Here is a 133,597-nt window from a genome sequence, read left to right as displayed (position 1 = left end):
AAACTAAGGAACTTTATCTGTGCTCATTTCAATCTCTGGTTTTATGCAGCACCCCAACTCACCTTTACCCTTAAGCAAGCATAAGTTGGTTTTCTAAATTTGAGACCCTGTTCTGTTCTGTAATTCAGTTCCTGTGTAGCCAAGTTTACATTCCGTGTATTACTGATATCTTATGATGTTTCTTTTTCTGTGTGACTTACTTCAGTTAGAATCATCATACCTGAATCCACTCATTGTGCTGCTAAGGGCCTGATGACACAGATTTCATTGCTGAGTGATATTGCTTTGTAAGTAAATACCACAACTTCTTTATCCATTTTTCACTTTCTGCGATGTTGAACTTGTACTGTAAACGAGGTTCTTGTAAACAGAGCCGTTCCAAACTTTGGGGTGGCTGTGTCTTTTTGATTTTAATTTCCCTAAGCTATAGGACCATAAGTGGAAGTGCCCTAGGTTATGTTGCTTTGTTTTTTAGATGTTTCAGGAAACACCATACACTTCTCCCGAGTGTCTGTTGGCAATTTACATCCCGCCCATCAGCATAACAAGGCTCCCAGTTCTCCATGGCCTGTCCTGCCTTTCTGGATTTTACACTTTTTTCAGATGGCCCTTTTGACCGGGGGGAAGTGAGACTTCATTGTAGTTGCAGATTTCCTTTGCAAGCTTGCTTGGTTGGCCAAAAAGGGCGTATGCGTTTTTTCCTGAATATATTCAGGAAAAAACGCATACGCCCTTTTTGGCCAAGTGCATCATTGTGGACGTTCTGCCTCTTTTCCTATGCTTTCAATGCAATTCCAGTCTACCTCCTGAAATCGGTTTCCTGCAATTCTGCCCCGCTTTCAAGTCCTCTTGGCAGCCTTACTTCAGTCTATTTTTGGACGATAGCTGTCATTTATAACTCTGCAGGTTTGTGAATTACAGTGCCCCTGAGCTCCTTTCTTCAACTCGCTTTCTTGTGACCTGGCCGCAACACCGCAGGATGGCTTCAGGCCCTAATCTGGTTCCGGCACGGCACGCTGAGCCTTTGGTTATTTCCTCTTCCTGGTGGGAAATGAGAGTTAAATTTGCCCGTCCAGACACCTCCAGCTAGCCTCTCATTGGTTCTCGCTATTCCTGTTCATCTTCCGCAGAAATTGCAAACTGGGCCAAACAGGAGGTTAAAGGTGCTGACTCTCCAAGTGGGGAGACTGTTAGTAAAGCGTCTGGATTGTTGCACCCGAGTACCAGGGGAGGAAAACTGAGACATATTTGAACACGTCTCCCGATCACATGGTTGATCATACTCTAGGTTCCACATGCATGTTTTAGCTGAAGGAAGAATACCTTAAACCTGGGTAGTTGAAACCCGTGGAATGGGTACGATGCAATATGACTTCAAAGGGTCTTCATTTGCTCACCGAACCTCTCCAATCCTATCACTGCTGCGTTTATGCCCCTGTACACATGCTTGATTCTCTTTCGGAGACATAGCAATCCATAGGTTTTAAGATACTTACAAGTCAGGTACATTCTTAGGCGTTTAATATGCGGTGTTGAGTCCATTTCGTTGAGCAAGGAGTAGCTCTTGTCTATTCCATATTTGACTTAAGGAACTTTATCTGTGCTCATTTCAATCTCTGGTTTTATGCAGCACCCCAACTCACCTTTACCCTTAAGCAAGCATAAGTTGGTTTTCTAAATTTGAGACCCTGTTCTGTTCTGTAATTCAGTTCCTGTGTAGCCAAGTTTACATTCCGTGTATTACTGATATCTTATGATGTTTCTTTTTCTGTGTGACTTACTTCAGTTAGAATCATCATACCTGAATCCACTCATTGTGCTGCTAAGGGCCTGATGACACAGATTTCATTGCTGAGTGATATTGCTTTGTAAGTAAATACCACAACTTCTTTATCCATTTTTCACTTTCTGCGATGTTGAACTTGTACTGTAAACGAGGTTCTTGTAAACAGAGCCGTTCCAAACTTTGGGGTGGCTGTGTCTTTTTGATTTTAATTTCCCTAAGCTATAGGACCATAAGTGGAAGTGCCCTAGGTTCTGTTGCTTTGTTTTTTAGATGTTTCAGGAAACACCATACACTTCTCCGGAGTGGTTGTTGGCAATTTACATCCCGCCCATCAGCATAACAAGGCTCCCAGTTCTCCATGGCCTGTCCTGCCTTTCTGGATTTTACACTTTTTTCAGATGGCCCTTTTGACCGGGGGGAAGTGAGACTTCATTGTAGTGCAGATTTCCTTTGCAAGCTTGCTTGGTTGGCCAAAAAGGGCGTATGCGTTTTTTCCTGAATATATTCAGGAAAAAACGCATACGCCCTTTTTGGCCAAGTGCATCATTGTGGACGTTCTGCCTCTTTTCCTATGCTTTCAATGCAATTCCAGTCTACCTCCTGAAATCGGTTTCCTGCAATTCTGCCCCGCTTTCAAGTCCTCTTGGCAGCCTTACTTCAGTCTATTTTTGGACGATAGCTGTCATTTATAACTCTGCAGGTTTGTGAATTACAGTGCCCCTGAGCTCCTTTCTTCAACTCGCTTTCTTGTGACCTGGCCGCAACACCGCAGGATGGCTTCAGGCCCTAATCTGGTTCCGGCACGGCACGCTGAGCCTTTGGTTATTTCCTCTTCCTGGTGGGAAATGAGAGTTAAATTTGCCCGTCCAGACACCTCCAGCTAGCCTCTCATTGGTTCTCGCTATTCCTGTTCATCTTCCGCAGAAATTGCAAACTGGGCCAAACAGGAGGTTAAAGGTGCTGACTCTCCAAGTGGGGAGACTGTTAGTAAAGCGTCTGGATTGTTGCACCCGAGTACCAGGGGAGGAAAACTGAGACATATTTGAACACGTCTCCCGATCACATGGTTGATCATACTCTAGGTTCCACATGCATGTTTTAGCTGAAGGAAGAATACCTTAAACCTGGGTAGTTGAAACCCGTGGAATGGGTACGATGCAATATGACTTCAAAGGGTCTTCATTTGCTCACCGAACCTCTCCAATCCTATCACTGCTGCGTTTATGCCCCTGTACACATGCTTGATTCTCTTTCGGAGACATAGCAATCCATAGGTTTTAAGATACTTACAAGTCAGGTACATTCTTAGGCGTTTAATATGCGGTGTTGAGTCCATTTCGTTGAGCAAGGAGTAGCTCTTGTCTATTCCATATTTGGCTTAAGGAACTTTATCTGTGCTCATTTCAATCTCTGGTTTTATGCAGCACCCCAACTCACCTTTACCCTTAAGCAAGCATAAGTTGGTTTTCTAAATTTGAGACCCTGTTCTGTTCTGTAATTCAGTTCCTGTGTAGCCAAGTTTACATTCCGTGTATTACTGATATCTTATGATGTTTCTTTTTCTGTGTGACTTACTTCAGTTAGAATCATCATACCTGAATCCACTCATTGTGCTGCTAAGGGCCTGATGACACAGATTTCATTGCTGAGTGATATTGCTTTGTAAGTAAATACCACAACTTCTTTATCCATTTTTCACTTTCTGCGATGTTGAACTTGTACTGTAAACGACGTTCTTGTAAACAGAGCCATTCCAAACTTTGGGGTGGCTGTGTCTTTTTGATTTTAATTTCCCTAAGCTATAGGACCATAAGTGGAAGTGCCCTAGGCTCTGTTGCTTTGTTTTTTAGATGTTTCAGGAAACACCATACACTTCTCCCAAGTGTCTGTTGGCAATTTACATCCCGCCCATCAGCATAACAAGGTTCCCAGTTCTCAATGGCCTGTTGCCTTTCTGGATTTTACACTTTTTTCAGATGGCCCTTTTGACCGGGGGGAAGTGAGACTTCATTGTAGTGCAGATTTCCTTTGCAAGCTTGCTTGGTTGGCCAAAAAGGGCGTATGCGTTTTTTCCTGAATATATTCAGGAAAAAACGCATACGCCCTTTTTGGCCAAGTGCATCATTGTGGACGTTCTGCCTCTTTTCCTATGTTTCAATGCAATTCCAGTCTACCTCCTGAAATCGGTTTCCTGCAATTCTGCCCCGCTTTCAAGTCCTCTTGGCAGCCTTACTTCAGTCTATTTTTGGACGATAGCTGTCATTTATAACTCTGCAGGTTTGTGAATTACAGTGCCCCTGAGCTCCTTTCTTCAACTCGCTTTCTTGTGACCTGGCCGCAACACCGCAGGATGGCTTCAGGCCCTAATCTGGTTCCGGCCCGGCATGCTGAGCCTTTGGTTAATTCCTCTTCCTGGTGGGAAATGAGAGTTAAATTTGCCCGTCCAGACACCTCCAGCTAGCCTCTCATTGGTTCTCGCTATTCCTGTTCATCTTCCGCAGAAATTGCAAACTGGGCCAAACAGGAGGTTAAAGGGACTGACTCTCCAAGTGGGGAGAGTGTAAGTAAAGCGTCTGGAATGTTGCACCCGAGTACCAGGGGAGGAAAACTGAGACATATTTGAACACGTCTCCCGATCACATGGTTGATCATACTCTAGGTTCCACATGCATGTTTTAGCTGAAGGAAGAATACCTTAAACCTGGGTAGTTGAAACCCGTGGAATGGGTACCATGCAATATGACTTCAAAGGGTCTTCATTTGCTCACCGAACCTCTCCAATCCTATCACTGCTGCGTTTATGCCACTGTACACATGCTTGATTCTCTTTCGGAGACATAGCAATCCATAGGTTTTAAGATACTTACTAGTCAGGTACATTCTTAGGCGTTTAATATGGGGTGTTGAGTCCATTTCGTTGAGCAAGGAGTAGCTCTTGTCTATTCCATATTTGGCTTAAGGAACTTTATCTGTGCTCATTTCAATCTCTGGTTTTATGCAGCACCCCAACTCACCTTTACCCTTAAGCAAGAATAAGTTGGTTTTCTAAATTTGAGACCCTGTTCTGTTCTGTAATTCAGTTCCTGTGTAGCCAAGTTTACATTCCGTGTATTACTGATATCTTATGATGTTTCTTTTTCTGTGTGACTTATTTCAGTTAGAATCATCATACCTGAATCCACTCATTGTGCTGCTAAGGGCCTGATGACACAGATTTCATTGCTGAGTGATATTGCTTTGTAAGTAAATACCACAACTTCTTTATCCATTTTTCACTTTCTGCGATGTTGAACTTGTACTGTAAACGAGGTTCTTGTAAACAGAGCCGTTCCAAACTTTGGGGTGGCTGTGTCTTTTTGATTTTAATTTCCCTAAGCTATAGGACCATAAGTGGAAGTGCCCTAGGTTCTGTTGCTTTGTTTTTTAGATGTTTCAGGAAACACCATACACTTCTCCTGAGTGTCTGTTGGCAATTTACATCCCGCCCATCAGCATAACAAGGCTCCCAGTTCTCAATGGCCTGTCCTGCCTTTCTGGATTTTACACTTTTTTCAGATGGCCCTTTTGGCCGGGGGGAAGTGAGACTTCATTGTAGTGCAGATTTCCTTTGCAAGCTTGCTTGGTTGGCCAAAAAGGGCGTATGCGTTTTTTCCTGAATATATTCAGGAAAAAACCCATACGCCCTTTTTGGCCAAGTGCATCATTGTGGACGTTCTGCCTCTTTTCCTATGCTTTCAATGCAATTCCAGTCTACCTCCTGAAATCGGTTTCCTGCAATTCTGCCCCGCTTTCAAGTCCTCTTGGCAGCCTTACTTCAGTCTATTTTTGGACGATAGCTGTCATTTATAACTCTGCAGGTTTGTGAATTACAGTGCCCCTGAGCTCCTTTCTTCAACTCGCTTTCTTTTGAGCTGGCCGCAACACCGCAGGATGGCTTCAGGCCCTAATCTGGTTCCGGTCCGGCACGCTGAGCCTTTGGTTATTTCCTCTTCCAGGTGGGAAATGAGAGTTAAATTTGCCCGTCCAGACACCTCCAGCTAGCCTCTCATTGGTTCTCGCTATTCCTGTTCATCTTCAGCAGAAATTGCAAACTGGGCCAAACAGGAGGTTAAAGGCGCTGACTCTCCAAGTGGGGAGAGTGTTAGTAAAGCGTCTGGAATGTTGCACCCGAGTACCAGGGGAGGAAAACTGAGACATATTTGAACACGTCTCCCGTTCACATGGTTGATCATACTTGGGTTCCACATGCATGTTTTAGCTGAAGGAAGAATACTTTAAACCTGGAGAGTTGAGACCCGTGTAATGGGTACCATGCAATATGACTTCAAAGGGTCTTCACTTGCTCACCGAACCTCTCCAATCCTATCACTGCTGCGTTTATGCCACTGTACACATGCTTGATTCTCTTTTGGAGACATAGCAATCCATAGGTTTTAAGATACTTACTAGTCAGGTACATTCTTAGGCGTTTAATATGCGGTGTTGAGTCCATTTCGTTGAGCAAGGAGTAGCTCTTGTCTATTCCATATTTGACTTAAGGAACTTTATCTGTGCTCATTTCAATCTCTGGTTTTATGCAGCACCCCAACTCACCTTTACCCTTAAGCAAGCATAAGTTGGTTTTCTAAATTTGAGACCCTGTTCTGTTCTGTAATTCAGTTCCTGTGTAGCCAAGTTTACATTCCGTGTATTACTGATATCTTATGATGTTTCTTTTTCTGTGTGACTTACTTCAGTTAGAATCATCATACCTGAATCCACTCATTGTGATGCTAAGGGTCTGATGACATAGATTTCATTGCTGAGTGATATTGCTTTGTTAGTAAATACCACAACTTCTTTATCCATTTTTCACTTTCTGCGATGTTGAACTTGTACTGTAAACGAGGTTCTTGTAAACAGAGGCGTCCCAAACTTTGGGGTGGCTGTGTCTTTTTGATTTTAATTTCCCTAAGCTATAGGACCATAAGTGGAAGTGCCCTAGGCTCTGTTGCTGTGTTTTTTAGATGTTTCAGGAAACACCATACACTTCTCCCAAGTGTCTGTTGGCAATTTACATCCCGCCCATCAGCATAACAAGGCTCCCAGTTCTCCATGGCCTGTCCTGCCTTTCTGGATTTTACACTTTTTTCAGATGGCCCTTTTGACCGGGGGGAAGTGAGACTTCATTGTAGTGCAGATTTCCTTTGCAAGCTTGCTTGGTTGGCAAAAAAGGGCGTATGCGTTTTTTCCTGAATATATTCAGGAAAAAACGCATACGCCCTTTTTGGCCAAGTGCATCATTGTGGACGTTCTGCCTCTTTTCCTATGCTTTCAATGCAATTCCAGTCTACCTCCTGAAATCGGTTTCCTGCAATTCTGCCCCGCTTTCAAGTCCTCTTGGCAGCCTTACTTCAGTCTATTTTTGGACGATAGCTGTCATTTATAACTCTGCAGGTTTGTGAATTACAGTGCCCCTGAGCTCCTTTCTTCAACTCGCTTTCTTTTGAGCTGGCCGCAACACCGCAGGATGGCTTCAGGCCCTAATCTGGTTCTGGTACGGCACGCTGAGCCTTTGGTTATTTCCTCTTCTTGGTGGGAAATGAGAGTTAAATTTGCCCGTCCAGACACCTCCAGCTAGCCTCTCATTGGTTCTCGCTATTCCTGTTCATCTTCCGCAGAAATTGCAAACTGGGCCAAACAGGAGGTTAAAGGTGCTGACTCTCCAAGTGGGGAGACTGTTAGTAAAGCGTCTGGATTGTTGCACCCGAGTACCAGGGGAGGAAAACTGAGACATATTTGAACACGTCTCCCGATCACATGGTTGATCATACTCTAGGTTCCACATGCATGTTTTAGCTGAAGGAAGAATACCTTAAACCTGGGTAGTTGAAACCCGTGGAATGGGTACGATGCAATATGACTTCAAAGGGTCTTCATTTGCTCACCGAACCTCTCCAATCCTATCACTGCTGCGTTTATGCCCCTGTACACATGCTTGATTCTCTTTCGGAGACATAGCAATCCATAGGTTTTAAGATACTTACAAGTCAGGTACATTCTTAGGCGTTTAATATGCGGTGTTGAGTCCATTTCGTTGAGCAAGGAGTAGCTCTTGTCTATTCCATATTTGGCTTAAGGAACTTTATCTGTGCTCATTTCAATCTCTGGTTTTATGCAGCACCCCAACTCACCTTTACCCTTAAGCAAGCATAAGTTGGTTTTCTAAATTTGAGACCCTGTTCTGTTCTGTAATTCAGTTCCTGTGTAGCCAAGTTTACATTCCGTGTATTACTGATATCTTATGATGTTTCTTTTTCTGTGTGACTTACTTCAGTTAGAATCATCATACCTGAATCCACTCATTGTGCTGCTAAGGGCCTGATGACACAGATTTCATTGCTGAGTGATATTGCTTTGTAAGTAAATACCACAACTTCTTTATCCATTTTTCACTTTCTGCGATGTTGAACTTGTACTGTAAACGACGTTCTTGTAAACAGAGCCATTCCAAACTTTGGGGTGGCTGTGTCTTTTTGATTTTAATTTCCCTAAGCTATAGGACCATAAGTGGAAGTGCCCTAGGCTCTGTTGCTTTGTTTTTTAGATGTTTCAGGAAACACCATACACTTCTCCCAAGTGTCTGTTGGCAATTTACATCCCGCCCATCAGCATAACAAGGTTCCCAGTTCTCAATGGCCTGTTGCCTTTCTGGATTTTACACTTTTTTCAGATGGCCCTTTTGACCGGGGGGAAGTGAGACTTCATTGTAGTGCAGATTTCCTTTGCAAGCTTGCTTGGTTGGCCAAAAAGGGCGTATGCGTTTTTTCCTGAATATATTCAGGAAAAAACGCATACGCCCTTTTTGGCCAAGTGCATCATTGTGGACGTTCTGCCTCTTTTCCTATGTTTCAATGCAATTCCAGTCTACCTCCTGAAATCGGTTTCCTGCAATTCTGCCCCGCTTTCAAGTCCTCTTGGCAGCCTTACTTCAGTCTATTTTTGGACGATAGCTGTCATTTATAACTCTGCAGGTTTGTGAATTACAGTGCCCCTGAGCTCCTTTCTTCAACTCGCTTTCTTGTGACCTGGCCGCAACACCGCAGGATGGCTTCAGGCCCTAATCTGGTTCCGGCCCGGCATGCTGAGCCTTTGGTTAATTCCTCTTCCTGGTGGGAAATGAGAGTTAAATTTGCCCGTCCAGACACCTCCAGCTAGCCTCTCATTGGTTCTCGCTATTCCTGTTCATCTTCCGCAGAAATTGCAAACTGGGCCAAACAGGAGGTTAAAGGGACTGACTCTCCAAGTGGGGAGAGTGTAAGTAAAGCGTCTGGAATGTTGCACCCGAGTACCAGGGGAGGAAAACTGAGACATATTTGAACACGTCTCCCGATCACATGGTTGATCATACTCTAGGTTCCACATGCATGTTTTAGCTGAAGGAAGAATACCTTAAACCTGGGTAGTTGAAACCCGTGGAATGGGTACCATGCAATATGACTTCAAAGGGTCTTCATTTGCTCACCGAACCTCTCCAATCCTATCACTGCTGCGTTTATGCCCCTGTACACATGCTTGATTCTCTTTTGGAGACATAGCAATCCATAGGTTTTACGATACTTACTAGTCAGGTACATTCTTAGGCGTTTAATATGCGGTGTTGAGTCCATTTCGTTGAGCAAGGAGTAGCTCTTGTCTATTCCATATTTGACATAAGGAACTTTATCTGTGCTCATTTCAATCTCTGGTTTTATGCAGCACCCCAACTACCCTTTACCCTTAAGCAAGCATAAGTTGTTTTTCTAAATTTGAGACCCTGTTCTGTTCTGTAATTCAGTTCCTGTGTAGCCACGTTTACATTCCGTGTATTAGTGATATCTTATGATGTTTCTTTTTCTGTGTGACTTATTTCAGTTAGAATCATCGTACCTGAATCCACTCATTATGCTGCTACGAGCCTGATGTCATAGATTTCATTGCTGAGTGATACTGCATTGTACGTAAGTACCACAAGTTGTTTATCCATTTTTCACTTTTTGTGATAGTGAACTTGTACGGTAAACGAGGTTCTTGTAAACAGAGGCATCCCAAACTTTGGGGTGGCTGTGTCTTTTTGATTTTAATTTCCCTAAGCTATAGGACCATAAGTGGAAGTGCCCTAGGCTCTGTTGCTTTGTTTTTTAGATGTTTCAGGAAACACCATACACTTCTCCCGAGTGTCTGTTGGCAATTTACATCCCGCCCATCAGCATAACAAGGCTCCCAGTTCTCCATGGCCTGTCCTGCCTTTCTGGATTTTACACTTTTTTCAGATGGCCCTTTTGACCGGGGGGAAGTGAGACTTCATTGTAGTGCAGATTTCCTTTGCAAGCTTGCTTGGTTGGCCAAAAAGGGCGTATGCGTTTTTTCCTGAATATATTCAGGAAAAAACGCATACGCCCTTTTTGGCCAAGTGCATCATTGTGGACGTTCTGCCTCTTTTCCTATGCTTTCAATGCAATTCCAGTCTACCTCCTGAAATCGGTTTCCTGCAATTCTGCCCCGCTTTCAAGTCCTCTTGGCAGCCTTACTTCAGTCTATTTTTGGACGATAGCTGTCATTTATAACTCTGCAGGTTTGTGAATTACAGTGCCCCTGAGCTCCTTTCTTCAACTCGCTTTCTTGTGACCTGGCCGCAACACCGCCGGATGGCTTCAGGCCCTATCTAGTTCCGGCACGTCACGCTGAGCCTTTGGTTATTTCCTCTTCCTGGTGGGAAATGAGAGTTAAATTTGCCCGTCCAGACACCTCCAGCTAGCCTCTCATTGGTTCTCGCTATTCCTGTTCATCTTCCGCAGAAATTGCAAACTGGGCCAAACAGGAGGTTAAAGGGACTGACTCGCCAAGTGGGGAGAGTGTTAGTAAAGCGTCTGGAATGTTGCACCCGAGTACCAGGGGAGGAAAACTGAGACATATTTGAACACGTCTCCCGATCACATGGTTGATCATACTTGGGTTCCACATGCATGTTTTAGCTGAAGGAAGAATACCTTAAACCTGGAGAGTTAAGACCCGTGTAATGGGTACCATGCAATATGACTTCAAAGGGTCTTCATTTGCTCACCGAACCTCTCCAATCCTATCACTGCTGCGTTTATGCCCCTGTACACATGCTTGATTCTCTTTTGGAGACATAGCAATCCATAGGTTTTACGATACTTACTAGTCAGGTACATTCTTAGGCGTTTAATATGCGGTGTTGAGTCCATTTCGTTGAGCAAGGAGTAGCTCTTGTCTATTCCATATTTGACATAAGGAACTTTATCTGTGCTCATTTCAATCTCTGGTTTTATGCAGCACCCCAACTACCCTTTACCCTTAAGCAAGCATAAGTTGTTTTTCTAAATTTGAGACCCTGTTCTGTTCTGTAATTCAGTTCCTGTGTAGCCACGTTTACATTCCGTGTATTAGTGATATCTTATGATGTTTCTTTTTCTGTGTGACTTATTTCAGTTAGAATCATCGTACCTGAATCCACTCATTATGCTGCTACGAGCCTGATGTCATAGATTTCATTGCTGAGTGATACTGCATTGTACGTAAGTACCACAAGTTGTTTATCCATTTTTCACTTTTTGTGATAGTGAACTTGTACGGTAAACGAGGTTCTTGTAAACAGAGGCATCCCAAACTTTGGGGTGGCTGTGTCTTTTTGATTTTAATTTCCCTAAGCTATAGGACCATAAGTGGAAGTGCGCTAGGCTCTGTTGCTTTGTTTTTTAGATGTTTCAGGAAACACCATACACTTCTCCCAAGTGTCTGTTGGCAATTTACATCCCGCCCATCAGCATAACAAGGCTCCCAGTTCTCAATGGCCTGTTGCCTTTCTGGATTTTACACTTTTTTCAGATGGCCCTTTTGGCCGGGGGGAAGTGAGACTTCATTGTAGTGCAGATTTCCTTTGCAAGCTTGCTTGGTTGGCCAAAAAGGGCGTATGCGTTTTTTCCTGAATATATTCAGGAAAAAACGCATACGCCCTTTTTGGCCAAGTGCATCATTGTGGACGTTCTGCCTCTTTTCCTATGCTTTCAATGCAATTCCAGTCTACCTCCTGAAATCGGTTTCCTGCAATTCTGCCCCGCTTTCAAGTCCTCTTGGCAGCCTTACTTCAGTCTATTTTTGGACGATAGCTGTCATTTATAACTCTGCAGGTTTGTGAATTACAGTGCCCCTGAGCTCCTTTCTTCAACTCGCTTTCGTTTGAGCTGGCCGCAACACCGCAGGATGGCTTCAGGCCCTAATCTGGTTCCGGTACGGCACACTGAGCCTTTGGTTATTTCCTCTTCCTGGTGGGAAATGAGAGTTAAATTTGCCCGTCCAGACACCTCCAGCTAGCCTCTCATTGGTTCTCGCTATTCCTGTTCATCTTCCGCAGAAATTGCAAACTGGGCCAAAAAGGAGGTTAAAGGCGCTGACTCTCCAAGTGGGGAGAGTGTTAGTAAAGCATCTGGAATGTTGCACCCGAGTACCAGGGGAGGAAAACTGAGACATATTTGAACACGTCTCCCGTTCACATGGTTGATCATACTTGGGTTCCACATGCATGTTTTAGCTGAAGGAAGAATACCTTAAACCTTGAGAGTTGAGACCCGTGTAATGGGTACCATGCAATATGACTTCAAAGGGTCTTCATTTGCTCACCGAACCTCTCCAATCCTATCACTGCTGCGTTTATGCCCCTGTACACATGCTTGATTCTCTTTTGGAGACATAGCAATCCATAGGTTTTACGATACTTACTAGTCAGGTACATTCTTAGGCGTTTAATATGCGGTGTTGAGTCCATTTCGTTGAGCAAGGAGTAGCTCTTGTCTATTCCATATTTGACTTAAGGAACTTTATCTGTGCTCATTTCAATCTCTGGTTTTATGCAGCACCCCAACTCACCTTTACCCTTAAGCAAGCATAAGTTGGTTTTCTAAATTTGAGACCCTGTTCTGTTCTGTAATTCAGTTCCTGTGTAGCCAAGTTTACATTCCGTGTATTACTGATATCTTATGATGTTTCTTTTTCTGTGTGACTTATTTCAGTTAGAATCATCATACCTGAATCCACTCATTGTGCTGCTAAGGGCCTGATGACACAGATTTCATTGCTGAGTGATATTGCTTTGTATGTAAATACCACAACTTCTTTATCCATTTTTCACTTTCTGCGATGTTGAACTTGTACTGTAAACGAGGTTCTTGTAAACAGAGCCGTTCCAAACTTTGGGGTGGCTGTGTCTTTTTGATTTTAATTTCCCTAAGCTATAGGACCATAAGTGGAAGTGCCCTAGGTTCTGTTGCTTTGTTTTTTAGATGTTTCAGGAAACACCATACACTTCTCCCGAGTGGTTGTTGGCAATTTACATCCCGCCCATCAGCATAACAAGGCTCCCAGTTCTCCATGACCTGTCCTGCCTTTCTGGATTTTACACTTTTTTCAGATGGCCCTTTTGACCGGGGGGGAAGTGAGACTTCATTGTAGTGCAGATTTCCTTTGCAAGCTTGCTTGGTTGGCCAAAAAGGGCGTATGCGTTTTTTCCTGAATATATTCAGGAAAAAACGCATACGCCCTTTTTGGCCAAGTGCATCATTGTGGACGTTCTGCCTCTTTTCCTATGCTTTCAATGCAATTCCAGTCTACCTCCTGAAATCGGTTTCCTGCAATTCTGCCCCGCTTTCAAGTCCTCTTGGCAGCCTTACTTCAGTCTATTTTTGGACGATAGCTGTCATTTATAACTCTGCAGGTTTGTGAATTACAGTGCCCCTGAGCTCCTTTCTTCAACTCGCTTTCTTTTGAGCTGGCCGCAACATCGCAGGATGGCTTCAGGCCCTAATCTGGTTCCGGTACGGCACGCTGAGCCTTTGGTTATTTCCTCTTCCTGGTGGGAAATGAGAGTTAAATTTGCCCGTCCAGACACCTCCAGTTAGCCTCTCATTGGTTTTCGCTATTCCTGTTCATCTTCTGCAGAAATTGCAAACTGGGCCAAACAGGAGGTTAAAGGGACTGACTCTCCAAGTGGGGAGAGTGTTAGGAAAGCGTCTGGAATGTTGCACCTGAGTACCAGGGGAGGAAAACTGAGACATATTTGAACACGTCTCCTTATCACATGGTTGATCATACTCTAGGTTCCACATGCATGTTTTAGCTGAAGGAAGAATACCTTAAACCTGGGTAGTTGAAACCCGTGGAATGGGTACCATGCAATATGACTTCAAAGGGTCTTCATTTGCTCACCGAACCTCTCCAATCCTATCACTGCTGCGTTTATGCCCCTGTACACATGCTTGATTCTCTTTCGGAGACATAGCAATCCATAGGTTTTAAGATACTTACTAGTCAGGTACATTCTTAGGCGTTTAATATGGGGTGTTGAGTCCATTTCGTTGAGCAAGGAGTAGCTCTTGTCTATTCCATATTTGGCTTAAGGAACTTTATCTGTGCTCATTTCAATCTCTGTTTTTATGCAGCACCCCAACTCACCTTTACCCTTAAGCAAGAATAAGTTGGTTTTCTAAATTTGAGACCCTGTTCTGTTCTGTTATTCAGTTCCTGTGTAGCCAAGTTTACATTCCGTGTATTACTGATATCTTATGATGTTTCTTTTTCTGTGTGACTTATTTCAGTTAGAATCATCATACCTGAATCCACTCATTGTGCTGCTAAGGGCCTGATGACACAGATTTCATTGCTGAGTGATATTGCTTTGTAAGTAAATACCACAACTTCTTTATCCATTTTTCACTTTCTGCGATGTTGAACTTGTACTGTAAACGAGGTTCTTGTAAACAGAGCCGTTCCAAACTTTGGGGTGGCTGTGTCTTTTTGATTTTAATTTCCCTAAGCTATAGGACCATAAGTGGAAGTGCCCTAGGTTCTGTTGCTTTATTTTTTAGATGTTTCAGGAAACACCATACACTTCTCCCGAGTGGTTGTTGGCAATTTACATCCCGCCCATCAGCATAACAAGGCTCCCAGTTCTCCATGACCTGTCCTGCCTTTCTGGATTTTACACTTTTTTCAGATGGCCCTTTTGACCGGGGGGAAGTGAGACTTCATTGTAGTGCAGATTTCCTTTGCAAGCTTGCTTGGTTGGCCAAAAAGGGCGTATGCGTTTTTTCCTGAATATATTCAGGAAAAAACGCATACGCCCTTTTTGGCCAAGTGCATCATTGTGGACGTTCTGCCTCTTTTCCTATGCTTTCAATGCAATTCCAGTCTACCTCCTGAAATCGGTTTCCTGCAATTCTGCCCCGCTTTCAAGTCCTCTTGGCAGCCTTACTTCAGTCTATTTTTGGACGATAGCTGTCATTTATAACTCTGCAGGTTTGTGAATTACAGTGCCCCTGAGCTCCTTTCTTCAACTCGCTTTCTTGTGACCTGGCCGCAACACCGCAGGATGGCTTCAGGCCCTAATCTGGTTCCGGCCCGGCATGCTGAGCCTTTGGTTAATTCCTCTTCCTGGTGGGAAATGAGAGTTAAATTTGCCCGTCCAGACACCTCCAACTAGCCTCTCATTGGTTCTCGCTATTCCTGTTCATCTTCCGCAGAAATTGCAAACTGGGCCAAACAGGAGGTTAAAGGCGCTGACTCTCCAAGTGGGGAGAGTGTTAGTAAAGCGTCTGGAATGTTGCACCCGAGTACCAGGGGAGGAAAACTGAGACATATTTGAACACGTCTCCCGATCACATGGTTGATCATACTCTAGGTTCCACATGCATGTTTTAGCTGAAGGAAGAATACCTTAAACCTGGGTAGTTGAAACCCTTGGAATGGGTACCATGCAATATGACTTCAAAGGGTCTTCATTTGCTCACCGAACCTCTCCAATCCTATCACTGCTGCGTTTATGCCCCTGTACACATGCTTGATTCTCTTTCGGAGACATAGCAATCCATAGGTTTTAAGATACTTACTAGTCAGGTACATTCTTAGGCGTTTAATATGGGGTGTTGAGTCCATTTCGTTGAGCAAGGAGTAGCTCTTGTCTATTCCATATTTGGCTTAAGGAACTTTATCTGTGCTCATTTCAATCTCTGTTTTTATGCAGCACCCCAACTCACCTTTACCCTTAAGCAAGAATAAGTTGGTTTTCTAAATTTGAGACCCTGTTCTGTTCTGTAATTCAGTTCCTGTGTAGCCAAGTTTCCATTCCGTGGATTACTGATATCTTATGATGTTTCTTTTTCTGTGTGACTTATTTCAGTTAGAATCATCATACCTGAATCCACTCATTGTGCTGCTAAGGGCCTGATGACACAGATTTCATTGCTGAGTGATATTGCTTTGTAAGTAAATACCACAACTTCTTTATCCATTTTTCACTTTCTGCGATGTTGAACTTGTACTGTAAACGAGGTTCTTGTAAACAGAGCCGTTCCAAACTTTGGGGTGGCTGTGTCTTTTTGATTTTAATTTCCCTAAGCTATAGGACCATAAGTGGAAGTGCCCTAGGCTCTGTTGCTTTGTTGTTTAGATGTTTCAGGAAACACCATACACTTCTCCCAAGTGTCTGTTGGCAATTTACATCCCGCCCATCAGCATAACAAGGCTCCCAGTTCTAAATGGCCTGTTGTCTTTCTGGATTTTACACTTTTTTCAGATGGCCCTTTTGGCCAGGGGGAAGTGAGACTTCATTGTAGTGCAGATTTCCTTTGCAAGCTTGCTTGGTTGGCCAAAAAGTGCGTATGCGTTTTTTCCTGAATATATTCAGGAGAAAACGCATACGCCCTTTTTGGCCAAGTGCATCATTGTGGACGTTCTGCCTCTTTTCCTATGCTTTCAATGCAATTCCAGTCTACCTCCTGAAATCGGTTTCCTGCAATTCTGCCCCGCTTTCAAGTCCTCTTGGCAGCCTTACTTCAGTCTATTTTTGGACGATAGCTGTCATTTATAACTCTGCAGGTTTGTGAATTACAGTGCCCCTGAGCTCCTTTCTTCAACTCGCTTTCTTGTGACCTGGCCGCAACACCGCAGGATGGCTTCAGGCCCTAATCTGGTTCCGGCCCGGCATGCTGAGCCTTTGGTTAATTCCTCTTCCTGGTGGGAAATGAGAGTTAAATTTGCCCGTCCAGACACCTCCAGCTAGCCTCTCATTGGTTCTCGCTATTCCTGTTCATCTTCCGCAGAAATTGCAAACTGGGCCAAACAGGAGGTTAAAGGGACTGACTCTCCATGTGGGGAGAGTGTTAGTAAAGCGTCTGGAATGTTGCACCCGAGTACCAGGGGAGGAAAACTGAGACATATTTGAACACGTCTCCCGATCACATGGTTGATCATACTCTAGGTTCCACATGCATGTTTTAGCTGAAGGAAGAATACCTTAAACCTCTGTAGTTGAAACCCGTGGAATGGGTACCATGCAATATGACTTCAAAGGGTCTTCATTTGCTCACCGCACCTCTCCAATCCTATCACTGCTGCGTTTATGCCCCTGTACACATGCTTGATTCTCTTTCGGAGACATAGCAATCCATAGGTTTTAAGATATTTACAAGTCAGGTACATTCTTAGGCGTTTAATATGCGGTGTTGAGTCCATTTCGTTGAGCAAGGAGTAGCTCTTGTCTATTCCATATTTGGCTTAAGGAACTTTATCTGTGCTCATTTCAATCTCTGGTTTTATGCAGCACCCCAACTCACCGTTACTCTTAAGCAAGCATAAGTTGTTTTTCTAAATTTGAGACCCTGTTCTGTTCTGTAATTCAGTTCCTGTGTAGCCAAGTTTCCATTCCGTGTATTACTGATATCTTATGATTTTTCTTTTTCTGTGTGACTTATTTCAGTTAGAATCATCTTACCTGAATCCACTCATTGTGCTGCTAAGGGCCTGATGACACAGATTTCATTGCTGAGTGATATTGCTTTGTAAGTGAATACCACAACTTCTTTATCCATTTTTCACTTTCTGCGATGTTGAACTTGTACTGTAAACGAGGTTCTTGTAAACAGAGCCGTTCCAAACTTTGGGGTGGCTGTGTCTTTTTGATTTTAATTTCCCTAAGCTATAGGACCATAAGTGGAAGTGCCCTAGGCTCTGTTGCTTTGTTTTTTAGATGTTTCAGGAAACACCATACACTTCTCCCAAGTGTCTGTTGGCAATTTACATCCCGCCCATCAGCATAACAAGTCTCCCAGTTCTCAATGGCCTGTTGCCTTTCTGGATTTTACACTTTTTTCAGATGGCCCTTTTGGCCGGGGGGAAGTGAGACTTCATTGTAGTGCTGATTTCCTTTGCAAGCTTGCTTGGTTGGCCAAAAAGGGCGTATGCGTTTTTTCCTGAATATATTCAGGAAAAAACGCATACGCCCTTTTTGGCCAAGTGGATCATTGTGGACGTTCTGCCTCTTTTCCTATGCTTTCAATGCAATTCCAGTCTACCTCCTGAAATCGGTTTCCTGCAATTCTGCCCCGCTTTCAAGTCCTCTTGGCAGCCTTACTTCAGTCTATTTTTGGACGATAGCTGTCATTTATAACTCTGCAGGTTTGTGAATTACAGTGCCCCTGAGCTCCTTTCTTCAACTCGCTTTCTTGTGACCTGGCCGCAACACCGCTGGATGGCTTCAGGCCCTAATCTGGTTCCGGCCCGGCATGCTGAGCCTTTGGTTAATTCCTCTTCCTGGTGGGAAATGAGAGTTAAATTTGCCCGTCCAGACACCTCCAGCTAGCCTCTCATTGGTTCTCGCTATTCCTGTTCATCTTCCGCAGAAATTGCAAACTGGGCCAAACAGGAGGTTAAAGGGACTGACTCTCCAACTGGGGAGAGTGTTAGTAAAGCGTCTGGAATGTTGCACCCGAGTACCAGGGGAGGAAAACTGAGACATATTTGAACACGTCTCCCGATCACATGGTTGATCATACTCTAGGTTCCACATGCATGTTTTAGCTGAAGGAAGAATACCTTAAACCTGGGTAGTTGAAACCCGTGGAATGGGTACCATGCAATATGACTTCAAAGGGTCTTCATTTGCTCACCGAACCTCTCCAATCCTATCACTGCTGCGTTTATGCCCCTGTACACATGCTTGATTCTCTTTCGGAGACATAGCAATCCATAGGTTTTAAGATACTTACTAGTCAGGTACATTCTTAGGCGTTTAATATGGGGTGTTGAGTCCATTTCGTTGAGCAAGGAGTAGCTCTTGTCTATTCCATATTTGGCTTAAGGAACTTTATCTGTGCTCATTTCAATCTCTGTTTTTATGCAGCACCCCAACTCACCTTTACCCTTAAGCAAGAATAAGTTGGTTTTCTAAATTTGAGACCCTGTTCTGTTCTGTTATTCAGTTCCTGTGTAGCCAAGTTTACATTCCGTGTATTACTGATATCTTATGATGTTTCTTTTTCTGTGTGACTTATTTCAGTTAGAATCATCATACCTGAATCCACTCATTGTGCTGCTAAGGGCCTGATGACACAGATTTCATTGCTGAGTGATATTGCTTTGTAAGTAAATACCACAACTTCTTTATCCATTTTTCACTTTCTGCGATGTTGAACTTGTACTGTAAACGAGGTTCTTGTAAACAGAGCCGTTCCAAACTTTGGGGTGGCTGTGTCTTTTTGATTTTAATTTCCCTAAGCTATAGGACCATAAGTGGAAGTGCCCTAGGTTCTGTTGCTTTATTTTTTAGATGTTTCAGGAAACACCATACACTTCTCCCGAGTGGTTGTTGGCAATTTACATCCCGCCCATCAGCATAACAAGGCTCCCAGTTCTCCATGACCTGTCCTGCCTTTCTGGATTTTACACTTTTTTCAGATGGCCCTTTTGACCGGGGGGAAGTGAGACTTCATTGTAGTGCAGATTTCCTTTGCAAGCTTGCTTGGTTGGCCAAAAAGGGCGTATGCGTTTTTTCCTGAATATATTCAGGAAAAAACGCATACGCCCTTTTTGGCCAAGTGCATCATTGTGGACGTTCTGCCTCTTTTCCTATGCTTTCAATGCAATTCCAGTCTACCTCCTGAAATCGGTTTCCTGCAATTCTGCCCCGCTTTCAAGTCCTCTTGGCAGCCTTACTTCAGTCTATTTTTGGACGATAGCTGTCATTTATAACTCTGCAGGTTTGTGAATTACAGTGCCCCTGAGCTCCTTTCTTCAACTCGCTTTCTTGTGACCTGGCCGCAACACCGCAGGATGGCTTCAGGCCCTAATCTGGTTCCGGCCCGGCATGCTGAACCTTTGGTTAATTCCTCTTCCTGGTGGGAAATGAGAGTTAAATTTGCCCGTCCAGACACCTCCAACTAGCCTCTCATTGGTTCTCGCTATTCCTGTTCATCTTCCGCAGAAATTGCAAACTGGGCCAAACAGGAGGTTAAAGGCGCTGACTCTCCAAGTGGGGAGAGTGTTAGTAAAGCGTCTGGAATGTTGCACCCGAGTACCAGGGGAGGAAAACTGAGACATATTTGAACACGTCTCCCGATCACATGGTTGATCATACTCTAGGTTCCACATGCATGTTTTAGCTGAAGGAAGAATACCTTAAACCTGGGTAGTTGAAACCCTTGGAATGGGTACCATGCAATATGACTTCAAAGGGTCTTCATTTGCTCACCGAACCTCTCCAATCCTATCACTGCTGCGTTTATGCCCCTGTACACATGCTTGATTCTCTTTCGGAGACATAGCAATCCATAGGTTTTAAGATACTTACTAGTCAGGTACATTCTTAGGCGTTTAATATGGGGTGTTGAGTCCATTTCGTTGAGCAAGGAGTAGCTCTTGTCTATTCCATATTTGGCTTAAGGAACTTTATCTGTGCTCATTTCAATCTCTGTTTTTATGCAGCACCCCAACTCACCTTTACCCTTAAGCAAGAATAAGTTGGTTTTCTAAATTTGAGACCCTGTTCTGTTCTGTAATTCAGTTCCTGTGTAGCCAAGTTTCCATTCCGTGGATTACTGATATCTTATGATGTTTCTTTTTCTGTGTGACTTATTTCAGTTAGAATCATCATACCTGAATCCACTCATTGTGCTGCTAAGGGCCTGATGACACAGATTTCATTGCTGAGTGATATTGCTTTGTAAGTAAATACCACAACTTCTTTATCCATTTTTCACTTTCTGCGATGTTGAACTTGTACTGTAAACGAGGTTCTTGTAAACAGAGCCGTTCCAAACTTTGGGGTGGCTGTGTCTTTTTGATTTTAATTTCCCTAAGCTATAGGACCATAAGTGGAAGTGCCCTAGGCTCTGTTGCTTTGTTGTTTAGATGTTTCAGGAAACACCATACACTTCTCCCAAGTGTCTGTTGGCAATTTACATCCCGCCCATCAGCATAACAAGGCTCCCAGTTCTAAATGGCCTGTTGTCTTTCTGGATTTTACACTTTTTTCAGATGGCCCTTTTGGCCAGGGGGAAGTGAGACTTCATTGTAGTGCAGATTTCCTTTGCAAGCTTGCTTGGTTGGCCAAAAAGTGCGTATGCGTTTTTTCCTGAATATATTCAGGAGAAAACGCATACGCCCTTTTTGGCCAAGTGCATCATTGTGGACGTTCTGCCTCTTTTCCTATGCTTTCAATGCAATTCCAGTCTACCTCCTGAAATCGGTTTCCTGCAATTCTGCCCCGCTTTCAAGTCCTCTTGGCAGCCTTACTTCAGTCTATTTTTGGACGATAGCTGTCATTTATAACTCTGCAGGTTTGTGAATTACAGTGCCCCTGAGCTCCTTTCTTCAACTCGCTTTCTTGTGACCTGGCCGCAACACCGCAGGATGGCTTCAGGCCCTAATCTGGTTCCGGCCCGGCATGCTGAGCCTTTGGTTAATTCCTCTTCCTGGTGGGAAATGAGAGTTAAATTTGCCCGTCCAGACACCTCCAGCTAGCCTCTCATTGGTTCTCGCTATTCCTGTTCATCTTCCGCAGAAATTGCAAACTGGGCCAAACAGGAGGTTAAAGGCGCTGACTCTCCAAGTGGGGAGAGTGTTAGTAAAGCGTCTGGAATGTTGCACCCGAGTACCAGGGGAGGAAAACTGAGACATATTTGAACACGTCTCCCGATCACATGGTTGATCATACTCTAGGTTCCACATGCATGTTTTAGCTGAAGGAAGAATACCTTAAACCTGGGTAGTTGAAACCCTTGGAATGGGTACCATGCAATATGACTTCAAAGGGTCTTCATTTGCTCACCGAACCTCTCCAATCCTATCACTGCTGCGTTTATGCCCCTGTACACATGCTTGATTCTCTTTCGGAGACATAGCAATCCATAGGTTTTAAGATACTTACTAGTCAGGTACATTCTTAGGCGTTTAATATGGGGTGTTGAGTCCATTTCGTTGAGCAAGGAGTAGCTCTTGTCTATTCCATATTTGGCTTAAGGAACTTTATCTGTGCTCATTTCAATCTCTGTTTTTATGCAGCACCCCAACTCACCTTTACCCTTAAGCAAGAATAAGTTGGTTTTCTAAATTTGAGACCCTGTTCTGTTCTGTAATTCAGTTCCTGTGTAGCCAAGTTTCCATTCCGTGGATTACTGATATCTTATGATGTTTCTTTTTCTGTGTGACTTATTTCAGTTAGAATCATCATACCTGAATCCACTCATTGTGCTGCTAAGGGCCTGATGACACAGATTTCATTGCTGAGTGATATTGCTTTGTAAGTAAATACCACAACTTCTTTATCCATTTTTCACTTTCTGCGATGTTGAACTTGTACTGTAAACGAGGTTCTTGTAAACAGAGCCGTTCCAAACTTTGGGGTGGCTGTGTCTTTTTGATTTTAATTTCCCTAAGCTATAGGACCATAAGTGGAAGTGCCCTAGGCTCTGTTGCTTTGTTGTTTAGATGTTTCAGGAAACACCATACACTTCTCCCAAGTGTCTGTTGGCAATTTACATCCCGCCCATCAGCATAACAAGGCTCCCAGTTCTAAATGGCCTGTTGTCTTTCTGGATTTTACACTTTTTTCAGATGGCCCTTTTGGCCAGGGGGAAGTGAGACTTCATTGTAGTGCAGATTTCCTTTGCAAGCTTGCTTGGTTGGCCAAAAAGTGCGTATGCGTTTTTTCCTGAATATATTCAGGAGAAAACGCATACGCCCTTTTTGGCCAAGTGCATCATTGTGGACGTTCTGCCTCTTTTCCTATGCTTTCAATGCAATTCCAGTCTACCTCCTGAAATCGGTTTCCTGCAATTCTGCCCCGCTTTCAAGTCCTCTTGGCAGCCTTACTTCAGTCTATTTTTGGACGATAGCTGTCATTTATAACTCTGCAGGTTTGTGAATTACAGTGCCCCTGAGCTCCTTTCTTCAACTCGCTTTCTTTTCAGCTGGCCGCAACTCCGCAGTATGGCTTCAGGCCCTAATCTGGTTCTGGCACGGCACGCTGAGCCTTTGGTTAATTCCTCTTCCAGGTGGGAAATGAGAGTTAAATTTGCCCGTCCAGACACCTCCAGCTAGCCTCTCATTGGTTCTCGCTATTCCTGTTCATCTTCCGCAGAAATTGCAAACTGGGCCAAACAGGAGGTTAAAGGGACTGACTCTCCAAGTCGGGAGAGTGTTAGTAAAGCGTCTGGAATGTTGCACCCGAGTACCAGGGGAGGAAAACTGAGAAATATTTGAACCCGTCTCCCGTTCACATGGTTGATCATACTCTGGGTTCCACATGCATGTTTTAGCTGAAGGAAGAATACCTTAAACCTGGAGAGTTGAGACCCGTGTAATGGGTACCATGCAATATGACTTCAAAAGGTCTTCATTAGCTCACGAACCTCTCCAATCCTATCACTGCTGCGTTTATGCCCCTGTACACATGCTTGATTCTCTTTCGGAGACATAGCAATCCATAGGTTTTAAGATACTTACTAGTCAGGTACATTCTTAGGCGTTTAATATGCGGTGTTGAGTCCATTTCGTTGAGCAAGGAGTAGCTCTTGTCTATTCCATATTTGGCTTAAGGAACTTTATCTGTGCTCATTTCAATCTCTGGTTTTATGCAGCACCCCAACTCACCTTTCCCGTTAAGCAAGAATAAGTTGGTTTTCTAAATTTGAGACCCTGTTCTGTTCTGTAATTCAGTTCCTTTGTAGCCAAGTTTACATTCCGTGTATTACTGATATCTTATGATGTTTCTTTTTCTGTGTGACTTATTTCAGTTAGAATCATCATACCTGAATCCACTCATTGTGCTGCTAAGGGCCTGATGACACAGATTTCATTGCTGAGTGATATTGCTTTGTAAGTAAATACCACAAGTTCTTTATCCATTTTTCACATTCTGCGATGTTGAACTTGTACTGTAAACGAGGTTCTTGTAAACAGAGACGTTCCAAACTTTGGGGTGGCTGTGTCTTTTTGATTTTAATTTCCCTAAGCTATAGGACCATAAGTGGAAGTGCCCTAGCTTCTGTTGCTTTGTTTTTTAGATGTTTCAGGAAACACCATACACTTCTCCCGAGTGGTTGTTGGCAATTTACATCCCGCCCATCAGCATAACAAGGCTCCCAGTTCTCCATGGCCTGTCCTGCCTTTCTGGATTTTACACTTTTTTCAGATGACCCTTTTGACCGGGGGGAAGTGAGACTTCATTGTAGTGCAGATTTCCTTTGCAAGCTTGCTTGGTTGGCCAAAAAGGGCGTATGCGTTTTTTCCTGAATATATTCAGGAAAAAACGCATACGCCCTTTTTGGCCAAGTGCATCATTGTGGACGTTCTGCCTCTTTTCCTATGCTTTCAATGCAATTCCAGTCTACCTCCTGAAATCGGTTTCCTGCAATTCTGCCCCGCTTTCAAGTCCTCTTGGCAGCCTTACTTCAGTCTATTTTTGGACGATAGCTGTCATTTATAACTCTGCAGGTTTGTGAATTACAGTGCCCCTGAGCTCCTTTCTTCAACTCGCTTTCTTGTGACCTGGCCGCAACACCGCAGGATGGCTTCAGGCCGTAATCTGGTTCCGGCACTGCACGCTGAGCCTTTGGTTATTTCCTCTTCCTGGTGGGAAATGAGAGTTAAATTTGCCCGTCCAGACACCTCCAGCTAGTCTCTCATTGGTTCTCGCTATTCCTGTTCATGTTCCGCAGAAATTGCAAACTGGGCCAAACAGGAGGTTAAAGGCGCTGACTCTCCAAGTCGGGAGAGTGTTAGTAAAGCGTCTGGAATGTTGCACCCGAGTACCAGGGGAGGAAAACTGAGACATATTTGAACACGTCTCCCGATCACATGGTTGATCATACTCTAGGTTCCACATGCATGTTTTAGCTGAAGGAAGAATACCTTAAACCTGGAGAGTTAAGACCCGTGGAATGGGTACCATGCAATATGACTTCAAAGGGTCTTCATTTGCTCACCGAACCTCTCCAATCCTATCACTGCTGCGTTTATGCCCCTGTACACATGCTTGATTCTCTTTCGGAGTCATAGCAATCCATAGGTTTTAAGATACTTACTAGTCAGGTACATTCTTAGGCGTTTAATATGCGGTGTTGAGTCCATTTCATTGAGCAAGGAGTAGCTCTTGTCTATTCCATATTTGACTTAAGGAACTTTATCTGTGCTCATTTCAATCTCTGGTTTTATGCAGCACCGCAACTCACCTTTCCCCTTAAGCAAGCATAAGTTGGTTTTCTAAATTTGAGACCCTGTTCTGTTCTGTAATTCAGTTCCTGTGTAGCCAAGTTTACATTCCGTGTATTACTGATATCTTATGATGTTTCTTTTTCTGTGTGACTTATTTCAGTTTGAATCATCATACCTGAATCCACTCATTGTGCTGCTAAGGGCCTGATGACATAGATTTCATTGCTGAGTGATATTGCTTTGTAAGTAAATACCACAACTTCTTTATCCATTTTTCACTTTCTGCGATGTTGAACTTGTACTGTAAACGAGGTTCTTGTAAACAGAGCCGTTCCAAACTTTGGGGTGGCTGTGTCTTTTTGATTTTAATTTCCCTAAGCTATAGGACCATAAGTGAAAGTGCCCTAGGTTCTGTTGCTTTGTTTTTTAGATGTTTCAGGAAACACCATAAACTTCTCCCGAGTGGTTGTTGGCAATTTACATCCCGCCCGTCAGCATAACAAGGCTCCCAGTTCTCCATGGCCTGTCCTGCCTTTCTGGATTTTACACTTTTTTCAGATGGCCCTTTTGACCGGGGGGAAGTGAGACTTCATTGTAGTGCAGATTTCCTTTGCAAGCTTGCTTGGTTGGCCAAAAAGGGCGTATGCGTTTTTTCCTGAATATATTCAGGAAAAAACGCATACGCCCTTTTTGGCCAAGTGCATCATTGTGGACGTTCTGCCTCTTTTCCTATGCTTTCAATGCAATTCCAGTCTACCTCCTGAAATCGGTTTCCTGCAATTCTGCCCCGATTTCAAGTCTTCTTGGCAGCCTTACTTCAGTCTATTTTTGGACGATAGCTGTCATTTATAACTCTGCAGGTTTGTGAATTACAGTGCCCCTGAGCTCCTTTCTTCAACTCGCTTTCTTTTGAGCTGGCCGCAACACCGCAGAATGGCTTCAGGCCCTAATCTGGTTCCGGCACGGCACGCTGAGCCTTTGGTTATTTCCTCTTCCTGGTGGGAAATGAGAGTTAAATTTGCCCGTCCAGACACCTCCAGCTAGTCTCTCATTGGTTCTCGCTATTCCTGTTCATCTTCCGCAGAAATTGCAAACTGGGCCAAACAGGAGGTTAAAGGCGCTGACTCTCCAAGTCGGGAGAGTATTAGTAAAGCGTCTGGAATGTTGCACCCGAGTATCAGGTACGAAAACTGAGACATATTTGAACACGTCTCCCGATCACATGGTTGATCATACTCTAGGTTCCACATGCATGTTTTAGCTGAAGGAAGAATACCTTAAACCTGGGTAGTTGAAACCCGTGGAATGGGTACCATGCAATATGACTTCAAAGGGTCTTCATTTGCTCACCGAACCTCTCCAATCCTATCACTGCTGCGTTTATGCCCCTGTACACATGCTTGATTCTCTTTCGGAGTCATAGCAATCCATAGGTTTTAAGATACTTACTAGTCAGGTACATTCTTAGGCGTTTAATATGCGGTGTTGAGTCCATTTCGTTGAGCAAGGAGTAGCTCTTGTCTATTCCATATTTGACTTAAGGAACTTTATCTGTGCTCATTTCAATCTCTGGTTTTATGCAGCACCACAACTCACATTTCCCCTTAAGCAAGCATAAGTTGGTTTTCTAAATTTGAGACCCTGTTCTGTTCTGTAATTCAGTTCCTGTGTAGCCAAGTTTACATTCCGTGTATTACTGATATCTTATGATGTTTCTTTTTCTGTGTGACTTACTTCAGTTAGAATCATCATACCTGAATCCACTCATTGTGCTGCTAAGGGCCTGATGACACAGATTTCATTGCTGAGTGATATTGCTTTGTAAGTAAATACCACAAGTTCTTTATCCATTTTTCACTTTCTGCGATGTTGAACTTGTACTGTAAACGACGTTCTTGTAAACAGAGCCGTTCCAAACATTGGGGTGGCTGTGTCTTTTTGATTTTAATTTCCCTAAGCTATAGGACCATAAGTGGAAGTGCCCTAGGTTCTGTTGCTTTGTTTTTTAGATGTTTCAGGAAACACCATAAACTTCTCCCGAGTGGTTGTTGGCAATTTACATCCCGCCCATCAGCATAACAAGGCTCCCAGTTCTCCATGGCCTGTCCTGCCTTTCTGGATTTTACACTTTTTTCAGATGGCCCTTTTGACCGGGGGGAAGTGAGACTTCATTGTAGTGCAGATTTCCTTTGCAAGCTTGCTTGGTTGGCCAAAAAGGGCGTATGCGTTTTTTCCTGAATATATTCAGGAAAAAACGCATACGCCCTTTTTGGCCAAGTGCATCATTGTGGACGTTCTGCCTCTTTTCCTATGCTTTCAATGCAATTCCAGTCTACCTCCTGAAATCGGTTTCCTGCAATTCTGCCCCGCTTTCAAGTCCTCTTGGCAGCCTTACTTCAGTCTATTTTTGGACGATAGCTGTCATTTATAACTCTGCAGGTTTGTGAATTACAGTGCCCCTGAGCTCCTTTCTTCAACTCGCTTTCTTTTGAGCTGGCTGCAACACCGCAGGATGGCTTCAGGCCCTAATCTGGTTCCGGCACGGGACGCTGAGCCTTTGGTTAATTCCTCTTCCTGGTGGGAAAGGGAGTTAAATTTGCCCGTCCAGACACCTCCAGCTAGCCTCTCATTGGTTCTCGCTATTCCTGTTCATCTTCCGCAGAAATTGCAAACTGGGCCAAACAGGAGGTTAAAGGGACTGACTCTCCAAGTCGGGAGAGTGTTAGTAAAGCGTCTGGAGTGTTGCACCTGAGTACCAGGGGAGGAAAACTGAGACATATTTGAACACGTCTCCCGATCACATGGTTGATCATACTCTAGGTTCCACATGCATGTTTTAGCTGAAGGAAGAATACCTTAAACCTGGGTAGTTGAAACCCGTGGAATGGGTACCATGCAATATGACTTCAAAGGGTCTTCATTTGCTCACCGAACCTCTCCAATCCTATCACTGCTGCGTTAATGCCCCTGTACACATGCTTGATTCTCTTTCGGAGACATAGCAATCCATAGGTTTTAAGATACTTACTAGTCAGGTACATTCTTAGGCGTTTAATATGGGGTGTTGAGTCCATTTCATTGAGCAAGGAGTAGCTCTTGTCTATTCCATATTTGGCTTAAGGAACTTTATCTGTGCTCATTTCAATCTCTGGTTTTATGCAGCACCCCAACTCACCTTTCCCCTTAAGCAAGCATAAGTTGGTTTTCTAAATTTGAGACCCTGTTCTGTTCTGTAATTCAGTTCCTGTGTAGCCAAGTTTACATTCCGTGTATTACTGATATCTTATGATGTTTCTTTTTCTGTCTGACTTATTTCAGTTAGAATCATCATACCTGAATCCACTCATTGTGCTGCTAAGGGCCTGATGACACAGATTTCATTGCTGAGTGATATTGCTTTGTAAGTAAATACCACAACTTCTTTATCCATTTTTCACTTTCTGCGATGTTGAACTTGTACTGTAAACGAGGTTCTTGTAAACAGAGCCGTCCCAAACTTTGGGGTGGCTGTGTCTTTTTGATTTTAATTTCCCTAAGCTATAGGACCATAAGTGGCAGTGCCCTAGGCTCTGTTGCTTTGTTTTTTAGATGTTTCAGGAAACACCATACACTTCTCCCGAGTGTCTGTTGGCAATTTACATCCCGCCCATCAGCATAACAAGGCTCCCAGTTCTCCATGGCCTGTCCTGCCTTTCTGGATTTTACACTTTTTTCAGATGGCCCTTTTGACCGGGGGGAAGTGAGACTTCATTGTAGTGCAGATTTCCTTTGCAAGCTTGCTTGGTTGGCCAAAAAGGGCGTATGCGTTTTTTCCTGAATATATTCAGGAAAAAACGCATACGCCCTTTTTGGCCAAGTGCATCATTGTGGACGTTCTGCCTCTTTTCCTATGCTTTCAATGCAATTCCAGTCTACCTCCTGAAATCGGTTTCCTGCAATTCTGCCCCGCTTTCAAGTCCTCTTGGCAGCCTTACTTCAGTCTATTTTTGGACGATAGCTGTCATTTATAACTCTGCAGGTTTGTGAATTACAGTGCCCCTGAGCTCCTTTCTTCAACTCGCTTTCTTTTGAGCTGGCCGCAACACCGCAGGATGGCTTCAGGCCGTAATCTGGTTCCGGCACGGCACACTGAGCCTTTGGTTATTTCCTCTTCCTGGTGGGAAATGAGAGTTAAATTTGCCCGTCCAGACACCTCCAGCTAGTCTCTCATTGGTTCTCGCTATTCCTGTTCATCTTCCGCAGAAATTGCAAACTGGGCCAAACAGGAGGTTAAAGGCGCTGACTCTCCAAGTCGGGAGAGTGTTAGTAAAGCGTCTGGAATGTTGCACCCGAGTATCAGGTACGAAAACTGAGACATATTTGAACACGTCTCCCGATCACATGGTTGATCATACTCTAGGTTCCACATGCATGTTTTAGCTGAAGGAAGAATACCTTAAACCTGGAGAGTTAAGACCCGTGTAATGGGTACCATGCAATATGACTTCAAAGGGTCTTCATTTGCTCACTGAACCTCTCCAATCCTATCACTGCTGCGTTTATGCCCCTGTACACATGCTTGATTCTCTTTCGGAGTCATAGCAATCCATAGGTTTTAAGATACTTACTAGTCAGGTACATTCTTAGGCGTTTAATATGCGGTGTTGAGTCCATTTTGTTGAGCAAGGAGTAGCTCTTGTCTATTCCATATTTGACTTAAGGAACTTTATCTGTGCTCATTTCAATCTCTGGTTTTATGCAGCACCACAACTCACCTTTCCCCTTAAGCAAGCATAAGTTGGTTTTCTAAATTTGAGACCCTGTTCTGTTCTGTAATTCAGTTCCTGTGTAGCCAAGTTTACATTCCGTGTATTAGTGATATCTTATGATGTTTCTGTTTCTGTGTGAGTTATTTCAGTTAGAATCATCGTACCTGAATCCACTCATTATGCTGCTACGGGCCTGGTGACATAGATTTCATTGTTGAGTGATACTGCATTGTACGTAAGTACCACAAGTGCTTTATCCATTTTTCACTTTCTGCGATTTTGAACTTGTACGGTAAACGAGGTTCTTGTAAACAGAGGCGTCCCAAACTTTGGGGTGGCTGTGTCTTTTTGATTTTAATTTCCCTAAGCTATAGGACCATAAGTGGAAGTGCCCTAGGCTCTGTTGCTTTGTTTTTTAGATGTTTCAGGAAACACCATACACTTCTCCCGAGTGTCTGTTGGCAATTTACATCCCGCCCATCAGCATAACAAGGCTCCCAGTTCTCCATGACCTGTCTTGCCTTTCTGGATTTTACACTTTTTTCAGATGGCCCTTTTGACTGGGGGGAAGTGAGACTTCATTGTAGTGCAGATTTCCTTTGCAAGTTTGCTTGGTTGGCCAAAAAGGGCGTATGCGTTTTTTCCTGAATATATTCAGGAAAAAACGCATACGCCCTTTTTGGCCAAGTGCATCATTGTGGACGTTCTGCCTCTTTTCCTATGCTTTCAATGCAAATCCAGTCTACCTCCTGAAATCGGTTTCCTGCAATTCTGCCCCGCTTACAAGTCCTCTTGGCAGCCTTACTTCAGTGTATTTTTGGACGATAGCTGTCATTTATAACTCTGCAGGTTTGTGAATTACAGTGCCCCTGAGCTCCTTTCTTCAACTCGCGTTCTTGTGACCTGGCCGCAACACCGCAGGATGGCTTCAGGCCCTAATCTGGTTCTGGCACGGCACACTGAGCCTTTGGTTAATTCCTCTTCCTGGTGGGAAATGAGAGTTAAATTTTCCCGTTCAGACACCTCCAGCTAGTCTCTCATTGGTTCTCGCTATTCCTGTTCATCTTCCGCAGAAATTGCAAACTGGGCCAAACAGGAGGTTAAAGGGACTGACTCTCCAAGTCGGGAGAGTGTTAGTAAAGCGTCTGGAATGTTGCACCCGAGTACCAGGGTACGAAAACTGAGACATATTTGAACACGTCTCCCGATCACATGGTTGATCATACTCTAGGTTCCACATGCATGTTTTAGCTGAAGGAAGAATACCTTAAACCTGGGTAGTTGAAACCCGTGGAATGGGTACCATGCAATATGATTTTAAAGGGTCTTCATTTGCTCACCGAACCTCTCCAATCCTATCACTGCTGCGTTTATGCCCCTGTACACATGCTTGAGTCTCTTTCGGAGACATAGCAATCCATAGGTTTTAAGATACTTACTAGTCAGGTACATTCTTAGGCATTTAATATGCGGTGTTGAGTCCATTTCGTTGAGCAAGGAGTAGCTCTTGTCTATTCCATATTTGGCTTAAGGAACTTTATCTGTGCTCATTTCAATCTCTGGTTTTATGCAGCACCCCAACTCACCTTTCCCCGTAAGCAAGCATAAGTTGGTTTTCTAAATTTGAGACCCTGTTCTGTTCTGTAATTCAGTTCCTGTGTAGCCAATTTCCATTCCGTGTATTACTGATATCTTATGATGTTTCTTTTTCTGTGTGACATATTTCAGTTAGAATCATCATACCTGAATCCACTCATTGTGCTGCTAAGGGCCTGATGACATAGATTTCATTGCTGAGTGATATTGCCTTGTAAGTAAATACCACAACTTCTTTATCCATTTTTCACTTTCTGTGATATTGAACTTGTACGGTAAACGAGGTTCTTGTAAACAGAGGCGTCCCAAACTTTGGGGTGGCTGTGTCTTTTTGATTTTAATTTCCCTAAGCTATAGGACCATAAGTGGAAGTGCCCTAGGCTCTGTTGCTTTGTTTTTTAGATGTTTCAGGAAACACCATACACTTCTCCCGAGTGTCTCTTGGCAATTTACATCCCGCCCATCAGCATAACAAGGCTCCCAGTTCTCCATGGCCTGTCCTGCCTTTCTGGATTTTACACTTTATTCAGATGGCCCTTTTGACCGGGGGGAAGTGAGACTTCATTGTAGTGCAGATTTCCTTTACAAGTTTGCTTGGTTGCCCAAAAAGGGCGTATGCGTTTTTTCCTGAATATATTCAGGAAAAAACGCATATGCCCTTTTTGGCCAAGTGCATCATTGTGGACGTTCTGTCTCTTTTCCTATGCTTTCAATGCAATTCCAGTCTACCTCCTGAAATCGGTTTCCTGCAATTCTGCCCCGCTTTCAAGTCCTCTTGGCAGCCTTACTTCAGTCTATTTTTGGACGATAGCTGTCATTTATAACTCTGCAGGTTTGTGAATTACAGTGCCCCTGAGCTCCTTTCTTCAACTCGATTTCTTGTGACCTGGCCGCAACACCGCAGGATGGCTTCAGGCCCTAATCTGGTTCTGGCACGGCACGCTGAGCCTCTGGTTAATTCCTCTTCCTGGTGGGAAATGAGAGTTAAATTTGCCCGCCCAAACACCTCCAGCTAGTCTCTCATTGGTTCTCGATATTCCTGTTCATCTTCCGCAGAAACTGCAAACTGGGCCAAACAGGAGGTTAAAGGGACTGACTCTCCAAGTCGGGAGAGTGTTAGTAAAGCGTCTGGAATGTTGCACCCGAGTACCAGGGGAGGAAAACTGAGACATATTTGAACATGTCTCCCGTTCACATGGTTGATCATACTCTGTGTTCCACATGCATGTTTTAGCTGAAGGAAGAATACCTTAAACCTGGAGAGTTGAGACCCGTGGAATGGGTACCATGCAATATGACTTCAAAGGGTCTTCATTTGCTCACCGAACCTCTCCAATCCTATCACTGCTACGTTTATGCCCCTGTACACACGCTTGATTCTCTTTTGGAGACATAGCAATCCATAGGTTTTAAGATACTTACTAGTCAGGTACATTCTTAGGCGTTTAATATGGGGTTTTGAGTCCATTTCGTTGAGCAAGGAGTAGCTCTTGTCCATTCCATATTTGGCTTAAGGAACTTTATCTGTGCTCATTTCAATCTCTGGTTTTATGCAGCACCCCAACTCACCTTTCCCCTTAAGCAAGCATAAGTTGGTTTTCTAAATTTGAGACCCTGTTCTGTTTTGGAATGCGGATCCTGTGTAGCCAAGTTTACATTCCGTGTATTACTGATATCTTATGATGTTTCTTTTTCTGTGTGACTTATTTCAGTTAGAATCATCATACCTGAATCCACTCATTGTGCTGCTAAGGGCCTGATGACACAGATTTCATTGCTGAGTGATATTGCTTTGTAAGTAAATACCACAAGTTCTTTATCCATTTTTCACTTTCTGCAATGTTGAACTTGTACTGTAAACGAGGTTCTTGTAAACAGAGACGTTCCAAACTTTGGGGTGGCTGTGTCTTTTTGATTTTAATTTCCCTAAGCTATAGGACCATAAGTGGAAGTGCCCTAGGTTCTGTTGCTTTGTTTTTTAGATGTTTCAGGAAACACCATACACTTCTCCCGAGTGGTTGTTGGCAATTTACATCCCGCCCATCAGCATAACAAGGCTCCCAGTTCTCCATGGCCTGTCCTGCCTTTCTGGATTTTACACTTTTTTCAGATGGCCCTTTTGACCGGGGGGAAGTGAGACTTCATTGTAGTGCAGATTTCCTTTGCAAGCTTGCTTGGTTGGCCAAAAAGGGCGTATGCGTTTTTTCCTGAATATATTCAGGAAAAAACGCATACGCCCTTTTTGGCCAAGTGCATCATTGTGGACGTTCTGCCTCTTTTCCTATGCTTTCAATGCAATTCCAGTCTACCTCCTGAAATCGGTTTCCTGCAATTCTGCCCCGCTTTCAAGTCCTCTTGGCAGCCTTACTTCAGTCTATTTTTGGACGATAGCTGTCATTTATAACTCTGCATGTTTGTGAATTACAGTGCCCCTGAGCTCCTTTCTTCAACTCGCTTTCTTTTGAGCTGGCCGCAACACCGCAGGATGGCTTCAGGCCGTAATCTGGTTCCGGCACTGCACGCTGAGCCTTTGGTTATTTCCTCTTCCTGGTGGGAAATGAGAGTTAAATTTGCCCGTCCAGACACCTCCAGCTAGTCTCTCATTGGTTCTCGCTATTCCTGTTCATCTTCCGCAGAAATTGCAAACTGGGCCAAACAGGAGGTTAAAGGCGCTGACTCTCCAAGTCGGGAGAGTGTTAGTAAAGCGTCTGGAATGTTGCACCCGAGTACCAGGTACGAAAACTGAGACATATTTGAACACGTCTCCCGATCACATGGTTGATCATACTCTAGGTTCCACATGCATGTTTTAGCTGAAGGAAGAATACCTTAAACCTGGAGAGTTAAGACCCGTGTAATGGGTACCATGCAATATGACTTCAAAGGGTCTTCATTTGCTCACCGAACCTCTCCAATCCTATCACTGCTGCGTTTATGCCCCTGTACACATGCTTGATTCTCTTTCGGAGTCATAGCAATCCATAGGTTTTAACATACTTACTAGTCAGGTACATTCTTAGGCGTTTAATATGCGGTGTTGAGTCCATTTCGTTGAGCAAGGAGTAGCTCTTGTCTATTCCATATTTGACTTAAGGAACTTTATCTGTGCTCATTTCAATCTCTGGTTTTATGCAGCACCGCAACTCACCTTTCCCCGTAAGCAAGCATAAGTTGGTTTTCTAAATTTGAGACCCTGTTCTGTTCTGTAATTCAGTTACTGTGTAGCCAATTTCCATTCCGTGTATTACTGATATCTTATGATGTTTCTTTTTCTGTGTGACTTATTTCAGTTAGAATCATCATACCTGAATCCACTCATTGTGCTGCTAAGGGCCTGATGACATAGATTTCATTGCTGAGTGATATTGCTTTGTAAGTAAATACCACAACTTCTTTATCCATTTTTCACTTTCTGCGATGTTGAACTTGTACTGTAAACGAGGTTCTTGTAAACAGAGCCGTTCCAAACTTTGGGGTGGCTGTGTCTTTTTGATTTTAATTTCCCTAAGCTATAGGACCATAAGTAGAAGTGCCCTAGGCTCTGTTGCTTTGTTTTTTAGATGTTTCAGGAAACACCATACACTTCTCCCAAGTGTCTGTTGGCAAATTACATCCCGCCCATCAGCATAACAAGGCTCCCAGTTCTCAATGGCCTGTTGCCTTTCTGGATTTTACACTTTTTTCAGATGGCCCTTTTGACCGGGGGGAAGTGAGACTTCATTGTAGTGCAGATTTCCTTTGCAAGCTTGCTTGGTTGGCCAAAAAGGGCGTATGCGTTTTTTCCTGAATATATTCAGGAAAAAACGCATACGCCCTTTTTGGCCAAGTGCATCATTGTGGACGTTCTGCCTCTTTTCCTATGCTTTCAATGCAATTCCAGTCTACCTCCTGAAATCGGTTTCCTGCAATTCTGCCCCGCTTTCAAGTCCTCTTGGCAGCCTTACTTCAGTCTATTTTTGGACGATAGCTGTCATTTATAACTCTGCAGGTTTGTGAATTACAGTGCCCCTGAGCTCCTTTCTTCAACTCGCTTTCTTTTCAGCTGGCCGCAACACCGCAGTATGGCTTCAGGCCCTAATCTGGTTCTGGCACGGCACGCTGAGCCTTTGGTTAATTCCTCTTCCAGGTGGGAAATGAGAGTTAAATTTGCCTGTCCAGACACCTCCAGCTAGCCTCTCATTGGTTCTCGCTATTCCTGTTCATCTTCCGCAGAAATTGCAAACTGGGCCAAACAGGAGGTTAAAGGGACTGACTCTCCAAGTCGGGAGAGTGTTAGTAAAGCGTCTGGAATGTTGCACCCGAGTACCAGGGGAGGAAAACTGAGAAATATTTGAACCCGTCTCCCGTTCACATGGTTGATCATACTCTGGGTTCCACATGCATGTTTTAGCTGAAGGAAGAATACCTTAAACCTGGAGAGTTGAGACCCGTGTAATGGGTACCATGCAATATGACTTCAAAAGGTCTTCATTAGCTCACGAACCTCTCCAATCCTATCACTGCTGCGTTTATGCCCCTGTACACATGCTTGATTCTCTTTCGGAGACATAGCAATCCATAGGTTTTAAGATACTTACTAGTCAGGTACATTCTTAGGCGTTTAATATGCGGTGTTGAGTCCATTTCGTTGAGCAAGGAGTAGCTCTTGTCTATTCCATATTTGGCTTAAGGAACTTTATCTGTGCTCATTTCAATCTCTGGTTTTATGCAGCACCCCAACTCACCTTTCCCGTTAAGCAAGAATAAGTTGGTTTTCTAAATTTGAGACCCTGTTCTGTTCTGTAATTCAGTTCCTTTGTAGCCAAGTTTACATTCCGTGTATTACTGATATCTTATGATGTTTCTTTTTCTGTGTGACTTATTTCAGTTAGAATCATCATACCTGAATCCACTCATTGTGCTGCTAAGGGCCTGATGACACAGATTTCATTGCTGAGTGATATTGCTTTGTAAGTAAATACCACAAGTTCTTTATCCATTTTTCACTTTCTGCAATGTTGAACTTGTACTGTAAACGAGGTTCTTGTAAACAGAGCCATTCCAAACTTTGGGGTGGCTATGTCTTTTTGATTTTAATTTCCCTAAGCTATAGGACCATAAGTGGAAGTGCCCTAGGTTCTGTTGCTTTGTTTTTTAGATGTTTCAGGAAACACCATACACTTCTCCCAAGTGGTTGTTGGCAATTTACATCCCGCCCATCAGCATAACAAGGCTCCCAGTTCTCCATGGCCTGTCCTGCCTTTCTGGATTTTACACTTTTTTCAGATGGCCCTTTTGACCGGGGGGAAGTGAGACTTCATTGTAGTGCAGATTTCCTTTGCAAGCTTGCTTGGTTGGCCAAAAAGGGCGTATGCATTTTTTCCTGAATATATTCAGGAAAAAACGCATACGCCCTTTTTGGCCAAGTGCATCATTGTGGACGTTCTGCCTCTTTTCCTATGCTTTCAATGCAATTCCAGTCTACCTCCTGAAATCGGTTTCCTGGAATTCTGCCCCGCTTTCAAGTCCTCTTGGCAGCCTTACTTCAGTCTATTTTTGGACGATAGCTGTCATTTATAACTCTGCATGTTTGTGAATTACAGTGCCCCTGAGCTCCTTTCTTCAACTCGCTTTCTTTTGAGCTGGCCGCAACACCGCAGGATGGCTTCAGGCCGTAATCTGGTTCCGGCACTGCACGCTGAGCCTTTGATTATTTCCTCTTCCTGGTGGGAAATGAGAGTTAAATTTGCCCGTCCAGACACCTCCAGCTAGTCTCTCATTGGTTCTCGCTATTCCTGTTCATCTTCCGCAGAAATTGCAAACTGGGCCAAACAGGAGGTTAAAGGCGCTGACTCTCCAAGTCGGGAGAGTGTTAGTAAAGCGTCTGGAATGTTGCACCCGAGTACCAGGTACGAAAACTGAGACATATTTGAACACGTCTCCCGATCACATGGTTGATCATACTCTAGGTTCCACATGCATGTTTTAGCTGAAGGAAGAATACCTTAAACCTGGAGAGTTAAGACCCGTGTAATGGGTACCATGCAATATGACTTCAAAGGGTCTTCATTTGCTCACCGAACCTCTCCAATCCTATCACTGCTGCGTTTATGCCCCTGTACACATGCTTGATTCTCTTTCGGAGTCATAGCAATCCATAGGTTTTAAGATACTTACTAGTCAGGTACATTCTTAGGCGTTTAATATGCGGTGTTGAGTCCATTTCGTTGAGCAAGGAGTAGCTCTTGTCTATTCCATATTTGACTTAAGGAACTTTATCTGTGCTCATTTCAATCTCTGGTTTTATGCAGCACCGCAACTCACCTTTCCCCGTAAGCAAGCATAAGTTGGTTTTCTAAATTTGAGACCCTGTTCTGTTCTGTAATTCAGTTACTGTGTAGCCAATTTCCATTCCGTGTATTACTGATATCTTATGATGTTTCTTTTTCTGTGTGACTTATTTCAGTTAGAATCATCATACCTGAATCCACTCATTGTGCTGCTAAGGGCCTGATGACATAGATTTCATTGCTGAGTGATATTGCTTTGTAAGTAAATACCACAACTTCTTTATCCATTTTTCACTTTCTGCGATGTTGAACTTGTACTGTAAACGAGGTTCTTGTAAACAGAGCCGTTCCAAACTTTGGGGTGGCTGTGTCTTTTTGATTTTAATTTCCCTAAGCTATAGGACCATAAGTAGAAGTGCCCTAGGCTCTGTTGCTTTGTTTTTTAGATGTTTCAGGAAACACCATACACTTCTCCCAAGTGTCTGTTGGCAATTTACATCCCGCCCATCAGCATAACAAGGCTCCCAGTTCTCAATGGCCTGTTGCCTTTCTGGATTTTACACTTTTTTCAGATGGCCCTTTTGACCGGGGGGAAGTGAGACTTCATTGTAGTGCAGATTTCCTTTGCAAGCTTGCTTGGTTGGCCAAAAAGGGCGTATGCGTTTTTTCCTGAATATATTCAGGAAAAAACGCATACGCCCTTTTTGGCCAAGTGCATCATTGTGGACGTTCTGCCTCTTTTCCTATGCTTTCAATGCAATTCCAGTATACCTCCTGAAATCGGTTTCCTGCAATTCTGCCCCGCTTTCAAGTCCTCTTGGCAGCCTTACTTCAGTCTATTTTTGGACGATAGCTGTCATTTATAACTCTGCAGGTTTGTGAATTACAGTGCCCCTGAGCTCCTTTCTTCAACTCGCTTTCTTTTGAGCTGGCCGCAACACCGCAGGATGGCTTCAGGCCGTAATCTGGTTCCGGCACGGCACGCTGAGCCTTTGGTTAATTCCTCTTCCTGGTGGGAAATGAGAGTTAAATTTGCCCAACCAGACACCTCCAGCTAGTCTCTCATTGGTTCTCGCTATTCCTGTTCATCTTCCACAGAAATTGCAAACTGGGCCAAACAGGAGGTTAAAGGGACTGACTATCCAAGTGGGGAGAGTGTTAGTAAAGCGTCTGGAATGTTGCACCCGAGTACCAGGGTACGAAACCTGAGACATATTTGAACACGTCTCCCGATCACATGGTTGATCATACTCTAGGTTCCACATGCATGTTTTAGCTGAAGGAAGAATACCTTAAACCTGGGTAGTTGAAACCCGTGGAATGGGTACCATGCCATATGACTTCAAAGGGTCTTCATTTGCTCACGAACCTCTCCAATCCTATCACTGCTGCATTTATGCCCCTGTACACATGCTTGATTCTCTTTCGGAGACATAGCAATCCATAGGTTTTAAGATACTTACTAGTCAGGTACATTCTTAGGCGTTTAATATGTGGTGTTGAGTCCATTTCGTTGAGCAAGGAGTAGCTCTTGTCTATTCCATATTTGGCTTAAGGAACTTTATCTGTGCTCATTTCAATCTCTGGTTTTATGCAGCACCCCAACTCACCTTTACCCTTAAGCAAGCATAAGTTGGTTTTCTAAATTTGAGACCCTGTTCTGTTCTGTAATTCAGTTCCTGTGTAGCCAAGTTTACATTCCGTGTATTACTGATATCTTATGATGTTTCTTTTTCTGTGTGACTTATTTCAGTTAGAATCATCGTACCTGAAACTACTCATTATGCTGCTACGGGCCTGATGACATATATTTCATTGCTGAGTGATACTGCATTGTACGTAAGTACCACAAGTTCTTTATCCATTTTTCACTTTCTGCGATTTTGAACTTGTACGGTAAACGAGGTTCTTGTAAACAGAGCCGTCCCAAACTTTGGGGTGGCTGTGTCTTTTTGATTTTAATTTCCCTAAGCTATAGGACCATAAGTGGAAGTGCCCTAGGCTCTGTTGCTTTGTTTTTTAGATGTTTCAGGAAACACCATACACTTCTCCTGAGTGGCTGTTGGCAATTTTCATCCCGCCCATCAGCATAACAAGGCTCCCAGTTCTCCATGGCCTGTCCTGCCTTTCTGGATTTTACACTTTCTTCTGATGGCCCTTTTGACCGGGGAGAAGTGAGACTTCATTGTAGTGCAGATTTCCTTTGCAAGCTTGCTTGGTTGGCCAAAAAGGGCGTATGCGTTTTTTCCTGAATATATTCAGGAAAAAACGCATACGCCCTTTTTGGCCAAGGTCATCATTGTGGACGTTCTGCCTCTTTTCCTATGCTTTCAATGCAATTCCAGTCTACCTCCTGAAATCGGTTTCCTGCAATTCTGCCCCGCTTTCAAGTCCTCTTGGCAGCCTTACTTCAGTCTATTTTTGGACAATAGCTGTCATTTATAACTCTGCAGGTTTGTGAATTACAGTGCCCCTGAGCTCCTTTCTTCAACTCGCTTTCTTTTCAGCTGGCCGCAACACCGCAGTATGGCTTCAGGCCCTAATCTGGTTCTGGCACGGCACGCTGAGCCTTTGGTTAATTCCTCTTCCAGGTGGGAAATGAGAGTTAAATTTGCCCGTCCAGACACCTCCAGCTAGCCTCTCATTGGTTCTCGCTATTCCTGTTCATCTTCCGCAGAAATTGCAAACTGGGCCAAACAGGAGGTTAAAGGGACTGACTCTCCAAGTCGGGAGAGTGTTAGTAAAGCGTCTGGAATGTTGCACCCGAGTACCAGGGGAGGAAAACTGAGAAATATTTGAACCCGTCTCCCGTTCACATGGTTGATCATACTCTGTGTTCCACATGCATGTTTTAGCTGAAGGAAGAATACCTTAAACCTGGAGAGTTGAGACCCGTGTAATGGGTACCATGCAATATGACTTCAAAAGGTCTTCATTAGCTCACGAACCTCTCCAATCCTATCACTGCTGCGTTTATGCCCCTGTACACATGCTTGATTCTCTTTCGGAGACATAGCAATCCATAGGTTTTAAGATACTTACTAGTCAGGTACATTCTTAGGCGTTTAATATGCGGTGTTGAGTCCATTTCGTTGAGCAAGGAGTAGCTCTTGTCTATTCCATATTTGGCTTAAGGAACTTTATCTGTGCTCATTTCAATCTCTGGTTTTATGCAGCACCCCAACTCACCTTTCCCGTTAAGCAAGAATAAGTTGGTTTTCTAAATTTGAGACCCTGTTCTGTTCTGTAATTCAGTTCCTTTGTAGCCAAGTTTACATTCCGTGTATTACTGATATCTTATGATGTTTCTTTTTCTGTGTGACTTATTTCAGTTAGAATCATCATACCTGAATCCACTCATTGTGCTGCTAAGGGCCTGATGACACAGATTTCATTGCTGAGTGATATTGCTTTGTAAGTAAATACCACAACTTCTTTATCCATTTTTCACATTCTGCGATGTTGAACTTGTACTGTAAACGAGGTTCTTGTAAACAGAGACGTTCCAAACTTTGGGGTGGCTGTGTCTTTTTGATTTTAATTTCCCTAAGCTATAGGACCATAAGAGGAAGTGCCCTAGGTTCTGTTGCTTTGTTTTTTAGATGTTTCAGGAAACACCATACACTTCTCCCAAGTGGTTGTTGGCAATTTACATCCTGCCCATTGGCATAACAAGGCTCCCAGTTCTCCATGGCCTGTCCTGCCTTTCTGGATTTTACACTTTTTTCAGATGACCCTTTTGACCGGGGGGAAGTGAGACTTCATTGTAGTGCAGATTTCCTTTGCAAGCTTGCTTGGTTGGCCAAAAAGGGCGTAAGCGTTTTTTCCTGAATATATTCAGGAAAAAACGCATACGCCCTTTTTGGCCAAGTGCATCATTGTGGACGTTCTGCCTCTTTTCCTATGCTTTCAATGCAATTCCAGTCTACCTCCTGAAATCGGTTTCCTGCAATTCTGCCCCGCTTTCAAATCCTCTTGGCAGCCTTACTTCAGTCTATTTTTGGACGATAGCTGTCATTTATAACTCTGCATGTTTGTGAATTACAGTGCCCCTGAGCTCCTTTCTTCAACTCGCTTTCTTTTGAGCTGGCCGCAACACCGCAGTATGGCTTCAGGCCGTAATCTGGTTCCGGCACTGCACGCTGAGCCTTTGGTTATTTCCTCTTCCTGGTGGGAAATGAGAGTTAAATTTGCCCGTCCAGACACCTCCAGCTAGTCTCTCATTGGTTCTCGCTATTCCTGTTCATCTTCCGCAGAAATTGCAAACTGGGCCAAACAGGAGGTTAAAGGCGCTGACTCTCCAAGACGGGAGAGTGTTAGTAAAGCGTCTGGAATGTTGCACCCGAGTACCAGGTACGAAAACTGAGACATATTTGAACACGTCTCCCGATCACATGGTTGATCATACTCTAGGTTCCACATGCATGTTTTAGCTGAAGGAAGAATACCTTAAACCTGGAGAGTTAAGACCCGTGTAATGGGTACCATGCAATATGACTTCAAAGGGTCTTCATTTGCTCACCGAACCTCTCCAATCCTATCACTGCTGCGTTTATGCCCCTGTACACATGCTTGATTCTCTTTCGGAGTCATAGAAATCCATAGGTTTTAAGATACTTACTAGTCAGGTACATTCTTAGGCGTTTAATATGCGGTGTTGAGTCCATTTCGTTGAGCAAGGAGTAGCTCTTGTCTATTCCATATTTGACTTAAGGAACTTTATCTGTGCTCATTTCAATCTCTGGTTTTATGCAGCACCGCAACTCACCTTTCCCCTTAAGCAAGCATAAGTTGGTTTTCTAAATTTGAGACCCTGTTCTGTTCTGTAATTCAGTTCCTGTGTAGCCAAGTTTACATTCCGTGTATTACTGATATCTTATGATGTTTCTTTTTCTGTGTGACTTATTTCAGTTTGAATCATCATACCTGAATCCACTCATTGTGCTGCTAAGGGCCTGATGACACAGATTTCATTGCTGAGTGATATTGCTTTTTAAGTAAATACCACAAGTTCTTTATCCATTTTTCACTTTCTGCGATGTTGAACTTGTACTGTAAACGAAGTTCTTGTAAACAGAGCCGTTCCAAACTTTGGGGTGGCTGTGTCTTTTTGATTTTAATTTCCCTAAGCTATAGGACCATAAGTGAAAGTGCCCTAGGTTCTGTTGCTTTGTTTTTTAGATGTTTCAGGAAACACCATAAACTTCTCCCGAGTGGTTGTTGGCAATTTACATCCCGCCCGTCAGCATAACAAGGCTCCCAGTTCTCCATGGCCTGTCCTGCCTTTCTGGATTTTACACTTTTTTCAGATGGCCCTTTTGACCGGGGGGAAGTGAGACTTCATTGTAGTGCAGATTTCCTTTGCAAGCTTGCTTGGTTGGCCAAAAAGGGCGTATGCGTTTTTTCCTGAATATATTCAGGAAAAAACGCATACGCCCTTTTTGGCCAAGTGCATCATTGTGGACGTTCTGCCTCTTTTCCTATGCTTTCAATGCAATTCCAGTCTACCTCCTGAAATCGGTTTCCTGCAATTCTGCCCCGCTTTCAAGTCCTCTTGGCAGCCTTACTTCAGTCTATTTTTGGACGATAGCTGTCATTTATAACTCTGCAGGTTTGTGAATTACAGTGCCCCTGAGCTCCTTTCTTCAACTCGCTTTCTTTTGAGCTGGCCGCAACACCGCAGGATGGCTTCAGGCCCTAATCTGGTTCCGGCACGGCACGCTGAGCCTTTGGTTAATTCCTCTTCCTGGTGGGAAATGAGAGTTAAATTTGCCCGTCCAGACACCTCCAGCTAGCCTCTCATTGGTTCTCGCTATTCCTGTTCATCTTCCGCAGAAATTGCAAACTGGGCCAAACAGGAGATTAAAGGGACTGACTCTCCAATTCGGGAGAGTGTTAGTAAAGCGTCTGGAATGTTGCACCCGAGTACCAGGGGAGGAAAACTGAGACATATTTGAACACGTCTCCCGATCACATGGTTGATCATACTCTGTGTTCCACATACATGTTTTAGCTGAAGGAAGAATACCTTTAACCTGGAGAGTTGAGACCCGTGTAATGGGTACCATGCAATATGACTTCAAAGGGTCTTCATTTCTCACCGAACCTCTCCAATCCTATCACTGCTGCGTTTATGCCCCTGTACACACGCTTGATTCTCTTTTGGAGACATAGCAATCCATAGGTTTTAAGATACTTACTAGTCAGGTACATTCTTAGGCGTTTAATATGGGGTTTTGAGTCCATTTCGTTGAGCAAGGAGTAGCTCTTGTCCATTCCATATTTGGCTTAAGGAACTTTATCTGTGCTCATTTCAATCTCTGGTTTTATGCAGCACCCCAACTCACCTTTCCCCTTAAGCAAGCATAAGTTGGTTTTCTAAATTTGAGACCCTGTTCTGTTTTGGAATGCAGTTCCTGTGTAGCCAAGTTTACATTCCGTGTATTAGTGATATCTTATGATGTTTCTTTTTCTGTGTGACTTATTTCAGTTAGAATCATCGTAACTGAATCCACTCATTATACTGCTACGGGCCTGATGACATAGATTTCATTGCTGAGTGATACTGCATTGTACGTAAGTACCACAAGTTCTTTATCCATTTTTCACTTTCTGTGATATTGAACTTGTACGGTAAACGAGGTTCTTGTAAACGGAGGCGTCCCAAACTTTGGGGTGGCTGTGTCTTTTTGATTTTAATTTCCCTAAGCTATAGGACCATAAGTGGAAGTGCCCTAGGTTCTGTTGCTTTGTTTTTTAGGTGTTTCAGGAAACACCATAAACTTCTCCCGAGTGGTTGTTGGCAATTTACATCCCGCCCGTCAGCATAACAAGGCTCCCAGTTCTCCATGGCCTGTCCTGCCTTTCTGGATTTTACACTTTTTTCAGATGGCCCTTTTGACCGGGGGGAAGTGAGACTTCATTGTAGTGCAGATTTCCTTTGCAAGCTTGCTTGGTTGGCCAAAAAGGGCGTATGCGTTTTTTCCTGAATATATTCAGGAAAAAACGCATACGCCCTTTTTGGCCAAGTGCATCATTGTGGACGTTCTGCCTCTTTTCCTATGCTTTCAATGCAATTCCAGTCTACCTCCTGAAATCGGTTTCCTGCAATTCTGCCCCGCTTTCAAGTCCTCTTGGCAGCCTTACTTCAGTCTATTTTTGGACGATAGCTGTCATTTATAACTCTGCAGGTTTGTGAATTACAGTGCCCCTGAGCTCCTTTCTTCAACTCGCTTTCTTTTGAGCTGGCCGCAACACCGCAGGATGGCTTCAGGCCGTAATCTGGTTCCGGCACGGCACACTGAGCCTTTGGTTATTTCCTCTTCCTGGTGGGAAATGAGAGTTAAATTTGCCCGTCCAGACACCTCCAGCTAGTCTCTCATTGGTTCTCGCTATTCCTGTTCATCTTCCGCAGAAATTGCAAACTGGGCCAAACAGGAGGTTAAAGGCGCTGACTCTCCAAGTCGGGAGAGTGTTAGTAAAGCGTCTGGAATGTTGCACTCGAGTACCAGGGTACGAAAACTGAGACATATTTGAACACGTCTCCCGATCACATGGTTGATCATACTCTAGGTTCCACATGCATTTTTTAGCTGAAGGAAGAATACCTTAAACCTGCAGAGTTAAGACCCGTGTAATGGGTACCATGCAATATGACTTCAAAGGGTCTTCATTTGCTCACCGAACCTCTCCAATCCTATCACTGCTGCGTTTATGCCCCTGTACACATGCTTGATTCTCTTTCGGAGACATAGCAATCCATAGGTTTTAAGATACTTACTAGTCAGGTACATTCTTAGGCGTTTAATATGCGGTGTTGAGTCCATTTCGTTGAGCAAGGAGTAGCTCTTGTCTATTCCATATTTGACTTAAGGAACTTTATCTGTGCTCATTGCAATCTCTGGTTTTATGCAGCACCACAACTCACCTTTCCCCTTAAGCAAGCATAAGTTGGTTTTCTAAATTTGAGACCCTGTTCTGTTCTGTAATTCAGTTCCTGTGTAGCCAAGTTTACATTCCGTGTATTACTGATATCTTATGGTGTTTCTTTTTCTGTGTGACTTATTTCAGTTCGAATCATCATACCTGAATCCACTCATTGTGCTGCTAAGGGCCTGGTGACACAGATTTCATTGCTGAGTGATATTTATTTGTAAGTAAATACCACAAGTTCTTTATCCATTTTTCACTTTCTGCAATGTTGAGCTTGTACTGTAAACGACGTTCTTGTAAACAGAGCCGTTCCAAACTTTGGGGTGGCTGTGTCTTTTTGATTTTAATTTCCCTAAGCTATAGGACCATAAGTGGAAGTGCCCTAGGTTCTGTTGCTTTGTTTTTTAGATGTTTCAGGAAACACCATAAACTTCTCCCGAGTGGTTGTTGGCAATTTACATCCCGCCCATCAGCATAACAAGGCTCCCAGTTCTCCATGGCCTGTCCTGCCTTTCTGGATTTTACACTTTTTTCAGATGGCCCTTTTGACCGGGGGAAGTGAGACTTCATTGTAGTGCAGATTTCCTTTGCAAGCTTGCTTGGTTGGCCAAAAAGGGCGTATGCGTTTTTTCCTGAATATATTCAGGAAAAAACGCATACGCCCTTTTTGGCCAAGTGCATCATTGTGGACGTTCTGCCTCTTTTCCTATGCTTTCAATGCAATTCCAGTCTACCTCCTGAAATCGGTTTCCTGCAATTCTGTCCCGCTTTCAAGTCCTCTTGGCAGCCTTACTTCAGTCTATTTTTGGACGATAGCTGTCATTTATAACTCTGCAGGTTTGTGAATTACAGTGCCCCTGAGCTCCTTTCTTCAACTCGCTTTCTTGTGACCTGGCCGCAACACCGCAGGATGGCTTCAGGCCCTAATCTGGTTCCGGCCCGGCATGCTGAGCCTTTGGTTAATTCCTCTTCCTGGTGGGAAATGAGAGTTAAATTTGCCCGTCCAGACACCTCCAGCTAGCCTCTCATTGGTTCTCGCTATTCCTGTTCATCTTCCGCAGAAATTGCAAACTGGGCCAAACAGGAGGTTAAAGGGACTGACTCTCCAAGTCGGGAGAGTGTTAGTAAAGTGTCTGGAATGTTGCACCCGAGTACCAGGGGAGGAAAACTGAGACATATTTGAACACGTCTCCCGATCACATGGTTGATCATACTCTAGGTTCCAGATGCATGTTTTAGCTGAAGGAAGAATACCTTAAACCTGGGTAGTTGAAACCCGTGAAATGGGTACCATGCAATATGACTTCAAAGGGTCTTCATTTGCTCACCGAACCTCTCCAATCCTATCACTGCTGCGTTTATGCCCCTGTACACATGCTTGATTCTCTTTCGGAGACATAGCAATCCATAGGTTTTAAGATACTTACTAGTCAGGTACATTCTTAGGCGTTTAATATGGGGTGTTGAGTCCATTTCATTGAGCAAGGAGTAGCTCTTGTCTATTCCATATTTGGCTTAAGGAACTTTATCTGTGCTCATTTCAATCTCTGGTTTTATGCAGCACCCCAACTCACCTTTCCCCTTAAGCAAGCATAAGTTGGTTTTCTAAATTTGAGACCCTGTTCTGTTCTGTAATTCAGTTCCTGTGTAGCCAAGTTTACATTCCGTGTATTACTGATATCTTATGATGTTTCTTTTTCTGTGTGACTTATTTCAGTTCGAATCATCATACCTGAATCCACTCATTGTGCTGCTAAGGGCCTGATGACACAGATTTCATTGCTGAGTGATATTGCTTTGTAAGTAAATACCACAACTTCTTTATCCATTTTTCACTTTCTGCGATGTTGAACTTGTACTGTAAACGAGGTTCTTGTAAACAGAGCCGTTCCAAACTTTGGGGTGGCTGTGTCTTTTTGATTTTAATTTCCCTAAGCTATAGGACCATAAGTGGAAGTGCCCTAGGTTCTGTTGCTTTGTTTTTTAGATGTTTCAGGAAACACCATACACTTCTCCCGAGTGGTTGTTGGCAATTTACATCCCGCCCATCAGCATAACAAGGCTCCCAGTTCTCCATGGCCTGTCCTGCCTTTCTGGATTTTACACTTTTTTCAGATGGCCCTTTTGACTGGGGGGAAGTGAGACTTCATTGTAGTGCAGATTTCCTTTGCAAGCTTGCTTGGTTGGCCAAAAAGGGCGTATGCGTTTTTTCCTGAATATATTCAGGAAAAAACGCATACGCCCTTTTTGGCCAAGTGCATCATTGTGGACGTTCTGCCTCTTTTCCTATGCTTTCAATGCAATTCCAGTCTACCTCCTGAAATCGGTTTCCTGCAATTCTGCCCCGCTTTCAAGTCCTCTTGGCAGCCTTACTTCAGTCTATTTTTGGACGATAGCTGTCATTTATAACTCTGCAGGTTTGTGAATTACAGTGTCCCTGAGCTCCTTTCTTCAACTCGCTTTCTTTTGAGCTGGCCGCAACACCGCAGGATGGCTTCAGGCCCTAATCTGGTTCCGGCACGGCACACTGAGCCTTTGGTTATTTCCTCTTCCTGGTGGGAAATGAGAGTTAAATTTGCCCGTCCAGACACCTCCAGCTAGTCTCTCATTGGTTCTCGCTATTCCTGTTCATCTTCCGCAGAAATTGCAAACTGGGCCAAACAGGAGGTTAAAGGCGCTGACTCTCCAAGTCGGGAGAGTGTTAGTAAAGCGTCTGGAATGTTGCACCCGAGTACCAGGGTACGAAAACTGAGACATATTTGAACACGTCTCCCGATCACATGGTTGATCATACTCTAGGTTCCACATGCATTTTTTAGCTGAAGGAAGAATACCTTAAACCTGGAGAGTTAAGACCCCTGTAATGGGTACCATGCAATATGACTTCAAAGGGTCTTCATTTGCTCACCGAACCTCTCCAATCCTATCACTGCTGCGTTTATGCCCCTGTACACATGCTTGATTCTCTTTCGGAGACATAGCAATCCATAGGTTTTAAGATACTTACTAGTCAGGTACATTCTTAGGCGTTTAATATGCGGTGTTGAGTCCATTTCGTTGAGCAAGAAGTAGCTCTTGTCTATTCCATATTTGACTTAAGGAACTTTATCTGTGCTCATTGCAATCTCTGGTTTTATGCAGCACCACAACTCACCTTTCCCCTTAAGCAAGCATAAGTTGGTTTTCTAAATTTGAGACCCTGTTCTGTTCTGTAATTCAGTTCCTGTGTAGCCAAGTTTACATTCCGTGTATTACTGATATCTTATGGTGTTTCTTTTTCTGTGTGACTTATTTCAGTTAGAATCATCATACCTGAATCCACTCATTGTGCTGCTAAGGGCCTGATGACACAGATTTCATTGCTGAGTGATATTGCTTTGTAAGTAAATACCACAAGTTCTTTATCCATTTTTCACTTTCTGCGATGTTGAACTTGTACTGTAAATGACGTTCTTGTAAACAGAGCCGTTCCAAACTTTGGGGTGGCTGTGTCTTTTTGATTTTAATTTCCCTAAGCTATAGGACCATAAGTGGAAGTGCCCTAGCTTCTGTTGCTTTGTTTTTTAGATGTTTCAGGAAACACCATAAACTTCTCCCGAGTGCTTGTTCGCAATTTACATCCCGCCCATCAGCATAACAAGGCTCCCAGTTCTCCATGGCCTGTCCTGCCTTTCTGGATATTACACTTTTTTCAGATGGCCCTTTTGACCGGGGGGAAGTGAGACTTCATTGTAGTGCAGATTTCCTTTGCAAGCTTGCTTGGTTGGCCAAAAAGGGCGTATGCGTTTTTTCCTGAATATATTCAGGAAAAAACGCATACGCCCTTTTTGGCCAAGTGCATCATTGTGGACGTTCTGCCTCTTTTCCTATGCTTTCAATGCAATTCCAGTCTACCTCCTGAAATCGGTTTCCTGCAATTCTGCCCCGCTTTCAAGTCCTCTTGGCAGCCTTACTTCAGTCTATCTTTGGACGATAGCTGTCATTTATAACTCTGCAGGTTTGTGAATTACAGTGCCCCTGAGCTCCTTTCTTCAACTCGCTTTCTTGTGACCTGGCCGCAACACCGCAGGATGGCTTCAGGCCCTAATCTGCTTCCGGCACGGCACGCTGAGCCTTTGGTTAATTCCTCTTCCTGGTGGGAAATGAGAGTTAAATTTGCCCGTCCAGACACCTCCAGCTAGTCTCTCATTGGTTCTCGCTATTCCTGTTCATCTTCCGCAGAAATTGCAAACTGGGCCAAACAGGAGGTTAAAAGTGCTGACTCTCCAAGTGGGGAGAGTGTTAGTAAAGCGTCTGGAATGTTGCACCCGAGTACCAGGGTACGAAAACTGAGACATATTTGAACACATCTCCCGATCACATGGTTGATCATACTCTGGGTTCCACATGCATGTTTTAGCTGAAGGAAGAATACCTAAAACCTGGGTAGTTGAAACCCGTGGAATGGGTACCATGCAATATGACTTCAAAGGGTCTTCATTTGCTCACAGAACCTCTCCAATCCTATCACTGCTGCGTTTATGCCCCTGTACACACGCTTGATTCTCTTTTGGAGACATAGCAATCCATAGGTTTTAAGATACTTACTAGTCAGGTACATTCTTAGGCGTTTAATATGGGGTGTTGAGTCCATTTCGTTGAGCAAGGAGTAGCTCTTGTCTATTCCATATTTGGCTTAAGGAACTTTATCTGTGCTCATTTCAATCTCTTGTTTTATACAGCACCACAACTCACCTTCCCCGTTAAGCAAGCGTAAGTTGGTTTTCTAAACTTGAGACACTGTTCTGTTTTGTAATTCAGTTCATGTGTAGCCAAGTTCACATTCTGTGTATTAGTGATACCTTATGATGTTTCTTTTCTGTGTGACTTATTTCAGTTCGAATCATCATACCGGAATCCACTCATTATGCTGCTACGGGCCTGATCACATAGATTTCATTGCTGAGTGATATTGCATTGTACGTAATTACCACAAGTTCTTTATCCATTTTTCACTTTCTGCGATATTGAACTTGTACCGTAAACGAGGTTCTTGTAAACAGAGGCGTCCCAAACTTTGGGGTGGCTGTGTCTTTTTGATTTTAATTTCCCTAAGCTATAGGACCATAAGTGGAAGTGCCCTAGGCTCTGTTGCTTTGTTTTTTAGATGTTTCAGGAAACACCATACACTTCTCATGAGTGGCTGTTGGCAATTTACATCCCGCCCATCAGCATAAGAAGGCTCCCAGTTCTCCATGGCCTGTCGTGCCTTTATGGATTCTACACTTTTTTCAGATGGCCCTTTTGACCGGGTGGAAGTGAGACTTCATTGTAGTGCAGATTTCCTTTGCAAGCTTGCTTGGTTGGCCAAAAAGTGCGTATGCGTTTTTTCCTGAATATATTCAGGAAAAAACGCATACACCCTTTTTGGCCAAGTGCATCATTGTCGAGTTTCTGACTCTCTTCATATGTTTTCAATGCAATTCCAGTCTACCTCCTGAAACCGGTTTCCTGCAATTCTGCCTTGCTTTCAATGCCTCTTCATAGCCTTACCTCAATATATTTTTTAAAAATAGTTGGCCTTTATAACTCTGCAGGTTTTTGAATTGCAGTGGCCCTTAGCTCCATTTTTTAGCTCTTATTTTTGTGGTCTTGCCCCGTAACCACAGGATTCCTTGAAGCCCTATTTTTCTTCTGGGGCACCTTGCTGTGCCTTTGGTTAATTCTTCTTACTGATGTGATATTAGAGTGACATGTGCCCATTGAAACCGCTACAGCTAGTTTCTCACTGGTTCCTCCTATTCCCATTCATCCTCTGCACTAACTGCAGAATGTGCGATACCAGAACTTAAAGGCATTGACTCCATGTGGGGATGTTGTTAGTAAAGTGGCTGGAATGTCGATCCGGAGCCCCAGGAGAGGAAAAATGAGGTGCGTTTTAGAAACCTTTCCCGATCATATGGTATACCAGTCGCTGGGTTTCCCAAGCATGGTTTAGCTGTAGGAAGATTCCCTTCAACCTGGAGTGTTGGGACCCTTGGACTGAGTAGCATGAAGTATTGCATTAAACTTTCGGCAGTTGCTCACCAAAGCTCACCAATCCTGTCAGCCCCAAGTGTCCAGCCTTATGTCTTATCCAGCTGTGGGTTTATATGTGGTCAATCCAGGTTGCATCACAGCCCCTGAGCAAATTTTGTAAGAATTTTTCTCTCTTTCATTGTTTCAGCGTTTTGTTTTTAAAATTTATTTCTATAATGGGGTTTAGCTCATTTTCACTGCTGTGTTTGTGCCGCTCTGCACACACTTGATTCCCTTATGGAGATATATCAATACATGGGTTTTAGGATTCTTATTACTCAGATATATTTCTCTGCGGTGTATAGGGTGTGTTGAGGCCAGTTCATTGAGCATGGTGTAGATCTTGTCTAATACCTATTTGGTTTATTGAACGGTATCTGTGCTAATTTCAAACTCTGGTTTTATGCATCACCCCACCTCTCCTTTCCCCTTAAGCTGACATAAGTGTGTTTTCTAAATGTGAGACACTGTTCTGTTCTGTAATTCATTTCTTGTGCAGCCATATTTACCCTCCCTCTATAAGTGATATCTTATGATATGTTTCTTTTTCTGTTTGACTTATTTCAAGTAGTATTATCGGACCTAAATCCACTCTTTATCCTTCTACTAGCCTTATTACATTGATTTCATGGTGAAGAGATATTCCATTGTACATAAGTACCACATCTTCTTTATCCATTGTTCTCTTTCCTGGGATATTTAAGGTGTACTGAAGTTGAGGTTCTTGTAAACAGAGTAGCCCTAAACTGTGGTGTGCTTGTGTCTTGTTGATTTTTAGACTTCCCTAGATATACTCCCATGATTGGAAGTGTCCTATGCTCTGTAGCTCTGTTTTTTAGATGATTTAGGAACCACCATACACTTCTCCAGAGTGGCTCTCGGCAGTTCACACACTGCCCATCAGCGTATAAAGGCTCCCTGTTCTCCATGGCCTGTCCTGCATTTCTGGTTTTTACAATTTTTTAGGATGGCCCTTTTGACCGGTGGGAAGTGAGACTTCTTTGTTGTGCACATTTGCATTGCTTGCTTGCTTCGTTGCCCATAAAGTGCGTATGCGTTTTTTCCTGGATATAATCAGGAAAAAACGCATACGCCCTTTTGGGCCAACTGCATCATTGTCGAAATTCTGCCGCTTTTCATGTGCGTTAAAGACGAGTCCAATCTATCTCTTGAAATCTCTTTCTTGCAATTCTGTCTTGCATTCAGATCCTCTTCTTTGCCTTACCTCAACATATTTTTGGACGTTAGTTTTCATTTATAACTCTGCAGGTTTGTGAATTGCAGTGACCCTGAGCTCCATTTTTTAAGTTGCTCTTTTGTGAGCTGGCCTCAAACCCGCAGGATTGCTTCAGGCCCTATTTTGGCTCCGGCGAGGCAGGCTGAGCCTTCCTTTAATTCTTATTCTTAATGGGAAATTAGAGTGATATGTGCCCATCCAAACCCCTACAACTCTTCTCTCATTGGTTCCCCCTCTTCCCGTTCATCCTCCTCACAATTTGCAAAATGTGTGAAACAGAAGTTTAAATGTGCTGATTCTCCAAGTGGGGAGATTCTAAGTAGCGTGGCTGGAATGGTGAACAGGAGCACCAGGAGAGGATAAATGAGGTGCATTTTAGACACATCTCCCGATCACATGGTGTACAGTCCTCTGGGTTTTCCATGCATGTTTTAGCTGTAGGAAGATCCCTTGAACCTGCAGATTTGGGACCCATTGAATGGGTACCAGGTAGTATTACTTTAAAGGGTGTGCATTTCCTCACCCAACCTCACATTTCTCTTAGCGCAAACAGTTTCCAGCCTTATGTCTCATCCTGCTGTGGGTCTAGATGTGTTCAATCCATGTTGCATCACCGTCCCTGAGGAAAAGTTGTAAGAGGTTTTCTCTGTCTCTCTGTCGTTTATTTTTTTCAATTTATTACTATATTGGTTACAGCTGATTTTCAAAGCTCTGTTTCTTGCTGCTGTACATCCACTTGATTCGCGTACAGAGAGACATCAATAAATTCTTTTTCAGATTCTTACCAGTCGTATATATTCTTTTCTGGTGACTTGAGTGTGCTGAGTGCAGTTCTTTTAGCTACCGTGTAGGCCTTGTTGATTATCAGTTTGGTATTTGGAATGGTATCTTTGCTAATTTCAACCTCCTGGATGATGCCTCACCCCTCCCCACCTTTCCCGTTTAGCAGCCTTATGCGTGTTTTCTACATATTTGACTATGTTTTTGTTTTGTAATTTATTTCATGTGTAGCCATTTTGGATTCCACCTTTAAGTGATATCTTATGATATGTGTCTTTTTCTTTTTGAATTCTGTCACTTAGAATGATCATACGTAACTCCTCCGGAGTTGTTACAACTGGCCATATTTCATTGATTTCCAGGCTGAATAATATTCCACTCTACCTAAGTACCACATCTCTATCCATTTTTTCCCTCCAGAGACATTTAAGTTATATCCTAGTCGAGGATCTTTTAAACAGAGAGGGGGTAAACATTGGGGTGCCTGTGTCCTCTCGATTTTTGTTTTTCCCAAGATATACGCCCATGAGTGCAAGTGCCCTATGCTCTGTAGCTCATTTTTTAGATGCTTTAGTAAACACAATACACTTCTCCAGAATGGCCGTTGGCAATATACATTTCCACTATAAGTCTCACAGGGCTCCCTCTTCTCGTTGCCCTGTCCTGCATTTCTGTTGTTTACGCTTTATGAGGATGGCTCTTCTGACTGACGCGAAGTGATATCTTTTGTAGTATTGACTTCCAGTGCCCACCTGTTTGGTTGGCTAAAAAAGTGTATGCCCTTTTCTTGAATATATACAGAAAAGAACGCATACACCCTTTTTGGCCAACTGCAATGTTGGCAATGTTGGCAATGTTCAGCTCCTTTTCTTGTGCTTAATGGCGAGTCCTTTCTACCTCCTCAAATCCCTTTCCTGCCATTCTCCCTTGCTTACAAGTCCTTTTCTCTGACTTTCCTCAAGACATTTTTCAGTGATGGATATTTTCAACTCTGCAGTTTTGTGAATTTTACTGCCCTTGAGTTCCATTGTTCAACTCGTGTTTATGGGAACTGGCCACAAAGCAGCGGGATTTCCTCAAGCCCTATACTGTTTCCATGGGCAACCCTAGCCTTTGGTCAATTCGTCTTCCTGATTGGAAATTAGAGTGACATGTGCCTGTCTGAACACCTAGGACTTGTCTCTCATTGTTCCTCATCCTTCCGCTTCATCCTCTGGACAAATTCCAAACTGTACGCAACAGGATGTTGACAGTGCTGACATCTCCAAGTGGGGAGACTGTTAGTAAAGACGCTGGAGGGGTGAACCCGAGCACCAGGAGATGAGGAGATGAGATGCCTTTTCCAAACTCTTCCCGATCAGACGGTATACCATCCTCTGGGTGTGACAGACATGTTTTAGCAGTAGGAAGAGTCCCATTCATGTAAGGAGAACACCAGGGCTTTTTCAAAATCAGTGTCTCCCCGAAACCCAAACTGGGGAAGTTTTTAAGCTACGGCTACACATATGTTCATTAAGGGCCTTGGGAAGTAGGCAGAGTCCAAACTTTAGATGATTGAAGTCTTCAGGGTCAGAAGCACTCACCACCAGCTTCCCTTAGGCTACACTTTAACTGTCATTGATAGATGATGTCAATAAAAATATCTATTCTTTTTCAGATTATTTCCCCTTATAGGTTATTGCAAAATGTTGAGTGTAGTTCCCTGTGCTATACAGTAGTTCCTTGTTGATGATCTATTTTATACATAGCAGTGTGTATGTGTTCATTCCAAACTGTTAATTTATCCCTCCTCCCACCTTTCCCCTTTGGTAATAATAAATTATAAGATTTTATACTTCTCAGAAATGGGGGAGCTGAAAGAGAGGTATCATTTTCAATGGAAAAGCATTTAAAACAAGATTGAAGGTTTAACCAAGATTATTAGCTGTACATCCTTGGAAAGAAATCACTTCGTTTCTCTAATATTGACCTGACAAATAAGACAAACCTTTTCACTGAACTTGCTTATAAAAAGTGATGGAAATATCAAATGGAAGTGTTAAAAACATCTTATTTTACCCGAGCCTTATACACTGTTCTATGTTAACTACAGTTTGGCTCACACATCTGTTCATTGAGGTTACAATAGTCTCAATTTCTGCTACTGATCCTCCAGAGTGGACCCCAACAAGTGTCCCCCTGCCCAGTGTCATTGGGGCCAACAGATCGAGACTGAGTTTGGTTCACAAGCAAAGGAAACTTTATATTTTGATCAGAGAATGGAGAGGTGAGAGCATGCACTACCCCGTGGGCTGTGGGCTGGGCTGCTGTGTAGAGATCCTGTCAGAGTCAGTGGGAGGGAGGGAGGCGGCGGAGCTCTCGAGGGCCGGGTTGGCTGTAGCTCAGGCTCTATATCGTGGAGTCTGCACTGGGCCCCAGGAGCTGAGGTGTCGACCCAGCCATTCTGCACTAGGAAATCTGGTCTGAAGTGCCGGGTGTGGAACCTCTGCATGCGGGACCCTAGGAGCACGTGAAATTAGACAAAGCACAAAGGATAAAAAAGGTTAGACTTGACTTTATTGCCCAGATTCTATTTTTATCTCCCAGGGATTTTTAATGGGCTTTGCTGGGGACAAACCCCTCCTCTGCCTTTTGTCCCGTTCCTCATTCTTGGAGTGCTGAGGGTGCAGACCCTTCTTCTGTAACTGCTGAGTGCTGAGTTGGGAGCCCTCATACCCTGGGGCGAGGGTCAGAGCTTCTCCCCAGCAGCCTCCCGGTGACGTTGATTGTCCCCAGGACCCCTGCCTCCCTGCTCGTCCACCTGAGCACCAGCATTGGAAGTGTTATAGATTCTAATGACCTTTAAGGGTCCAGGAAAGAGATGTGCAGAGACGCTGTGGGGGCCGGTTTCACCCCGCCCCACATTTGTTCGGCCACCTTAGGCTGACCGTCTCTGCCAGCCTAGATGCTCTGACCAGTAGTCTGCGCTTTCTTCAATTAGGCCCCTGAATTAACGTACAAACAGCACCAGGTGTCAGAGCCCTGCCCGCTCAACTCCCAGACAGTCCAGGGTCAGTGGTGACCAAGGACCATGATGGCTACTGAGTCAACAGCCTTTTGAAGTAAACAGGAGTCCAGCCGGTCTTATTGGCCACCATCATCACGGTGTCTGTAGGCTTTTCTATGGTGACAGTGTGGTATACTGTTCCCCCGCCAAGATTATTAGCTCCCCTCTGGGTGCAGTAAGTCCTGCAAGCAGTAGTCTACTCTTTTGGGACACACTCTTGTTGTTTTATGAGAGAAACTCCAGGTCAAGTGATGTTCACACGAGTCGTCATGGTGCCCTGTTGCCCCCGGTTATCTCTCTGGATGTTGGAGTTGGAGGGCCTCCTCACTCGAGGTCGGTGTGCCCACGGAGCGAACCCTGCAACTTCAGGGCATGGTTGGTGGTTAGGATCACCACGTGGGGTCCTTTTCCCTTAGGAGGGAGGTGGCCTTTTGGGCTGCTGATTTCCAGGTTTTTAGATACCGCCAGTATCTTGGCCAGATGTGGCAGTGGGCCAAGCCCCTTAGTGACCGTAGTTTATCCTACCTGGATGGCATTCTTGCATTGTTCCATTTCAAGTGGTCCCAGTTTTTGCACTAATTCTCCAATGGCGATTCACCTTTCACCGGGAATGTAAAGGTCAAAGGGTTTAGCTAAATTAGGGAGTTCCAGGGCAAGGGTCTGAATTGACTGCTCTTTCCATTCTTGAAAGGCCACTTCTGGATTCTATTCAAAAGGATCATCATCTTTTCCTTTCAGTGTTTCATATAGAGGCCCAGCTAGTAGACTGTAGTTAGGGATCCAGAAGCAGCAAACCCTGGCCTCCCCAGGAACCCCTAAGCTGTCTTCTAGTTTTAGAAAGGGGTAAGGCTGAAAATGGTTTCTTCCCTTTCCTGGGATGGGCTTCTCTGACCTTCTGTGAGAATGAAGCCCAGGCAGGTCACCGCAGTCTGTGATATTTGAGCTTTTTCTTGGACAACTTCTATCCTTTATTGGCTTGGTAGTTCAGAGGCCTCCTTAGTAGGGCTGGTGATCAGAATGTCGTCTGCATATTGAAGGAGGGTTTCCTTTTCCAGAGGTAGAACTTTTAGGTCTTTAGCTAAGCTTTCCCCAAAGATGGTGTGGGAATTTTTGCACCCTTGGGGCCAGACGGCCCGGAAGTATTGTTTTAGTTGTATGTTGAGTCCTGCCACTCACAAGCCAAAATTTCTTGTGACTCTGGGACTAATGGAATACAAAAGAAGGCATCATTGAAGACTAATACAGAATACCATGTCCTGGTGGTTGGTAGAATGACCAGCAGGGTGTAGGAATTAGGAGCAACTGGAGGTATATCCTCGGTGGCTTCACTGACTGTCCTGACATCCTTTACCAGGTCCCCAGCAGCCCATGGGGCTCTCGTGGTCAGACCAATCCCAGAATATGGAGCTCACCTGGGCAGGTACCCCACCCCCACCCCAGCCCACGGGGCTCTCGTGGTCAGGCCCCTCCCAGGATACAGAGCTACCCTTGCAGGTACCGTGGCAGGGCTGGGCACACAGGAACCGTGCACATAGCCCTCATTGCAGAGCACCCCCAGCTCACCTGTCGCTCAGAGCTGACACAGAGCACCTCAGAGCAGGACTTGAACTAACAAACAGCAGCTGCGACAGGTCTGTGACCCTGGGCATCACTCCGTGAGGCCTCCCTCCACCTGGTCTTCCAGAGACTTCCACTGCACCCGGGGCACCAGGCCTCTGTCTCCAACCACCACCCACCCCTCCTCTGCCTGACTCCTGGGTTCCTCTCATTAGGAGAGGGTTTTCTTGAAGTTGTCTCCCACTCATGGGCCAGATAAAATGATTAGAAAACAAGCCAAAGCTGCAGCCCCTTGTCTATCCTGACTCTCAGGAGCCCACACCTGTTCCTTGGACCTGGCCGGTTCAGCAAGTTCCATTTTCTGCAACTGTGAGCCCCTGAGGGGTGATGATTGGCTGACCTGGGCAGCCTTACCGTGCCGGCCAGCCCTCCCCAGGTGTGCCTGGGTTGAGATCAATATAAATACCACTCCAGGCAGCAAGAGCCCCTGCAGCCGTGCCTGACGCCATTTTCTCTGCCCTGTCAGCAGTCTCGGGGCTGGGCTGGTGGGAGGGAGTGAGAGGCCACGGCTTTGTGGGTGGCCCAGTGTGAGTGGGGCTCTGCTGGACTTTCTGCAGCAGTTGCCAGGCTGCCACCTGCTAAAGAAGAGGATGTGTCACCCATACCTGCTGCTGGAATTTCTCCCTGGGCAGAGGTGAGGAAGGAGAAAAGCAGTGGGGGCAGGGACAGGACGGGTATCTCAGGCAGGGAAATGGAAATCTTCCAGAAGAGCACACAGGGCCAGGACCATCCTGGCTGGCCTGCAGGCACCAAGTCGGCCGGCATGCTGTCACTCGTGTGGCTCTATGGCCCTTCCTCTAGGCTTTCAAGTCCTTGTATATATTCAGGTGTTTTACCTGGGACGGGTGGGAATAGTTCAGCAGCAACTGGCCTGGGGCTCAGCTCACGTTTACTCACAGATGCCTCGGCACGGTGCCCCAGCTTTGCAATGAGGACGCTTGTTGCGTGGGGGCTGCTGGCTGAATGGGAGACGATTCCCCACCACTGACCAACTTCAGAATTGTTTACAACTGGAGCAAGTGCCCTGATACGGTTTTCCTCTGTGTAACTGGTGGGTTCTGTGTTTTTTTTCTCTTTTTCGTTTTTGGTTCAAGGTAGATTTTATTCCTCTTTTTTGTATTTACAGATATAAGCATGGAAATAATTTATTCATATAAATACATGTATGTGCAGGGAATAATTGTTTTTTCTGTTTTATTTTTTAAATTTTACTTCTTTTTAATTTTGAATTTTATTTTATATTTTTATACAGCAGGTTCTTATTGGTTATCTATTTTATACATATAAATGTATACATGCCAATCCCAGTCTCTCAACTCCTCCCACCACCACCCCCCCAACAGCTTTCCCCCCTTGTTGTCCATACGTTTGTTGTCTACATCTGTTGCTCTGTTTATGCCTTGCAAAATGGTTAATCTGTACAGTTTTTCTAGGTTCCACATATATGCATGAATATACAAGATTTGTTTTTCTCTTTCTGACTTACTTCACTCTGTATGACAGTCTCTAGATCCATCGACGTCTCTACAAATGACCCAATTTAATTCCTTTTCATGGCTTAGTAATATTCCATTTTATATATGTACCACAGCTTTATGCATTCGTCTCTCTGTGGGCATTTAGGTTGCTTCCATTACCTCGATATTGTAAATAGTGATGCAATGAACATTGCGGTGAATGACTCTTTTTGATTTATGGTTTTGTCTGGGTATATGTCCAGTACTGGGATTGCTGTATCCTATGGTAATTCTATTGTTAGTTACTTAAGAAATTCCATATTGTTCTCCATAATGACTGTATCAATTTATATTCCCAACAATAGTGGAAGAGGGTTCCTTTTCTCCACACCCTTTCCAGCATTTTTTGTTTGTAGATTTTCAATGATGCCTATTCTACCAGGTGTGAGGTGATACCTCATTGTTGAATCCATTTCGTTGAGCAAGGGGTAGCTCTTGTCTATTACATATTTGGCTTATGGAACGGTATCTGTGCTAATTTCAAACTCTGCTTTTATGCAGCACCCCAACTCACCTTCCCCCTTAAGCAGGCATAAGTTGGTTTTCTAAACTTGAGACCCTGTTCTGTTTTGTAATTCAGTTCATGTGTAGCCAAGTTCACATTCCGTGTATTAGTGATACCTTATGATGTTTCTTTTTCTGTGTGACTTATTTCACTTAGAATCATCGTGCCTCAATCCACTCATTATGCTGGTACGGGCCTGGTGACATAGATTTCATTGCTGAGTGGTATTCTGTTGTACAGAAGTACCGCAACTTCTTTATCCATTATTTGCTCTCTGGGATATTTAACTTGTGCCGTAGAAGAGATTCCTGTAAAAAGAGCCGTCCCAAATTTTGGGGTTGCTGTGTCTTTTTGATATTAATTTCCCTAAGCTATAGGACCATAAGTGGAAGTGCCCTAGGCTCTGTTGCTTTGTTTTTTAGATGTTTCAGGAAACACCATACACTTCTCCCGAGTGTCTGTTGGCAATTTACATCCCGCCCATCAGCATAACAAGGCTCCCATTTCTCCATGGCCTGTCCTGCCTTTCTGGATTTTACACTTTATTCTGATGGCCCTTTTGACCGGGGGGAAGTGAGACTTCATTGTAGTGCAGATTTCCTTTGCAAGCTTGCTTGGTTGGCCAAAAAGGGCGTATGCGTTTTTTCCTGAATATATTCAGGAAAAAACGCATATGCCCTTTTGGCAAAGTGCATCATTGTGGACGTTCTGCCTCTTTTCCTACGCTTTCAATGCAATTCCAGTCTACCTCCTGAAATCAGTATCCTGCAATTCTGCCCCGCTTTCAAGTCCTCTTGGAAGCCTTACTTCAGTCTATTTTTGGACGATAGCTGTCATTTATAACTCTGCAGGTTTGTGAATTACAGAGACCCTGAGCTCCTTTCTTCAACTCGCTTTCTTTTGAGCTGGCCGCAACACCGCAGGATGGCTTCAGGCCCTAATCTGGTTCCGGCACGGCACGCTGAACCTTTGGTTATTTCCTCTTCCTGGTGGGAAATGAGAGTTAAATTTGCCCGTCCAGACACCTCCAGCTAGTCTCTCATTGGTTCTCCCTATTCCTGTTCATCTTCCGCAGAAATTGCAAACTGGGCAAAACAGGAGGTTAAAGGTTCTGACTCTCCAAGTTGGGAGAGTGTTAGTAAAGTGTCTGGAATGTTGCACCCGAGTACCAGGGGAGGAAAACTGAGACATATTTGAACACGTCTCCCGTTCACATGGTTGATCATACTCTGGGTTCCACATGCATGTTTTAGCTGAAGGAAGAATACCTTAAACCTGGAGAGTTGAGACCCGTGGAATGGGTACCATGCAATATGACTTCAAAGGGTCTTCATTTGCTCACCGAACCTCTCCAATCCTATCACTGCTGCGTTTATGCCCCTGTACACACGCTTGATTCTCTTTCGGAGACATAGCAATCCATAGGTTTTAAGATACTTACTAGTCAGGTACATTCTTAGGCGTTTAATATGGGGTGTTGAGTCCATTTCGTTGAGCAAGGAGTAGCTCTTGTCTATTCCATATTTGGCTTAAGGAACTTTATCTGTGCTCATTTCAATCTCTGGTTTTATGCAGCACCCCAACTCACCTTCCCCCTTAAGCAAGCGTAAGTTGGTTTTCTAAACTTGAGACACTGTTCTGTTTTGTAATTCAGTTCATGTGTAGCCAAGTTCACATTCTGTGTATTAGTGATACCTTATGATGTTTCTTTTCTGTGTGACTTATTTCAGTTCGAATCATCATACCTGAATCCACTCATTATGCTGCTGCGGGCCTGATGACATAGATTTCATTGCTGAGTGATATTGCATTGTACGTAAGTACCACAAGTTCTTTATCCATTTTTCACTTTCTGCGATATTGAACTTGTACCGTAAACGAGGTTCTTGTAAACAGAGCCGTCCCAAACTTTGGGGTGGCTGTGTCTTTTTGATTTTAATTTCCCTAAGCTATAGGACCATAAGTGGAAGTGCCCTAGGCTCTGTTGCTTTGTTTTTTAGATGTTTCAGGAAACACCATACACTTCTCATGAGTGGCTGTTGGCAATTTACATCCCGCCCATCAGCATAAGAAGGCTCCCAGTTCTCCATGGCCTGTCGTGCCTTTATGGATTTTACACTTTTTTCAGATGGCCCTTTTGACCGGGTGGAAGTGAGACTTCATTGTAGTGCAGATTTCCTTTGCAAGCTTGCTTGGTTGGCCAAAAAGGGCGTATGCGTTTTTTCCTGAATATATTCAGGAAAAAACACATACGCCCTTTTTGGCCAAGTGCATCATTGTCGAGTTTCTGACTCTCTTCATATGCTTTCAATGCAATTCCAGTCTACCTCCTGAAACCGGTTTCCTGCAATTCTGCCTTGCTTTCAATGCCTCTTCATAGCCTTACCTCAATATATTTTTTAAAAATAGTTGGCCTTTATAACTCTGCAGGTTTTTGAATTGCAGTGGCCCTTAGCTCCATTTTTTAGCTCTTATTTTTGTGGTCTTGCCCCATAACCACAGGATTCCTTGAAGCCCTATTTTTCTTCTGGGGCACCTTGCTGTGCCTTTGGTTAATTCTTCTTACTGATGTGATATTAGAGTGACATGTGCCCATTGAAACCGCTACAGCTAGTTTCTCACTGGTTCCCCCTATTCCCATTCATCCTCTGCACTAACTGCAGACTGTGCGATACCAGAACTTAAAGGCATTGACTCCATGTGGGGATGTTGTTAGTAAAGTGGCTGGAATGTCGATCCGGAGCCCCAGGAGGGGAAAAATGAGGTGCGTTTTAGAAACCTTTCCCGATCATATGGTATACCAGTCGCTGGGTTTCCCAAGCATGGTTTAGCTGTAGGAAGATTCCCTTCAACCTGGAGTGTTGGGACCCTTGGACTGAGTAGCATGAAGTATTGCATTAAACTTTCGGCAGTTGCTCACCAAAGCTCACCAATCCTGTCAGCCCCAAGTGTCCAGCCTTATGTCTTATCCAGCTGTGGGTTTATATGTGGTCAATCCAGGTTGCATCACAGCCCCTGAGCAAATTTTGTAAGAATTTTTCTCTCTTTCATTGTTTCAGCGTTTTGTTTTTAAAATTTATTTCTATAATGGGGTTTAGCTCATTTTCACTGCTGTGTTTGTGCCGCTCTGCACACACTTGATTCCCTTATGGAGATATATCAATACATGGGTTTTAGGATTCTTATTACTCAGATATATTTCTCTGCGGTGTATAGGGTGTGTTGAGGCCAGTTCATTGAGCATGGTGTAGATCTTGTCTAATACCTATTTGGTTTATTGAACGGTATCTGTGCTAATTTCAAACTCTGGTTTTATGCATCACCCCACCTCTCCTTTCCCCTTAAGCTGACATAAGTGTGTTTTCTAAATGTGAGACACTGTTCTGTTCTGTAATTCATTTCTTGTGCAGCCATATTTACCCTCCCTCTATAAGTGATATCTTATGATATGTTTCTTTTTCTGTTTGACTTATTTCAAGTAGTATTATCGGACCTAAATCCACTCTTTATCCTTCTACTAGCCTTATTACATTGATTTCATGGTGAAGAGATATTCCATTGTACATAAGTACCACATCTTCTTTATCCATTGTTCTCTTTCCTGGGATATTTAAGGTGTACTGAAGTTGAGGTTCTTGTAAACAGAGTAGCCCTAAACTGTGGTGTGCTTGTGTCTTGTTGATTTTTAGACTTCCCTAGATATACTCCCATGATTGGAAGTGTCCTATGCTCTGTAGCTCTGTTTTTTAGATGATTTAGGAACCACCATACACTTCTCCAGAGTGGCTCTCGGCAGTTCACACACTGCCCATCAGCGTATAAAGGCTCCCTGTTCTCCATGGCCTGTCCTGCATTTCTGGTTTTTACAATTTTTTAGGATGGCCCTTTTGACCGGTGGGAAGTGAGACTTCTTTGTTGTGCACATTTGCATTGCTTGCTTGCTTCGTTGCCCATAAAGTGCGTATGCGTTTTTTCCTGGATATAATCAGGAAAAAACGCATACGCCCTTTTGGGCCAACTGCATCATTGTCGAAATTCTGCCGCTTTTCATGTGCGTTAAAGACGAGTCCAATCTATCTCTTGAAATCTCTTTCTTGCAATTCTGTCTTGCATTCAGATCCTCTTCTTTGCCTTACCTCAACATATTTTTGGACGTTAGTTTTCATTTATAACTCTGCAGGTTTGTGAATTGCAGTGACCCTGAGCTCCATTTTTTAAGTTGCTCTTTTGTGAGCTGGCCTCAAACCCGCAGGATTGCTTCAGGCCCTATTTTGGCTCCGGCGAGGCAGGCTGAGCCTTTCTTTAATTCTTATTCTTAATGGGAAATTAGAGTGATATGTGCCCGTCCAAACCCCTACAACTCTTCTCTCATTGGTTCCCCCTCTTCCCGTTCATCCTCCTCACAATTTGCAAAATGTGTGAAACAGAAGTTTAAATGTGCTGATTCTCCAAGTGGGGAGATTCTAAGTAGCGTGGCTGGAATGGTGAACAGGAGCACCAGGAGAGGATAAATGAGGTGCATTTTAGACACATCTCCCGATCACATGGTGTACAGTCCTCTGGGTTTTCCATGCATGTTTTAGCTGTAGAAAGATCCCTTGAACCTGCAGATTTGGGACCCATTGAATGGGTACCAGGTAGTATTACTTTAAAGGGTGTGCATTTCCTCACCCAACCTCACATTTCTCTTAGCGCAAACAGTTTCCAGCCTTATGTCTCATCCTGCTGTGGGTCTAGATGTGTTCAATCCATGTTGCATCACCGTCCCTGAGGAAAAGTTGTAAGAGGTTTTCTCTGTCTCTCTGTCGTTTATTTTTTTTCAATTTATTACTATATTGGTTACAGCTGATTTTCAAAGCTCTGTTTCTTGCTGCTGTACATCCACTTGATTCGCGTACAGAGAGACATCAATAAATTCTTTTTCAGATTCTTACCAGTCGTATATATTCTTTTCCGGTGACTTGAGTGTGCTGAGTGCAGTTCTTTTAGCTACCGTGTAGGCCTTGTTGATTATCAGTTTGGTATTTGGAATGGTATCTTTGCTAATTTCAACCTCCTGGATGATGCCTCACCCCTCCCCACCTTTCCCGTTTAGCAGCCTTATGCGTGTTTTCTACATATTTGACTATGTTTTTGTTTTGTAATTTATTTCATGTGTAGCCATTTTGGATTCCACCTTTAAGTGATATCTTATGATATGTGTCTTTTTCTTTTTGAATTCTGTCACTTAGAATGATCATACGTAACTCCTCCGGAGTTGTTACAACTGGCCATATTTCATTGATTTCCAGGCTGAATAATATTCCACTCTACCTAAGTACCACATCTCTATCCATTTTTTCCCTCCAGAGACATTTAAGTTATATCCTAGTCGAGGATCTTTTAAACAGAGAGGGGGTAAACATTGGGGTGCCTGTGTCCTCTCGATTTTTGTTTTTCCCAAGATATACGCCCATGAGTGCAAGTGCCCTATGCTCTGTAGCTCATTTTTTAGATGCTTTAGTAAACACGATACACTTCTCCAGAATGGCCGTTGGCAATATACATTTCCACTATAAGTCTCACAGGGCTCCCTCTTCTCGTTGCCCTGTCCTGCATTTCTGTTGTTTACGCTTTATGAGGATGGCTCTTCTGACTGATGCGAAGTGATATCTTTTGTAGTATTGACTTCCAGTGCCCACCTGTTTGGTTGGCTAAAAAAGTGTATGCCCTTTTCTTGAATATATACAGAAAAGAACGCATACACCCTTTTTGGCCAACTGCAATGTTGGCAATGTTGGCAATGTTCAGCTCCTTTTCTTGTGCTTAATGGCGAGTCCTTTCTACCTCCTCAAATCCCTTTCTTGCCATTCTCCCTTGCTTACAAGTCCTTTTCTCTGACTTTCCTCAAGACATTTTTCAGTGATGGATATTTTCAACTCTGCAGTTTTGTGAATTTTACTGCCCTTGAGTTCCATTGTTCAACTCGTGTTTATGGGAACTGGCCACAAAGCAGCGGGATTTCCTCAAGCCCTATACTGTTTCCATGGGCAACCCTAGCCTTTGGTCAATTCGTCTTCCTGATTGGAAATTAGAGTGACATGTGCCTGTCTGAACACCTAGGACTTGTCTCTCATTGTTCCTCATCCTTCCGCTTCATCCTCTGGACAAATTCCAAACTGTACGCAACAGGATGTTGACAGTGCTGACATCTCCAAGTGGGGAGACTGTTAGTAAAGACGCTGGAGGGGTGAACCCGAGCACCAGGAGATGAGGAGATGAGATGCCTTTTCCAAACTCTTCCCGATCAGACGGTATACCATCCTCTGGGTGTGACAGACATGTTTTAGCAGTAGGAAGAGTCCCATTCATGTAAGGAGAACACCAGGGCTTTTTCAAAATCAGTGTCTCCCCGAAACCCAAACTGGGGAAGTTTTTAAGCTACGGCTACACATATGTTCATTAAGGGCCTTGGGAAGTAGGCAGAGTCCAAACTTTAGATGATTGAAGTCTTCAGGGTCAGAAGCACTCACCACCAGCTTCCCTTAGGCTACACTTTAACTGTCATTGATAGATGATGTCAATAAAAATATCTATTCTTTTTCAGATTATTTCCCCTTATAGGTTATTGCAAAATGTTGAGTGTAGTTCCCTGTGCTATACAGTAGTTCCTTGTTGATGATCTATTTTATACATAGCAGTGTGTATGTGTTCATTCCAAACTGTTAATTTATCCCTCCTCCCACCTTTCCCCTTTGGTAATAATAAATTATAAGATTTTATACTTCTCAGAAATGGGGGAGCTGAAAGAGAGGTATCATTTTCAATGGAAAAGCATTTAAAACAAGATTGAAGGTTTAACCAAGATTATTAGCTGTACATCCTTGGAAAGAAATCACTTCGTTTCTCTAATATTGACCTGACAAATAAGACAAACCTTTTCACTGAACTTGCTTATAAAAAGTGATGGAAATATCAAATGGAAGTGTTAAAAACATCTTATTTTACCCGAGCCTTATACACTGTTCTATGTTAACTACAGTTTGGCTCACACATCTGTTCATTGAGGTTACAATAGTCTCAATTTCTGTTACTGATCCTCCAGAGTGGACCCCAACAAGTGTCCCCCTGCCCAGTGTCATTGGGGCCAACAGATCGAGACTGAGTTTGGTTCACAAGCAAAGGAAACTTTATATTTTGATCAGAGAATGGAGAGGTGAGAGCATGCACTACCCCATGGGCTGTGGGCTGGGCTGCTGTGTAGAGATCCTGTCAGAGTCAGTGGGAGGGAGGGAGGCGGCGGAGCTCTCGAGGGCCGGGTTGGCTGTAGCTCAGGCTCTATATCGTGGAGTCTGCACTGGGCCCCAGGAGCTGAGGTGTCGACCCAGCCATTCTGCACTAGGAAATCTGGTCTGAAGTGCCGGGTGTGGAACCTCTGCATGCGGGACCCTAGGAGCACGTGAAATTAGACAAAGCACAAAGGATAAAAAAGGTTAGACTTGACTTTATTGCCCAGATTCTATTTTTATCTCCCAGGGATTTTTAATGGGCTTTGCTGGGGACAAACCCCTCCTCTGCCTTTTGTCCCGTTCCTCATTCTTGGAGTGCTGAGGGTGCAGACCCTTCTTCTGTAACTGCTGAGTGCTGAGTTGGGAGCCCTCATACCCTGGGGCGAGGGTCAGAGCTTCTCCCCAGCAGCCTCCCGGTGACGTTGATTGTCCCCAGGACCCCTGCCTCCCTGCTCGTCCACCTGAGCACCAGCATTGGAAGTGTTATAGATTCTAATGACCTTTAAGGGTCCAGGAAAGAGATGTGCAGAGACGCTGTGGGGGCCGGTTTCACCCCGCCCCACATTTGTTCGGCCACCTTAGGCTGACCGTCTCTGCCAGCCTAGATGCTCTGACCAGTAGTCTGCGCTTTCTTCAATTAGGCCCCTGAATTAACGTACAAACAGCACCAGGTGTCAGAGCCCTGCCCGCTCAACTCCCAGACAGTCCAGGGTCAGTGGTGACCAAGGACCATGATGGCTACTGAGTCAACAGCCTTTTGAAGTAAACAGGAGTCCAGCCGGTCTTATTGGCCACCATCATCACGGTGTCTGTAGGCTTTTCTATGGTGACAGTGTGGTATACTGTTCCCCCGCCAAGATTATTAGCTCCCCTCTGGGTGCAGTAAGTCCTGCAAGCAGTAGTCTACTCTTTTGGGACACACTCTTGTTGTTTTATGAGAGAAACTCCAGGTCAAGTGATGTTCACACGAGTCGTCATGGTGCCCTGTTGCCCCCGGTTATCTCTCTGGATGTTGGAGTTGGAGGGCCTCCTCACTCGAGGTCGGTGTGCCCACGGAGCGAACCCTGCAACTTCAGGGCATGGTTGGTGGTTAGGATCACCATGTGGGGTCCTTTTCCCTTAGGAGGGAGGTGGCCTTTTGGGCTGCTGATTTCCAGGTTTTTAGATACCGCCAGTATCTTGGCCAGATGTGGCAGTGGGCCAAGCCCCTTAGTGACCGTAGTTTATCCTACCTGGATGGCATTCTTGCATTGTTCCATTTCAAGTGGTCCCAGTTTTTGCACTAATTCTCCAATGGCGATTCACCTTTCACCGGGAATGTAAAGGTCAAAGGGTTTAGCTAAATTAGGGAGTTCCAGGGCAAGGGTCTGAATTGACTGCTCTTTCCATTCTTGAAAGGCCACTTCTGGATTCTATTCAAAAGGATCATCATCTTTTCCTTTCAGTGTTTCATATAGAGGCCCAGCTAGTAGACTGTAGTTAGGGATCCAGAAGCAGCAAACCCTGGCCTCCCCAGGAACCCCTAAGCTGTCTTCTAGTTTTAGAAAGGGGTAAGGCTGAAAATGGTTTCTTCCCTTTCCTGGGATGGGCTTCTCTGACCTTCTGTGAGAATGAAGCCCAGGCAGGTCACCGCAGTCTGTGATATTTGAGCTTTTTCTTGGACAACTTCTATCCTTTATTGGCTTGGTAGTTCAGAGGCCTCCTTAGTAGGGCTGGTGATCAGAATGTCGTCTGCATATTGAAGGAGGGTTTCCTTTTCCAGAGGTAGAACTTTTAGGTCTTTAGCTAAGCTTTCCCCAAAGATGGTGTGGGAATTTTTGCACCCTTGGGGCCAGACGGCCCGGAAGTATTGTTTTAGTTGTATGTTGAGTCCTGCCACTCACAAGCCAAAATTTCTTGTGACTCTGGGACTAATGGAATACAAAAGAAGGCATCATTGAAGACTAATACAGAATACCATGTCCTGGTGGTTGGTAGAATGACCAGCAGGGTGTAGGAATTAGGAGCAACTGGAGGTATATCCTCGGTGGCTTCACTGACTGTCCTGACATCCTTTACCAGGTCCCCAGCAGCCCATGGGGCTCTCGTGGTCAGACCAATCCCAGAATATGGAGCTCACCTGGGCAGGTACCCCACCCCCACCCCAGCCCACGGGGCTCTCGTGGTCAGGCCCCTCCCAGGATACAGAGCTACCCTTGCAGGTACCGTGGCAGGGCTGGGCACACAGGAACCGTGCACATAGCCCTCATTGCAGAGCACCCCCAGCTCACCTGTCGCTCAGAGCTGACACAGAGCACCTCAGAGCAGGACTTGAACTAACAAACAGCAGCTGCGACAGGTCTGTGACCCTGGGCATCACTCCGTGAGGCCTCCCTCCACCTGGTCTTCCAGAGACTTCCACTGCACCCGGGGCACCAGGCCTCTGTCTCCAACCACCACCCACCCCTCCTCTGCCTGACTCCTGGGTTCCTCTCATTAGGAGAGGGTTTTCTTGAAGTTGTCTCCCACTCATGGGCCAGATAAAATGATTAGAAAACAAGCCAAAGCTGCAGCCCCTTGTCTATCCTGACTCTCAGGAGCCCACACCTGTTCCTTGGACCTGGCCGGTTCAGCAAGTTCCATTTTCTGCAACTGTGAGCCCCTGAGGGGTGATGATTGGCTGACCTGGGCAGCCTTACCGTGCCGGCCAGCCCTCCCCAGGTGTGCCTGGGTTGAGATCAATATAAATACCACTCCAGGCAGCAAGAGCCCCTGCAGCCGTGCCTGACGCCATTTTCTCTGCCCTGTCAGCAGTCTCGGGGCTGGGCTGGTGGGAGGGAGTGAGAGGCCACGGCTTTGTGGGTGGCCCAGTGTGAGTGGGGCTCTGCTGGACTTTCTGCAGCAGTTGCCAGGCTGCCACCTGCTAAAGAAGAGGATGTGTCACCCATACCTGCTGCTGGAATTTCTCCCTGGGCAGAGGTGAGGAAGGAAAAAAGCAGTGGGGGCAGGGACAGGACGGGTATCTCAGGCAGGGAAATGGAAATCTTCCAGAAGAGCACCCAGGGCCAGGACCATCCTGGCTGGCCTGCAGGCACCAAGTCGGCCGGCATGCTGTCACTCGTGTGGCTCTATGGCCCTTCCTCTAGGCTTTCAAGTCCTTGTATATATTCAGGTGTTTTACCTGGGACGGGTGGGAATAGTTCAGCAGCAACTGGCCTGGGGCTCAGCTCACGTTTACTCACAGATGCCTCGGCACAGTGCCCCAGCTTTGCAATGAGGACGCTTGTTGCGTGGGGGCTGCTGGCTGAATGGGAGACGATTCCCCACCACTGACCAACTTCAGAATTGTTTACAACTGGAGCAAGTGCCCTGATACGGTTTTCCTCTGTGTAACTGGTGGGTTCTGTGTTTTTTTTCTCTTTTTCGTTTTTGGTTCAAGGTAGATTTTATTCCTCTTTTTTGTATTTACAGATATAAGCATGGAAATAATTTATTCATATAAATACATGTATGTGCAGGGAATAATTGTTTTTTCTGTTTTATTTTTTAAATTTTACTTCTTTTTAATTTTGAATTTTATTTTATATTTTTATACAGCAGGTTCTTATTGGTTATCTATTTTATACATATAAATGTATACATGCCAATCCCAGTCTCTCAACTCCTCCCACCACCACCCCCCCAACAGCTTTCCCCCCTTGTTGTCCATACGTTTGTTGTCTACATCTGTTGCTCTGTTTATGCCTTGCAAAATGGTTAATCTGTACAGTTTTTCTAGGTTCCACATATATGCATGAATATACAAGATTTGTTTTTCTCTTTCTGACTTACTTCACTCTGTATGACAGTCTCTAGATCCATCGACGTCTCTACAAATGACCCAATTTCATTCCTTTTCATGGCTTAGTAATATTCCATTTTATATATGTACCACAGCTTTATGCATTCGTCTGTCTGTGGGCATTTAGGTTGCTTCCGTTACCTCGATATTGTAAATAGTGATGCAATGAACATTGCGGTGAATGACTCTTTTTGATTTATGGTTTTGTCTGGGTATATGTCCAGTACTGGGATTGCTGTATCCTATGGTAATTCTATTGTTAGTTTCTTAAGAAATTCCATATTGTTCTCCATAATGACTGTATCAATTTATATTCCCAACAATAGTGGAAGAGGGTTCCTTTTCTCCACACCCTTTCCAGCATTTTTTGTTTGTAGATTTTCAATGATGCCTATTCTACCAGGTGTGAGGTGATACCTCATTGTTGAATCCATTTCGTTGAGCAAGGGGTAGCTCTTGTCTATTACATATTTGGCTTATGGAACGGTATCTGTGCTAATTTCAAACTCTGCTTTTATGCAGCACCCCAACTCACCTTCCCCCTTAAGCAGGCATAAGTTGGTTTTCTAAACTTGAGACCCTGTTCTGTTTTGTAATTCAGTTCATGTGTAGCCAAGTTCACATTCCGTGTATTAGTGATACCTTATGATGTTTCTTTTTCTGTGTGACTTATTTCACTTAGAATCATCGTGCCTCAATCCACTCATTATGCTGGTACGGGCCTGGTGACATAGATTTCATTGCTGAGTGGTATTCTGTTGTACAGAAGTACCGCAACTTCTTTATCCATTATTTGCTCTCTGGGATATTTAACTTGTGCCGTAGAAGAGATTCCTGTAAAAAGAGCCGTCCCAAATTTTGGGGTTGCTGTGTCTTTTTGATATTAATTTCCCTAAGCTATAGGACCATAAGTGGAAGTGCCCTAGGCTCTGTTGCTTTGTTTTTTAGATGTTTAAGGAAACACCATACACTTCTCCCGAGTGTCTGTTGGCAATTTACATCCCGCCCATCAGCATAACAAGGCTCCCAGTTCTCCATGGCCTGTCCTGCCTTTCTGGATTTTACACTTTATTCTGATGGCCCTTTTGACCGGGGGGAAGTGAGACTTCATTGTAGTGCAGATTTCCTTTGCAAGCTTGCTTGGTTGGCCAAAAAGGGCGTATGCGTTTTTTCCTGAATATATTCAGGAAAAAACGCATACGCCCTTTTGGCAAAGTGCATCATTGTGGACGTTCTGACTCTTTTCCTACGCTTTCAATGCAATTCCAGTCTACCTCCTGAAATCGGTATCCTGCAATTCTGCCCCGCTTTCAAGTCCTCTTGGAAGCCTTACTTCAGTCTATTTTTGGACAATAGCTGTCATTTATAACTCTGCAGGTTTGTGAATTACAGAGGCCCTGAGCTCCTTTCTTCAACTCGCTTTCTTTTGAGCTGGCCGCAACACCGCAGGATGGCTTCAGGCCCTAATCTTGTTCCGGCACGGCACGCTGAGCCTTTGGTTATTTCCTCTTCCTGGTGGGAAATGAGAGTTAAATTTGCCCGTCCAGACACCTCCAGCTAGTCTCTCATTGGTTCTCCCTATTCCTGTTCATCTTCCGCAGAAATTGCAAACTGGGCCAAACAGGAGGTTAAAGGCGCTGACTCTCCAAGTTGGGAGAGTGTTAGTAAAGGGTCTGGAATGTTGCACCCGAGTACCAGGGGAGGAAAACTGAGACATATTTGAACACGTCTCCCGTTCACACGGTTGATCATACTCGGGGTTCCACATGCATGTTTTAGCTGAAGGAAGAATACCTTAAACCTGGAGAGTTGAGACCCGTGGAATGGGTACCATGCAATATGACTTCAAAGGGTCTTCATTTGCTCACCGAACCTCTCCAATCCTATCACTGCTGCGTTTATGCCCCTGTACACACGCTTGATTCTCTTTCAGAGACATAGCAATCCATAGGTTTTAAGATACTTACTAGTCAGGTACATTCTTAGGCGTTTAATATGGGGTGTTGAGTCCATTTCGTTGAGCAAGGAGTAGCTCTTGTCTATTCCATATTTGGCTTAAGGAACTTTATCTGTGCTCATTTCAATCTCTGGTTTTATGCAGCACCCCAACTCACCTTCCCCCTTAAGCAAGCGTAAGTTGGTTTTCTAAACTTGAGACACTGTTCTGTTTTGTAATTCAGTTCATGTGTAGCCAAGTTCACATTCTGTGTATTAGTTATACCTTATGATGTTTCTTTTCTGTGTGACTTATTTCAGTTCGAATCATCATACCTGAATCCACTCATTATGCTGCTACGGGCCTGATAACATACATTTCATTGCTGAGTGATATTGCATTGTACGTAAGTACCAGAAGTTCTTTATCCATTTTTCACTTTCTGCGATATTGAACTTGTACCGTAAACGAGGTTCTTGTAAACAGAGCCGTTCCAAACTTTGGGGTGGCTGTGTCTTTTTGATTTTAATTTCCCTAGGCTATAGGACCATAAGTGGAAGTGCCCTAGGCTCTGTTGCTTTGTTTTTTAGATGTTTCAGGAAACACCATACACTTCTCCAGAGTGGCTGTTGGCAATTTACATCCCGCCCATCAGCATTAGAAGGCTCCCAGTTCTCCATGGCCTGTCGTGCCTTTATGGATTTTACACTTTTTTCAGATGGCCCTTTTGACCGGGGGGAAGTGAGACTTCATTGTAGTGCAGATTTCCTTTGCAAGCTTGCTTGGTTGGCCAAAAAGGGCGTATGCGTTTTTTCCTGAATATATTCAGGAAAAAACGCATACGCCCTTTTTGGCCAAGTGCATCATTGTGGACGTTCTGCCTCTTTTCCTATGCTTTCAATGCAATTCCAGTCTACCTCCTGAAATCGGTTTCCTGCAATTCTGCCCCGCTTTCAAGTCCTCTTGGCAGCCTTACTTCAGTCTATTTTTGGACGATAGCTGTCATTTATAACTCTGCAGGTTTGTGAATTACTGTGCTCCTGAGCTCCTTTCTTCAACTCGCTTTCTTGTGACCTGGCCGCAACACCGCAGGATGTCTTCAGGCCCTAATCTGGTTCTGGCACGGCACGCTGAGCCTTTGGTTAATTCCTCTTCCTGGTGGGAAATGAGAGTTAAATTTGCCCATCCAGACACCTCCAGCTAGTCTCTCATTGGTTCTCGCTATTCCTGTTCATCTTCCACAGAAATTGCAAACTGGGCCAAAAAGGAGGTTAAAGGGACTGACTCTCCAAGTGGGGAGAGTGTTAGTAAAGTGTCTGGAATGTTGCACCCAAGTACCAGGGTACGAAAACCGAGACATATTTGAACACGTCTCCCGATCACATGGTTGATCATACTCTAGGTTCCACATGCATGTTTTAGCTGAAGGAAGAATACCTTAAACCTGGGTAGTTGAAACCCGTGGAATGGGTACCATGCAATATGACTTCAAAGGGTCTTCATTTGCTCACCGAACCTCTCCAATCCTATCACTGCTGTGTTTATGCCCCTGTACACATGCTTGATTCTCTTTCGGAGACATAGCAATCCATAGGTTTTAAGATACTTACTAGTCAGGTACATTCTTAGGCGTTTAATATGCGGTGTTGAGTCCATTTCGTTGAGCAAGGAGTAGCTCTTGTCTATTCCATATTTGGCTTAAGGAACTTTATCTGTGCTCATTTCAATCTCTGGTTTTATGCAGCACCCCAACTCACCTTTCCCCTTAAGCAAGCATAAGTTGGTTTTCTAAATTTGAGACCCTGTTCTGTTCTGTAATTCAGTTCCTGTGTAGCCAAGTTTCCATTCCGTGTATTACTGATATCTTATGATGTTTCTTTTTCTGTGTGACTTATTTCAGTTAGAATCATCATACCTGAATCCACTCATTGTGCTGCTAAGGGCCTGATGACACAGATTTCATTGCTGAGTGATATTGCTTTGTAAGTAAATACCACAACTTCTTTATCCATTTTTCAATTTCTGCGATGTTGAACTTGTACTGTAAACGAGGTTCTTGTAAACAGAGCCGTTTGAAATTTTGGGGTGGCTGTGTCTTTTGATTTTAAATTCCCTAAGCTATAGGACCATAAGTGGCAGTGCCCTAGGCTCTGTTGCTTTGTTTTTTAGATGTTTCAGGAAACACCATACACTTCTCCCAAGTGTTTGTTGGCAATTTACATCCCGCCCTTCAGCATAACAAGGCTCCCAGTTCTCCATGGCCTGTCCTGCCTTTCTGGATTTTACACTTTTTTCAGATGGCCCTTTTGACTGGGGGGAAGTGAGACTTCATTGTAGTGCAGATTTCCTTTGCAAGCTTGCTTGTTTGGCCAAAAAGGGCGTATGCGTTTTTTCCTGAATATATTCAGGAAAAAACGCATACGCCCTTTTTGGCCAAGTGCATCATTGTGGACGTTCTGCCTCTTTTCCTATGCTTTCAATGCAATTCCAGTCTACCTCCTGAAATCGGTTTCCTGCAATTCTGCCCCGCTTTCAAGTCCTCTTGGCAGCCTTACTTCAGTCTATTTTTGGACGATAGCTGTCATTTATAACTCTGCAGGTTTGTGAATTACAGTGCCCCTGAGCTCCTTTCTTCAACTCGATTTCTTGTGACCTGGCCGCAACACTGCAGGATGGCTTCAGGCCCTAATCTGGTCCGGCACGGCACACTGAGCCTTTGGTTATTTCCTCTTCCTGGTGGGAAATGAGAGTTAAATTTGCCCGTCCAGACACCTCCAGCTAGCCTCTCATTGGTTCTCGCTATTCCTGTTCATCTTCCGCAGAAATTGCAAACTGGGCCAAACAGGAGGTTAAAGGCGCTGACTTTCCAAGTGGGGAGAGTGTTCGTAAACCGTCTGGAATGTTGCACCCGAGTACCAGGGGAGGAAAACTGAGACATATTTGAACACATCTCCCGTTCACATGGTTGATCATACTCTGGGTTCCACATGCATGTTTTAGCTGAAGGAAGAATACCTTAAGCCTGTGTATTTGAAACCCGTGGAATGGGTACCATGCAATATGACTTCAAAGGGTCTTCATTTGCTCACCGAACCTCTCCAATCCTATCACTGCTGCGTTTATGCCCCTGTACACATGCTTCATTCTCCTTCGGAGACAGAGCAATCCATAGGTTTTAAGATAGTTACTAGTCAGGTACATTCTTTGGCGTTTAATATGCGGTGTTGAGTCCATTTCGTTGAGCAAGGAGTAGCTCTTGTCTATTCCATATTTGGCTTAAGGAACTTTATCTGTGCTCATTTCAATCTCTGGTTTTATGCAGCACCCCAACTCACCTTTCCCCTTAAGCAAGCATAAGTTGGTTTTCTAAATTTGAGACCCTGTTCTGTTCTGTAATTCAGTTCCTGTGTAGCCAAGTTTCCATTCCGTGTATTACTGATATCTTATGATGTTTCTTTTTCTGTGTGACTTATTTCAGTTAGAATCATCGTACCTGAATCCACTCATTATGCTGCTACGGGCCTGATGACACAGATTTCATTGCTGAGTGATACTGCATTGTACGTAAGTACCACAAGTTCTTTATCCATTTTTCAATTTCTGCGATGTTGAACTTGTACTGTAAACGAGGTTCTTGTAAACAGAGCCGTTCCAAACTTTGGGGTGGCTGTGTCTTTTTGATTTTAATTTCCCTAAGCTATAGGACCATAAGTGGAAGTGCACTAGGTTCTGTTGCTTTGTTTTTTAGATGTTTCAGGAAACACCATACACTTCTCCCGAGTGGTTGTTGGCAATTTACATCCCGCCCATCAGCATAACAAGGCTCCCAGTTCTCCATGGCCTGTCCTGCCTTTCTGGATTTTACACTTTTTTCAGATGGCCCTTTTGACTGGGGGGAAGTGAGACTTCATTGTAGTGCAGATTTCCTTTGCAAGCTTGCTTGGTTGGCCAAAAAGTGCGTATGCGTTTTTTCCTGAATATATTCAGGAAAAAACGCATACGCCCTTTTTGGCCAAGTGCATCATTGTGGACGTTCTGCCTCTTTTCCTATGCTTTCAATGCAATTCCAGTCTACCTCCTGAAATCGGTTTCCTGCAATTCTGCCCCGCTTTCAAGTCCTCTTGGCAGCCTTACTTCAGTCTATTTTTGGACGATAGCTGTCATTTATAACTCTGCAGGTTTGTGAATTACAGTGCCCCTGAGCTCCTTTCTTCAACTCGCTTTCTTTTGAGCTGGCCGCAACACCGCAGGATGGCTTCAGGCCCTAATCTGGTTCCGGCACGGCACGCTGAGCCTTTGGTTATTTCCTCTTCCTGGTGGGAAATGAGAGTTAAATTTGCCCGTCCAGACACCTCCAGCTAGCCTCTCATTGGTTTTCGCTATTCCTGTTCATCTTTCGCAGAAATTGCAAACTGGGCCAAACAGGAGTTTAAAGGCGCTGACTTTCCAAGTGGGGAGAGTGTTAGTAAAGCGTCTGGAATGTTGCACCCAAGTACCAGGGGAGGAAAACTGAGACATATTTGAACACGTCTCCCATTCACATGGTTGATCATACTTGGGTTCCACATGCATGTTTTAGCTGAGGAAGAATACCTAAAACCTGGGTAGTTGAAACCCGTGGAATGGGTACCATGCAATATGACTTCAAAGGGTCTTCATTTGCTCACCGAACCTCCCCAATCCTATCACTGCTGCGTTTATGCCCCTGTACACATGCTTGATTCTCTTTCGGAGACATAGCAATCCATAGGTTTTAAGATACTTACTAGTCAGGTACATTCTTAGGCGTTTAATATGGGGTGTTGAGTCCATTTCGTTGAGCAAGGAGTAGCTCTTTTCTATTCCATATTTGGCTTAAGGAACTTTATCTGTGCTCATTTCAATCTCTGGTTTTATGCAGCACCCCAACTCACCTTTCCCCTTAAGCAAGCATAAGTTGGTTTTCTAAATTTGAGACCCTGTTCTGTTCTGTAATTCAGTTCCTGTGTAGCCAAGTTTCCATTCCGTGTATTACTGATATCTTATGATGTTTCTTTTTCTGTGTGACTTATTTCAGTTAGAATCATCATACCTGAATCCACTCATTGTGCTGCTAAGGGCCTGATGACACAGATTTCATTGCTGAGTGATATTGCTTTGTAAGTAAATACCACAACTTCTTTATCCATTTTTCAATTTCTGCGATGTTGAACTTGTACTGTAAACGAGGTTCTTGTAAACAGAGGCGTCCCAAACTTTGGGGTGGCTGTGTCTTTTTGATTTTAATTTCCCTAAGCTATAGGACCATAAGTGGCAGTGCCCTAGGCTCTGTTGCTTTGTTCTTTAGATGTTTCAGGAAACACCATACACTTCTCCTGAGTGTCTGTTGGTAATTTACATCCCGCCCATCAGCATAACAAGGCTCCCAGTTCTCCATGGCCTGTCCTGCCTTTCTGGATTTTACACTTTTTTCAGATGGCCCTTTTGACCGGGGGGAAGTGAGACTTCATTGTAGTGCAGATTTCCTTTGCAAGCTTGCTTGGTTGGCCAAAAAGGGCGTATGCGTTTTTTCCTGAATATATTCAGGAAAAAACGCATACACCCTTTTTGGCCAAGTGCATCATTGTGGACGTTCTGCCTCTTTTCCTATGCTTTCAATGCAATTCCAGTCTACCTCCTGAAATCGGTTTCCTGCAATTCTGCCCCGCTTTCAAGTCCTCTTGGCAGCCTTACTTCAGTCTATTTTTGGATGATAGCTGTCATTTATAACTCTGCAGGTTTGTGAATTACAGTGCTCCTGAGCTCCTTTCTTTAACTCGCTTTCTTGTGACCTGGCCGCAACACCGCAGGATGTCTTCAGGCCCTAATCTGGTTCCGGCACGGCACGCTGAGCCTTTGGTTAATTCCTCTTCCTGGTGGGAAATGAGAGTTAAATTTGCCCATCCAGACACCTCCAGCTAGTCTCTCATTGGTTCTCGCTATTCCTGTTCATCTTCCACAGAAATTGCAAACTGGGCCAAACAGGAGGTTAAAGGGACTGACTCTCCAAGTGGGGAGAGTGTTAGTAAAGTGTCTGGAATGTTGCACCCAAGTACCAGGGTATGAAAACTGAGACATATTTGAACACATCTCCCGATCACATGGTTGATCATACTCTAGGTTCCACATGCATATTTTAGCTGAAGGAAGAATACCTTAAACCTGTGTATTTGAAACCCGTGGAATGGGTACCATGCAATATGACTTCAAAGGGTCTTCATTTGCTCACAGAACCTCTCCAATCCTATCACTGCTGCGTTTATGCCCCTGTACACATGCTTGATTCTCTTTCGGAGACATAGCAATCCATAGGTTTTAAGATACTTACTAGTCATGTACATTCTTAGGCGTTTAATATGGGGTGTTGAGTCCATTTCGTTGAGCAAGGAGTAGCTCTTGTCTATTCCATATTTGGCTTAAGGAACTTTATCTGTGCTCATTTCAATCTCTGGTTTTATGCAGCACCCCAACTCACCTTTCCCCTTAAGCAAGCATAAGTTGGTTTTCTAAATTTGAGACCCTGTTCTGTTCTGTAATTCAGTTCCTGTGTAGCCAAGTTTCCATTCCGTGTATTACTGATATCTTATGATGTTTCTTTTTCTGTGTGACTTATTTCAGTTAGAATCATCATACCTGAATCCACTCATTGTGCTGCTAAGGGCCTGATGACACAGATTTCATTGCTGAGTGATATTGCTTTGTAAGTAAATACCACAACTTCTTTATCCATTTTTCAATTTCTGCGATGTTGAACTTGTACTGTAAACGAGGTTCTTGTAAACAGAGGCATCCCAAACTTTGGGGTGGCTGTGTCTTTTTGATTTTAATTTCCCTAAGCTATAGGACCATAAGTGGCAGTGCCCTAGGCTCTGTTGCTTTGTTTTTTAGATGTTTCAGGAAACACCATACACTTCTCCTGAGTGTCTGTTGGTAATTTACATCCCGCCCATCAGCATAACAAGGCTCCCAGTTCTCCATGGCCTGTCCTGCCTTTCTGGATTTTACACTTTTTTCAGATGGCCCTTTTGACCGGGGGGAAGTGAGACTTCATTGTAGTGCAGATTTCCTTTGCAAGCTTGCTTGGTTGGCCAAAAAGGGCGTATGCGTTTTTTCCTGAATATATTCAGGAAAAAACGCATACGCCCTTTTTGGCCAAGTGCATCATTGTGGACGTTCTGCCTCTTTTCCTATGCTTTCAATGCAATTCCAGTCTACCTCCTGAAATCGGTTTCCTGCAATTCTGCCCCGCTTTCAAGTCCTCTTGGCAGCCTTACTTCAGTCTATTTTTGGACGATAGCTGTCATTTATAACTCTGCAGGTTTGAGAATTACTGTGCTCCTGAGCTCCTTTCTTTAACTCGCTTTCTTGTGACCTGGCCGCAACACCGCAGGATGTCTTCAGGCCCTAATCTGGTTCTGGCACGGCACGCTGAGCCTTTGGTTAATTCCTCTTCCTGGTGGGAAATGAGAGTTAAATTTGCCCATCCAGACACCTCCAGCTAGTCTCTCATTGGTTCTCGCTATTCCTGTTCATCTTCCACAGAAATTGCAAACTGGGCCAAAAAGGAGGTTAAAGGGACTGACTCTCCAAGTGGGGAGAGTGTTAGTAAAGTGTCTGGAATGTTGCACCCAAGTACCAGGGTACGAAAACCGAGACGTATTTGAACACGTCTCCCGATCACATGGTTGATCATACTCTAGGTTCCACATGCATGTTTTAGCTGAAGGAAGAATACCTTAAACCTGGGTAGTTGAAACCCGTGGAATGGGTACCATGCAATATGACTTCAAAGGGTCTTCATTTGCTCACCGAACCTCTCCAATCCTATCACTGCTGTGTTTATGCCCCTGTACACATGCTTGATTCTCTTTCGGAGACATAGCAATCCATAGGTTTTAAGATACTTACAAGTCAGGTACATTCTTAGGCGTTTAATATGCGGTGTTGAGTCCATTTCGTTGAGCAAGGAGTAGCTCTTGTCTATTCCATATTTGGCTTAAGGAACTTTATCTGTGCTCATTTCAATCTCTGGTTTTATGCAGCACCCCAACTCACCTTTCCCCTTAAGCAAGCATAAGTTGGTTTTCTAAATTTGAGACCCTGTTCTGTTCTGTAATTCAGTTCCTGTGTAGCCAAGTTTCCATTCCGTGTATTACTGATATCTTATGATGTTTCTTTTTCTGTGTGACTTATTTCAGTTAGAATCATCATACCTGAATCCACTCATTGTGCTGCTAAGGGCCTGATGACACAGATTTCATTGCTGAGTGATATTGCTTTGTAAGTAAATACCACAACTTCTTTATCCATTTTTCAATTTCTGCGATGTTGAACTTGTACTGTAAACGAGGTTCTTGTAAACAGAGCCGTTCGAAATTTTGGGGTGGCTGTGTCTTTTGATTTTAAATTCCCTAAGCTATAGGACCATAAGTGGCAGTGCCCTAGGCTCTGTTGCTTTGTTTTTTAGATGTTTCAGGAAACACCATACACTTCTCCCAAGTGTTTGTTGGCAATTTACATCCCGCCCTTCAGCATAACAAGGCTCCCAGTTCTCCATGGCCTGTCCTGCCTTTCTGGATTTTACACTTTTTTCAGATGGCCCTTTTGACTGGGGGGAAGAGAGACTTCATTGTAGTGCAGATTTCCTTTGCAAGCTTGCTTGTTTGGCCAAAAAGGGCGTATGCGTTTTTTCCTGAATATATTCAGGAAAAAACGCATACGCCCTTTTTGGCCAAGTGCATCATTGTGGACGTTCTGCCTCTTTTCCTATGCTTTCAATGCAGTTCCAGTCTACCTCCTGAAATCGGTTTCCTGCAATTCTGCCCCGCTTTCAAGTCCTCTTGGCAGCCTTACTTCAGTCTATTTTTGGACGATAGCTGTCATTTATAACTCTGCAGGTTTGTGAATTACAGTGCCCCTGAGCTCCTTTCTTCAACTCGCTTTCTTTTGAGCTGGCCGCAACACTGCAGGATGGCTTCAGGCCCTAATCTGGTCCGGCACGGCACACTGAGCCTTTGGTTATTTCCTCTTCCTGGTGGGAAATGAGAGTTAAATTTGCCCGTCCAGACACCTCCAGCTAGCCTCTCATTGGTTCTCGCTATTCCTGTTCATCTTCCGCAGAAATTGCAAACTGGGCCAAACAGGAGGTTAAAGGCGCTGACTTTCCAAGTGGGGAGAGTGTTCGTAAAGCGTCTGGAATGTTGCACCCAAGTACCAGGGGAGGAAAACTGAGACATATTTGAACACGTCTCCCATTCACATGGTTGATCATACTTGGGTTCCACATGCATGTTTTAGCTGAGGAAGAATACCTAAAACATGGGTAGTTGAAACCCATGGAATGGGTACCATGCAATATGACTTCAAAGGGTCTTCATTTGCTCACCGAACCTCTCCAATCCTATCACTGCTGCGTTTATGCCCCTGTACACATGTTTGATTCTCTTTCGGAGACATAGCAATCCATAGGTTTTAAGATACTTACTAGTCAGGTACATTCTTAGGGGTTTAATATGGGGTGTTGAGTCCATTTCGTTGAGCAAGGAGTAGCTCTTGTCTATTCCATATTTGGCTTAAGGAACTTTATCTGTGCTCATTTCAATCTCTGGTTTTATGCAGCACCCCAACTCACCTTTCCCCTTAAGCAAGCATAAGTTGGTTTTCTAAATTTGAGACCCTGTTCTGTTCTGTAATTCAGTTCCTGTGTAGCCAAGTTTCCATTCCGTGTATTACTGATATCTTATGATGTTTCTTTTTCTGTGTGACTTATTTCATTTAGAATCATCATACCTGAATCCACTCATTGTGCTGCTAAGGGCCTGATGACACAGATTTCATTGCTGAGTGATATTGCTTTGTAAGTAAATACCACAACTTCTTTATCCATTTTTCAATTTCTGCGATGTTGAACTTGTACTGTAAACGAGGTTCTTGTAAACAGAGGCGTCCCAAACTTTGGGGTGGCTGTGTCTTTTTGATTTTAATTTCCCTAAGCTATAGGACCATAAGTGGCAGTGCCCTAGGCTCTGTTGCTTTGTTTTTTAGATGTTTCAGGAAACACCATACACTTCTCCTGAGTGTCTGTTGGTAATTTACATCCCGCCCATCAGCATAACAAGGCTCCCAGTTCTCCATGGCCTGTCCTGCCTTTCTGGATTTTACACTTTTTTCAGATGGCCCTTTTGACCAGGGGGAAGTGAGACTTCATTGTAGTGCAGATTTCCTTTGCAAGCTTGCTTGGTTGGCCAAAAAGGGCGTATGCGTTTTTTCCTGAATATATTCAGGAAAAAACGCATACGCCCTTTTTGGCCAAGTGCATCATTGTGGACGTTCTGCCTCTTTTCCTATGCTTTCAATGCAATTCCAGTCTACCTCCTGAAATCGGTTTCCTGCAATTCTGCCCCGCTTTCAAGTCCTCTTGGCAGCCTTACTTCAGTCTATTTTTGGATGATAGCTGTCATTTATAACTCTGCAGGTTTGTGAATTACAGTGCTCCTGAGCTCCTTTCTTTAACTCGCTTTCTTGTGACCTGGCCGCAACACCGCAGGATGTCTTCAGGCCCTAATTTGGTTCTGGCACGGCACACTGAGCCTTTGGTTAATTCCTCTTCCTGGTGGGAAATGAGAGTTAAATTTGCCCATCCAGACACCTCCAGCTAGTCTCTCATTGGTTCTCGCTATTCCTGTTCATCTTCCACAGAAATTGCAAACTGGGCCAAACAGGAGGTTAAAGGGACTGACTCTCCAAGTGGGGAGAGTGTTAGTAAAGTGTCTGGAATGTCGCACCCGAGTACCAGGGTACGAAAACTGAGACATATTTGAACACATCTCCCGATCACATGGTTGATCATACTCTAGGTTCCACATGCATGTTTTAGCTGAAGGAAGAATACCTTAAACCTGTGTATTTGAAACCCGTGGAATGGGTACCATGCAATATGACTTCAAAGGGTCTTCATTTGCTCACCGAACCTCTCCAATCCTATCACTGCTGCGTTTATGCCCCTGTACACATGCTTGATTCTCTTTCGGAGACATAGCAATCCATAGGTTTTAAGATACTTACTAGTCAGGTACATTCTTAGGCGTTTAATATGGGGTGTTGAGTCCATTTCGTTGAGCAAGGAGTAGCTCTTGTCTATTCCATATTTGGCTTAAGGAACTTTATCTGTGCTCATTTCAATCTCTGGTTTTATGCAGCACCCCAACTCACCTTTCCCCTTAAGCAAGCATAAGTTGGTTTTCTAAATTTGAGACCCTGTTCTGTTCTGTAATTCAGTTCCGGTGTAGCCAAGTTTCCATTCTGTGTATTACTGATATCTTATGATGTTTCTTTTTCTGTGTGACTTATTTCAGTTAGAATCATCATACCTGAATCCACTCATTGTGCTGCTAAGGGCCTGATGACACAGATTTCATTGCTGAGTGATATTGCTTTGTAAGTAAATACCACAACTTCTTTATCCATTTTTCAATTTCTGCGATGTTGAACTTGTACTGTAAACGAGGTTCTTGTAAACAGAGGCGTCCCAAACTTTGAGGTGGCTGTGTCTTTTTGATTTTAATTTCCCTAAGCTATAGGACCATAAGTGGCAGTGCCCTAGGCTCTGTTGCTTTATTTTTTAGATGTTTCAGGAAACACCATACACTTCTCCTGAGTGTCTGTTGGTAATTTACATCCCGCCCATCAGCATAACAAGGCTCCCAGTTCTCCATGGCCTGTCCTGCCTTTCTGGATTTTACACTTTTTTCAGATGGCCCTTTCGACCAGGGGGAAGTAAGATTTCATTGTAGTGCAGATTTCCTTTGCGAGCTTGCTTGGTTGGCCAAAAAGGGCGTATGCGTTTTTTCCTGAATATATTCAGGAAAAAATGCATACGCCCTTTTTGGCCAAGTGCATCATTGTGGACGTTCTGCCTCTTTTCCTATGCTTTCAATGCAATTCCAGTCTACCTCCTGAAATCGGTTTCCTGCAATTCTGCCCCGCTTTCAAGTCCTCTTGGCAGCCTTACTTCAGTCTATTTTTGGACGATAGCTGTCATTTATAACTCTGCAGGTTTGTGAATTACTGTGCTCCTGAGCTCCTTTCTTTAACTCGCTTTCTTGTGACCTGGCCGCAACACCGCAGGATGTCTTCAGGCCCTAATCTGGTTCTGGCACGGCACGCTGAGCCTTTGGTTAATTCCTCTTCCTGGTGGGAAATGAGAGTTAAATTTGCCCATCCAGACACCTCCAGCTAGTCTCTCATTGGTTCTCGCTATTCCTGTTCATCTTCCACAGAAATTGCAAACTGGGCCAAAAAGGAGGTTAAAGGGACTGACTCTCCAAGTGGGGAGAGTGTTAGTAAAGTGTCTGGAATGTTGCACCCAAGTACCAGGGTACGAAAACCGAGACATATTTGAACACGTCTCCCGATCACATGGTTGATCATACTCTAGGTTCCACATGCATGTTTTAGCTGAAGGAAGAATACCTTAAACCTGGGTAGTTGAAACCCGTGGAATGGGTACCATGCAATATGACTTCAAAGGGTCTTCATTTGCTCACCGAACCTCTCCAATCCTATCACTGCTGCGTTTATGCCCCTGTACACATGCTTGATTCTCTTTCGGAGACATAGCAATCCATAGGTTTTAAGATACTTACTAGTCAGGTACATTCTTAGGCGTTTAATATGCGGTGTTGAGTCCATTTCGTTGAGCAAGGAGTAGCTCTTGTCTATTCCATATTTGGCTTAAGGAACTTTATCTGTGCTCATTTCAATCTCTGGTTTTATGCAGCACCCCAACTCACCTTTCCCCTTAAGCAAGCATAAGTTGGTTTTCTAAATTTGAGACCCTGTTCTGTTCTGTAATTCAGTTCCTGTGTAGCCAAGTTTCCATTCCGTGTATTACTGATATCTTATGATGTTTCTTTTTCTGTGTGACTTATTTCAGTTAGAATCATCATACCTGAATCCACTCATTGTGCTGCTAAGGGCCTGATGACACAGATTTCATTGCTGAGTGATATTGCTTTGTAAGTAAATACCACAACTTCTTTATCCATTTTTCAATTTCTGCGATGTTGAACTTGTACTGTAAACGAGGTTCTTGTAAACAGAGCCGTTCGAAATTTTGGGGTGGCTGTGTCTTTTGATTTTAAATTCCCTAAGCTATAGGACCATAAGTGGCAGTGCCCTAGGCTCTGTTGCTTTGTTTTTTAGATGTTTCAGGAAACACCATACACTTCTCCCAAGTGTTTGTTGGCAATTTACATCCCGCCCTTCAGCATAACAAGGCTCCCAGTTCTCCATGGCCTGTCCTGCCTTTCTGGATTTTACACTTTTTTCAGATGGCCCTTTTGACTGGGGGGAAGTGAGACTTCATTGTAGTGCAGATTTCCTTTGCAAGCTTGCTTGTTTGGCCAAAAAGGGCGTATGCGTTTTTTCCTGAATATATTCAGGAAAAAACGCATACGCCCTTTTTGGCCAAGTGCATCATTGTGGACGTTCTGCCTCTTTTCCTATGCTTTCAATGCAATTCCAGTCTACCTCCTGAAATCGGTTTCCTGCAATTCTGCCCCGCTTTCAAGTCCTCTTGGCAGCCTTACTTCAGTCTATTTTTGGACGATAGCTGTCATTTATAACTCTGCAGGTTTGTGAATTACAGTGCCCCTGAGCTCCTTTCTTCAACTCGCTTTCTTTTGAGCTGGCCGCAACACTGCAGGATGGCTTCAGGCCCTAATCTGGTCCGGCACGGCACACTGAGCCTTTGGTTATTTCCTCTTCCTGGTGGGAAATGAGAGTTAAATTTGCCCGTCCAGACACCTCCAGCTAGCCTCTCATTGGTTCTCGCTATTCCTGTTCATCTTCCGCAGAAATTGCAAACTGGGCCAAACAGGAGGTTAAAGGCGTTGACTTTCCAAGTGGGGAGAGTGTTAGTAAAGCGTCTGGAATGTTGCACCCGAGTACCAGGGGAGGAAAACTGAGACATATTTGAACACGTCTCCCATTCACATGGTTGATCATACTTGGGTTCCACATGCATGTTTTAGCTGAGGAAGAATACCTAAAACCTGGGTAGTTGAAACCCATGGAATGGGTACCATGCAATATGACTTCAAAGGGTCTTCATTTGCTCACCGAACCTCTCCAATCCTATCACTGCTGCGTTTATGCCCCTGTACACATGCTTGATTCTCTTTCGGAGACATAGCAATGCATAGGTTTTAAGATACTTACTAGTCAGGTACATTCTTAGGGGTTTAATATGGGGTGTTGAGTCCATTTCGTTGAGCAAGGAGTAGCTCTTGTCTATTCCATATTTGGCTTAAGGAACTTTATCTGTGCTCATTTCAATCTCTGGTTTTATGCAGCACCCCAACTCACCTTTCCCCTTAAGCAAGCATAAGTTGGTTTTCTAAATTTGAGACCCTGTTCTGTTCTGTAATTCAGTTCCTGTGTAGCCAAGTTTCCATTCCGTGTATTACTGATATCTTATGATGTTTCTTTTTCTGTGTGACTTATTTCATTTAGAATCATCATACCTGAATCCACTCATTGTGCTGCTAAGGGCCTGATGACACAGATTTCATTGCTGAGTGATATTGCTTTGTAAGTAAATACCACAACTTCTTTATCCATTTTTCAATTTCTGCGATGTTGAACTTGTACTGTAAACGAGGTTCTTGTAAACAGAGGCGTCCCAAACTTTGGGGTGGCTTTGTCTTTTTGATTTTAATTTCCCTAAGCTATAGGACCATAAGTGGCAGTGCCCTAGGCTCTGTTGCTTTGTTTTTTAGATGTTTCAGGAAACACCATACACTTCTCCTGAGTGTCTGTTGGTAATTTACATCCCGGCCATCAGCATAACAAGGCTCCCAGTTCTCCATGGCCTGTCCTGCCTTTCTGGATTTTACACTTTTTTCAGATGGCCCTTTTGACCGGGGGGAAGTGAGACTTCATTGTAGTGCAGATTTCCTTTGCAAGCTTGCTTGGTTGGCCAAAAAGGGCGTATGCGTTTTTTCCTGAATATATTCAGGAAAAAACGCATACGCCCTTTTTGGCCAAGTGCATCATTGTGGACGTTCTGCCTCTTTGCCTATGCTTTCAATGCAATTCCAGTCTACCTCCTGAAATCGGTTTCCTGCAATTCTGCCCCGCTTTCAAGTCCTCTTCGCAGCCTTACTTCAGTCTATTTTTGGACGATAGCTGTCATTTATAACTCTGCTGGTTTGTCAATTGCAGTGCCCCTGAGCTCCTTTCTTCAACTCGCTTTCTTGTGACCTGGCCGCAACACCGCAGGATGGCTTCAGGCCCTAATCTGGTTCCGGCCCAGCATGCTGAGCCTTTGGTTAATTCCTCTTCCTGGTGGGAAATGAGAGTTAAATTTGCCCGTCCAGACACCTCCAGCTAGCCTCTCATTGGTTCTCGCTATTCCTGTTCATCTTCCGCAGAAATTGCAAACTGGGCCAAACAGGAGGTTAAAGGGACTGACTTTCCAAGTGGGGAGAGTGTTAGTAAAGGGTCTGGAATGTTGCACCCGAGTACCAGGGGAGGAAAACTGAGACATATTTGAACACATCTCCCGTTCACATGGTTGATCATACTCTGGGTTCCACATGCATGTTTTAGCTGAAGGAAGAATACTTTAAACCTGTGTATTTGAAACCCGTGGAATGGGTACCATGCAATATGACTTCAAAGGGTCTTCATTTGCTCACCGAACCTCTCCAATCCTATCACTGCTGCGTTTATGCCCCTGTACACATGCTTGATTCTCTTTCGGAGACATAGCAATCCATAGGTTTTAAGATACTTACTAGTCAGGTACATTCTTAGGCGTTTAATATGGGGTGTTGAGTCCATTTCGTTGAGCAAGGAGTATCTCTTGTCTATTCCATATTTGGCTTAAGGAACTTTATCTGTGCTCATTTCAATCTCTGGTTTTATGCAGCACCGCAACTCACCTTTCCCCTTAAGCAAGCATAAGTTGGTTTTCTAAATTTGAGACCCTGTTCTGTTCTGTAATTCAGTTCCTTTGTAGCCAAGTTTCCATTCCGTGTATTACTGATATCTTATGATGTTTCTTTTTCTGTGTGACTTATTTCAGTTAGAATCATCATACCTGAATCCACTCATTGTGCTGCTAAGGGCCTGATGACACAGATTTCATTGCTGAGTGATATTGCTTTGTAAGTAAATACCACAACTTCTTTATCCATTTTTCAATTTCTGCGATGTTGAACTTGTACTGTAAACGAGGTTCTTGTAAACAGAGGCGTCCCAAACTTTGGGGTGGCTGTGTCTTTTTGATTTTAATTTCCCTAAGCTATAGGACCATAAGTGGCAGTGCCCTAGGTTCTCTTGCTTTGTTTTTTAGATGTTTCAGGAAACACCATACACTTCTCCTGAGTAGTTGTTGGCAATTTACATCCCGCCCATCAGCATAACAAGGCTCCCAGTTCTCCATGGCCTGTCCTGCATTTCTGGATTTTACACTTTTTTCAGATGGCCCTTTTGACCGGGGGGAAGTGAGACTTCATTGTAGTGCAGATTTCCTTTGCAAGCTTGCTTGGTTGGCCAAAAAGGGCGTATGCGTTTTTTCCTGAATATATTCAGGAAAAAACGCATACGCCCTTTTTGGCCAAGTGCATCATTGTGGACGTTCTGCCTCTTTTCCTATGCTTTCAATGCAATTCCAGTCTACCTCCTGTAATCGGTTTCCTGCAATTCTGCCCCGCTTTCAAGTCCTCTTGGCAGCCTTACTTCAGTCTATTTTTGGACGATAGCTGTCATTTATAACTCTGCAGGTTTGTGAATTACAGTGCCCCTGAGCTCCTTTCTTCAACTCGCTTTCTTGTGACCTGGCCGCAACACCGCAGGATGGCTTCAGGCCCTAATCTGGTTCCGGCACGGCACACTGAGCCTTTGGTTATTTCCTCTTCCTGGTGGGAAATGAGAGTTAAATTTGCCCGTCCAGACACCTCCAGCTAGTCTCTCATTGGTTCTCGCTATTCCTGTTCATCTTCCAAGAAATTGCAAACTGGGCCAAACAGGAGGTTAAAGGCGCTGACTCTCCAAGTGGGGAGAGTGTTAGTAAAGCGTCTGGAATGTTGCACCCGAGTACCAGGGGAGGAAAACTGAGACATATTTGAACACGTCTCCCGTTCACATGGTTGATCATACTTGGGTTCCACATGCATCTTTTAGCTGAAGGAAGAATACCTTAAACCTGGGTATTTGAAACCCGTGGAATGGGTACCATGCAATATGACTTCAAAGGGTCTTCATTTGCTCACCGAACCTCTCCAATCCTATCACTGCTGCGTTTATGCCCCTGTACACATGCTTGATTCTCTTTCGGAGACATAGCAATCCATAGGTTTTAAGATACTTACTAGTCAGGTACATTCTTAGGCGTTTAATATGCGGTGTTGAGTCCATTTCGTTGAGCAAGGAGTAGCTCTTGTCTATTCCATATTTGGCTTAAGGAACTTTATCTGTGCTCATTTCAATCTCTGGTTTTATGCAGCACCCCAACTCACCTTTCCCCTTAAGCAAGCATAAGTTGGTTTTCTAAATTTGAGACCCTGTTCTGTTCTGTAATTCAGTTCCTGTGTAGCCAAGTTTCCATTCCGTGTATTACTGATATCTTATGATGTTTCTTTTTCTGTGTGACTTATTTCAGTTAGAATCATCATACCTGAATCCACTCATTGTGCTGCTAAGGGCCTGATGACAAAGATTTCATTGCTGAGTGATATTGCTTTGTAAGTAAATACCACAACTTTTTTATCCATTTTTCACTTTCTGCGATGTTGAACTTGTACTGTAAACGAGGTTCTTGTAAACAGAGACGTTCCAAACTTTGGGGTGGCTGTGTCTTTTTGATTTTAATTTCCCTAAGCTATAGGACCATAAGTGGAAGTGCCCTAGGTTCTGTTGCTTTGTTTTTTAGATGTTTCAGGAAACACCATACACTTCTCCCGAGTGGTTGTTGGCAATTTACATCCCGCCCATCAGCATAACAAGGCTCCCATTTCTCCATGGCCTGTCCTGCCTTTCTGGATTTTACACTTTATTCTGATGGCCCTTTTGACCGGGGGGAAGTGAGACTTCATTGTAGTGCAGATTTCCTTTGCAAGCTTGCTTGGTTGGCCAAAAAGGGCGTATGCGTTTTTTCCTGAATATATTCAGGAAAAAACGCATACGCCCTTTTTGGCCAAGTGCATCATTGTGGACGCTCTGCCTCTTTTCCTATGCTTTCAATGCAATTAAAGTCTACCTCCTGAAATCGGTTTCCTGCAATTCTGCCCCGCATTCAAGTCCTCTTGGCAGCCTTACTTCAGTCTATTTTTGGACGATAGCTGTCATTTATAACTCTGCAGGTTTGTGAATTACAGAGGCCCTGAGCTCCTTTCTTCAACTCGCTTTCTTTTGAGCTGGCCGCAACACCGCAGGATGGCTTCAGGCCCTAATCTGGTTCCGGCACGGCACGCTGAGCCTTTGGTTATTTCCTCTTCCTGGTGGGAAATGAGAGTTAAATTTGCCCGTCCAGACACCTCCAGCTAGTCTCTCATTGGTTCTCCCTATTCCTGTTCATCTTCCGCAGAAATTGCAAACTGGGCCAAACAGGAGGTTAAAGGCGCTGACTCTCCAAGTTGGGAGAGTGTTAGTAAAGGGTCTGGAATGTTGCACCCGAGTACCAGGGGAGGAAAACTGAGACATATTTGAACACGTCTCCCGTTCACACGGTTGATCATACTCGGGGTTCCACATGCATGTTTTAGCTGAAGGAAGAATACCTTAAACCTGGAGAGTTGAGACCCGTGGAATGGGTACCATGCAATATGACTTCAAAGGGTCTTCATTTGCTCACCGAATCTCTCCAATCCTATCACTGCTGCGTTTATGACCCTTGTACACACGCTTGATTCTCTTTTGGAGACATAGCACTCCATAGGTTTTAAGATACTTACTAGTCTGGTATATTCTTAGGCGTTTAATATGGGGTGTGGAGTCCATTTCGTTGAGCAAGGAGTAGCTCTTGTCTATTCCATATTTGGCTTAAGGAACTTTATCTGTGCTCATTTCAGTCTCTGGTTTTATGCAGCACCCCAACTCACCTTTCCACTTAAGCAAGCATAAGTTGGTTTTCTAAATTTGAGACCCTGTTCTGTTTTGTAATTCAGTTCCTCTGTAGCCAAGTTTAAATTCCATGTATTAGTGATATTTTTTGATGTTTCTTTTTCTGTTAGACTTATTTCAGTTAGAATCACCATACCCGAATCCACTCATTATGCTGCTACGGGCCTGGTGACATAGATTTCATTGCTGAGTGATATTGCTTTGTACATGAGTACCACAACTTCTTTATCCATTTTTCACTTTCTGTGATATTGAACTTGTACGGTAAACGAGGTTCTTGTAAACAGAGGCGTCCCAAACTTTGGGGTGGCTGTGTCTTTTTGATTTTAATTTCCCTAAGCTATAGGACCATAAGTGGAAGTGCACTAGGCTCTGTTGCTTTGTTTTTTAGATGTTTCAGGAAACACCATACACTTCTCCGGAGTGGCTGTTGGGAATTTACATCCCGGCAATCAGCATAACAAGGCTCCCAGTTCTCCATGGCCTGTCCTGCATTTCTGGATTTTACACTTTTTTCAGATGGCCCTTTTGACCGGGGGGAAGTGAGACTTCATTGTAGTGCAGATTTCCTTTGCAAGCTTGCTTGGTTGGCCAAAAAGGGCGTATGCGTTTTTTCCTGAATATATTCAGGAAGAAACGCATACGCCCTTTTTGGCCAAGTGCATCACTGTGGACGTTCTGCCTCTTTTCCTATGCTTGAAATGCAATTCCTGTCTACCTCCTGAAATCGGGTTCCTGCAATTCAGGTCCGCTTTCAAGTCCTCTTGGCAGCCTTACTTCAGTCTATTTTTGGACGATAGCTGTCATTTATAACTCTGCAGGTTTGTGAATTACAGTGCCCCTGAGCTCCTTTCTTCAACTCGCTTTCTTGTGAGCTGGCCGCAACACCGCAGGATGGCTTCAGGCCCTAATCTGATTCCGGTATGGCATGCTGAGCCTTTGGTTATTTCCTCTTCCTGGTGGGAAATGAGAGTTAAATTTGCCCGTCCAGACACCTCCAGCTAGCCTCTCATTGGTTCTCGCTATTCCTGTTCATCTTCCGCAGAAATTGCAAACTGTGCCAAACAGGAGGTTAAAGGCGCTGATTCTCCAAGTGGGGAGAGTGTTAGTAAAGCGTCTGGAATGTTGCACCCGAGTACCAGGGGAGGAAAACTGAGACATATTTGAACACGTCTCCCGATCACATGGTTGATCATACTCTAGTTTCCACATGCATGTTTTAGCTGAAGGAAGAATACCTAAAACCTGGGTAGTTGAAACCCGTGTAATGGGTACCATGCAATATGATTTCAAAGGGTCTTCATTTGCTCACCGAACCTCTCCAATCTTATCACTGCTGCGTTTATGCCCCTGTACACATGCTTGATTCTCCTTCGGAGACATAGCAATCCATAGGTTTTAAGATACTTACTAGTCAGGTACATTCTTAGGCGTTTAATATGCGGTGTTGAGTCCATTTCGTTGAGCAAGAAGTAGCACTTGTCTATTCCATATTTGGCTTAAGGAACTTTATCTGTGCTCATTTCAATCTCTGGTTTTATGCAGCACCCCAACTCACCTTTCCCCTTAAGCAAGCATAAGTTGGTTTTCTAAATTTGAGACCCTGTTCTGTTCTGTAATTCAGTTCCTGTGTAGCCAAGTTTCCATTCCGTGTATTACTGATATCTTATGATGTTTCTTTTTCTGTGTGACTTATTTCAGTTAGAATCATCATACCTGAATCCACTCATTGTGCTGCTAAGGGCCTGATGACATAGATTTCATTGCTGAGTGATACTGCATTGTACGTAAGTACCACAAGTTCTTTATCCATTTTTCACTTTCTGCGATGTTGAACTTGTACTGTAAACGAGGTTCTTGTAAACAGAGCCGTTCCAAACTTTGGGGTGGCTGTGTCTTTTTGATTTTAATTTCCCTAAGCTATAGGACCATAAGTGGAAGTGCCCTAGGTTCTGTTGCTTTGTTTTTTAGATGTTTCAGGAAACACCATACACTTCTCCCGAGTGGTTGTTGGCAATTTACATCCCGCCCATCAGCATAACAAGGCTCCCAGTTCTCCATGGCCTGTCCTGCCTTTCTGGATTTTACACTTTTTTCAGATGGCCCTTTTGACCGGGGGGAAGTGAGACTTCATTGTAGTGCAGATTTCCTTTGCAAGCTTGCTTGGTTGGCCAAAAAGGGCGTATGCGTTTTTTCCTGAATATATTCAGGAAAAAACGCATACGCCCTTTTTGGCCAAGTGCATCATTGTGGACGTTCTGCCTCTTTTCCTATGCTTTCAATGCAATTCCAGTCTACCTCCTGAAATCGGTTTCCTGCAATTCTGCCCCGCTTTCAAGTCCTCTTGGCAGCCTTACTTCAGTCTATTTTTGGATGATAGCTGTCATTTATAACTCTGCTGGTTTGTCAATTGCAGTGCCCCTGAGCTCCTTTCTTCAACTCGCTTTCTTTTGAGCTGGCCGCAACACCGCAGGATGGCTTCAGGCCCTAATCTGGTTTCGGCACGGCATGCTGCGCCTTTGGTTAATTCCTCTTCCTGGTGGGAAATGAGAGTTAAATTTGCCCGTCCAGACACCTCCAGCTAGCCTCTCATTGGTTCTCGCTATTCCTGTTCATCTTCCGCAGAAATTGCAAACTGGGCCAAACAGGAGGTTAAAGGGACTGACTCTCCAAGTCGGGAGAGTGTTAGTAAAGGGTCTGGAATGTTGCACCCGAGTACCAGGGGAGGAAAACTGAGACATATTTGAACACGTCTCCCGTTCACATGGTTGATCATACTATGGGTTCCACATGCATGTTTTAGCTGAAGGAAGAATACCTTAAACCTGGAGAGTTGAGACCCGTGGAATGGGTACCATGCAATATGACTTCAAAGGGTCTTCATATGCTCACCGAACCTCTCCAATCCTATCACTGCTGCGTTTATGCCCCTGTACACATGCTTGATTCTCTTTCGGAGACATAGCAATCCATAGGTTTTAAGATACTTACTAGTCAGGTACATTCTTAGGCGTTTAATATGGGGTGTTGAGTCCATTTCGTTGAGCAAGGAGTAGCTCTTTTCTATTCCATATTTGGCTTAAGGAACTTTATCTGTGCTCATTTCAATCTCTGGTTTTATGCAGCACCCCAACTCACCTTTCCCCTTAAGCAAGCATAAGTTGGTTTTCTAAATTTGAGACCCTGTTCTGTTCTGTAATTCAGTTCCTGTGTAGCCAAGTTTCCATTCCGTGTATTACTGATATCTTATGATGTTTCTTTTTCTGTGTGACTTATTTCAGTTAGAATCATCATACCTGAATCCACTCATTGTGCTGCTAAGGTCCTGATGACACAGATTTCATTGCTGAGTGATATTGCTTTGTAAGTAAATACCACAACTTCTTTATCCATTTTTCAATTTCTGCGATGTTGAACTTGTACTGTAAACGAGGTTCTTGTAAACAGAGGCGTCCCAAACTTTGGGGTGGCTGTGTCTTTTTGATTTTAATTTCCCTAAGCTATAGGACCATAAGTGGCAGTGCCCTAGGCTCTGTTGCTTTGTTTTTTAGATGTTTCAGGAAACACCATACACTTCTCCTGAGTGTCTGTTGGTAATTTACATCCCGCCCATCAGCATAACAAGGCTCCCAGTTCTCCATGGCCTGTCCTGCCTTTCTGGATTTTACACTTTTTTCAGATGGCCCTTTTGACCGGGGGGAAGTGAGACTTCATTGTAGTGCAGATTTCCTTTGCAAGCTTGCTTGGTTGGCCAAAAAGGGCGTATGCGTTTTTTCCTGAATATATTCAGGAAAAAACGCATACGCCCTTTTTGGCCAAGTGCATCATTGTGGACGTTCTGCCTCTTTTCCTATGCTTTCAATGCAATTCCAGTCTACCTCCTGAAATCGGTTTCCTGCAATTCTGCCCCGCTTTCAAGTCCTCTTGGCAGCCTTACTTCAGTCTATTTTTGGACGATAGCTGTCATTTATAACTCTGCAGGTTTGTGAATTACTGTGCTCCTGAGCTCCTTTCTTCAACTCGCTTTCTTGTGACCTGGCCGCAACACCGCAGGATGTCTTCAGGCCCTAATCTGGTTCTGGCACGGCACGCTGAGCCTTTGGTTAATTCCTCTTCCTGGTGGGAAATGAGAGTTAAATTTGCCCATCCAGACACCTCCAGCTAGTCTCTCATTGGTTCTCGCTATTCCTGTTCATCTTCCACAGAAATTGCAAACTGGGCCAAAAAGGAGGTTAAAGGGACTGACTCTCCAAGTGGGGAGAGTGTTAGTAAAGTGTCTGGAATGTTGCACCCAAGTACCAGGGTACGAAAACCGAGACATATTTGAACACGTCTCCCGATCACATGGTTGATCATACTCTAGGTTCCACATGCATGTTTTAGCTGAAGGAAGAATACCTTAAACCTGGGTAGTTGAAACCCGTGGAATGGGTACCATGCAATATGACTTCAAAGGGTCTTCATTTGCTCACCGAACCTCTCCAATCCTATCACTGCTGTGTTTATGCCCCTGTACACATGCTTGATTCTCTTTCGGAGACATAGCAATCCATAGGTTTTAAGATACTTACTAGTCAGGTACATTCTTAGGCGTTTAATATGCGGTGTTGAGTCCATTTCGTTGAGCAAGGAGTAGCTCTTGTCTATTCCATATTTGGCTTAAGGAACTTTATCTGTGCTCATTTCAATCTCTGGTTTTATGCAGCACCCCAACTCACCTTTCCCCTTAAGCAAGCATAAGTTGGTTTTCTAAATTTGAGACCCTGTTCTGTTCTGTAATTCAGTTCCTGTGTAGCTAAGTTTCCATTCCGTGTATTACTGATATCTTATGATGTTTCTTTTTCTGTGTGACTTATTTCAGTTAGAATCATCATACCTGAATCCACTCACTGTGCTGCTAAGGGCCTGATGACACAGATTTCATTGCTGAGTGATATTGCTTTGTAAGTAAATACCACAACTTCTTTATCCATTTTTCAATTTCTGCGATGTTGAACTTGTACTGTAAACGAGGTTCTTGTAAACAGAGCCGTTCGAAATTTTGGGGTGGCTGTGTCTTTTGATTTTAAATTCCCTAAGCTATAGGACCATAAGTGGCAGTGCCCTAGGCTCTGTTGCTTTGTTTTTTAGATGTTTCAGGAAACACCATACACTTCTCCCAAGTGTTTGTTGGCAATTTACATCCCGCCCTTCAGCATAACAAGGCTCCCAGTTCTCCATGGCCTGTCCTGCCTTTCTGGATTTTACACTTTTTTCAGATGGCCCTTTTGACTGGGGGGAAGTGAGACTTCATTGTAGTGCAGATTTCCTTTGCAAGCTTGCTTGTTTGGCCAAAAAGGGCGTATGCGTTTTTTCCTGAATATATTCAGGAAAAAACGCATACGCCCTTTTTGGCCAAGTGCATCATTGTGGACGTTCTGCCTCTTTTCCTATGCTTTCAATGCAATTCCAGTCTACCTCCTGAAATCGGTTTCCTGCAATTCTGCCCCGCTTTCAAGTCCTCTTGGCAGCCTTACTTCAGTCTATTTTTGGACGATAGCTGTCATTTATAACTCTGCAGGTTTGTGAATTACAGTGCCCCTGAGCTCCTTTCTTCAACTCGCTTTCTTGTGACCTGGCCGCAACACCGCAGGATGGCTTCAGGCCCTAATCTGGTTCCGGCCCGGCATGCTGAGCCTTTGGTTAATTCCTCTTCCTGGTGGGGAATGAGAGTTAAATAAGCCCGTTCAGACACCTCCAGCTAGTCTCTCATTGGTTCTCGCTATTCCTGTTCATCTTCCGCAGAAATTGCAAACTGGGCCAAACAGGAGGTTAAAGGGACTGACTCTCCAAGTCGGGAGAGTGTTAGTAAAGCGTCTGGAATGTTGCACCCGAGTACCAGGGGAGGAAAACTGAGACATATTTGAACACGTCTCCCGTTCACATGGTTGATCATACTTGGGTTCCACATGCATGTTTTAGCTGAAGGAAGAATACCTTAAACCTGGAGAGTTGAGACCCGTGGAAGGGGTACCATGCAATATGACTTCAAAGGGTCTTCATTTGCTCACCGAACCTCTCCAATCCTATCACTGCTGCGTTTATGCCCCTGTACACACGCTTGATTCTCTTTTGGAGACATAGCAATCCATAGGTTTTAAGATACTTACTAGTCAGGTACATTCTTAGGCGTTTAATATGGGGTGTTGAGTCCATTTCGTTGAGCAAGGAGTAGCTCTTGTCTATTCCATATTTGACTTAAGGAACTTTATCTGTGCTCATTTCAATCTCTGGTTTTATGCAGCACCCCAACTCACCTTTCCCCTTAAGCAAGCATAAGTTGGTTTTCTAAATTTGAGACCCTGTTCTGTTTTGGAATGCAGTTCCTGTGTAGCCAAGTTTACATTCCGTGTATTACTGATATCTTATGATGTTTCTTTTTCTGTGTGACTTATTTCAGTTAGAATCATCATACCTGAATCCACTCATTGTGCTGCTAAGGGCCTGATGACACAGATTTCATTGCTGAGTGATATTGCTTTGTAAGTAAATACCACAACTTCTTTATCCATTTTTCACTTTCTGCGATGTTGAACTTGTACTGTAAACGAGGTTCTTGTAAACAGAGGCGTCCCAAACTTTGGGGTGGCTGTGTCTTTTTGATTTTAATTTCCCTAAGCTATAGGACCATAAGTGGCAGTGCCCTAGGCTCTGTTGCTTTGTTTTTTAGATGTTTCAGGAAACACCATACACTTCTCATGAGTGTCTGTTGGTAATTTACATCCCGCCCATCAGCATAACAAGGCTCCCAGTTCTCCATGGCCTGTCCTGCCTTTCTGGATTTTACACTTTTTTCAGATGGCCCTTTTGACCGGGGGGAAGTGAGACTTCATTGTAGTGCAGATTTCCTTTGCAAGCTTGCTTGGTTGGCCAAAAAGGGCGTATGCGTTTTTTCCTGAATATATTCAGGAAAAAACACATACGCCCTTTTTGGCCAAGTGCATCATTGTGGACGTTCTGCCTCTTTTCCTATGCTTTCAATGCAATTCCAGTCTACCTCCTGAAATCGGTTTCCTGCAATTCTGCCCCGCTTTCAAGTCCTCTTGGCAGCCTTACTTCAGTCTATTTTTGGACGATAGCTGTCATTTATAACTCTGCAGGTTTGTGAATTACAGTGCCCCTGAGCTCCTTTCTTCAACTCGCTTTCTTTTGAGCTGGCCGCAACACTGCAGGATGGCTTCAGGCCCTAATCTGGTCCGGCACGGCACACTGAGCCTTTGGTTATTTCCTCTTCCTGGTGGGAAATGAGAGTTAAATTTGCCCGTCCAGACACCTCCAGCTAGCCTCTCATTGGTTCTCGCTATTCCTGTTCATCTTCCGCAGAAATTGCAAACTGGGCCAAACAGGAGGTTAAAGGCGCTGACTCTCCAAGTGGGGAGAGTGTTCGTAAAGCGTCTGGAATGTTGCACCCGAGTACCAGGGGAGGAAAACTGAGACATATTTGAACACGTCTCCCATTCACATGGTTGATCATACTTGGGTTCCACATGCATGTTTTAGCTGAGGAAGAATACCTAAAACCTGGGTAGTTGAAACCCATGGAATGGGTACCATGCAATATGACTTCAAAGGGTCTTCATTTGCTCACCGAACCTCTCCAATCCTATCACTGCTGCGTTTATGCCCCTGTACACATGTTTGATTCTCTTTCGGAGACATAGCAATCCATAGGTTTTAAGATACTTACTAGTCAGGTACATTCTTAGGCGTTTAATATGGGGTGTTGAGTCCATTTCGTTGAGCAAGGAGTAGCTCTTGTCTATTCCATATTTGGCTTAAGGAACTTTATCTGTGCTCATTTCAATCTCTGGTTTTATGCAGCACCCCAACTCACCTTTCCCCTTAAGCAAGCATAAGTTGGTTTTCTAAATTTGAGACCCTGTTCTGTTCTGTAATTCAGTTCCTGTGTAGCCAAGTTTCCATTCCGTGTATTACTGATATCTTATGATGTTTCTTTTTCTGTGTGACTTATTTCAGTTAGAATCATCATACCTGAATCCACTCATTGTGCTGCTAAGGGCCTGATGACACAGATTTCATTGCTGAGTGATATTGCTTTGTAAGTAAATACCACAACTTCTTTATCCATTTTTCAATTTCTGCGATGTTGAACTTGTACTGTAAACGAGGTTCTTGTAAACAGAGGCGTCCCAAACTTTGGGGTGGCTGTGTCTTTTTGATTTTAATTTCCCTAAGCTATAGGATCATAAGTGGCAGTGCCCTAGGCTCTGTTGCTTTGTTTTTTAGATGTTTCAGGAAACACCATACACTTCTCCTGAGTGTCTGTTGGTAATTTACATCCCGCCCATCAGCATAACAAGGCTCCCAGTTCTCCATGGCCTGTCCTGCCTTTCTGGATTTTACACTTTTTTCAGATGGCCCTTTTGACCGGGGGGAAGTGAGACTTCATTGTAGTGCAGATTTCCTTTGTAAGCTTGCTTGGTTGGCCAAAAAGGGCGTATGCGTTTTTTCCTGAATATATTCAGGAAAAAACGCATACGCCCTTTTTGGCCAAGTGCATCATTGTGGACGTTCTGCCTCTTTGCCTATGCTTTCAATGCAATTCCAGTCTACCTCCTGAAATCGGTTTCCTGCAATTCTGCCCCGCTTTCAAGTCCTCTTCGCAGCCTTACTTCAGTCTATTTTTGGACGATAGCTGTCATTTATAACTCTGCTGGTTTGTCAATTGCAGTGCCCCTGAGCTCCTTTCTTCAACTCGCTTTCTTGTGACCTGGCCGCAACACCGCAGGATGGCTTCAGGCCCTAATGTGGTTCCGGCATGGCACGCTGAGCCTTTGGTTAATTCCTCTTCCTGGTGGGAAATGAGAGTTAAATTTGCCCGTCCAGACACCTCCAGCTAGCCTCTCATTGGTTCTCGCTATTCCTGTTCATCTTCCGCAGAAATTGCAAACTGGGCCAAACAGGAGGTTAAAGGCGCTGACTTTCCAAGTGGGGAGAGTGTTAGTAAAGCGTCTGGAATGTTGCACCCGAGTACCAGGGGAGGAAAACTGGGACATATTTGAACACGTCTCCCATTCACATGGTTGATCATACTCTAGGTTCCACATGCATGTTTTAGCTGAAGGAAGAATACCTAAAACCTGGGTAGTTGAAACCCGTGGAATGGGTACCATGCAATATGACTTCAAAGGGTCTTCATTTGCTCACCGAACCTCTCCAATCCTATCACTGCTGCGTTTATGCCCCTGTACACATGCTTGATTCTCTTTCGGAGACATAGCAATCCATAGGTTTTAAGATACTTACTAGTCAGGTACATTCTTAGGCGTTTAATATGGGGTGTTGAGTCCATTTCGTTGAGCAAGGAGTAGCTCTTGTCTATTCCATATTTGGCTTAAGGAACTTTATCTGTGCTCATTTCAATCTCTGGTTTTATGCAGCACCCCAACTCACCTTTCCCCTTAAGCAAGCATAAGTTGGTTTTCTAAATTTGAGACCCTGTTCTGTTCTGTAATTCAGTTCCTGTGTAGCCAAGTTTCCATTCCGTGTATTACTGATATCTTATGATGTTTCTTTTTCTGTGTGACTTATTTCAGTTAGAATCATCATACCTGAATCCACTCATTGTGCTCCTAAGGGCCTGATGACACAGATTTCATTGCTGAGTGATATTGCTTTGTAAGTAAATACCACAAGTTCTTTATCCATTTTTCAATTTCTGCGATGTTGAACTTGTACTGTAAACGAGGTTCTTGTAAACAGAGGCGTCCCAAACTTTGGGGTGGCTGTGTCTTTTTGATTTTAATTTCCCTAAGCTATAGGACCATAAGTGGCAGTGCCCTAGGCTCTGTTGCTTTGTTTTTTAGATGTTTCAGGAAACACCATACACTTCTCCTGAGTGTCTGTTGGTAATTTACATCCCGCCCATCAGCATAACAAGGCTCCCAGTTCTCCATGGCCTGTCCTGCCTTTCTGGATTTTACACTTTTTTCAGATGGCCCTTTTGACCGGGGGGAAGTGAGACTTCATTGTAGTGCAGATTTCCTTTGCAAGCTTGCTTGGTTGGCCAAAAAGGGCGTATGCGTTTTTTCCTGAATATATTCAGGAAAAAACGCATACGCCCTTTTTGGCCAAGTGCATCATTGTGGACGTTCTGCCTCTTTTCCTATGCTTTCAATGCAATTCGAGTCTACCTCCTGAAATCGGTTTCCTGCAATTCTGCCCCGCTTTCAAGTCCTCTTGGCAGCCTTACTTCAGTCTATTTTTGGACAATAGCTGTCATTTATAACTCTGCAGGTTTGTGAATTACAGTGCCCCTGAGCTCCTTTCTTCAACTCGCTTTCTTGTGAGCTGGCCGCAACACCGCAGGATGTCTTCAGGCCCTAATGTGGTTCCGGCATGGCACGCTGAGCCTTTGGTTAATTCCTCTTCCTGGTGGGAAATGAGAGTTAAATTTGCCCATCCAGACACCTCCAGCTAGTCTTTCATTGGTTCTCGCTATTCCTGTTCATCTTCCACAGAAATTGCAAACTGGGCCAAACAGGTGGTTAAAGGGACTGACTCTCCAAGTGGGGAGAGTGTTAGTAAAGCGTCTGGAATGTTGCACCCGAGTACCAGGGTACGAAAACTGAGACATATTTGAACACGTTTCCCGATCACATGGTTGATCATACTCTAGGTTCCACATGCATGTTTTAGATGAAGGAAGAATACCTTAAACCTGGGTAGTTGAAACCTGTGGAATGGGTACCATGCAATATGACTTCAAAGGGTCTTCATTCGCTCACGAACCTCTCCAATCCTATCACTGCTGTGTTTATGCCCCTGTACACATGCTTGATTCTCTTTTGGAGACATAGCAATCCATAGGTTTTAAGATACTTACTAGTCAGGTACATTCTTAGGCGTTTAATATGGGGTGTTGAGTCCATTTCGTTGAGCAAGGAGTAGCTCTTGTCTATTCCATATTTGGCTTAAGGAACTTTATCTGTGCTCATTTCAATCTCTGGTTTTATGCAGCACCCCAACTCACCTTTCCCCTTAAGCAAGCATAAGTTGGTTTTCTAAATTTGAGACCCTGTTCTGTTTTGGAATGCAGTTCCTGTGTAGCCAAGTTTACATTCCGTGTATTACTGATATCTTATGATGTTTCTTTTTCTGTGTGACTTATTTCAGTTAGAATCATCATACCTGAATCCACTCATTGTGCTGCTAAGGGCCTGATGACACAGATTTCATTGCTGAGTGATATTGCTTTGTAAGTAAATACCACAACTTCTTTATCCATTTTTCAATTTCTGCGATGTTGAACTTGTACTGTAAACGAGGTTCTTGTAAACAGAGGCGTCCCAAACTTTGGGGTGGCTGTGTCTTTTTGATTTTAATTTCCCTAAGCTATAGGATCATAAGTGGCAGTGCCCTAGGCTCTGTTGCTTTGTTTTTTAGATGTTTCAGGAAACACCATACACTTCTCCTGAGTGTCTGTTGGTAATTTACATCCCGCCCATCAGCATAACAAGGCTCCCAGTTCTCCATGGCCTGTCCTGCCTTTCTGGATTTTACACTTTTTTCAGATGGCCCTTTTGACCGGGGGGAAGTGAGACTTCATTGTAGTGCAGATTTCCTTTGCAAGCTTGCTTGGTTGGCCAAAAAGGGCGTATGCGTTTTTTCCTGAATATATTCAGGAAAAAACGCATACGCCCTTTTTGGCCAAGTGCATCATTGTGGACGTTCTGCCTCTTTGCCTATGCTTTCAATGCAATTCCAGTCTACCTCCTGAAATCGGTTTCCTGCAATTCTGCCCCGCTTTCAAGTCCTCTTCGCAGCCTTACTTCAGTCTATTTTTGGACGATAGCTGTCATTTATAACTCTGCTGGTTTGTCAATTGCAGTGCCCCTGAGCTCCTTTCTTCAACTCGCTTTCTTGTGACCTGGCCGCAACACCGCAGGATGGCTTCAGGCCCTAATCTGGTTCCGGCCCGGCATGCTGAGCCTTTGGTTAATTCCTCTTCCTGGTGGGAAATGAGAGTTAAATTTGCCCGTCCAGACACCTCCAGCTAGCCTCTCATTGGTTCTCGCTATTCCTGTTCATCTTCCGCAGAAATTGCAAACTGGGCCAAACAGGAGGTTAAAGGCGCTGACTTTCCAAGTGGGGAGAGTGTTAGTAAAGCGTCTGGAATGTTGCACCCGAGTACCAGGGGAGGAAAACTGGGACATATTTGAACACGTCTCCCATTCACATGGTTGATCATACTCTAGGTTCCACATGCATGTTTTAGCTGAAGGAAGAATACCTAAAACCTGGGTAGTTGAAACCCGTGGAATGGGTACCATGCAATATGACTTCAAAGGGTCTTCATTTGCTCACCGAACCTCTCCAATCCTATCACTGCTGCGTTTATGCCCCTGTACACATGCTTGATTCTCTTTCGGAGACATAGCAATCCATAGGTTTTAAGATACTTACTAGTCAGGTACATTCTTAGGCGTTTAATATGGGGTGTTGAGTCCATTTCGTTGAGCAAGGAGTAGCTCTTGTCTATTCCATATTTGGCTTAAGGAACTTTATCTGTGCTCATTTCAATCTCTGGTTTTATGCAGCACCCCAACTCACCTTTCCCCTTAAGCAAGCATAAGTTGGTTTTCTAAATTTGAGACCCTGTTCTGTTCTGTAATTCAGTTCCTGTGTAGCCAAGTTTCCATTCCGTGTATTACTGATATCTTATGATGTTTCTTTTTCTGTGTGACTTATTTCAGTTAGAATCATCATACCTGAATCCACTCATTGTGCTCCTAAGGGCCTGATGACACAGATTTCATTGCTGAGTGATATTGCTTTGTAAGTAAATACCACAAGTTCTTTATCCATTTTTCAATTTCTGCGATGTTGAACTTGTACTGTAAACGAGGTTCTTGTAAACAGAGGCGTCCCAAACTTTGGGGTGGCTGTGTCTTTTTGATTTTAATTTCCCTAAGCTATAGGACCATAAGTGGCAGTGCCCTAGGCTCTGTTGCTTTGTTTTTTAGATGTTTCAGGAAACACCATACACTTCTCCTGAGTGTCTGTTGGTAATTTACATCCCGCCCATCAGCATAACAAGGCTCCCAGTTCTCCATGGCCTGTCCTGCCTTTCTGGATTTTACACTTTTTTCAGATGGCCCTTTTGACCGGGGGGAAGTGAGACTTCATTGTAGTGCAGATTTCCTTTGCAAGCTTGCTTGGTTGGCCAAAAAGGGCGTATGCGTTTTTTCCTGAATATATTCAGGAAAAAACGCATACGCCCTTTTTGGCCAAGTGCATCATTGTGGACGTTCTGCCTCTTTTCCTATGCTTTCAATGCAATTCGAGTCTACCTCCTGAAATCGGTTTCCTGCAATTCTGCCCCGCTTTCAAGTCCTCTTGGCAGCCTTACTTCAGTCTATTTTTGGACAATAGCTGTCATTTATAACTCTGCAGGTTTGTGAATTACAGTGCCCCTGAGCTCCTTTCTTCAACTCGCTTTCTTGTGAGCTGGCCGCAACACCGCAGGATGTCTTCAGGCCCTAATGTGGTTCCGGCATGGCACGCTGAGCCTTTGGTTAATTCCTCTTCCTGGTGGGAAATGAGAGTTAAATTTGCCCATCCAGACACCTCCAGCTAGTCTTTCATTGGTTCTCGCTATTCCTGTTCATCTTCCACAGAAATTGCAAACTGGGCCAAACAGGTGGTTAAAGGGACTGACTCTCCAAGTGGGGAGAGTGTTAGTAAAGCGTCTGGAATGTTGCACCCGAGTACCAGGGTACGAAAACTGAGACATATTTGAACACGTTTCCCGATCACATGGTTGATCATACTCTAGGTTCCACATGCATGTTTTAGATGAAGGAAGAATACCTTAAACCTGGGTAGTTGAAACCTGTGGAATGGGTACCATGCAATATGACTTCAAAGGGTCTTCATTCGCTCACGAACCTCTCCAATCCTATCACTGCTGTGTTTATGCCCCTGTACACATGCTTGATTCTCTTTTGGAGACATAGCAATCCATAGGTTTTAAGATACTTACTAGTCAGGTACATTCTTAGGCGTTTAATATGGGGTGTTGAGTCCATTTCGTTGAGCAAGGAGTAGCTCTTGTCTATTCCATATTTGGCTTAAGGAACTTTATCTGTGCTCATTTCAATCTCTGGTTTTATGCAGCACCCCAACTCACCTTTCCCCTTAAGCAAGCATAAGTTGGTTTTCTAAATTTGAGACCCTGTTCTGTTCTGTAATTCAGTTCCTGTGTAGCCAAGTTTCCATTCTGTGTATTACTGATATCTTATGATGTTTCTTTTTCTGTGTGACTTATTTCAGTTAGAATCATCATACCTGAATCCACTCATTGTGCTGCTAAGGGCCTGATGACACAGATTTCATTGCTGAGTGATATTGCTTTGTAAGTAAATACCACAACTTCTTTATCCATTGTTCACTTTCTGCGATGTTGAACTTGTACTGTAAACGAGGTTCTTGTAAACAGAGCCGTTCCAAACTTTGGGGTGGCTGTGTCTTTTAGATTTTAATTTCCCTAAGCTATAGGACCATAAGTGGAAGTGCCCTAGGTTCTGTTGCTTTGTTTTTTAGATGTTTCAGGAAACACCATACACTTTTCCCGAGTGGTTGTTGGCAATTTACATCCCGCCCATCAGCATAACAAGGCTCCCAGTTCTCCATGGCCTGTCCTGCCTTTTTGGATTTTACACTATTTTCAGATGGCCCTTTTGACCGGGGGGAAGTGAGACTTCATTGTAGTGCAGATTTCCTTTGCAAGCTTGCTTGGTTGGCCAAAAAGGGCGTATGCGTTTTTTCCTGAATATATTCAGGAAAAAACGCATATGCCCTTTTTGGCCAAGTGCATCATTGTGGACGTTCTGTCTCTTTCCCTATGCTTTCAATGCAATTCCAGTCTACCTCCTGAAATCGGTTTCCTGCAATTCTGCTCCGCTTTCAAGTCCTCTTGGCAGCCTTACTTCAGTATATTTTTGGACGATAGCTGTCATTTACAACTCTGCAGGTTTGTGAATTACAGTGCCCCTGAGCTCCTTTCTTCAACTCGCTTTCTTTTGAGCTGGCCGCAACACCGCAGGATGGCTTCAGGCCCTAATCTGGTTCCGGTACGGCACGCTGAGCCTTTGGTTATTTCCTCTTCCTGGTGGGAAATGAGAGTTAAATTTGCCCGTCCAGACACCTCCAGCTAGCCTCTCATTGGTTCTCGCTATTCCTGTTCATCTTCCGCAGAAATTGCAAACTGGGCCAAACAAGAGGTTAAAGGCGCTGACTCTCCAAGTCGGGAGAGTGTTAGTAAAGCATCTGGAATGTTGCACCCGAGTACCAGGGGAGGAAAACTGAGACATATTTGAACACATCTCCCGATCACATGGTTGATCATACTCTAGGTTCCACATGCATATTTTAGCTGAAGGAAGAATACCTAAAACCTGGGTAGTTGAAACCCGTGTAATGGGTACCATGCAATATGACTTCAAAGGGCCTTCATTTGCTCACCGAACCTCTCCAATCCTATCACTGCTGCATTTATGCCCCTGTACACATGCTTGATTTCCTTCGGAGACATAGCAATCCATAGGTTTTAAGATACTTACTAGTCAGGTACATTCTTAGGCGTTTAATATGCGGTGTTGAGTCCATTTCGTTGAGCAAGGAGTAGCTCTTGTCTATTCCATATTTGGCTTAAGGAACTTTATCTGTGCTCATTTCAATCTCTGGTTTTATGCAGCACCCCAACTCACCTTTCCCCTTAAGCATGCATAAGTTGGTTTTCTAAATTTGAGACCCTGTTCTGTTCTGTAATTCAGTTCCTGTGTAGCCAAGTTTCCATTCCGTGTATTACTGATATCTTATGATGTTTCTTTTTCTTTGTGACTTATTTCAGTTAGAATCATCATACCTGAATCCACTCATTGTGCTGCTAAGGGCCTGATGACACAGATTTCATTGCTGAGTGATATTGCTTTGTAAGTAAATACCACAACTTCTTTATCCATTTTTCAATTTCTGCGATGTTGAACTTGTACTGTAAACGAGGTTCTTGTAAACAGAGGCGTCCCAAACTTTGGGGTGGCTGTGTCTTTTTGATTTTAATTTCCCTAAACTATAGGACCATAAGTGGCAGTGCCCTAGGCTCTGTTGCTTTGTTTTTTAGATGTTTCAGGAAACACCATACACTTCTCCTGAGTGTCTGTTGGTAATTTACATCCCGCCCATCAGCATAACAAGGCTCCCAGTTCTCCATGGCCTGTCCTGCCTTTCTGGATTTTACACTTTTTTCAGATGGCCCTTTTGACCGGGGGGAAGTGAGACTTCATTGTAGTGCAGATTTCCTTTGCAAGCTTGCTTGGTTGGCCAAAAAGGGCGTATGCGTTTTTTCCTGAATATATTCAGGAAAAAACGCATATGCCCTTTTTGGCCAAGTGCATCATTGTGGACGTTCTGCCTCTTTTCCTATGCTTTCAATGCAATTAAAGTCTACCTCCTGAAATCGGTTTCCTGCAATTCTGCCCCGCATTCAAGTCCTCTTGGCAGCCTTACTTCAGTCTATTTTTGGACGATAGCTCTCATTAATAACTCTGCAGGTTTGTGAATTACAGTGCCCCTGAGCTCGTTTCTTCAACTCGCTTTCTTGTGACCTGGCCGCAACACCGCAGGATGGCTTCAGGCCCTAATCTGGTTCCGGCACGGCACGCTGAGCCTTTGGTTATTTCCTCTTCCTGGTGGGAAATGAGAGTTAAATTTGCCCAACCAGACACCTCCAGCTATTCTTTCATTGGTTCTCGCTATTCCTGTTCATCTTCCACAGAAATTGCAAACTGGGCCAAACAGGAGGTTAAAGGGACTGACTCTCCAAGTCGGGAGAGTGTTAGTAAAGCGTCTGGAATGTTGCACCCGAGTACCAGGGGAGGAAAACTGAGACATATTTGAACACGTCTCCCGTTCACATGGTTGATCATACTTGGGTTCCACATGCATGTTTTAGCTGAAGGAAGAATACCTTAAACCTGTGTATTTGAAACCCGTGGAATGGGTACCATGCAATATGCCTTCAAAGTGTCTTCATTTGCTCACCGAACCTCTCCAATCCTATCACTGCTGCGTTTATGCCCCTGTACACATGCTTGTTTCTCTTTCGGAGACATAGCAATCCATAGGTTTTAAGATACTTACTAGTCAGGTACATTCTTAGGCGTTTAATATGCGGTGTTGAGTCCACTTCATTGAGCAAGGAGTAGCTCTTGTCTATTCCATATTTGGCTTAAGGAACTTTATCTGTGCTCATTTCAATCTCTGGTTTTATGCAGCACCCCAACTCACCTTTACCCTTAAGCAAGCATAAGTTGGTTTTCTAAATTTGAGACCCTGTTCTGTTCTGTAATTCAGTTCCTGTGTAGCCAAGTTTACATTCCGTGTATTAGTGATATCTTATGATGTTTCTTTTTCTGTGTGACTTATTTCAGTTAGAATCATCGTACCTGAATCCACTCATTATGCTGCTACGGGCCTGATGACATAGATTTCATTGCTGAGTGATACTGCATTGTACGTAAGTACCACAAGTTCTTTATCCATTTTTCACTTTCTGTGATATTGAACTTGTACGGTAAACGAGGTTCTTGTAAACAGAGGCGTCCCAAACTTTGGGGTGGCTGTGTCTTTTTGATTTTAATTTCCCTAAGCTATAGGACCATAAGTGGAAGTGCCCTAGGCTCTGTTGCTTTGTTTTTTAGATGTTTCAGGAAACACCATACACTTCTCCCGAGTGTCTGTTGGCAATTTACATCCCGCCCATCAGCATAACAAGGCTCCCAGTTCTCCATGGCCTGTCCTGCCTTTCTGGATTTTACACTTTTTTCAGATGGCCCTTTTGACCGGGAGGAAGTGAGACTTCATTGTAGTGCAGATTTCCTTTGCAAGCTTGCTTGGTTGGCCAAAAAGGGCGTATGCGTTTTTTCCTGAATATATTCAGGAAAAAACGCATACGCCCTTTTTGGCCAAGTGCATCATTGTGGACGTTCTGCCTCTTTTCCTATGCTTTCAATGCAATTCCAGTCTACCTCCTGAAATCGGTTTCCTGCAATTCTGCCCCGCTTTCAAGTCCTCTTGGCAGCCTTACTTCAGTCTATTTTTGGACGATAGCTGTCATTTATAACTCTGCAGGTTTGTGAATTACAGTGCCCCTGAGCTCCTTTCTTCAACTCGCTTTCTTTTGAGCTGGCTGCAACACCGCAGGATGGCTTCAGGCCCTAATCTGGTTCCGGTACGGCACACTGAGCCTTTGGTTATTTCCTCTTCCTGGTGGGAAATGAGAGTTAAATTTGCCCGTCCAGACACCTCCAGCTAGCCTCTCATTGGTTCTCGCTATTCCTGTTCATCTTCCGCAGAAATTGCAAACTGGGCCAAACAGGAGGTTAAAGGCGCTGACTCTCCAAGTGGGGAGAGTGTTAGTAAAGCGTCTGGAAAGTTGCAACCGAGTAACAGGGGAGGAAAACTGAGACATATTTGAACACGTCTCCCGTTCACATGGTTGATCATACTCTGGGTTCCACATGCATGTTTTAGCTGAAGGAAGAATACCTTAAACCTGGAGAGTTGAGACCCGTGTAATGGGTACCATGCAATATGACTTCAAAGGGTCTTCATTTGCTCACCGAACATCTCCAATCCTATCACTGCTGCGTTTATGCCCCTGTACACATGCTTGATTCTCTTTCGGAGACATAGCAATCCATAGGTTTTAAGATACTTACTAGTCAGGTACATTCTTAGGCGTTTAATATGCGGTGTTGAGTCCATTTCGTTGAGCAAGGAGTAGCTCTTGTCTATTCCATATTTGGCTTAAGGAACTTTATCTGTGCTCATTTCAATCTCTGGTTTTATGCAGCACCCCAACTCACCTTTCCCCTTAAGCAAGCATAAGTTGGTTTTCTAAATTTGAGAACCTGTTCTGTTCTGTAATTCAGTTCCTGTGTAGCCAAGTTTACATTCCGTGTATTACTGATATCTTATGATGTTTCTTTTTCTGTGTGACTTATTTCAGTTAGAATCATCATACCTAAATCCACTCATTGTGCTGCTAAGGCCCTGATGACATAGATTTCATTGCTGAGTGATATTGCTTTGTAAGTAAATACCACAACTTCTTTATCCATTTTTCACTTTCTGCGATGTTGAACTTGTACTGTAAACGAGGTTCTTGTAAACAGAGGCGTCCCAAACTTTGGGGTGGCTGTGTCTTTTTGATTTTAATTTCCCTAAGCTATAGGACCATAAGTGGCAGTGCCCTAGGCTCTGTTGCTTTGTTTTTTAGATGTTTAAGGAAACACCATACACTTCTCCCGAGTGTCTGTTGGCAATTTACATCCCGCCCATCAGCATAACAAGGCTCCCAGTTCTCCATGGCTTGTCCTGCCTTTCTGGATTTTACCCTTTTTTCAGATGGCCCTTTTGACCGGGGGGAAGTGAGACTTCATTGTAGTGCAGATTTCCTTTGCAAGCTTGCTTGGTTGGCCAAAAAGGGCGTATGCGTTTTTTCCTGAATATATTCAGGAAAAAACGCATACGCCCTTTTTGGCCAAGTGCATCATTGTGGACGTTCTGCCTCTTTTCCTATGCTTTCAATGCAATTCCAGTCTACCTCCTGAAATCGGTTTCCTGCAATTCTGCCCCGCTTTCAAGTCCTCTCGGCAGCCTTACTTCAGTCTATTTTTGGACGATAGCTGTCATTTATAACTCTGCAGGTTTGTGAATTACAGTGCCCCTGAGCTCCTTTCTTCAACTCGCTTTCTTTTGAGCTGGCCGCAACACCGCAGGATGGCTTCAGGCCCTAATCTGGTTCCGGCACGGCACGCTGAGCCTTCGGTTATTTCCTCTTCCTGGTGGGAAATAAGAGTTAAATTTGCCCGTCCAGACACCTCCAGCTAGCCTCTCATTGGTTCTCGCAATTCCTGTTCATCTTCCGCAGAAATTGCAAACTGGGCCAAACAGGAGGTTAAAGGCGCTGACTCTCCAAGTGGGGAGAGTGTTAGTAAAGCGTCTGGAATGTTGCACCCGAGTACCAGGGTACGAAAACTGAGACATATTTGAACACGTCTCCCGATCACATGGTTGATCATACTCTGGGTTCCACATGCATGTTTTAGCTGAAGGAAAAATACCTAAAACCAGGGTAGTTGAAACCCGTGGAATGGGTACCATGCAATATGATTTCAAAGGGTCTTCATTTGCTCACCGAACCTCTCCAATCCTATCACTGCTGCGTTTATGCCCCTGTACACATGCTTGATTCTCTTTCGGAGACATAGCAATCCATAGGTTTTAAGATACTTACTAGTCAGGTACATTCTTAGGCGTTTAATATGCGGTGTTGAGTCCATTTCGTTGAGCAAGGAGTAGCTCTTGTCTATTCCATATTTGGCTTAAGGAACTTTATCTGTGCTCATTTCAATCTCTGGTTTTATGGAGCACCCCAACTCACCTTTCCCCTTAAGCAAGCATAAGTTGGTTTTCTAAATTTGAGACCCTGTTCTGTTCTGTAATTCAGTTCCTGTGTAGCCAAGTTTCCATTCCGTGTATTACTGATATCTTATGATGTTTCTTTTTCTGTGTGACTTATTTCAGTTAGAATCATCGTACCTGAAATCACTCATTATGCTGCTACGGGCCTGATGACATAGATTTCATTGCTGAGTGATACTGCATTGTATGTAAGTACCACAAGTTCTTTATCCATTTTTCACTTTCTGTGATATTGAACTTGTACGGTAAACGAGGTTCTTGTAAACAGAGGCGTCCCAAACTTTGGGGTGGCTGTGTCTTTTTGATTTTAATTTCCCTAAGCTATAGGACCATAAGTGGAAGTGCCCTAGGCTCTGTTGCTTTGTTTTTTAGATGTTTCAGGAAACACCATACACTTCTCCCGAGTGTCTGTTGGCAATTTACATCCCGCCCATCAGCATAACAAGGCTCCCAGTTCTCCATGGCCTGTCCTGCCTTTCTGGATTTTACACTTTTTTCAGATGGCCCTTTTGACCGGGGGGAAGTGAGACTTCATTGTAGTGCAGATTTCCTTTGCAAGCTTGCTTGGTTGGCCAAAAAGGGCGTATGCGTTTTTTCCTGAATATATTCAGGAAAAAACGCATACGCCCTTTTTGGCCAAGTGCATCATTGTGGACGTTCTGCCTCTTTTCCTATGCTTTCAATGCAATTCCAGTCTACCTCCTGAAATCGGTTTCCTGCAATTCTGCCCCGCTTTCAAGTCCTCTCGGCAGCCTTACTTCAGTCTATTTTTGGACGATAGCTGTCATTTATAACTCTGCAGGTTTGTGAATTACAGTGCCCCTGAGCTCCTTTCTTCAACTCGCTTTCTTTTGAGCTGGCCGCAACACCGCAGGATGGCTTCAGGCCCTAATCTGGTTCCGGCACGGCACGCTGAGCCTTCGGTTATTTCCTCTTCCTGGTGGGAAATGAGAGTTAAATTTGCCCGTCCAGACACCTCCAGCTAGCCTCTCATTGGTTCTCGCTATTCCTGTTCATCTTCCGCAGAAATTGCAAACTGTGCCAAACAGGAGGTTAAAGGCGCTGACTCTCCAAGTGGGGAGAGTGTTAGTAAAGCGTCTGGAATGTTGCACCCGAGTACCAGGGTACGAAAACTGAGACATATTTGAACACGTCTCCCGATCACATGGTTGATCATACTCTGGGTTCCACATGCATGTTTTAGCTGAAGGAAGAATACCTAAAACCTGGGTAGTTGAAACCCGTGGAATGGGTACCATGCAATATGACTTCAAAGGGTCTCCATTTGCTCACCGAACCTCTCCAATCCTATCACTGCTGCGTTTATGCCCCTGTACACATGCTTGATTCTCTTTCGGAGACATAGCAATCCATAGGTTTTAAGATACTTACTAGTCAGGTACATTCTTAGGCGTTTAATATGCGGTGTTGAGTCCATTTCGTTGAGCAAGGAGTAGCTCTTGTCTATTCCATATTTGGCTTAAGGAACTTTATCTGTGCTCATTTCAATCTCTGGTTTTATGCAGCACCCCAACTCACCTTTACCCTTAAGCAGGCATAAGTTGGTTTTCTAAATTTGAGACCCTGTTCTGTTCTGTAATTCAGTTCCTGTGTAGCCAAGTTTACATTCCGTGTATTACTGATATCTTATGATGTTTCTTTTTCTGTGTGACTTATTTCAGTTAGAATCATCGTACCTGAAATCACTCATTATGCTGCTACGGGCCTGATGACATAGATTTCATTGCTGAGTGATACTGCATTGTATGTAAGTACCACAAATTCTTTATCCATTTTTCACTTTCTGTGATATTGAACTTGTACGGTAAACGAGGTTCTTGTAAACAGAGGCGTCCCAAACTTTGGGGTGGCTGTGTCTTTTTGATTTTAATTTCCCTAAGCTATAGGACCATAAGTGGAAGTGCCCTAGGCTCTGTTGCTTTGTTTTTTAGATGTTTCAGGAAACACCATACACTTCTCCCGAGTGTCTGTTGGCAATTTACATCCCGCCCATCAGCATAACAAGGCTCCCAGTTCTCCATGGCCTGTCCTGCCTTTCTGGATTTTACACTTTTTTCAGATGGCCCTTTTGACCGGGGGGAAGTGAGACTTCATTGTAGTGCAGATTTCCTTTGCAAGCTTGCTTGGTTGGCCAAAAAGGGCGTATGCGTTTTTTCCTGAATATATTCAGGAAAAACGCATACGCCCTTTTTGGCCAAGTGCATCATTGTGGACGTTCTGCCTCTTTTCCTATGCTTTCAATGCAATTCCAGTCTACCTCCTGAAATCGGTTTCCTGCAATTCTGCCCCGCTTTCAAGTCCTCTTGGCAGCCTTACTTCAGTGTATTTTTGGACGATAGCTGTCATTTATAACTCTGCAGGTTTGTGAATTACAGTGCCCCTGAGCTCCTTTCTTCAACTCGCTTTCTTGTGACCTGGCCGCAACACCGCAGGATGGCTTCAGGCCCTAATCTGGTTCCGGCACGGCACGCTGAGCCTTTGGTTAATTCCTCTTCCTGGTGGGAAATGAGAGTTAAATTTGCCCATCCAGACACCTCCAGCTAGTCTCTCATTGGTTCTCGCTATTCCTGTTCATCTTCCACAGAAATTGCAAACTAGGCCAAACAGGAGGTTAAAGGGACTGACTCTCCAAGTGGGGAGAGTGTTAGTAAAGCGTCTGGAATGTTGCACCCGAGTACCAGGGTAGGAAAACTGAGACATATTTGAACACGTCTCCCGATCACATGTTTGATCATACTCTAGGTTCCACATGCATGTTTTAGCTGAAGGAAGAATACCTTAAACCTGGAGAGTTGAAACCCGTGGAATGGGTACCATGCAATATGACTTCAAAGGGTCTTCATTTGCTCACGAACCTCTCCAATCCTATCACTGCTGCGTTTATGCCCCTGTACACATGCTTGATTCTCTTTCGGAGACATAGCAATCCATAGGTTTTAAGATACTTACTAGTCAGGTACATTCTTAGGCGTTTAATATGCGGTGTTGAGTCCATTTCGTTGAGCAAGGAGTAGCTCTTGTCTATTCCATATTTGGCTTAAGGAACTTTATCTGTGCTCATTTCAATCTCTGGTTTTATGCAGCACCCCAACTCACCTTTACCCTTAAGCAAGCATAAGTTGGTTTTCTAAATTTGAGACCCTGTTCTGTTCTGTAATTCAGTTCCTGTGTAGCCAAGTTTACATTCCGTGTATTACTGATATCTTATGATGTTTCTTTTTCTGTGTGACTTATTTCAGTTAGAATCATCGTACCTGAAATCACTCATTATGCTGCTACGGGCCTGATGACATAGATTTCATTGCTGAGTGATACTGCATTGTATGTAAGTACCACAAATTCTTTATCCATTTTTCACTTTCTGTGATATTGAACTTGTACGGTAAACGAGGTTCTTGTAAACAGAGGCGTCCCAAACTTTGGGGTGGCTGTGTCTTTTTGATTTTAATTTCCCTAAGCTATAGGACCATAAGTGGCAGTGCCCTAGGCTCTGTTGCTTTGTTTTTTAGATGTTTCAGGAAACACCATACACTTCTCCTGAGTGTCTGTTGGTAATTTACATCCCGCCCATCAGCATAACAAGGCTCCCAGTTCTCCATGGCCTGTCCTGCCTTTCTGGATTTTACACTTTTTTCAGATGGCCCTTTTGACCGGGGGGAAGTGAGACTTCATTGTAGTGCAGATTTCCTTTGCAAGCTTGCTTGGTTGGCCAAAAAGGGCGTATGCATTTTTTCCTGAATATATTCAGGAAAAAACGCATACACGCTTTTTGGCCAAGTGCATCATTGTGGACGTTCTGCCTCTTTTCCTATGCTTTCAATGCAATTCCAGTCTACCTCCTGAAATCGGTTTCCTGCAATTCTGCCCCGCTTTCAAGTCCTCTTGGCAGCCTTACTTCAGTCTATTTTTGGACGATAGCTGTCATTTATAACTCTGCAGGTTTGTGAATTACAGTGCCCCTGAGCTCCTTTCTTCAACTCGCTTTCTTGTGACCTGGCCGCAACACCGCAGGATGGCTTCAGGCCCTAATCTGGTTCCGGCCCGGCACGCTGAGCCTTTGGTTAATTCCGCTTCCTGGTGGGAAATGAGAGTTAAATTTGCCCATCCAGACACCTCCAGCTACTCTCTCATTGGTTCTCGCTATTCCTGTTCATCTTCCACAGAAATTGCAAACTGGGCCAAACAGGAGGTTAAAGGGACTGACTCTCCAAGTCGGGAGAGTGTTAGTAAAGCGTCTGGAATCTTGTACCTGAGTACCAGGGTACAAAAACTGAGACATATTTGAACACGTCTCCCGATCACATGGTTGATCATACTCTGGGTTCCACATGCATGTTTTAGCTGAAGGAAGAATACCTAAAACCTGGGTAGTTGAAACCCGTGGAATGGGTACCATGCAATATGACTTCAAAGGGTCTTCATTTGCTCACCGAACCTCTCCAATCCTATCACTGCTGCGTTTATGCCCCTGTACACATGCTTGATTCTCTTTCGGAGACATAGCAATCCATAGGTTTTAAGATACTTACTAGTCAGGTACATTCTTAGGCGTTTAATATGGGGTGTTGAGTCCATTTCGTTGAGCAAGGAGTAGCTCTTGTCTATTCCATATTTGGCTTAAGGAACTTTATCTGTGCTCATTTCAATCTCTGGTTTTATGCAGCACCCCAACTCACCTTTCCCCTTAAGCAAGCATAAGTTGGTTTTCTAAATTTGAGACCCTGTTCTGTTCTGTAATTCAGTTCCTGTGTAGCCAAGTTTCCATTCCGTGTATTACTGATATCTTATGATGTTTCTTTTTCTGTGTGACTTATTTCAGTTAGAATCATCATACCTGAATCCACTCATTGTGCTGCTAAGGGCCTGATGACACAGATTTCATTGCTGAGTGATATTGCTTTGTAAGTAAATACCACAACTTCTTTATCCATTTTTCACTTTCTGTGATATTGAACTTGTACGGTAAACGAGGTTCTTGTAAACAGAGGCGTCCCAAACTTTGGGGTGGCTGTGTGTTTTTGATTTTAGTTTCCCTAAGCTATAGGACCATAAGTGGCAGTGCCCTAGGCTCTGTTGTTTTGTTTTTTAGATGTTTCAGGAAACACCATACACTTCTCCTGAGTGTCTGTTGGTAATTTACATCCCGCCCATCAGCATAACAAGGCTCCCAGTTCTCCATGGCCTGTCCTGCCTTTCTGGATTTTACACTTTTTTCAGATGGCCCTTTTGACCGGGGGGAAGTGAAACTTCATTGTAGTGCAGATTTCCTTTGCAAGCTTGCTTGGTTGGCCAAAAAGGGCGTATGCGTTTTTTCCTGAATATATTCAGGAAAAACCGCATACGCCCTTTTTGGCCAAGTGCATCATTGTGGACATTCTGCCTCTTTTCCTATGCTTCCAATGCAATTCCAGTCTACCTCCTGAAGTCGGTTTCCTGCAATTCTGCCCCGCTTTCAAGTCCTCTTGGCAGCCTTACTTCAGTCTATTTTTGGACGATAGCTGTCATTTATAACTCTGCAGGTTTGTGAATTACAGTGCCCCTGAGCTCCTTTCTTCAACTCGCTTTCTTGTGACCTGGCCGCAACACCGCAGGATGGCTTCAGGCCCTAATCTGGTTCCGGTACGGCACACTGAGCCTTTGATTATTTCCTCTTCCTGGTGGGAAATGAGAGTTTAATTTGCCCGTCCAGACACCTCCAGCTAGCCTCTCATTGGTTCTCGCTATTCCTGTTCATCTTCCGCAGAAATTGCAAACTGTGCCAAACAGGAGGTTAAAGGCGCTGACTCTCCAAGTGGGGAGAGTGTTAGTAAAGCGTCTGGAATGTTGCACCCGAGTACCAGGGGAGGAAAACTGAGACATATTTGAACACGTCTCCCGATCACATGGTTGATCATACTCTGGGTTCCACATGCATGTTTTAGCTGAAGGAAGAATACCTAAAACCTGGGTAGTTGAAACCCGTGGAATGGGTACCATGCAATATGACTTCAAAGGGTCTTCATTTGCTCACCGAACCTCTCCAATCCTATCACTGCTGCGTTTATGCCCCTGTACACATGCTTGATTCTCTTTCGGAGACATAGCAATCCATAGGTTTTAAGATACTTACTAGTCAGGTACATTCTTAGGCGTTTAATATGCGGTGTTGAGTCCATTTCGTTGAGCAAGGAGTAGCTCTTGTCTATTCCATATTTGGCTTAAGGAACTTTATCTGTGCTCATTTCAATCTCTGGTTTTATGCAGCACCCCAACTCACCTTTACCCTTAAGCAAGCATAAGTTGGTTTTCTAAATTTGAGAACCTGTTCTGTTCTGTAATTCAGTTCCTGTGTAGCCAAGTTTACATTCTGTGTATTACTGATATCTTATGATGTTTCTTTTTCTGTGTGACTTATTTCAGTTAGAATCATCGTACCTGAATCTACTCATTATGCTGCTACGGGCCTGATGACATAGATTTCATTGCTGAGTGATACTGCATTGTACGTAAGTACCACAAGTTCTTTATCCATTTTTCACTTTCTGTGATATTGAACTTGTACGGTAAACGAGGTTCTTGTAAACAGAGGCGTCCCAAACTTTGGGGTGGCTGTGTCTTTTTGATTTTAATTTCCCTAAGCTATAGGACCAGAAGTGGAAGTGCCCTAGGCTCTGTTGCTTTGTTTTTTAGATGTTTCAGGAAACACCATACACTTCTCCCGAGTGTCTGTTGGCAATTTACATCCCGCCCATCAGCATAACAAGGCTCCCAGTTCTCCATGGCCTGTCCTGCCTTTCTGGATTTTACACTTTTGTCAGATGGCCCTTTTGACCGGGAGGAAGTGAGACTTCATTGTAGTGCAGATTTCCTTTGCAAGCTTGCTTGGTTGGCCAAAAAGGGCGTATGCGTTTTTTCCTGAATATATTCAGGAAAAAACGCATACGCCCTTTTTGGCCAAGTGCATCATTGTGGACGTTCTGCCTCTTTTCCTATGCTTTCAATGCAATTCCAGTCTACCTCCTGAAATCGGTTTCCTGCAATTCTGCCCCGCTTTCAAGTCCTCTTGGCAGCCTTACTTCAGTCTATTTTTGGACGATAGCTGTCATTTATAACTCTGCAGGTTTGTGAATTACAGTGCCCCTGAGCTCCTTTCTTCAACTTGCTTTCTTGTGACCTGGCCGCAACACCGCAGGATGGCTTCAGGCCCTAATGTGGTTCCGGCATGGCACGCTGAGCCTCTGGTTATTTCCTCTTCCTGGTGGGAAATGAGAGTTAAATTTGCCCGTCCAGACACCTCCAGCTAGTCTCTCATTGGTTCTCGCTATTCCTGTTCATCTTCCGCAGAAATTGCAAACTGGGCCAAACAGGAGGTTAAAGGCGCTGACTCTCCAAGTGGGGAGAGTGTTAGTAAAGCGTCTGGAATGTTGCACCCGAGTACCAGGGGAGGAAAACTGAGACATATTTGAACACGTCTCCCATTCACATGGTTGATCATACTCTGGGTTCCACATGCATGTTTTAGCTGAAGGAAGAATACCTAAAACCTGGGTAGTTGAAACCCGTGGAATGGGTACCATGCAATATGACTTCAAAGGGTCTTCATTTGCTCACCGAACCTCTCCAGTCCTATCACTGCTGCGTTTTTGCCCCTGTACACATGCTTGATTCTCTTTCGGAGACATAGCAATCCCTAGATTTTAAGATACTTACTAGTCAGGTACATTCTTAGGCGTTTAATATGCGGTGTTGAGTCCATTTCGTTGAGCAAGGAGTAGCTCTTGTCTATTCCATATTTGGCTTAAGGAACTTTATCTGTGCTCATTTCAATCTCTGGTTTTATGCAGCACCCCAACTCACCTTTCCCCTTAAGCAAGCATAAGTTGGTTTTCTAAATTTGAGACCCTGTTCTGTTCTATAATTCAGTTCCTGTGTAGCCAAGTTTACATTCCGTGTATTACTGATATCTTATGATGTTTCTTTTTCTGTGTGACTTATTTCAGTTAGAATCATCATACCTGAATCCACTCATTGTGCTACTAAAGGCCTGATGACACAGATTTCATTGCTGAGTGATATTGCTTTGTAAGTAAATACCACAACTTTTTTATCCATTTTTCACTTTCTGCGATGTTGAACTTGTACTGTAAACGAGGTTCTTGTAAACAGAGCCGTTGGAAACTTTGGGGTTGCTGTGTCTTTTTGATTTTAAATTCCCTAAGCTATAGGACCATAAGTGGAAGTGCCCTAGGCTCTGTTGCTTTGTTTTTTAGATGTTTCAGGAAACACCATACACTTCTCCCAAGTGGTTGTTGGCAATTTACATCCCACCCTTCAGCATAACAAGGCTCCCAGTTCTCCATGGCCTGTCCTGCCTTTCTGGATTTTACACTTTTTTCAGATGGCCCTTTTGACAGGGGGGAAGTGAGACTTCATTGTAGTGCAGATTTCCTTTGCAAGCTTGCTTGGTTGGCCAAAAAGGGCGTATGCGTTTTTTCCTGAATATATTCAGGAAAAAACGCATACGCCCTTTTTGGCCAAGTGCATCATTGTGGACGTTCTGCCTCTTTTCCTATGCTTGCAATGCAATTCCAGTCTACCTCCTGAAATCGGTTTCCTGCAATTCTGCCCCGCTTTCAAGTCCTCTTGGCAGCCTTACTTCAGTCTATTTTTGGACGATAGCTGTCATTTATAACTCTGCAGGTTTGTGAATTACAGTGCCCCTGAGCTCCTTTCTTCAACTTGCTTTCTTGTGACCTGGCCACAACACCGCAGGATGGCTTCAGGCCCTAATCTGGTTCCAGCACGGCACGCTGAGCCTCTGGTTATTTCCTCTTCCTGGTGGGAAATGAGAGTTAAATTTGCCCGTCCAGACACCTCCAGCTAGTCTCTCATTGGTTCTCGCTATTCCTGTTCATCTTCCTCAGAAATTGCAAACTGGGCCAAACAGGAGGTTAAAGGCGCTGACTCTCCAAGTCGGGAGAGTGTTAGTAAAGCGTCTGGAATGTTGCACCCGAGTACCAGGGGAGGAAAACTGAGACATATTTGAACACGTCTCCCGATCACATGGTTGATCATACTCTAGGTTCCACATGCATGTTTTAGCTGAAGGAAGAATACCTTAAACCTGGGTAGTTGAAACCCGTGGAATGGGTACCATGCAATATGACTTCAAAGGGTCTTCATTTGCTCACGAACCTGTCCAATCCTATCACTGCTGCGTTTATGCCCCTGTACACATGCTTGATTCTCTTTCGGAGACATAGCAATCCATAGGTTTTAAGATACTTACTAGTCAGGTACATTCTTAGGCGTTTAATATGCGGTGTTGAGTCCATTTCGTTGAGCAAGGAGTAGCTCTTGTCTATTCCATATTTGGCTTAAGGAACTTTATCTGTGCTCATTTCAATCTCTGGTTTTATGCAGCAACCCAACTCACCTTTCCCCTTAAGCAAGCATAAGTTGGTTTTCTAAATTTGAGAACCTGTTCTTTTTTGGAATTCAGTTCCTGTGTAGCCAAGTTTACATTCCGTGTATTAGTGATATCTTATGATGTTTCTTTTTCTGTGTGACTTATTTCAGTTAGAATCATCATACCTGAATCCACTCATTGTGCTGCTAAGGGCCTGATGACACAGATTTCATTGCTGAGTGACACTGCATTGTACGTAAATACCACAACTTCTTTATCCATTTTTCACTTTCTGCGATGTTGAACTTGTACTGTAAACGAGGTTCTTGTAAACAGAGCCGTTCCAAACTTTGGGGTGGCTGTGTCTTTTTGATTTTAATTTCCCTAAGCTATAGGACCATAAGTGGAAGTGCCCTAGGCTCTGTTGCTTTGTTTTTTAGATGTTTCAGGAAACACCATACACTTCTCCCGAGTGGTTGTTGGCAATTTACATCCCGCCCATCAGCATAACAAGGCTCCCAGTTCTCCATGGTCTGTCCTGCCTTTCTGGATTTTACACTTTTTTCAGATGGCCCTTTTGACCGGGGGGAAGTGAGACTTCATTGTAGTGCAGATTTCCTTTGCAAGCTTGCTTGGTTGGCCAAAAAGGGCGTATGCGTTTTTTCCTGAATATATTCAGGAAAAAACGCATACGCCCTTTTTGGCCAAGTGCATCATTGTGGACGTTCTGCCTCTTTTCCTATGCTTTCAATGCAATTCCAGTCTACCTCCTGAAATCGGTTTCCTGCAATTCTGCCCCGCTTTCAAGTCCTCTTGGCAGCCTTACTTCAGTCTATTTTTGGACGATAGCTGTCATTTATAACTGCAGGTTTGTGAATTACAGTGCCCCTGAGCTCCTTTCTTCAACTCGGTTTCTTTTGAGCTGGCCGCAACACCGCAGGATGGCTTCAGGCCCTAATCTGGTTCCGGTACGGAACGCTGAGCCTTTGGTTATTTCCTCTTCCTGTTGTGAAATGAGAGTTAAATTTGCCCGACCAGACACCTCCAGCTAGCCTCTCATTGGTTCTCGCTATTCCTGTTCATCTTCCGCAGAAATTGCAAACTGTGCCAAACAGGAGGTTAAAGGCGCTGACTCTCCAAGTGGGGAGAGTGTTAGTAAAGCGTCTGGAACGTTGCACCCGAGTACCAGGGGAGGAAAACTGAGACATATTTGAACACGTCTCCCGATCACATGGTTGATCATACTCTGGGTTCCACATGCATGTTTTAGCTGAAGGAAGAATACCTAAAACCTGGGTAGTTGAAACCCGTGGAATGGGTACCATGCAATATGACTTCAAAGGGTCTTCATTTGCTCACCGAACCTCTCCAATCCTATCACTGCTGCGTTTATTCCCCTGTACACACGTTGATTCTCTTTCGGAGACATAGCGATCCATAGGTTTTAAGATACTTACTAGTCAGGTACATTCTTAGGCGTTTAATATGCGGTGTTGAGTCCATTTCGTTGAGCAAGGAGTAGCTCTTGTCTATTCCATATTTGGCTTAAGGAACTTTATCTGTGCTCATTTCAATCTCTGGCTTTATGCAGCAACCCAACTCACCTTTCCCCTTAAGCAAGCATAAGTTGGTTTTCTAAATTTGAGAACCTTTTCTGTTTTGGAATTCAGTTCCTGTGTAGCCAAGTTTACATTCCGTGTATTACTGATATCTTATGATGTTTCTTTTTCTGTGTGACTTATTTGAGTTAGAATCATCGTACCTGAATCTACTCATTATGCTGCTACGGGCCTGATGACATAGATTTCATTGCTGAGTGATACTGCATTGTACGTAAGTACCACAAGTTCTTTATCCATTTTTCACTTTCTGCGATGTTGAACTTGTACTGTAAACGAGGTTCTTGTAAACAGAGGCGTCCCAAACTTTGGGGTGGCTGTGTCTTTTTGATTTTAATTTCCCTAAGCTATAGGACCATAAGTGGAAGTGCCCTAGGCTCTGTTGCTTTGTTTTTTAGATGTTTCAGGAAACACCATACACTTCTCCCGAGTGTCTGTTGGCAATTTACATCCCGCCCATCAGCATAACAAGGCTCCCAGTTCTCAATGGCCTGTTGCCTTTCTGGATTTTACACTTTTTTCAGAAGGCCCTTTTGACCGGGGGAAGTGAGACTTCATTGTAGTGCAGATTTCCTTTGCAAGCTTGCTTGGTTGGCCAAAAAGGGCGTATGCGTTTTTTCCTGAATATATTCAGGAAAAAACGCATACGCCCTTTTTGGCCAAGTGCATCATTGTGGACGTTCTGCCTCTTTTCCTATGCTTTCAATGCAATTCCAGTCTACCTCCTGAAATCGGTTTCCTGCAATTCTGCCCCGCTTTCAAGTCCTCTTGGCAGCCTTACTTCAGTCTATTTTTGGACGATAGCTGTCATTTATAACTCTGCAGGTTTGTGAATTACAGTGCCCCTGAGCTCCTTTCTTCAACTCGCTTTCTTTTGAGCTGGCCGCAACACCGCAGGATGGCTTCAGGCCCTAATCTGGTTCCGGCCCGGCACGCTGAGCCTTTGGTTAATTCCTCTTCCTGGTGGGAATTGAGAGTTAAATTTGCCCGTTCAGACACCTCCAGCTAGTCTCTCATTGGTTCTCGCTATTCCTGTTCATCTTCCGCAGAAATTGCAAACTGGGCCAAACAGGAGGTTAAAGGGACTGACTCTCCAAGTCGGGAGAGTGTTAGTAAAGCGTCTGGAATGTTGCACCCGAGTACCAGGGGAGGAAAACTGAGACATATTTGAACACGTCTCCCAATCACATGGTTGATCATACTCTGGGTTCCACATGCATGTTTTAGCTGAAGGAAGAATACCTTAAACCTGGAGAGTTGAGACCCGTGGAATGGGTACCATGCAATATGACTTCAAAGGGTCTTCATTTGCTCACCGAACCTCTCCAATCCTATCACTGCTGCATTTATGCCCCTGTACACATGCTTGATTCTCTTTTGGAGACATAGCAATCCATAAGTTTTACAATACTTACTAGTCAGGTACATTCTTAGGCGTTTAATATGCGGTGTTGAGTCCATTTCGTTGAGCAAGGAGTAGCTCTTGTCTATTCCATATTTGACTTAAGGAACTTTATCTGTGCTCATTTCAATCTCTGGTTTTTGCAGCACCACAACTCACCTTTCCCCTTAAGCAAGCATAAGTTGATTTTCTAAATTTGAGACCCTGTTCTGTTCTGTAATTCAGTTCCTGTGTAGCCAAGTTTCCATTCCGTGTATTACTGATATCTTATGATGTTTCTTTTTCTGTGTGACTTATTTCAGTTAGAATCATCATACCTGAATCCACTCATTGTGATGCTAAGGGCCTGATGACATAGATTTCATTGCTGAGTGATATTGCTTTGTAAGTAAATACCACAACTTCTTTATCCATTTTTCAATTTCTGCGATGTTGAACTTGTACTGTAAACGAGGTTCTTGTAAACAGAGGCGTCCCAAACTTTGGGGTGGCTGTGTCTTTTTGATTTTAATTTCCCTAAGCTATAGGACCATAAGTGGCAGTGCCCTAGGCTCCGTTGCTTTGTTTTTTAGATGTTTCAGGAAACACCATACACTTCTCCCGAGTGTCTGTTGGCAATTTACATCCCGCCCATCAGCATAACAAGGCTCCCAGTTCTCCATGGCCTGTCCTGCCTTTCTGGATTTTACACTTTTTTCAGATGGCCCTTTTGACCGGGGGGAAGTGAGACTTCATTGTAGTGCAGATTTCCTTTGCAAGCTTGCTTGGTTGGCCAAAAAGTGTGTATGCGTTTTTTCCTGAATATATTCAGGAAAAAACGCATACGCCCTTTTTGGCCAAGTGCATCATTGTGGACGTTCTGCCTCTTTTCCTATGCTTTCAATGCAATTCCAGTCTACCTCCTGAAATCGGTTTCCTGCAATTCTGCCCCGCTTTCAAGTCCTCTTGGCAGCCTTACTTCAGTCTATTTTTGGACGATAGCTGTCATTTATAACTCTGCAGGTTTGTGAATTGCAGTGCCCCTGAGCTCCTTTCTTCAACTCGCTTTCTTGTGACCTGGCCGCAACACCACAGGATGGCTTCAGGCCCTAATCTGGTTCCGGCCCGGCATGCTGAGCCTTTGGTTAATTCCTCTTCCTGGTGGGAAATGAGAGTTAAATTTGCCCGTGCGGACACTTCCAGCTAGCCTCTCATTGGTTCTCGCTATTCCTGTTCATCTTCCGCAGAAATTGCAAACTGGGCCAAACAGGAGGTTAAAGGGACTGACTCTCCAAGTGGGGAGAGTGTTAGTAAAGCGTCTGGAATGTTGCACCCGAGTACCAGGGGAGGAAAACTGAGACATATTTGAACACGTCTCCCGATCACATGGTTGATCATACTCTAGGTTCCACATGCATGTTTTAGCTGAAGGAAGAATACCTTAAACCTGGGTAGTTGAAACCCGTGGAATGGGTACCATGCAATATGACTTCAAAGGGTCTTCATTTGCTCACCGAACCTCTCCAATCCTATCACTGCTGCGTTTATGCCCCTGTACACATGCTTGATTCTCTTTCGGAGACATAGCAATCCATAGGTTTTAAGATACTTACAAGTCAGGTACATTCTTAGGCGTTTAATATGCGGTGTTGAGTCCATTTTGTTGAGCAAGGAGTAGCTCTTGTCTATTCCATATTTGGCTTAAGGAACTTTATCTGTGCTCATTCCAATCTCTGGTTTATGCAGCACCCCAACTCACCTTTACCCTTAAGCAAGCATAAGTTGTTTTTCTAAATTTGAGACCCTGTTCTGTTCTGTAATTCAGTTCCTGTGTAGCCAAGTTTACATTCCGTGTATTACTGATATCTTATGATGTTTCTTTTTCTGTGTGACTTATTTCAGTTAGAATCATCATACCTGAATCCACTCATTGTGCTACTAAAGGCCTGATGACACAGATTTCATTGCTGAGTGATATTGCTTTGTAAGTAAATACCACAACTTTTTTATCCATTTTTCACTTTCTGCGATGTTGAACTTGTACTGTAAACGAGGTTCTTGTAAACAGAGCCGTTGGAAACTTTGGGGTTGCTGTGTCTTTTTGATTTTAAATTCCCTAAGCTATAGGACCATAAGTGGAAGTGCCCTAGGCTCTGTTGCTTTGTTTTTTAGATGTTTCAGGAAACACCATACACTTCTCCCGAGTGGTTGTTGGCAATTTACATCCCACCCTTCAGCATAACAAGGCTCCCAGTTCTCCATGGCCTGTCCTGCCTTTCTGGATTTTACACTTTTTTCAGATGGCCCTTTTGACAGGGGGGAAGTGAGACTTCATTGTAGTGCAGATTTCCTTTGCAAGCTTGCTTGGTTGGCCAAAAAGGGCGTATGCGTTTTTTCCTGAATATATTCAGGAAAAAACGCATACGCCCTTTTTGGCCAAGTGCATCATTGTGGACGTTCTGCCTCTTTTCCTATGCTTGCAATGCAATTCCAGTCTACCTCCTGAAATCGGTTTCCTGCAATTCTGCCCCGCTTTCAAGTCCTCTTGGCAGCCTTACTTCAGTCTATTTTTGGACGATAGCTGTCATTTATAACTCTGCAGGTTTGTGAATTACAGTGCCCCTGAGCTCCTTTCTTCAACTTGCTTTCTTGTGACCTGGCCGCAACACCGCAGGATGGCTTCAGGCCCTAATCTGGTTCCAGCACGGCACGCTGAGCCTCTGGTTATTTCCTCTTCCTGGTGGGAAATGAGAGTTAAATTTGCCCGTCCAGACACCTCCAGCTAGTCTCTCATTGGTTCTCGCTATTCCTGTTCATCTTCCTCAGAAATTGCAAACTGGGCCAAACAGGAGGTTAAAGGCGCTGACTCTCCAAGTGGGGAGAGTGTTAGTAAAGCGTCTGGAATGTTGCACCCGAGTACCAGTGGAGGAAAACTGAGACATATTTGAACACGTCTCCCGATCACATGGTTGATCATACTCTAGGTTCCACATGCATGTTTTAGCTGAAGGAAGAATACCTTAAACCTGGGTAGTTGAAACCCGTGGAATGGGTACCATGCAATATGACTTCAAAGGGTCTTCATTTGCTCACGAACCTGTCCAATCCTATCACTGCTGCGTTTATGCCCCTGAACACATGCTTGATTCTCTTTCGGAGACATAGCAATCCATAGGTTTTAAGATACTTACTAGTCAGGTACATTCTTAGGCGTTTAATATGCGGTGTTGAGTCCATTTCGTTGAGCAAGGAGTAGCTCTTGTCTATTCCATATTTGGCTTAAGGAACTTTATCTGTGCTCATTTCAATCTCTGGTTTTATGCAGCAACCCAACTCACCTTTCCCCTTAAGCAAGCATAAGTTGGTTTTCTAAATTTGAGAACCTTTTCTGTTTTGGAATTCAGTTCCTGTGTAGCCAAGTTTACATTCCGTGTATTACTGATATCTTATGATGTTTCTTTTTCTGTGTGACTTATTTCAGTTAGAATCATCGTACCTGAATCTACTCATTATGCTGCTACGGGCCTGATGACATAGATTTCATTGCTGAGTGATACTGCATTGTACGTAAGTACCACAAGTTCTTTATCCATTTTTCACTTTCTGCGATGTTGAACTTGTACTGTAAACGAGGTTCTTGTAAACAGAGGCGTCCCAAACTTTGGGGTGGCTGTGTCTTTTTGATTTTAATTTCCCTAAGCTATAGGACCATAAGTGGAAGTGCCCTAGGCTCTGTTGCTTTGTTTTTTAGATGTTTCAGGAAACACCATACACTTCTCCCGAGTGTCTGTTGGCAATTTACATCCCGCCCATCAGCATAACAAGGCTCCCAGTTCTCAATGGCCTGTTGCCTTTCTGGATTTTACACTTTTTTCAGAAGGCCCTTTTGACCGGGGGAAGTGAGACTTCATTGTAGTGCAGATTTCCTTTGCAAGCTTGCTTGGTTGGCCAAAAAGGGCGTATGCGTTTTTTCCTGAATATATTCAGGAAAAAACGCATACGCCCTTTTTGGCCAAGTGCATCATTGTGGACGTTCTGCCTCTTTTCCTATGCTTTCAATGCAATTCCAGTCTACCTCCTGAAATCGGTTTCCTGCAATTCTGCCCCGCTTTCAAGTCCTCTTGGCAGCCTTACTTCAGTCTATTTTTGGACGATAGCTGTCATTTATAACTCTGCAGGTTTGTGAATTACAGTGCCCCTGAGCTCCTTTCTTCAACTCGCTTTCTTTTGAGCTGGCCGCAACACCGCAGGATGGCTTCAGGCCCTAATCTGGTTCCGGCCCGGCACGCTGAGCCTTTGGTTAATTCCTCTTCCTGGTGGGAATTGAGAGTTAAATTTGCCCGTTCAGACACCTCCAGCTAGTCTCTCATTGGTTCTCGCTATTCCTGTTCATCTTCCGCAGAAATTGCAAACTGGGCCAAACAGGAGGTTAAAGGGACTGACTCTCCAAGTCGGGAGAGTGTTAGTAAAGCGTCTGGAATATTGCACCCGAGTACCAGGGGAGGAAAACTGAGACATATTTGAACACGTCTCCCAATCACATGGTTGATCATACTCTGGGTTCCACATGCATATTTTAGCTGAAGGAAGAATACCTTAAACCTGGAGAGTTGAGACCCGTGGAATGGGTACCATGCAATATGACTTCAAAGGGTCTTCATTTGCTCACCGAACCTCTCCAATCCTATCACTGCTGCATTTATGCCCCTGTACACATGCTTGATTCTCTTTTGGAGACATAGCAATCCATAAGTTTTACAATACTTACTAGTCAGGTACATTCTTAGGCGTTTAATATGCGGTGTTGAGTCCATTTCGTTGAGCAAGGAGTAGCTCTTGTCTATTCCATATTTGACTTAAGGAACTTTATCTGTGCTCATTTCAATCTCTGGTTTTATGCAGCACCACAACTCACCTTTCCCCTTAAGCAAGCATAAGTTGGTTTTCTAAATTTGAGACCCTGTTCTGTTCTGTAATTCAGTTCCTGTGTAGCCAAGTTTCCATTCCGTGTATTACTGATATCTTATGATGTTTCTTTTTCTGTGTGACTTATTTCAGTTAGAATCATCATACCTGAATCCACTCATTGTGATGCTAAGGGCCTGATGACATAGATTTCATTGCTGAGTGATATTGCTTTGTAAGTAAATACCACAACTTCTTTATCCATTTTTCACTTTCTGCGATGTTGAACTTGTACTGTAAACGAGGTTCTTGTAAACAGAGGCGTCCCAAACTTTGGGGTGGCTGTGTCTTTTTGATTTTAATTTCCCTAAGCTATAGGACCATAAGTGGCAGTGCCCTAGGCTCCGTTGCTTTGTTTTTTAGATGTTTCAGGAAACACCATACACTTCTCCCGAGTGTCTGTTGGCAATTTACATCCCGCCCATCAGCATAACAAGGCTCCCAGTTCTCCATGGCCTGTCCTGCCTTTCTGGATTTTACACTTTTTTCAGATGGCCCTTTTGACCGGGGGGAAGTGAGACTTCATTGTAGTGCAGATTTCCTTTGCAAGCTTGCTTGGTTGGCCAAAAAGTGTGTATGCGTTTTTTCCTGAATATATTCAGGAAAAAACGCATACGCCCTTTTTGGCCAAGTGCATCATTGTGGACGTTCTGCCTCTTTTCCTATGCTTTCAATGCAATTCCAGTCTACCTCCTGAAATCGGTTTCCTGCAATTCTGCCCCGCTTTCAAGTCCTCTTGGCAGCCTTACTTCAGTCTATTTTTGGACGATAGCTGTCATTTATAACTCTGCAGGTTTGTGAATTGCAGTGCCCCTGAGCTCCTTTCTTCAACTCGCTTTCTTGTGACCTGGCCGCAACACCGCAGGATGGCTAAAGGCCCTAATCTGGTTCCGGCCCGGCATGCTGAGCCTTTGGTTAATTCCTCTTCCTGGTGGGAAATGAGAGTTAAATTTGCCCGTGCGGACACTTCCAGCTAGCCTCTCATTGGTTCTCGCTATTCCTGTTCATCTTCCGCAGAAATTGCAAACTGGGCCAAACAGGAGGTTAAAGGGACTGACTCTCCAAGTGGGGAGAGTGTTAGTAAAGCGTCTGGAATGTTGCACCCGAGTACCAGGGGAGGAAAACTGAGACATATTTGAACACGTCTCCCGATCACATGGTTGATCATACTCTAGGTTCCACATGCATGTTTTAGCTGAAGGAAGAATACCTTAAACCTGGGTAGTTGAAACCCGTGGAATGGGTACCATGCAATATGACTTCAAAGGGTCTTCATTTGCTCACCGAACCTCTCCAATCCTATCACTGCTGCGTTTATGCCCCTGTACACATGCTTGATTCTCTTTCGGAGACATAGCAATCCATAGGTTTTAAGATACTTACAAGTCAGGTACATTCTTAGGCGTTTAATATGCGGTGTTGAGTCCATTTTGTTGAGCAAGGAGTAGCTCTTGTCTATTCCATATTTGGCTTAAGGAACTTTATCTGTGCTCATTCCAATCTCTGGTTTTATGCAGCACCCCAACTCACCTTTACCCTTAAGCAAGCATAAGTTGTTTTTCTAAATTTGAGACCCTGTTCTGTTCTGTAATTCAGTTCCTGTGTAGCCAAGTTTACATTCCGTGTATTACTGATATCTTATGATGTTTCTTTTTCTGTGTGACTTATTTCAGTTAGAATCATCATACCTGAATCCACTCATTGTGCTGCTAAGGTCCTGATGACATAGATTTCATTGCTGAGTGATATTGCTTTGTAAGTGAATACCACAACTTCTTTATCCATTTTTCACTTTCTGCGATGTTGAACTTGTACTGTAAACGAGGTTCTTGTAAACAGAGCCGTTCCAAACTTTGGGGTGGCTGTGTCTTTTTGATTTTAATTTCCCTAAGCTATAGGACCATAAGTGGAAGTGCCCTAGGCTCTGTTGCTTTGTTTTTTAGATGTTTCAGGAAACACCATACACTTCTCCCAAGTGTCTGTTGGCAATTTACATCCCGCCCATCAGCATAACAAGGCTCCCAGTTCTCTATGGCCTGTTGCCTTTCTGGATTTTACACTTTTTTCAGATGGCCCTTTTGACCGGGGGGAAGTGAGACTTCATTGTAGTGCAGATTTCCTTTGCAAGCTTGCTTGGTTGGCCAAAAAGGGCGTATGCGTTTTTTCCTGAATATATTCAGGAAAAAACGCATACGCCCTTTTTGGCCAAGTGCATCATTGTGGACGTTCTGCCTCTTTTCCTATGCTTTCAATGCAATTCCAGTCTACCTCCTGAAATCGGTTTCCTGCAATTCTGCCCCGCTTTCAAGTCCTCTTGGCAGCCTTACTTCAGTCTATTTTTGGATGATAGCTGTCATTTATAACTCTGCAGGTTTGTGAATTACAGTGCCCCTGAGCTCCTTTCTTCAACTCGCTTTCTTGTGACCTGGCCGCAACACCGCAGGATGGCTTCAGGCCCTAATCTGGTTCCGGCACGGCACGCTGAGCCTTTCATTATTTCCTTTTCCTGGTGGGAAATGAGAGTTAAATTTGCCCGTCCAGACACCTCCAGCTAGCCTCTCATTGGTTCTCGGTATTCCTGTTCATCTTCCGCAGAAATTGCAAACTGGGCCAAACAGGAGGTTAAAGGCGCTGACTCTCCAAGTGGGGAGAGTGTTAGTAAAGCGTCTGGAATGTTGCACCCGAGTACCAGGGGAGGAAAACTGAGACATATTTGAACACGTCTCCCGTTCACATGGTTGATCATACTTGGGTTCCACATGCATGTTTTAGCTGAAGGAAGAATACCTTAAACCTGGAGAGTTGAGACCCGTGTAATGGGTACCATGCAATATGACTTCAAAGGGTCTTCATTTGCTCACCGAACCTCTCCAATCCTATCACTGCTGCGTTT

At 44.0% G+C, this 133,597-nt stretch overlaps 1 long non-coding RNA gene across 1 annotated transcript; it reads left to right on the top strand.

The window, feature by feature from the left end:
• The first annotated feature begins 25,466 nt into the window (after positions 1–25,466).
• Positions 25,467–83,522, top strand: LOC307181484. Its single transcript, XR_013826876.1, has 3 exons — positions 25,467–25,548; positions 42,831–42,916; positions 83,431–83,522. It is a non-coding gene; the product is annotated as an uncharacterized lncRNA (long non-coding RNA).
• The last annotated feature ends 50,075 nt before the right edge of the window (positions 83,523–133,597 follow it).

The sequence above is a fragment of the Stenella coeruleoalba genome (assembly GCF_951394435.1).
Source record: "Stenella coeruleoalba genome assembly, contig: scaffold_312, whole genome shotgun sequence".
In the NCBI taxonomy this organism is placed as follows: Eukaryota; Metazoa; Chordata; class Mammalia; order Artiodactyla; family Delphinidae; genus Stenella; species Stenella coeruleoalba.
Note: the sequence above shows the minus strand (reverse complement) of the source record. Positions and strands in the feature narration are given on the sequence as shown.